We start from the raw sequence: 143,206 nt of genomic DNA on the forward strand, positions 1-143,206 counted from the left end.
TGTACCGCAGCCCCTGAGGCACACACCCCTGGGGTACCCTGTGGCAGCTTCACCTCTGGAAGGAAAATCCTGTATATCTGTGCTTGGGTGACAGTAACCCACATGTGACAGCTCCGGCTTTGTTGCCTTCCCACTGCCTCACTTCTCGCTCCAGGAGAGAGGAAGCAGGAGAATGCTGTGCCGTGCCAGGGGGATTTCACTGGGGAAGCCCTTGGCAGGCCCTTCACCAGCCTGATCCCCTCCACAGAAGCTGCCAAGAGCCCAATTAACACACCTACCCCATAGAAGCCGGAGTGCTGCTGGGCTCAGGGACACAATTGAGCATGCACTGAAGGGCTTTGCTGAATGGACTTAATCCAGTACTTATGCCTTAAAGCTGAGCACATGCTTTAGTGAATGGGGATGGGTGAGCTGGAGCAGTTTGGGGGCCTGCTGACCTGTCACCCAACATCAGCATCTTCAAAAGAAAGAGGTCTTGGCACAAACAATGCTTTCTTTCAGGAAAAAGACAACAAAAGAAAGAAAGAAAGAAAGCAAGCAAAGGAGAGGCTGGAGCTTTTCCACTCCGGAAGGTTGCTGGTGGCTCTGGAGGGAGGAGGTGGCAGCCTCACCCTTCTCTCTCCCCTCCATAGGGTAGGGGAGACCTGCCTGGGGATGAATAGGGGAGGGAAACCGGGGCAGCTGGTGGACCAGCTCTTTCTGGTGTGGAAAAACAGCCCCTGTGAACTTCCTGTGCCTGAGCGAGAAGGGCATTGCTCCAGCATCTTGTAGCCCAGCAACCAAGTGAGTGTCTGTGACTGTCCCCTCAGAAGGGACTGCAAATGTCAGTGCTGCAACCTGAGCCGAGTGGATTTGTCCCTAGCAAAGTGCACGCAAACTGCCCATCATTTATGCAGGGCCTGTATTGGCATTCCCTGTGTTTAAAGATGGCCAAATAAAGCCAAAGATGCCGCCAGGGATTTTAAGACATGCCACCTTGGCATATGCCAGCAGGTTTTTGCCTGTGCAAGCCCTTTTATAGTTGTGGGTGAAAGCACATCAATTGCACCAGCACCATGCAAAGGCTCATCAGGAGCTGATGCTGGAGGCACCACGTAGGGCAACATCCCTGGGGCAGAGGGCTGCAGTAACTGGGCAGGTGCCATAGATGGATGGACAGACAGATGTAGGATGGCCTGGGGCTCAGGCAGCTGTATGGGCTGTGTGGACACAGGCACTGTGCAGCAGCTCCACAGCAAGAAGGCTACAGTCTTCCCTCCTCCAGTCTTCTTCGTTGCAAATGTAAGGGCTTGGTCCAAAACTTCCAGGTTTAAATTTTCAGGGGCTTTCCATGAGGTCTTCAACACTTCAGGTGTTCAAATGAGAAAGAGGTGAGTGCCTGACTTACCATTACCCACCCCCTCAGCCCCAAATCCCTCTTCTCTCCCTCACCAAAATCAGAGAGAAATGCTCAAGGCCAAAATCACTCAGTGCTAAGGATGGGATAATTAAACACTGCAGATCATTACCAGTCACAAGAAGCAAACCTGCAACACAGAGGGTATGTATTTGCCACGTGGTGAAACCAGCTGTGGAAGGTTTTCCTAGGAGTTCTGAAACAATTCCAGCTCTTTCTCTTTTTTCTTTTTCCCAGGGTAGTAACGTTTTCCTGTCACAAGCAAGTTAGTTGTTAAAATATGCATAAAGACATGTCACTCCAAGCGGTGCATTTGTGTTTCATGTTCACTCCCCCCTCGAAAGAGTTTTGTTATGACTAAAGAACAAAAAGGAAGCAGCTAGAAATCTGTAATGGTTCCATTTATTAATACGTATATCACAAATACTCACAATATCAATGCATTCTCGTTGGCATGCTAGACAGAGGCATTATTAAAAAAGTCTTATTTTTTTAAAAAGGTTTTAAACTTTTGCTTTCCCCCAAAAATATTTCATATGCCTGTTGGGTTTTTTTTGTGATTTTTTTGTTTTTGCATGTGTGTGTTTTTATTTCGATTGGATTCAGTGATGTATTTGGTGGCTGCAACCTCAATGCAAAAAGAAAGAAAAAGAAAGAAGAGGAAGAAAGTCTGAAGGCCGCAGTACAGCACAGTTCAATTAGTTCATAACTACCTAATAAAAATAAAGGGAGCAAAATTCCTGCCTTCACAGTAAGCAACAACACAGCTTAATAACAGTATTACACAGGATCAGGTTCAGAGGCAAAATGCACTAGACAAAGCCTACTGGGATACGCACTAGGCATACAACACTGAGTAAGAATCAAAGATGTAGAAGAACATCAGGAATAACGGTTCCCTTCAAGCACAACATTTTAACATCATTTTCAAGTATCTTTATGTTATGTTACTGATTCCTTTGTTTTTGGGGGCGGGGGGGGGGCAGGCGCAGGGAAGAGGGTAAGGATGAAAACCTTAGTAAAGCAATAAACAAAACAAGAAATTAAGATAAAACCAAAAGAATATATATTTCATATATCGGTTTATATGAACGTGTGCAACACTTATTAACCATGGTGAAAGGCTCATTACGCCCTCCAGTCACTACATGCACAGCCCGATCACTGCTGTTAATGAATTACCTTTGTTAACTTACGATGCAACTACTGTGTGACCAAGAACAGACATACGGTGCCGTCCTACGCCGGGCCGCGGGGATGGGGTCTGGGTCTGGAGGCCGAGGGGACCCGGCTGCTCTCGGTGGCACCGCGGTACTTCACAGAATGGTTACACTACGCATGGGACAGAGTTCGGGAGGTGGGGTGCGAGTGTGCGCGCGCACGTGCTTGCTCGTGGGGTGTGGGTGTGCGTGCGTGCGAGAGACAGTGTGTGCTATAACATTCATTTCAGTCTTTCTCCAATGCTGCAGCTCCTGGTCTTCAGACAGGCTCTGGACTTCTTACTTCTGAAAGACTAGAGAGCAGGGTGGGGAGTAAAGATAAAGAAGGAGGTTGCTTTGGCTGCTAACGGTGTTCATGGCAGGTATTGCGCCCTCTCTCTTCAAGAAGGAAACTAAAATGATCAGGCATTCAACAGTACATTTCCCCCACACACATTTTTTTTCCCCCACCAGACAGACTATTGGGGTGAAAATCCCAAAGCAAAGAAACCCATGGGAGGACTTAATTCTCAATGGACATGCTCAGCATCTAGAACCTGCCCACTATCTTCAATAGAAGCAGCACAACCATGCTAACACACCAGGGTGTATATAGCATACGTACTGCATGGAAAGTGGGCAAAGCTCACCTTGTTACACCATCTCGTACTGGTTAGCAGTAATAAACCGGGACAGACAGCATGCCAGCAGCATCCCGATCAACTGTGCCGGACAAGAACAGAAGTAGAAGTGAATATAAGTTAAATTAAATGAATGCAGAGCAAAGAGAGGTCATGGTAAGCAAAGATTTCATGTTCTGGAGCTATTACTGGAGCTATTACTGGAGCCTGGCTGGCTGTTCCTCCAACACATTTATGCCCTGTCTCAAGGACTGCTCTAATCAGAAAACCAGTATTAAAATCTCCCGTCTTTTGTCAGATGTGCCATTTGACTTTGATCAGAGGATATTTATTTGATAGGCAGCGTGCCTTTTTGCTACTTTTCCATCCCATTGTCACTGCCTGTGGATGGATAAGCTGTCAGGGTATCAGCATGCTACTGGCTGCGTTTCCCTTTCAGGCTTCACCTGGGTCGCCCGCCACCACCGAGAGCTGGCAGCCCCTTTAGCTTTATTAACAGTGTGCTGGGAAAAAGCTTCCTACTGCCCCAGAGTGGTTATGCTTTCTTTACAAATGGTGCAGCACCAGAGAAATGAGTGCTATCAATCTGGAAATAAATCAAGAAAAAGTCTTTCACTATTCCCTTGGCTGTCACTCAGATTATTGAAAACAGATCCCTGGCTTCCAGTCGTCAATAAGCACTCAGGCGTTTCAGCATTATGCCTATCGCAGTTTGTTAGCTTTTCCTGCCTATGCCAACAGCGTTAATATACTATAAATAATTCAACCTTGCTTTTCTCATTTGGATTGGTCAATTAATTAACTCATGAGCATATCCAGGTTGTTACAGCTCATCCCTAGCAATTGGGGTGCGGTGAGAGGGCTGTCTCTGTAGACCAATCAGCCTTCCACAGCCGGGGCTCCAAGAAAGGGTTATCAGAGCGGCTTCAGCTGCCTTGCCCATGCCCAGAAGGCACCACCTCTGCCCGTCCTGTTCTGCTGCTGGCAAAGTGCATTGCAAGGGAGCAGTGCTTGAGAAGGGGGATCACAACTGTTTGGCAGCAATGGAGCTCCTGCAGACCCTGCAGAACATGCATAGATAGTGCCTGGCTGGCTGCTCCTACAAACTGGCTCCTTCTAGTTCACGCTTGGGATTGTGTGTCCTTTCCCCGAGACCATCAGTGCTCCCTGTTAACATGATTATCATCAAAATATACATCTTCTCTACCAACCAATTGCTTGATTTGGGTTGGCATCAGCCCCGAGCAAGACCAAGCAAGGGTACCTCAAATACAGATGAACTGTTTTCCGTCTCTGAGATGCCATATTCCTGGTCAGGCCACACTTCATTTGCCAGAAATTTGCTCCCTCTCCTGTTTCAGCAGCCACCAGAACTGTTCTGTGCATCTCAAAAGGGCACAAAGTCACCTTTAAAAGCAGGCTGAATGCCCTGATTTAGAAACTACCCAGTCTTAAACTAGATTACAGGTCACATATTGGATCTTAATATGGATTCTGCTTCCTAACCCTGGTGCAAGGGGCAACAAAGGTGTAATCTTGTGCTAGGGCCAAGTCTCAGGAGTTGCAGCAGACACGGTGGGTGATGTCTGCACCAGAACTGCTTCCACTGTCAGGCAGAGCTACTCACATTAATGCTGACAGTAAAGAGGGCAGGTGGATGTTGCACTGTAAAGAGGGACTATAGCCACATGAGAACATATCTTTGAATGATGGGAACCCTGCATGCTCCACAACCTGTTTTGAGCATGTGGAGAGCACCTTGCTTTGTGTCCTTCTAGAAGAGGTAATAATTTGGCCTGAGACTCCCCTACTCAGGGTCTTTACCGCAACCACAATCTGTAAACACTTTCAGACTCTGTCTCTTGTATCCCTTAAGCCAATGCCTGCACTACAGTTTTATCTCAGCAAAACTCTTCATCATCTATGCTGCTTGCATAATTGTATTCTCTGTTGGGCACAAGGCAGGGATCATTTTGCTACTCTGAAGAGCACCTGCTAAACTCAGATTATTCCAGCTGGAAGTCAGCATTAGCATCTGAGTCCAAAACCAACCAAATCGCATTTTATTGTTACTATTTCAAACCCGAGGAGCAGCGCAGACAATGTCAGCAACACAGCAGGCTTTTAAAGCTGACTCTGACTGGGAGGTGTGTGCCAGGCCTGTAAGATGTGCAATGCCAGTACATCAGCTTTCCCTATTTCTGGGAATCAGCACATTCCCCATGCTAGTCAACACCTAACAAATCACATGAATGAAAGGCCCTTGAGCTTGCTTTACTGTAGAAGAGCAGCATGATCTAATTTGTCTTTTATTTAGATTAAATCTATTCTCAGTAGGAACAGCAAAACCTTGCCTGCAGCTGGAGCGCTGCCTGGCATGACTGCCAGCTACCTTTAACCTGAAATCAACCTGTAAACGCCACCCCTAATTGCGTCCAGCAAAACAGATTAGGCAGTAAATTATAACTGGCCACCTCCTATTCTTCGCAGCCCAGGAGAGCTGCGCTTTTCTCCCCTGCATCTCCTCTCGTCTCCCTTTTACACATTTGCAAACACCCCAAGCAGCTGGGTGTCCACTTGGAGTGCCAGAGCCCCGTGCTTAGGCAGGGGAGCGGCATCCCCAGCTGACAGCAGGGTGCAGGCGGCCATCAGGCAGCACGAGCTGCCAACACCACTTCAGAACATGCCTCAGCTTGCACTTGGAGCCACAGCAGCACAACGCCTTCCCCCGCATGCTGCCTCCAGCCCGTCATGCTGATCTCTCCTTGTGCAAAGGGCTCCCATTGCACGGGCCCGTACTGCTTACCCACCTTCCTGCATGGAGCTCACAACCAGCCAATGACCTAGAGTAAACATCCAGACACATGCCAAAGTACTAATAGTTTCAGCTGCACTCTTCCTACAGTCTCCCTCCCAGCTGCAAACAACGTTCAGGCAAATAAGTTGATGCTCTGCCTAGCGTATGTACAATACACTGATTAAAGGCTTTGAGATAGTATTGGTCCTGACTGAGGCGTTTGCCCCAGCAGCATATAAGATATAAAATTCCGCTCATCCCATTTTTCTTTTGGATAGTTTCACATGAGGCACTTTAAAAGATGCTTTATAGCCTTCTGGCTCTCTAGAAACCGAACTGAAACAACAGCTCAGAGTCCTATAGCAGTATTCAAGTCATAACCACAGTGGAGAAGAGTATCAAGACAGCCATGACCATTCAACAAAAACTAGAAGAGCATATTAAACAAAACCCCCAAATTCCCCCTGATCTATGCACCAACAGCTCCAGACTGGTAGTTTCACCACTTCTGGATCCTGAAGTCCTGACTCCAGTGCTCTGGGTGGCTGGTGGTATGATGAACATCCACATGAAACAGGCTGACAGGCCAAATCATGGGCTTTTCACATCTAACATATAGGCTATAAGGCATCAGGTTTCCAGATACCCCCAAAGCAAGGTAGTGAGCTCATCCAAGCCCAAAGTTAAAACTTTGGGCTCCTTCAAGTTGTGCATACACCGACTGAGAAGATGTGGTGCCCATTTTCCATATGTCTTGGGGACAGTTCTTCTGATAAATCCTGGAGGCCACTGTCACTGCTGAGAAAATGAAACTCAGAGAGATGTAGCTAAAACACTGTACAGCCAAGCACAGGCTGATGCCATGGGGCAGCAGGGGCCAAAGGGCAACCACAGCCCTCCCATTACTTGACTTGCCTATGACCAGCAGCAACACTGGCAAATCGCCTGTTTCCAGCACAGCACAGTATAAACCTACCGCTTGCTAACTGAATTCATGAGGTTTAAGAAGTCAAACACTTTTTCCTAGCACCTCATCTTTCCAAACCACTGGATAAACATAAGTCATTCCAGAGACACATTACTATTTTCAGTGTTGCCTCAGGACCTAAATTTTTAATATTGTGTGAATGAAACAAATGAAAGTTGCGTGATAGTTTTTGACTATAATATTTGTAATTGTACAATGTACTCTCTGCAGAGAGCAGGCAGATTGCCTCTCAGGTAGAAGTGATTTAGGCATCATAGATGTTGCCATGTGTTTTGCTGAACAATTTGCAAACGCTTTTGCATTAGCCCATTGGTGTGTTTCTCTCCCTCCTCTTTTTGCATGTTTCAAAGGCGAGTCTTTGCCACCACACGCAAATGACTAAAGTAAATGAGCATCTCATTGAGAGGTGTTTACACTCCCCTTCTTGACCAGAAGATTCTGACCAGACCTATGGTTTCCCCAGCTCCTGTCTAAGAAAAGGCAGTTTGAATATCAGGGAGAGGCAAACACCTTCTTAGCCTTCTCTTGTCCCTCCCATGACAAACTCCTTTTGGTCCAGGCAGGAAATTGGTTTAATAATCTAATTTGGGCAGATCTCAGCTCAGTGTTCTGTGCTAAAAGGGGAAAAAATATAAAACTACTGGTCATCAAAACCAACTGCTCCCTCTAGGCTCCAGGTCCAGGATGGGGAGGCCTGAAGGTACACACTTGTTTGAACTCTAGACTCCTTTAAGACAAAATAAGAATGCTTAGAAGGTAGAAGCCTATCCATACAATGGGTAAGCTATTTGTCTTCTTAGCTGTTTATGCTCCATTTAAGCCAATGTTTTATTGGGTTAACCTCTATTTGACCCAGTAGAGGGACAAGTTGTTTTCCTTGAGCTAGTCATTAGCTCAACCGTAACTGATATTCCCAAGGAGAAACTTCATTTAAGTTGAAAAAAAGAAAATCAATGAACAGATGACCTCAGGACTAATGAGCATGCTGAGTTCAGTCCCTTTCCATAATGCTTCCTTCCTTGAAGTCCAGGGAAAGAAAAAAAGAGAGGGGACAAAACAGGGGGAAGGGAAGCATTTATGCACCTACCTGTGAGAACGCAATCCCAAAAGCCACTCCAGCTATGATTCCCATATTCGTCTCCATAAAACTGGTCACCAAGTCATAACAGCCCTAGAAAACAAACATAATCATTCCTTGTATCGACCTTCCCTGCCACGAACGCATACATACAAATATCTCATTTTAAATGGACTTGGACTAGACAATATTTCTGCTGTAATTTCCAACAGTGTCACCTTTCTATTTAATAGCAATTCTCAGTGAATGATGGAAAGTGGTGGCAACACTGGTCCTTTTTAGAAACAAATGTATTTCAGTACTTTTAAAAGCTAATTGTGACATTCCACTCATTTTCATAGGTCTTAGTAAAGAAAGTCAGTTCACACTGTTTTAAAAAACATTAAAATAGCTTTGACCTGAAACCAAACCAGTAACAACATAGGGTAATGTTATAATACAGCAAGGGTGCCAAAAATGAATAAATGATGCAGATTTCTTAATACTCCAGATACTTAATACGAGCACGCTTCAGGCATCCAATGAGGCATTCTGCTTGCCTTCACCTGTAAAAGGACAACGGGCAAGGTATTGAGCAGTGTATGACTTTAAACCATGTAACAAAGTTATCAAGGGGGTTGTAGGAAGTTTCTTCATTCGTTTGCCCTTGGACAAAAAATTCCTTGTCCTGCTCCCCAAACCCAATTTTCTCTCCCTAGCTCAGACCCTGTATCCATCAGCTAACTTGATTCCTTGTGCCTCAATTCACAGCCCACTCTGGGGCCAGCAGATTCATACACGTTTCTGCCCTTCTCTTGGATAGGCTTTTTGAGATGTTCCCCTCAGTATGATAATTTGTGCCAAATTTCTCCCTTCACCTACTCTGCCCCTCCAAAAAAGCATTTGAAATTAGCTCTCCTGAGCTAATTTATCCTTTATTGCATCTTACAACAGTGTACAGTATGTCAGATTCAAGCCTGCTTATTTAACACACCAAGCACCTATACTTGTGTGTGTTAGGAAATGAGATTAGGTCTCTCAAGCAGTACTTTCAGTCTGTCTGACACAGCTTAATGTTTCCCCAGCAATTCTGAGATCTGTTCAACAGCCTTCAAGAGATGCAGCGTCTAATGGTAATTGGAGGGAGACAGAATATCTCGTTAAAAAAACATGCAAGTGAGAGTTTTGATCACTCTCCTCATTTGAAGACTGTTTTCCCAAATCACAATAGTCTCTTTCCTGAATTACACTGCATAAATATGGCTTAATTGCTCAATTCTTTCTGTGCACAGAGTGAGAGTGCAAGAAGCACCCAAGAGCTGCATGTACAGTACAGAAGTATGTGAAGTACCATGTGCACACATCTGGGTGCTGATCCAGAGCACATAAGTGACAATTTAGCAAGTATCCAATAATTCTTGACTCCACGCATCTGTTCCTTTGTTAAGATTTTAGAGAGAAGTAATTCTTGAGGTTTGTTGGTAATGGGCTCTGAAGATTAAAAGCACTATGCGAACGTTAATTAGCTAATCCTAATGACAGCCCTTCGAGTTAGGTATTAGTCTCATCTGAGATGAAGAAACAGACTAAATGATTTACTCAAGGTCACTAAGCAAGTCTGTGGCAGAATTGGCAAAGAAAAACCAAGAATGTTGTCTTTTAGTCCTGGCATTAGATCATCAGCTTAATCCTCTTTGGATAATTCATCATTGGTCTTCATAAAGAGCTAGTAATTTGATTAGCTCATAGAGAATTTGTCTTACTGACAGCTTTGCAAGATTTACCAAAAGAGATGTATATTCCAAATATACCCATTCACAGGAATGGTAACAAGTGTCTTCCACAACACAGACAATATATCTTTTCCTTATTCTCCAACACACAGAGAGCAAAGTTCCTGTTTCGAAGATGAGCAGTGGGCTTGTGTCAGAGGCAATGATATTTGCTTCCTACTTGAAGTCAAAGCAAAGGGTCACACAACATTTCCTCCTGCTTCCTTTTTATTCTCATGCCCCTTTCAGGAACATCCCACCTTGTTTAAATGTTTGGGTCAACTCTGAGATCTCACAACAGCTAAATAGAAGTCTTTACAACCTTTGATTACAAATGGCTATCTATCTCAGAAAATGGGACACAATATCACAGGACATCCAAACTTCCCCTAAGTAGTAATTAATCAAGTAATTAAGTCAACTGTTTCCTGAGGAATCATCAGTCCTTTTCTGTCAAGTGACTTGTGCATTTGACAGGAAAGCAAGGAGCAAGCATGGCTGAAAGTGAGCTATCAGCCATGGACTAGCACAAGCTCATTCAACACTCAGATGCTTCTCACAATTCAGCAGGCATCTTTTGCCCAGAGGAACCCACAAGTGGACAGGGATTTCTGTGTGTGTGTGGGGACACAAATGGCACCTGCTCAGTTATGCAGCCAGGAAAGGTTCAGAGTGCATGGACATCCCAAACTGAAAAGGTGAGACCTGCTGGTAAAGTACCAGTCACACTAGAAAGTGTTCCTACTGGGAAGATGGGCAGAAGCAGGGGATGAGGATGGGCAGCCAAGGAGGCACTCTGCCTGTGGATGCTGGTTGTACCGTACATCCCCGAGATCCACACTGTCCTGCTTCTCACCTTCTTCCCACTTCTATAAAACCAGAAAGTTACCACAAGTTCACAAGGCACAACTGAATGGAGTGGCTCATCCTCCATGCTCATGCAATCCAGCAAGATTACTTTGTTGGTGGTGACTGAGTTTCTTAACAGATGGACGCCACTAATGTTCCACACGCCTGGAACAAGTGGCTCTGATTAAACTATTGCAAAAAAGAAAAAATTAGTGGAAAATAATCCTCTGGCATCTTATTTAAACACATGCTCGAAAATGTTGTCCATTTGACTGGTTTTCAAAGGAACATGTTTTGGGCTGTGCTCAGCTACAGGTGACTGCGGTGAAAAAGACAGAAACAGAAGGCAGAAAGGCATTTCCATACTTTGCCTGTTACCTACTTAGGACTTTGATTTATTTTTTTTAAATTCAAGCCTGAAAACAAAAACAGAAAACAAAATAATCCTAAATCTTATTAAGCTATGCTGCAATTTAGCACACTGATTTGGCCACAGTATCATTCCTTTACCAACAAACTGTTGCCTCTTGCAAATCTCAGGTGAGAAAGAAATTATTGATGATGCACTAACACTTAAAGCAATAACTTGAGTTGTATTTCTGCAGCGCAGTGTCTACTATACATGCTGCATTGTTTTCTCTTTATTCCTCCCTTTCTTTGTGTTTTCTGTATTTTAATCCTCCAATTACTCTTTTTTTTCCCTGTTTTCTCAAACGCTCTTTCCCAACCCTATTCTGTCCTTTTCTCAAATGCTCCTTCCGGTGACTGCATGAAGGGAGTCACTTTGGCTGTGCGATGCTTGCAGCAGCACATGTTCAAAGATTTCAAGTCACTGTAAATGTACCACCCAACCACCACGTCTGTTGTCAGTCGTCCATGTTTTTTCTTTAGCAGTGAAATTACTGTTTGAACACAAACAAGAGTAAACCTCATCCTTCCCTTCACCCAGCTACATCTTTGTCCTCAGCAAAACCCCACAGCATTCAGCAAGAGTGAGAGAGGAGCAGAGAAATGCTGACCAACCTAACCCTCAAGGGCAGTCGAGCACACAAAGCACTCCTAGTCCTGTGCCTGGCCAGCGCTGCCCCTGTGTGCAGCATTGTGGTGAGGAAACAAATCCCTTCTCATCAGAAATGTTGCTCACCCGGTCATTTGAGTAAGGCCAGCTTAAAGATTTTGAAAGCTCTTTACCATAATTCCAGCCCAAAACACAAGTTATCAATCCACTATTTGAAAACAAACGCAACTGTAAGCAGCCATATGCTCCACTCGTGTACTGGATGGTTTCAAAGCAACTGCTTCTAGCACAATGTTACTGGTACCTTCTGGTTTACTTTAGTGGCGGCCACGGTCATGTTGCGCAGATCCTGAGTATTACAGTCACTGGAGTTCATGCAACAGCTCGTAGGGATGCCGTATTTGAAGAAGTAAGGGCTGGTGCTCCAGTTGGTGTAGCTCTGAATGCCACAGCAGCTCAGCTAAGAGGAATAAGATGCAGATTCAAACAAACAAGCAAACCAGGATTAAAACTAGGATGGAATTGTCACCGTCCACTTAATAAGCTTATAATCAAGATAAAGATGTGTTGCCTCCAGTTTTGGAAAGAAGATACAACCCTCTACCCCATTTATAACAAAAGCATCATGAATGTCATTTACAGAAGATTGGATCAGAAAACCTCCCAGGAAAAAAGGTATTTTATGAGCAGAACTGTTCTTTGAAGGTCTGTTGGGTTTTGGTTTTGTTTCCTTTGCTTGTTTATTTGATTAAAGATGATCCTGGAAATTCAAGTCAAAGCCTCACAATGCAGTCAAGAAAGGTGGCCTTAAAAAATCCAAAGCATTACGCAGAATTACATGTAACACATGCAGGGACAAACTAGTACAAATCGCTAAGGTGAAGCAAGCCTCTCTAACTCACCAAAGTAATTTCTAGGAAAACTCACAGAGCCACGAATAGGAGACCATATGTTCACAGAGTGATTTCATAATCAGCTGAAAACAACTAAGTTGGGAAGGATATTCTGCTCTAGATACTGAGCTAAAAGGGAAGACAGTCACTCAAAGATATGCACTATGCGTTGAATTTTCTGCATGAAAAGGGCTTATAAATGCAGTTCCTGTAAAAATAAATGAAATTAACATTTTGCTATGACAGAAACACGGAACTGTTATTTAGAACTGTGTAGTTTAGCCAACTCCAAGGAATCAGAATTTCAAAATACATGTTAACGTTACGCAAACAAACAATTTGACAGCAGAATATACTCAGTTTAGAGCGGTGCAGTAATCGGCTAAGAGAAGACAGGTTAGAGGCAGTTTCAAACACACGGAGGGGTCCAACATTATAGATGTAATTTCTAAAGAAGATCTAGAAGTCATCAATACAGTTACACTGCAGTTTCAGCCATTCAGTAAGTTATAATCACATGAAAATCAAATTGGCTTATAGAATGTATTGTGAGCTTCTTGCTATGGTACAGTTTCCAGTAGGAATTTAAATAGGAATTTGTTCTGTGTTGTAGTTGGTGGGCTTGGTTCCTTGTGGTTGGCATCTTCAACCTCAGCAACACATTTTTCCACCCCCTCTTCCTCTGGAGAAAATACACTCTCTTTCTCCCCTTAGCTTACTAGGTCTCCTTTGCTAGCCTCTTACTGTACTTGTGACCTGCTGCAGTTTATCAGTGATACAGGATGCTAAATTACAGAATCCTGTCTCATAGAATCATAGAATAGTTAGGGTTGGAAAGAACCTCAAGATCATCAAGTTCCAACCCCCCTGCCATGGGCAGGGACACCTCACACTAAACCATGTCACCCAAGGCTTCGTCCAACCTGGCCTTGAACGCTGCCAGCGATGGAGCATTCACAACCTCCCCGGGCAACCTACTCCAGTGCCTCACCAAGTGTCTCATCCAGCACAAATCTACATTTCTTAATCCTATTGACAGATTCCATTAAGAACAAGGTGTGTTCTTACGGGATAAAACTGGCCTCTAAACGTAATTCAAGATAAGGGACCAACAACAAACAAATGGGACAGGCCCTGTCTTCGTTAGATAGCTTGTTCATTAAAACTTAGGCAAGCATACCAGTTGAACTACTCTTTTATTTAGATCAGTTTTGCCAGCCTCTAATTCTGCTTGCAGTATACAGCTTGCAGATTGAGCCATCCACGCTTCATGTTCTGTGATCAAATCTGAATGTATGATTTGCTCTATTAATTTTTAATATCCAGTTTTAGACTTACACTTTCCTGTACGTTATCCACTGCATGGCTCCGCTCATCATTCTTGTTGTAATTCTGGATTGCTTCGGTATATGTCCTAAGGAAAGTATCCTTGATCTATGAGGATGAGGAAAAAACAGTCCACGTGAGCAACGAAAAGCTGAAACCTGAAGTAGTTTTCACAAGAAGCAAATGCATTTCCAAACCTAACAAGGCACCCAAACTAGCCCTTCCCACTTGTTTTTAAGTGTGTTTTCAGAGCTGGCAGAGCTCCCTCTTAACTCTTAGGAGTCATTCATGCTATTTTTCAAGTGGGGTCTATCGGACATAGTTCTTACAGGTTAAATTTCTTATAGATTAAGTAATTTGCTGTGGGTTTTTTTTATGTAGCTGTTTGCTGGGGTACTTTTATTTTAAACTAAAAAATAAAAATAAATAAATCCAGAAAATTACTTAACCTATAAGAAAGATATCATTTGATGTTTTTTTCCCCAAACACTTTGTTCCAGCACTAAGTCTGAAGGAGACTGTGTGCTGCTTTCTGCTCATGGATGCCTAGTAGGAGCCGAAGCCTGTGCAAATGCCTTGGTTACAAAAGCCAGTGGCACCAAAAGAAGACACAACTCCCCTAAGTAGATGGCAGCCCTTGTCCCCAGCATCAAAGGCATTTGGGTAAGGAATGAGAGGTCTCTCAGCTGGAGAAGGTCAGGCACATCACTGGGAAAGGCATTTTGACTGGGTGATAAGGAGCTGGGTATCAGATGATTTGGGCAACCCACACGGCTATGACCTTTACAAGAGACTGCCTCTTCCAAAGGGGAGCAGCTGCCTGACACTGAGGTTGCTACAGGTTACGCCAGATGAAATTGCAATCCTTAGCAGAGGAACTGGTATTTCAGGACCGAATTAAAATCCATCCACCACTTGCAAGGGTAGACATCAGAAAAGCCTATAGCAATAGAAATCTCATGTGAAAAGAAGAGACCAGAAAAACAGATAATACAAAGACAAGAGACAAAGAGGGTCTCTGGGGTTGTTCTTGTTCAGCACTAATGGCATATAGGCCCATGGACTTAAAGCCAGAGATAGACCTGATTACAGTGGATAAAGCACAAGTGGTACTACAAATCTAGACCATCATGCTTTTTTAAAGCTTCTTCCTGTCCCTGTTTCCTACCTCACTCTATTTCTAATCTCTCCTTATTCTCAGGATAGAAACAAAATCCCATCCCACTCTCTCCCCACCCTCAACAAAAGAAGAAGATTTACAAAACATTGAGTCTGATCTGATGCAGAAGTGCTCTCTGCCTTATGTAAACAAGTACTTGCCTGGCTGAAGAAGCTGTTTAAGAAAAGTATTTAATCTATTTTGCAGCCCTCAGCATATGTAAAGGAGTAAAGATCTTACATGATGGACACACAGAAAACGATAGCTCCAGAGTAAATTATCAGGCAGCTGAGGCCAAGAGCTTTGGCTAAATCCCTTCATTTGGAATTGCATCAGTTTTTAAGAGCTGTACATGTTATTGTTGCACAACAGCTGCATCCCTGGAGATGAGTATGGAGCTGCCGAGCTCAGCGACCTACACATTCTCCACGCTTCAGAGAACTTCTCAGCAGCTCCTGCCCAGGGAGACACTGCCATGTGTCAACTCAGCACATTTCCACCTACCTCGTGGCGAAACACAAACCCTGAAATGCCAGCCACTAGCTCAGCCAGGAACACCAGGGACAAGAACATGGCATACTGAAAAGGAAGGAGGCAGAAGTCAGAACACAGCAGGCTTTGGTCTCAGCACAGTTGTACTGCTCAGTTATCACATAAAATTTACATTTCTGCTGTAGACACCCATGAAAGATGTTAAGAAACCAAAGGTCTCTCAGAGGCCATACATAGGTTATTGCCTGAATGTGTGTTTGTACAACTCACAAATGATAAGTAGTGTTTAATTGCTGGCTTTTCTGACATTTCTGCTCCCACATTTCCTAGCGTTCTCAGGTAAATTAAAACACACTCACATGCCAGAGATGGATCCAACTCACTCAGGTTTTGGTGGTGCAGGAAGGAATACAAACAGACCCTTCATGTTTGCATGCCACTCTGCTAAAGTAAATAGGCTTCTCCAGGCATTTTGCTTCATGTTTATCTGCCTCATCGCTAGACCGGGATTTGCTGCCCAATTCCTGAAGTTTCTCCAATAAATGAACTGCACCACTGACTTCTCCAGAAACATTCTCACAATAATACTAGACAGATGCCTCAAATACTTTGCTGAGCCAAGGCCCATGTTTGGCTTCAGGAGCAGCATTTGGATCCAGAGCTAAATAAACCTTGAAAACAAGCGCTTTCAGTATAGACACTCACAAACTATTAAAAATACGTCTAAGCAGAAATAAAGGTAAAGAAAACAATGCAAGGTAGAATGGTAAAATTTGAAGTTGGGGCTTAATCTTCTGGAAGAAAAATTACCTTTTTTCCCCATGTGCTAAACACCAATCTAAAACGAAACATCTTGAATGAAATTCAGTCCTAGCAGGATTTAGTGGAAAAAGGGATATTTTTTAATGGAAGGTCATTGGGGAGAGGAGAATAACAGTGAAGGCAGAACTAGAAAAGTAATTTCCTCAAATTAATGCAGTGTCAAATTACTGCCTGCATTCTGTTCAGGAGAGAAAGAAAGATTTTAAATATTTAAGTATCTCTTATGTATACGATGGAAATAAAACCATGTGCTTGAAACAGCACATGCCACTGTTAGTGCCCTACCTTGAAAAAAGTTACATCACTTAGAGAGCAACTAGCAGAGCCTGATTTCCTATGGATTTATATAATCATTCACCTTTATCCCTTTCCCATCTGGACTGCAGTAACTCTGACAAGCCTCTACACGTGCCCTGACAGCAAGAGACAGCAGCGATGTACCTACGACATGCTGACTGGCCACCAGCGTATATCTGCAGCTGTACCTCTCCCCTGCTGTGCCATCAGTTGAAGAAATGAACTCTATTTAAGATGTCCTTTTCTAAAAATCCAGTTCAAATCGGAGAATTGTTCCATCTCCTTAGAAAATCAGCCCCAAAATACCGTACCAGGAGCTGCATTGTACTGTCCAGCCCTTTTCCACTATCTCAGTGTTTCACAAGTACTATTTCCACCCTTCAAATCATTACATGCGTAGGCTTTTGCTCCTGAATATTCTCAGAAACACAGTTTACCATATAGGCTTGTCTAACCTCTAGCTATTTTCCATTTTAATGTAGGCTGGAAAACTCAGAACAGAGAAACTTAGAGAGAAGTTAAACTGGTCTGAGAGACAGCTGCTGTACCTGTGCTTAGTGTACCTAGCATTCATGCTGCTTTTGAGATGAAGACAAACGTATCATACAGAGCTTTGTTTTATGAGGTTAGCTTTTATTCTACTGAATATTAGGACAAAAAGAAAGGCTGGTGTGCTTTCAGAAGGTACCAACTATTTTTCCATAGATTTTACATTAGAGTATTAAAATGAACCCTTTAAAATATACTTTAAATGAACTTCACATTTATGATGCTTTGGATGTTTTTAAGATTGCAAATATACCTATCTCACTCACAGAAAACCAGACCGATTGTAGAATTACCCACAGAGTAATTCATCAGCAGCATTTTGCCCTGCTCCCAGAAACACATGGGCCTGCACACCCTGTGGTAGTGAAATTCATTCATAGTCAACGACTGGTTTTGGCAAAGATTTTTTTTCCCTTCTTTGTCCAAAAGACACACATGTTGAACATTAAGATCAATAAAATCTAGCTTATGTGCCTAAAAACCCATGTTAACATCTGCTGAAGCTTGGCAGGGGGTGGGGGGAATCCCACTACATCAACAAAACCTCTTCCCCTCTTGCTTAAGGCACTTTGGCATACTTACCAGTTTCAGCATCCATGGGCTGCCACGACAAGTGGCAAAGCAGCCAAAAAGCCCAAAGACAATGATGGTGGTACCCGTTCCAATGAGCACATAGGGGGCATTGGTGGAGTTCTCAGCAATGAGAGAGATGTACGTGCCAAGGGTGAGCTTGCCCCAGACGCCAACTGCGAGCAAGATAACACCTGTGATCTGCAAGGAAGAGGAGAAAGCCGTCAGGAGCTAACAGGGAAGGCGTTCATATTCAGTACACAGTGATCCTGAAGAGATTTATCAGTGCCGTTGTGTTGGCAGAAGGAAGCCTCAGGATTTTTACTAACTCCAGAGGGAGGGACAGAGAAAATTAATTTCCAGCAACTGAAGATGCATTAAGACTGCCACTGGAGGACACATCTAGGACTAATCACTGCAGAGCTGACGACTGCCAGAGGATGATGCAGTGTACCATCTGCAGGAACAGGATCTCTGCTCCTACAGCACACTGAGAAAAGGGACCAACTCCATCACTCTTACCAAAAGCCAACAATAACTGCTGCCACCTCACACCTCCTGGGTTTTGCTGCAAAAACTGCCTGAACCACAAAATCCTGCTGCTTGACATCCCATCCTTCTTAATGCCAAAGTTTCAGGAATACCAGCATCCTTTGCAGTGCATTGCTCTGGCAAATGAGCTTTCCCCAGGCTATACAAGTGACCTCCCTGACTGCACAGGGTGGGAGGACACCAGTGGGCCCTCAGAGCACCATGATGCACAAGCAGAGGCTGCCATGCCACAAGGCAGGTAGAACACACAAGCTCCCACAGCAGCAGGGACATGGGCAAAGCCATGGTGTACTGTACACTGACACCGAGCAGTGGCCACAATAGGAGTGATGCCTGCACCATCTGCTGATCATCACCCGATGCTGACATGCCTGCTTCAAGACTGTACACGCATAACTCATTACCATGGCGTGACCAAAGGTGAGACACGAAGGGCCAGCCCTGAGTGCCAGCTCTGCAAATGCTTCCTGAATTCCCCCAAAACTTCCTACTGCATTCAGCAGAGCTGCTGAGTAATCAGAAACACCTAAGAAAAATACCAGGAGGAGGGAGGGTACAAACTAGATGCTCTGAAGAAAGATACAGTGAGAGAGATGCAGGGAAAAGAAGAAACCAACAAAAGAAAGAATAAGGAGAGAAACAGAAGGGGAGGGGACGAGGTAGACAAAAGCACTTCCCTTCCTTCTTCCCTTCCTTCTCACCCTTCCTTCTCCCATACCTCCCAGAGCTGTGGGGAAGACATGCCCCCACCTGGCTCCCACTCCAAGCACATCAGAGTATAGCATTACCTGGGAAACCCATCATATCCCTCTGTCTCCATCCCTAAGCCTTCCCTTCTTCCCCTGACCACCCATGGCAGGCGTCGTCATTTCTGTCACACCTCTGGGACAGGATTCGTAGAGATTTCTGCTCTCCTGCCCACGGTGGCAATAGGAATAAATCCAGCTCCTGTCCACCTCACAATGCAACTGAGTGAAAAGCGCTGATTCCTTGCTCTTGAACATCAAAAATGCCAGCAGCAGCTTACCTACCCGCAGGCATGAAACGCCTCCGCTGAGTCTGGTCCCATCCCCACACAACACTATCTTCACCTCTGTCCCTCTTCTCCCTGACAAAAGCTCTTTCAGAGGGCGCACATTAACCAGCGAAGTCTGAAAGTGAGCTGTGGGGGACTCGGAAACCCGCAGAACAACTTCTGGTTTCTCGCCTCCACTTCCACAAAGGGCTGGTTTCTGTGCCTGAGCTGCTGAAAGTTTTACCACTGTCCCCAGGGAGGCGTAAAAGCAGCCTTCGCTGCCAAAGAGAACAAGCAGCTTCACATCTGAAAGAGAACTCAAGCATGGCAATAAAAAGCTTTTTTAGTCGGCTGTTTGAAACAATTACTAACCCTTTACTATGTGTTTTAAGAGTTTAGTTTCCTCCCATCTCAGGGGGGCCTATCCAATTTATGGTGCACACAGACTTTGAAAAAGAGGAACAAAGCCTCTTGGCAGTTTATTCCCCTTCTGCTTCTTAATAGAGCTCTGATTTACATGGATTTATGGAAATCCCTCAGTTCAGTGGGGAGGTCTAAACCCTCAGCAAGCCTGGCACTGTGCAGAGGGGATGGAACGTTCCCACAAAGACACGCGGCAGATGCACCTCAGGTTGCAGCAGCACCAGCTGGGATTCTGCTTGTGAAGAGGGAAACATAGAAGACTCCTCTGCAGACCTTTCCATGACCTTTATTTAGCAGAGCGCACGCTGTGGTATGACTAATGCCCACCTCCACCCAAGGGCAAACCTCCGTTCTTCATTTTCGAGACACGCTTTTTCTGCCTCTCTCTCTGTTCCCTCACGCAATCAAGGGAACAGTCTTGTTTGGTCTCTGGTTTGGTTTGCGGTTTAGGTTTGTTTTCTTTAAAAGCAGGAGGGATAAGGGCAGACAGCAGACCGAGATAGTGCTGGCCTGAAAACAAGGCAGCAGGAACATGTACTGCTCCTGCCACTCACCATCACTACACGCATCTTCTACTCTATCTCTTGCCCCAACAGGCTGTGAAAATGAGCTCTGTATAGATCTATGTGATTAACCAAGCAATTCCTAAAACCATCACTCCAGCCTAATTCTGTGTGCAGCATCACCTGTGGTTCAGGCCCAATAGGTGCAAGAGCTGGGTGATGTGGGTCCATCTGCATCTGAAAGGTCTAAGGAAATCCAGAGCACCTCCTGCAATCTACAGTCTCTCCCCAGTCATCCCTGCTGCCTTTCCATTGTAATGTTTCCATTCAGAGCATGAGGATTTCCCTATTTTTCATAAGGAAACCATCAAGATAAACACTGGCAGATAGATGGATATGATCAACACATCTCCTCCTGGACACGTACAAAATAATCCTGGCAGTCAGAGGAGAGTAACCTCAAGCCTTTTGACTTTTAAAGCCCCCCTGAGACAAGATTCACCTTCCAGAGCAGCTTTATTTATCTGCAACAGCCAGCACCCATGGAGCAAGAGAGCAGCAGTCCCACTCCATTGGCAGACTTCTACAGCAAAGCCTGCCCTTCCTGTGGCCCCTCCAGAAATGAAGATTTCTCTTGGAAACAGTACGACAACTACAGCCTGTGCTGAAAGGGAGGCACAGCCCCACTCAAGATCCTCAGCAGACACAGGAGGAAAGAACTGGCAACTGCAGAGCCTATGATGCCCCATATGAGACATCTGGAGTGGTACAGAAAAACAAGCATTAGCAAAGGAAAAAAAGAAAAGACAAGGTTTGCTTCTGAAAAGCGACTGCAGGAAAGATCATGCCCAAACGTAAGGAACTGTGGGGGAACCATCAGTAGCTGCTCTTTGGAGGGCTGGGACCCTCTTCTCCCCACAGCTCCTGAGGGGCTGAAGCATCAGGGCCACCTCTCTGAGCCTCGGCTCCATTTTACGCAACACCAGCTGAGTCAACCACAATGAGCTGAAGCCAGCCCTGGCTTTTGCGCCCTCCCTCAAGCACCTCTGACTTTGTTGGTTGCTGTGTTCCTTATGGTTTCAGCCTCAGGGTCTGATATGCGGAAAGGCAGCTGATCGAAGGAAGGATGCACAGGGAAGGGCTGCCCAGACAGTTCAGCCTTCTCCAGTATTTACCAGCTGTCATGTACCACACCATCACCTTGCCCAGAGGTTAATGAAGGGTCTGTTTCTGCTTCTTTCACTCGCTATCATTGCTGGAACCCCTGACGTGGAGATGTTGCCCTCTTAAAGCAGGCAAGACCTCTGACCACCCCCTTGATCACAGCCTTGGATCCCACAGATGATGAGGGAGCCCAAGACAGAGCCACTTACAGTGCACGCAGTTAGAGCCAGGCAGGTGAAACACACTCTCAGTGCTCATGGATGTAAAACTCACAGAATGGAGGGGAAAACAGAAGCTGTGATTATCACTTGATGAGGTTATCCAGCTTTTTGTGCTGTCCTGTCCTCTAGTGTGGTTAAGGGAAAGCTAAAGAGTAAAAAAACCCCAAACTATCAGGTTTTCAGGCCTGTCACAAACACACCTAATGCTTTGATTCAGAAAAGGGTTCTCAAGTTTTCCTTGTACTTTATACAAACCTTGGTTTAAGTAGCAACAGCCCACACCTGTATAAAACAGCCAAAGCATGCATCCATTCCAAAACAGGTAACACCATTAGAGAGAGATGCATGACGGCAGCCAGGGCAGTCCTGGTTTATCCATGCATGGGCCAGTTCCTACTGCCATACAAGCCCCAGAAACTCAGATGGGGTTTGTGTCCATGAACAGCCTCACAAGTGATTTGTTGTGGCTGTTACCAGATGGTTTCAATGCTTGCAGACTGTCCTGCCTCTCACACTGTTGTGATGAATGCTCCCTTTCTGTACATGTTTCCAGGCCAAAACACTTCATTTCACCTCCTGATGTATGGCGCGCTCCTTTCAGCCTTGCGTGTGGCTGCCAACGGGACAGCCCTGGGCCTTGGAGTCCATCCAGCAAGGAAGCATCCTGGTCATGAAAGTCTCATGCCCTGCCTGAAACACTCCTCATCCCCACTCCCCAGCCACCACCAAAGCAGTTCTTGCTTTGCTTTGGTGACTGCCAGCATTGCTGAAATGCTGCTCCAGCACCAGGGCAACCCTTCTCGACATGGGGGACACAGGCTGAGCCCCCCAGGCTGCTCCTGTCTCCTGACAGCACAGCATGCACCAGACTGGGCAGCACAAGCATCTTCTGCTTGCCCCTGGGTGTGAGAAGTCGCTGTCAGTCTCAGCAGAGCAAAGGTTTGTAAGCTACTGGTGCCTGCTCCAGGCCCATGGGCTGAGACATGCCAAAGTGTGGGAAGATGAGCAAAGTAAGACACCCTTTGGCACACTGTCACTGCACTGACCTTTCGAGACCATCAATCTTGAATCACTGTCTCTATCTGGGACCAGAAAAGTGAAAAAAAAAACCCAAACCAGCCCACCTGCAATTTCTGTTTCTTTTTTCTGCACTCTTTCTCCAGCTTTCAACATTATTAGAAAGCTATTTCATCCTGGATTTCATCAAAGGTAGATGATGTCTTCCTTACAAACATTCACTGAGCTGGAAGCCCCTCGTATCATGTTTCCTCAATCAGGAAACCCAAGATACAGCATTCAATAAAACATTATTAGGTCTGCCCTTCATTCGGGTCAAACTTTTTAAAGGTTAAAAAACCAAAACGACATAGCAGATATCCAAGCAGGGCAAGGACTGTAAAGACTCCACAGTGCTAGCTGGTCTCACATTTCACTGCGTCTGAACTCAGGCTCGGCAAACACCCCCCAGAAACCCTGGACTGATGAGATGGCAGGAAATAAAGTCATGAAAATAAAAATAAATAAAATATATAAAATAAAAGGAAATAAAATGCCATCTGGTGAGTCTGTAAGAAAAACTCCATCAACACATTCCCATGCAGTGCTTTAATCTGGATGAATTGGCATGTTCGGACATCAAAAAATATATATATGGGACCCCTTCACCCTTGCAACCAGCTCTACCCCTTGCCCTGGCCATGTGCATCGTGCCCAAACCTCACTGGCCTCCCAAGCACTGTTATGGTCCCCTGCTTCTTCCCAGCTAACATCTGTGTATATCTCACATTTACTCTGTGTATCACTGTGTATCAAACTCTGATTCGATGGATAATACATTTCAAAAAGTCTAGCCTGTTTTATCCTTGATTGCTGAGTGATCTCTTCCTGACGTTACCTCGACCCATGAGCCTTTTGTTCTATTTTCTCTCTCCTGTCCAGTTAAGGAAGGCAGTGATAGAGCAGCTTTTGGTGAGTACATGGTGGCTAGCGAGGGTCAACTCACCCCAATCACCCATTTACTCTCACAACTGAAGGAATTGGGGCTTGTCAGCAGGACAGCAAGGCTGTGCATGGCCCACCAAAGCATCTCTCCATGCCTTGTTCCTACCTCTCCTCAAGCGTAGTATCACATCTACTAATCACCGATTTGGGTCAAAGGAGACTTTCTACCTCTTTCACCTTCCTTCCGCAGCAGTACAGATGTTTCTGATCTTATCTATCTGCAGTATTGCCCCCAGTTCTGGAGCTGATCGGAGGTGGTGAAGAAGTTAACATGCTGCAGGCAGGCAGAAATATGACTGAACTGAATGCTAGGTCTAACTTCACTTGTCCAATAAACCATATGCTTTTAAGAGACACACAGACAAAGATATGGCCAACAGTGTTAATACAAGGGTATGTGTTGCAGCTTTATAGGAGGCAGGGAGAGTGATATTCTGACAATACTGCGCATTGCTGAAATCAGAACTCATGCTAAACACGGGAAGTTTTGAAAGAAAGAGCTACAGAAAAATGTCTAAGAATTACTTCTTTTAATAGCGCCATGACAAAGATTAAATGATGAACAGCCCCTCCTTCTGGGTAACAGCAGCAAAATACGTAAATAAGAGAAGAGGATTCAGAGAATAACTTTGAAAGCGCACTCTCTCTAATACTGTTGGAATTAGTCAGGAAATCACTATGTACTCCTTTAAACTGAATGCATACTACCTCCTAATTGAGTCTGTTTTCTCCACACCCCACATCTCACAGGGCACTGACAGCACGGTATAAAGGCTGCTGCTGCCCTAAACTGAGATAGGAAATATGAAAACTCCTACATCTCACATCCACAGAGATTCAAGAGGCCCATATGCAGAGGAGCTCATATATACACAGGGCTTCCATCCATATGGAACACTTAAAGTTTATCAGTTACAGAGGTGAAGATGAATGTGCAGCAGTAATTGCTAGCTTATATGTCTACATAATTCATGTCCTCCTCTTCATTACAGATGTCCACTGTTTTGATTCCTAAGCTCTGACAAAAGAAAACTTGGAACCCAGTCCTGATTGATACGGAGCACATAGCAATCCCTACTGCTTCCAAAAGCAGTGGGAAGAGCTCAGCGTTTCCCTGGACTGGTTCTTTATCCACAGTACTGAGATGCAGGAGGGCAGATTCATTAATCAGGATCTCATTTTAGCAGTCACTTTTCTATTCCATTTCGTATTTGCAACCTTGCTAAATGAATGTAAAATGTGTGCAACTTAAAAATTGAAGTGGCAGCAAAGAGTCAGATGCAAAGCAAATGCCCACGTTGCTGGTACTTTCAACTTTTTGGTTTCAATACTTCCTTTTTCAAACGCCAGCCTCTCTGCATTTTGGTGGAAGCACGCTGTCTCTGCACAGCTCTACTGCAATCTTCTCTTCAAACAGCTAGAGAAAGAGTCTGTACATAAAATGGATGAAGCCAGTGCAGGGCAGACAAGAACTAAAGCAATCCATCTTGGCTGAAGCTGACAGGTATAGCGCTAGGTTTAACAGGCTGCGAGGAAATGAGAGAGGACCAAGGCACACAGCTAAGTAGATCCACCAGACATTTCCCCAACGGAGGTAAACTTTCTCACTAAGAAAATGGTCGACCTTGACAGCATTCAGAATGACTCCTACATTAAAAGCATGTCCACAGTGGCTTAAAAATAACTGGCCTACCTCTGAAAATTTTATAACTTTCCCAAAATAGGAAAGGGATCACATTCAAAATGTTCTTGCTTTACAGCCTGCCAAGCAAAGGGAGTGGCTGGCTTTGAATCTTCTCCTGCCTCAGCTGCTGGGCTCTCATCAGGCAGGCAGGCGACTGAATCAAACACAAATCCTCCTTTGAGCTTCCATGTCAGTTTTTCACAGGCAGCAGAAAAGCAATAAGAAAAGACATGATGCAACGAGGAGATGCATGTAATCCAGCAACATAGCTGAATTCTTTGTGCTCACATCTGGCGATCCTGACTACACCTTCAAAACCGGCTTGGGTTACCTTCTGCACGGGATCGACCTCTGCTGGAGCTAATGAGAAATGAAGATGCCATGAGCTGTACCTTCGGAAGACAGCAACGCTTTCGTGTCTTTATCTCCCCTTTGAAAAAAATTAATCCCATTGACAGGAAAAAGTTGAACATAAAACCATCACCAAAGGTGCAGTCACCAACAGTGCTGCCAGCATTTCCATTAAAAATGAAGATGCTTAAAAAAAAGAAATTCTGATGTTTCCGATAAAACTTCCCTGTCTATTTTTGAAGTCCACTATAATTATACCCTAGTCGGTGAAGGTCCTACTCAAGAAAAAATTGCAAGCCAACTAACAGCCATTTCTGCACCATTTGCCAATGGAAAGACAGTCTGTAAAGGTCACTGTGTTAGGAGAAGACACCTTCAATGGCCACTCTGGTACATAACTGCTCTAGCACTTTGCAGTCCCTGACTTCACCATTTCTTAATACATCCCCTAGTACCTGACATGACAATTGTCTCCTTGCTATGCTAATTCAGGCCGCCCCCTTCCTCTTCCTCTCTTTTCTGTCCAGAGCTTCCCATCTAAATAATTTCTTCCTAAGAAAATCCAGCTAGAAGAATTTAAAGAAAAAATTCTGTATGATTAATTTGTTAGATTACATTCCTCTCTATGATCATTGCCTGTCTCACCTGGGTAGGCTGCAACTCTTTGGGCTCAGGGTTGTCTCTTCCTGTTGCATGTGCAGGATGTCCACTGGCCTTGCTGCATCCCATCACCCCAGTAGTCTATTTGAGTTACCATCCCTGCTGCTCAGCATCCATCTAGTACTAGCTGCTGTCACAATATTGATTATCCACCCTAGCTCTTGCTGTTTCCATCCAAAGCTGCAATTCCTATGTATTAAAACTACTGGCCTATGCTCTCCCTTCAGGAACTGTCATCAGGGATACCAGCCCATGCAAACTATGGCAATGGGAAAGCTGCCTCTGCTCTCATGTCACCACTGGGTCAGAGCTGAGTATTTACGGCACCCGTGTTAGGGGACAGCAGCTAGATTTGCCCTGGAGCACAGTGGAGGAGATTTTGATTAGACACGCTGATGTCAAGCTTAACAACTTGTTCTTACACAGCTACTTCTAAGTGGACTATTATCCTATTTTCTTTTCAAAGCTATTTTGAAGGTTCATTTCTTTTCCTTTCAGGGACACTATTACAAGTACATGAACAGTTGTCCTGAGTGATCTGCCACCAGATCAATGTCTTCAGAGGTCAAGCTGCAGCGCTGGTAAAAGAAAATTATGGAAAGAAAGTAAAATACTGACAGATAGATGCTGAGGTGAATATGAAGCTATCATGGAGCTAATTTGGCTACCTATCACCAGCTCTGAAGAAAATAGTGTTACATTTAGCCTTAACAGTGCCTATATCAACTACAAGAAAGTACAATTAAATGACCTCTGATAGGAACTAAACATTTTATATACAACACAGGTTTTCCCCAGCACCCCCATCCATCCATGCACTAACGATACAGCAAGGTTTAGTAACTCTTTCCATGCAGGCTAGGGCAGAAATGACAAGCAGGGCTGTGTAAGTGATTCTGTAGGGAAACCAGGTTAAAAATCAGATAGGTGACTGCAACCTTCTCCTTGAAACCAGAAGAGGTCAGTGATCGTTTAATGAACAGCAGCGAAGAAAACATTAGAGTCATTTTGTTTGCTGCAGGATGAAGAATTGGATATGGCCCAAGAAGTCCTAAAAGCACTAACAAAGACTGCAGTGTGTGTGGGGACACAACACAAGGGCTTGAAAATACCCTTGCAGTATGGCTCAAAACTAATAATTTCTTGCTAATACAGTAGCAAATACCTATTCGTATAGATTTTTCCTATAAGGGAATAATTAACTACAGCCCTCTTGTAGGAAGATTCAGGAAGAATAATGACGTTCAGGGCCTGATGGCCACATGAAGACCATACACATAATGAACGGTAATAGTAAAAGGTTATATTCGCATGGTGAAAACTCAGCTTTATTACACCTTGCACTTATAGAAAAATACCTGGAAATCTTAGTACAGTTCAATTCTTCCTCATGAGGCTTATGCTTATTTTTATGTAAGACACATCATTAAATGAGAGAAAATATTCTGGTTTTACAGTTTAGTCACCAGTGGCTCTATTAATTGATGTATCTTTCAAGTCAGCTGCAGACAAAATGTGGTCATTTTTGGATAAAACCAGAATGCAAAAATGCATCTCTGCTGGGAATTTTCAGACCTAATTTCTTGAAACATAGCTTTAAATATGCATGACTGAACATCTAAGGATAAAGAACTTACAGTTTGGAGACATCAAAAGCGGCATCCCACTCTGCAAGCTAAGGTGCGTAATTAGAGAAAAGAGGTGCCTTCAGCATCCATTGTTACCTTGTGGAGCATGCCTTAGAGCCCTGCGGCCATTCACACTTCCCCAGTACGGATTATCTGCGTGTGCCATAGCTCCTATGTATGTCAGTTGAGGTCACTTGTGAAGAAATTGCACAGTGCTCCCTGGCCACCAGAACAAAAACTAGTGTTGGGGGCAAGCCTGCTTTGGACTGAGCTTGCAGAGGCATGGGCTGTTTACAGAGAACGGATGGACAGCTTCAGCTTTGACCTGCTAAGAAGCCAGAGCCTCTGCAGAGCTGCAGCATGGACCAGGAACCTCAGGTTGGTGGTGCTGCAGGTCCAAGCCATGATGGAAGTGGGACTGTGCCTCACCTTCCCTCACCCACACCTCCTCTGTTGACCTGTGATTAGACATGGCAGGCACCATAGCCTCCCTTGTCATGAACTGGGCTCACAGAGCTCAGTTTTCAAGGACCAGCAACTGCTCAAGGTCTAAGACACAAAGCCAGGATTGAGAATACTGCTCAAGCTTGACATTGCACCAATGGGTGTTTCACATTCCCTGTCTCCATCCCCTTCCAAGAGGCACGTGATGACAGCAGAGGCTAACCACACAGACCTGATGCAGCAGTGAGGCAGCATCTTTGCAGCGGGCTTCTGGTCAACACACCTCCAAGGTGCTCTGCAAATGCTTCACCTGCACTGCTGAAACTTCAGCTGCTCTTTCCTCAGTTTTTATTCAGAATATCTTTCTTCCTCTATCATGTATTTGCCCTGAAGAAGGCCTAGTCTGCTGAACCCAGGACACTGATATTTGGCTGAAGGTGTACCTTTGTTACCCAAAGTCTGGATATGGCTTATCAGTGAATGTCTAGTTCAAGATCTCCCTGCTCATGGCAGGAGGGTTGTTCTAGATGACATCTGAAGATCCCTCTAACTCAAACTATTCTATGATTCTATGACAACCAAACTCACAGTGTTCAGGGAGTGTTCACTACACTGCAACTGAATTTCAGCAAAAGGCTAATGAATGGGAAAGCGGAGATGGTGTTCCTGTACATGACAAAAGCTCTGACTAGGAGCTGATGGGGCCTTGCCCTGCCCTGCCTGTGAGCACACGGAATAGCACTGGTGGTGCAGAACCACAAGTCAACAGCTTGTCAAGGTGGATACAGACCAATCTCTACCCCTTCAGATAATTAAAACCTTCACTTTTGCTTGGTTAAACAAACTAGCAGGTCCTTGTCAAAGTCATGAGTCTCTTTTCACATCTGTAATCTGTGGCCACCATGTGGCCTTTTTTCTGTTTACTTGCTTGTTCAACAAATACTTAATGCAGGCTAAGCTTACTTTATTCCAGATGTCTGTCTCTTTTAGAGATGTCTTTCCTTCCCCACTGAACTTCCATACTTTTAAAAATGTCAAAATCTATTTTGGAGTGACTAACATAGTACCAAAAATTGCCAAGTCTTCAACAAGAATAACTTTAAACCTGTGTACATTCAGTTCAACATCAATGAGAAAGCACACTCCTAACCAGAGAAATAGCGGTTGTTTTGAAAGTCTACTATATATAGCTACTATATATAGTACTATATTTAGCAGAACAGAAGGAACTGTCTACTATATATAGTTATATATATATAACTATATATAGCAGAATAGAAGGAACTAACTGATCATCAGCAAACTGATATAGCCAGAGAATATTTACCTGTGGGACACGAAAGTTTTTGGATGCTTAAATGCAGCACCTGTCCCTCATTCTCACACTTGCAAATCTGTGAAGTAGCTATACACAAAGATGACAGAAATGTTGTTTACACGCTATGATATAGTTTGGCTCCAAATTTTAAAACAGTTCTCCAGTTTTACTGAGATATAAGACTTCAAAAGATCAAAAATGCAAGATAATCAAGACTAGATGCTTTGAAACAGGAGTACCCGCTATTTAAATCCTTTATTGTCTCTTACATGCTCTTGCTGATTGCTTTCCTCCTAATAAATCCATGCAAACCCTAAACTTCTATAATCTCTGTGTGAAGAAAGTAAAGAAAGAAAATGAAACACCCTGAAAAACATCCTCTAGTGCTATCCACGGCCATCAGACTAACACTACCTTCAAAGCACATACTGGCACAAGAATAATCCAGAGTTCAGTGCATTTGTACCTTAGAATTGACCAGTGTAGAAAACACTTTTGAGTGAGTCTTTGACGAAGGTTGTTTGATAGTGTCAGCAGCTCAGTCAGTGCAGGAATTCCTGCCTGCATGTGTAACAGTCTTCAGACATGTAGCAACACACTACAGCATTGTACTACACCACCTTAAGCCCAAGCATATCTTCAGAACTTCACCTCTTAACAGGAATAAAACATAAAACAGAACATGCAGTGAGCACACAGTGACCATGTGGTGCAGTTCATCCATCTCTGGAGAGGAAGAAAATACAGTGTATGCATCCTGAGCCACATGTACAGAAAAAAACATACTTTTTTGCAGTAGCACAAGTGTTGGATGACAGCAGACACCATAAAAGTTGTCAGAACAACTCTAAAGGGCAGCGGCCACAATGCAGTTTAGGAGAGGAAGCTCCTCCAGTGAATTTTCACATCCAACAGACACACATAGTCAGCACATGCAAAAAGGATCTTCCACTGCGCCATCACCAGCAGTGTGCTCAGAGGGCAAAGGTAGCAACCAGGCCTGTTAGGCACACACAAACTTGGGCAGATGCAGAGCTGTATGAGTGCAACCCCACCCTTAACTAGGCATCATTGTACCCCTGTACACATGGCTATTTATTTCTGTAATTACGACTTTGCTGATCTTACATAGCTTCCTTCTGAACATAATGAGATGCAGTAATGCAATCCACAGCAGCACAAGACCCGGAGCAATTTCTCATTTTGCTGCCTGTGGGAACTGGAGGAAAAGCAGAGCTATCAGTTTGGTTATCTGCTGGTCTTACAAAGTTAAAATTTAGTAGTAAGAAAACTCGAAAAGAATGAAAAAATTATTTAGAAACTCATTAGTCACTGCACAAAACACCAGTGGTGTAAAACACTCTCGGAACCACTTTGTATTCAAGCGTCTATGCTCCAAATAACCTTCAGAAATAGCAGAATACAGCTTTGAAATGTGCAATAATAGATATGCAATGAAATTCAATAGTACCAAATACAAGGTCATGCTGCTGGGACTAATGCCAGAAGTTTCAAGCTCCTAAAGTTGCAAATAATAGTGGAGGAAAAGCATTTCTGAATCCTAGCTGACCGCAGTGTCTATGAGGAATCACTCATGGCACATACATAGAGAAAAAGGCACGTGCAACCCAGTGGTGTATCTTGAAAGGCAAGTTACTTTCAGAAGAAGCTACACATGGGCTGCCACTGCACAAGGCACCTGTGAGATCCATCTGCAATGCTGTAATGCAATCTGCCATGGGTTATCCCCATTCAGGGAAGGTGAGGTGATACTGCAACAGGTTCAAAGACAGATTCCCAGGATAACAAAGCAATGAAGAGTCTCTCTAGCAGGAGGTGAGACACGTGGCTTTCAAAGACTCGCATGAAGTGGATAAAGGTGGGTAAGGGGATATGAACCTGCCTGTTAAGGGGATTACACAGCAAGGACAAGAGAGAGCTGCTTAAGCCACAGGACAATTGCACTGGGAACCAAGTGTGCACATGCTGGCTGCAAATATGTTTGGGGTGGAAATGAGAGTAAAGAGGTTGGGAGTAGCCTCCTCCTCTAGGAAGATGGAGACTGGAGGGAAGCAGGTGAAGCTGGCAACACAACCACTGCCTGCAATAGGTGACAGCTGGGCAGCTTTCATCCCTTCATCTGCAGGAGGGGCTCCATGCTAAAATCTCTACCTGGCTGGAGCCTGTGAAGGGGAAGCGGGAGGCTGGGGAGGCTGTAGCCTCCACCACTGCAGTGCCAGACCACTACTGACAAGAAGGCCGTCAGCTGCAGCATTCATTTCAGTCCAAACCATGTAAAAATCAGCTTGGGAGCATGGGCGATGATCTGATAAGGGCTTTGTTTAAAGTTTAAAAAGGATTTTATCACAGCAACCAAACCCCTAATGTACTGAGCCCATTTTACAGAGAATCACTGGTTATTTACATTCTCCTAATGATACTCGGAATGAGCTGAGAGCTGCTATTTCTACTGTGGGACTGCTGCTTCTTTCATAATTGAGATTTTTGGTTCTTTCCTTTCCTCCTTTTGCATGATGCACATATTTCTTTCCAGATCTTCCAGGCACTGTGTTGCAGTGAACTTCTCCTGTGGATACAGGCCTGCCTTTGGCAACCAGTGCACCTATGGTGGATCCTCACTATGCTGCTGTACAGCTCACATGGGCCATCATGAGGAAGCAAGTGTTCTTGTTTCAGCATATCCAAGTCAGTCCTTCAAAACCAATGATGTTCTCTATAACCATCTGTATTTCCTCTCACCCACACCTTGGCTACTGCCCCTCCTCACAAACACAGGTAGCAACACAGCCAAGGAAGCGAAAAAGGTAAGGCTAAGGAGAGCAAAAGTATGGTTTGTTCCAGCCTGAAATAACACAGTCTTGTGCCATTCAAGGTCCAGCACTCCGGCTCTGTGTCTGCACCACAGTTTTTCATACTGGTCTGTTTCTCATTCGTGTATGGTTCTGTTTTTTCATGTGCTTCTCCTACTAAAGAAACCAAAGTCAAAGCCAGAAGTCACTTTGAATACTCACATGCTTTTTTAGAGATAGAAAGGAAATTTCTGCCCCAAATCCCAACAGGAAGGCACACCCATGGACCATGGTGTGCAGATGCTCTGTTCACTCTCCTACATTGATGGGAGATGGATTTAATAACCAAGGCTGTTCTCTCAAGTCTTGCCTTCCTAACAGCTAAAAGGAGGAGGAAGGAGGCAGATGAAATTCAGATTTGTCAGTTCCTCCAGGGCCCACACAGCAGACAGGCACCATGTGCAGCCAGCTCATAACTTCTACAAGGTTTTGGAAACGTGTTAAGTGTGCTTTTTTAGAATGGACTAACCTTAGAATCAGCACCTGCCTACAGATAAACCAGTCCCATGCACCCCTGAAACAACCATGTGGATGTCAGGGGCCCTCTGTGTGAGACCAACTGCCAGCTACAGTGACCACTGACTCCCTTCTTTGCAGCTTTAGCAGGGATACAACATCTTTATCCACAAGCAAGTTGGATGTTCAAGGAGGTGATGCCCCACTGTGCGTGTGATCAGAGTATCCTTACCCTCAGCGGAAAAAAAGATGACTGCTCCACAAGCCAGACTGATAGAAAGGAGCAAGTGACAACATGGCAGCTTTGACGGTCTGCAGAAGAGAGGCTACAATTCCCTACCATCCTCCCACCATTTAGCACAAGGCATCAGTGAGCTGGCTTTGTAGTACACTGTCCTAAAAAGATAGATATATTTTCAAGAATCAAAACTCAATATGATCACCACTCACATCCGACACACCAGAGCTTATAAATATTATTTCAGAATAGTTTATGACCTGTAACCCTTCATCAAAAGTCCCTGGTTACATTAGAAGAAACAACTGAATTGCGGTCTGTATTTCTACACATGCATGCATACTGTTGTTTCAATGGTCGAGATACAGGAGTGCCTGTTTGTGGGTATTGCACTTGCATACGTGTCTGAAAATAGAAGCATATCCCCTCACATACAAGTTGGTTTTTGCTACACTTTAAAGTTGCTTGATAAAAACACTGACACTTTTGGAGTGTGTGTATGACTATATGTGTTTTCATGTAAAAAGAGAGGTTTTTGTGGAGGATTGGCTTGTCGAAAAAGGTCAAAAGGTCACGTTCCCATCAACGAGCTGAAACAAGACATCTGTGTAGAACATGGTGCAAACCTCTCACACCAGATAATGAGGAAATGAAGGACACCGGCAAACAGCAACAAACTATGACCAATCACAGCCAAGGCCACTAAGTGATAAGTGCATGAGGAGGATGGTGGGGGGGTGCACGGTGTAGCTGCAAAAATGTAGAAGCTATAAACCAATGATCTTGTAACATGTAAAAGCTATAAGCCAATGATCTTGTAACATGTAAAAGCTATGAGCTAATGATCTCTGTATGCAAAGTATATAAGTGTCCATCTGCTTAGCAATAAACGAGACTTGTCGGTCATCATCTGATGAGCTCGTCTCCCGGCGATTCCCACAGGTTTTATCTAGCCTTGCACTCAAACTGCTAAATCCCAGCTGAAACAAAACCAAAAGAAGACAGCAAGGGCAGGAACAAAACTTTAAAAATTTCAACCCAGATGTTTGAGGTTGTGAAGTTCTGTGGTGTTATTTCTTTTTTTTTATTATTATTATTTTTCAAAAGACTGTAGAAAATACCAGATAATCGTAATACCGAGTGACACCAACAGATTGCTGATAACACATGTGACTATGTTGCTGGTACTTTAACGGTCCTTTGAGACACAAACCAAGCTGCAACTCTATTCCCCATCAGGACAATCAGGCCACCAGGAAAGCTTTTCAACCATAGGTCTCCCACCACTTAAACTCATCTTACATTCTGGTGTGGATCCAGAAGCCACAGGGCACGTGCAGGATTCCCTCATTCCACCCTGAAGCTTCACCACAGCTCCTGTGGTAGCTCAGGGACTTGTGACTCGTGGCTGAGCTGCAGTGAGGCCCTTCAGAAGAACCTCAGGAGGCAACGGCTGCAGAGTCCGCCTGCAGACCACGCACCCACTGACGTACCTCCCTCTGGCCTGCAAAACGCCCTTTGTCAAGAACAGTAAAATACCTAAAAGCTTCTGATATAAATATCCAAAATAGCTCCTACTATTTGAGCTGCAGTGTGAGATTTGCAGAAGGTATGGATTCTTATTATTTATTTAATCAGACAGATTTCTACACATAATACATGTGGCTCACTTGCTCCTTCCTCCTTCAAGCTTTCTTTTCTTGGAACAACTACAGAGATGTCATATAGGACAGATGGGCCAGACTGTACGGGACTTTGCATATCTTATTGCTATGAAAGATGATTAATTTTTAAATACTTTAACACTTCTTTGTTCTTATTCATCACATCAGCTCTAATCAGGTTTTGATATACCATTAACATACTTACTAACTGAATCTGCAATCAAAGCAGATAAATGGAGTAGATGGGTTGTTTAAATGAGAGAGGAGGACTTTATCACGATCTCTAGCTCTGGCACACACAGTTTCAGGCTCTGACTTGCCAAGCCTTGCTGTGCTGCTCAGAGCAGCCACTGGAAAGGCAGAGGTGAGCAGGCATCCCACTGGCTCTTGGTGCTGCTCCTCAGTTCCCCAAACATGAGATAAATTCACCACAGTAAGAGAAGAGATGAGCTTTGTTCTGTGTGGCAGCTCCTCTCAGTTTCCTTTAAAGCATCTGTAACTAAGACAACTGGCAAAAGCCTCTCCATGCATTGAGGGCTAGTGCACTTCAGCTTCACTGGAAATAAGGCTAATAAAAAAAGCCCATGTTTACATACAGCAGAGAAGAAATATGTTGAGAAAGCAATTCAATTTTCAAGCTTGAATGGAAGTACTGCAATTAATGGAAAGTAAAAAGATAAATATAAAAAAGTTGGCATAAAAAACCCTGTTATATATTTTAGAACAGCAATTAAAGGAAATGGTTCAGTGTAGAGTGCATGTGAAAAGATTAAAGAAAACCATCGCCTCTTCCTCAAAAAGAATTACAGTTTGAAGGGAGGTTCCATGCTAGCATAATAATAGTTTATTTACAGATACTCAATATTTATCTTACTAGCATTCATAATAGCAGTAAGGCAAGCTAATGCTACCATCATTATACACATAATTCTGTTTTATTTCATTTGACTGGTTGTTGTGAAATTCATGTTCGCATTGTTGCCAAGTCGGTCTTGTTCAAGCCTCATCTATGATCTTTAAAGGTTCCAATTTGGGAAGCCACCTACTAACGAGAGAAAATAGAAGGCATTAAAAGGCTGAGCATGAGCCATACAAATGCCTTGTTGATTACTCTCTTACATGTATTTACCAAGCTCTCCTGTTTTACATCACCAGCTCTTACTACACACTGCCAGCAGCTGTCACTAGGACCGTACTGTGACTGGCTGCAGGCAGGCATGTAGCTCCCAAATTTGCCATCCTATGTGGCTGTAGCTACTGCTCATTCTTTATCTAGGATGACACACTGGCAACATGGTGGCTTACCGAATGTGCAACACTAAGCTTAAGGTATCAGAGCCTGGCAGCCCAGGAATGAAATAGTAGCAGCATCAACAAGTGTTCTGGAAGGCTACAGCAAATAAAGTTGCTATAATCACCCATATATAATGAAAAAGCAAAACAAACCCCCTTGACACAATACTATGGGAAAAGACCAGACATACTTTTTCTATTTCAAGTTGCCAGCCACTCTGTTAATACACATTACAGCGCTTTCACTTCCAGACTCCAGGCATATACAAACGGAAAACATTCTCCTACTTAATCAACATACAAATATAAAGACCTGAATTTTAATATGAATTACATTAACCGATGGACCTTGTGGCATCCAAGCACGCTGGGCTGTTGGGAACTATCCTGCTTGAACATTGCTGAGGACAAACTGGGAAATTGTGTACCTTCCTAGGATTCACAGGGAGAAAAGGTACAACAGAGGCTGCTTCCAGCTATGACAGCCCTGACGAACAGCTCCAGTACATTCTGTTCGGTCAGAAATGGGAAATTTACTTCCATCTAAGTGTTACCAACAGGGAGCACTCCAAGACAAACCTCTGGAGAAGAAGACACAGCCCAACAAGTGACACAAACTTCTCTACATCATTGTTGACTTCCTCAGCCTGTAAGTCTCTCTTGGACTTCAAGACTCTGCCTACAGGTGTAGATTAATGTACCAAGTGTAAGACTTGGAAGTGCATGGTGATTTCATTTCATGAAATGGAGTCTGGCCAGGATCACCTGCACGTACACACCACACGGGTCAGGAGGTGCTGGCTGCCCAGTCCTCACAACGTCTCCTGGCTTCTTCTAATGGGACACAGAAAACTGAATGGGTCTCATCTTCCATACCAATTTAGAAGTGAATATTGTTCAGAAACTTCTGTCTCACTATTTTGTTTAACTCCTCTTAGAAGTCTTAACCAAAATTTCACGAATTCCACAGTTCTTTTGTTTTCTTTATCAGGGCATCTTATGGCTCCAGTCTTGTTCTTGTCATATCCCGTTTAAGGTCAGGTTTTTCTTTCTCTTCTTGCCATTTGGTTCCTTGATTGAACCCACGCAAAGGGTGCTCCACAGGAAAATATGCTGTTCCTTTTACCCCTGTTCCGTTGTTCCTTTAGGAAGTTTCACACATACTTCATACTTCACCTACATTGGTCTTGATACTTCAGTGACAAGTTTTTACAGTGCCAAGACTTGATGTATTTTGCAGAGCATTTTGCTGAACTGCAGCTGCAGAGATGCCTTCATTATCTGTAGAAAGCATCCCAAACCATGCCACAGCAAGAAACATGAAAATCCAGAATTAACAAGCATGATTTTTTTTTTGTTTGTGCCAAGAGGGAAAGAATTGCATAAAAATACTCCAGATACACTTTCAGTTAAGCACAGAAGGGCTGAAACTCACTGACCTGCAGGTTACCCAAACACCATGTGTGACATGGATGAAATAGCAAATGCATGCCTTGCAAATGAAAAAAAAGTAGTAGCATTCTGTAATATAGCAAGAAAGAAAAACACTCTGACTTAGAGTTCTTTGCACAAAGCAAATCACTCACAACTAAACTCTTCCACCATTATACCATCCCAACAGACCAGGCAACTAGATTTGCCTCTCAGGCTGCTTAGGTTCCTGGACTCCAGGATCCAGGTTCCCAATTTATGCCTTACTAGAGAAATTACACGAGAAACAAACATTTTCATGCCCAAGACATTATTGTTTTCACTGTCCAAGTGCCTACAGATATGGAAACCCAAACCTCATCTGCTGAAAAGAACAAATTCTTGAAGCATCTATGATCAGACACACCAATGGGTGTGAGAGCCATTGCCTCCTCCTTTGGAAATGGCTGGCACCTGGTAGCAAGCCATCAGCAAGGTGTTGTCTTGCCTACTAACGCCCCATTAAAATACAACAACATTACAAAAATGTTCCTTTAAAAACTTAAACCCAGCATTAATTTTCAAATCGAGATCAGCAGCGCACATCTTCAGCAGCACTCCCTGCTCTACTGCTGCTAAACGAGGAAAAGAAATGGTTTATTAATTTAAACGGATGTCCTTTCCCAGCATTTTTTTCTCCTATCTTGCCTCAATTGCTTTATCAAATGAAGGCACAGAGGTAAGTGGGAAGTGGGATAAAGCCACGCAGTATGTCTCACTGAAGTTACTGATGTTACAGTAACTTTAGTTATTGTAAATTAACCCGAATAACGCCTTCTGAAAAGCTGACTCACTCTTTATACAACAACAATACTGCTGGAACCACCTAAGTTCCCTTCAGCAAACCTGCTGACAGAGCATCGGCGCAGAAAACACAAAAATCTGTACAGAAACAGTCTGGAGATGGCAACACAGGGGAAGCTGCCATAACCTTTGCCAATAGGAGTTATTAGAGGAATTCTGGAAGCATTGGAGCTGACTTAAGTGTCACAAAAAATTAGGGATATCTTAAGGAAAGTTTATTGGTGATGAAACTGGCCAACACTGTCACACAGAGGACACTGGAGGAAATGAAGGCGTTTCACACAAAAACAGAAGGAACATGATTTCATTTGCAATATCCTCAGCATATGAACAGGGCTCTCTGCCATATGCTGGTCTGAGTCATCAGGAATTACAGACGACAGACCTGTTCCAACTGCTCAGAAGCTACCAATGCAATGCAGGTGTGAAAAATGGTTGTGCAAATGAGGCACTTCCAGTAGGCACATGGAAATACAGTGCTACAGAACAAAGTATTGATGAAATCTCCTCCGGAGTGGAGTGTGTTTCTGGCTTTGCCTGTTCAAGTATGACATAATGATAACATGGAAGATCTAGAGAACAAATGCTCAGTTCTTCTACCTCTGATAAGCCTACTGCATGACAAAAGAACAGAAGAATGTGATTTGCTCTGCTGAACGTAGCAATACCTGAGAAGAAGTCCAACTGTCTTTGGGCTCAGCTTGCTTCCCTTTTTCTCCCAGGGAACTGCATGGGTACGAAAGCACATCCGTACTGTCTAAGGATAAAATGAGGTGTTTAACCCTTCCTAAAATGAGTTTCTGAATAAACTTTCAAAAGGACTTTTGAAGACAGCAGCCAGTTAGCTCTGATAGAGAGTTTAGTTTGGTTAATACACGAAGGCATCAGACAATGTAGTGTCTACTGGTAGCAAGGAGTCAGGTTCTTTCTTCCAGGAGGTGCTTTCCATCCCACATTTCTACAGCAACAAAAATACCTACATACCACAGAATCCACATTCATGTTAGATCTTTTTCAGTGTTAAAACATACCAACAAACAGTCTTTTAACCTGGCTGGCTGCCCCCAGATCCCATCTGTCTGCAAGAGATTTCTGCTCTGGCTGACCTGCACTCAGCACAAAGAAGAACCTCAGCCAAGAAGTGGACTACAGTTTGAAGTGGTCCTTGCTGCCTAGGAGGCCCTGGTAATCCTGTTTTCAAGACGGACAGCAGCAAATGCCCACAACACTCCCTGGACAGTAAGTCTAACTCTTGCATTTCCTGGCAGCAAAACCCAGAAAGGGAACAAAGGTGGTGTGAAAAAGCAAGGTCTTCGTATTTTTTCCTTAACATCTTCATCAGGATACTGAAGCTTCTTTAAACTCCAGTACGTGACTCCACACCAGCATCACGGGTGCCTGCAGGGAGCCTCCACGAGCATCATGACTGCTGCAGAAAACCGCAGTTTCCCCAGCTGTCCCATGGGTTCCTCCAGCAGCAGCATGAGTCACACTCACAACAGTGCAAGTACAGGAGAGTTTCCAGTCATGCTCTTAACAATTTTTTGCAAGCACGCATGACCCATGTGACTACGTGGATCATGCATAAAACTGGCCAAATAGCCAGTTTATATTAGAGCTGGCTGGAATGAAAAGTATAGGTGTTTTTGTGGGAAAGATCTCATTCTGGTTTACACGTTTTATCTTCCAACTTAACAGTGCTTGCTAAAATTTCAGCCCCCTCCTCTGAAATATCAAGCATCTGGGTTCCTTCTAAATCCATCCAGCATTACTTCCATCCCTGGAAGTGTTCAATGCCAGGTTGGATGGGGCAACTTGGTCTAGTGGGAGGTATCCCTCCCTGTGGCAGGGAGGTTGGAACGCTATGATTTTTAAGGTCCCTTCTAAACCAGAGCATTCTATGATTCTATGATACTTTAACAGAGTTTTCAGATCTCACTTTTCCTTTTTTACATCTAAGCAAGTGTTTTGCTGCTCCAGGTACAAGTACACCCACACCTACAAAATAATGCCTGGCTGACGCTGCAGAAACACCAAAATAAAGGCTCAGAAGTCTCCATCCACGGAGGCACTTGGTAGACTACAGGCCGCTTACTTTAACAGATTTTAAGTAACTATGCACTAAACCAGAGCTATCATAGAACATGAGCTCCCACATCCTCTATTGCCTTCATCAATCTCTCAGCTCAAAGCCCCAGTGTTCACACTTGGCTGTCAACACTGCTAAACCATGAAGACTGAGCCTAAGAATGGGCATCATCACAGGACAGAGGATAAAATACAGAGACATCAGCTTTCACAACTGCTATAAACCTCAGAGCAATCCCAGGCACAGCTACAGGCTGGGCAGAGAAGTGATTTAGAGAGGCCCTGAGGAGAAGGACTTGGGGGTGCTGGTCAATGAGAAAATGAACATGAGCCGGCTTCAGTGTGTGCTCGCAGCCCAGAAAGCCAACCGTATCCTGGGCTGCATCAAAAGCAGCGTGACCAGCAGGTCGAAGGAGGTGATCCTGCCCCTCTGCTCTGATCTTGTGAGACCTCACCTGGAGTGTTGTGTGCAGTTCTGGTGTCCTCAACATCAAAAGGACATGGAACTGCTGGAACAAGTCCAGAGGAGGGCCACGAGGATGATCAGGGGACTGAAGCACCTCCCGTATGAAGACAGGCTGAGGAAGTTGGGGCTGTTCAGCCTGGAGAAGAGAAGGCTGCGTGGAGACCTCACAGCAGCCTTCCAGTATCTGAAGGGGGCCTATAGGGATGCTGGGGAGGGACTCTTCATCAGGGACTGTAGTGACAGGACAAGGGGTAACTGGTTAAAACTTAAACAGGGGAAGTTTAGATTGGATACATGGAGGAAGTTCTTTCCTGTTAGGGAGGTGAGGCACTGGAATGGCTTGCCCAGGGAAGCTGTGAATGCTCCATCCCTGGCAGTGTTCAAGACCAGGTTGGATGAAGCCTTGGGTGACATGGTTTAGTGTGAGGTGTTCCTGCCCATGGCAGGGGGGTTGGAACTGGATGATTTTAAGGTCCTTTCCAACCCTAACTATTCTATGATTCTATGAAACCAGATTACCAGAGGTTGTAAGAAGCCCAGCATGTAAATAGGGACACTTTCATACACAGCAAGATATTCACAAGGGATAATGCAGTAGAAAATAGGCACCCGATTTCCAGATTGCACAGAAGTCCAGCAATCAGACCATCTGAAAATCCCAGAACTCATCTACACCTTTATGTACCTAAACACCGTTAGAAACCTGTCTTTATGCAAACATCACATATTCTGAACACTCTCTTGCCTGCATTAATTTGTCTCTTTTCCTAAATCCCTTGACATATGTTCCTTTTCTTCATTATTCCATCTTAGAATAGCATGCGAAAATGTTTGGTATCTCAGTTCCCTACCTTCAGCCTTTTCATATAGACACAATATATTTAGAGTGGATTTTTAATATAGATGTGTAACTAGAAACACCAGCAGAGACAGTTCCTGTAAGGAAAAGATCACATTAAGTACACTCTGCAAAGAACATAAAATCAGTGACATTTTGACCACCAAGCCTTGAGGAATGAGCTGTACTTCCTGCTCACAGTGCACTGGCTGGTGCTGGGCTGATGCTGAGCAGATGGCTGCAGAACAGTTTTTGCTGGTGTGGAGCCACTGTATTGTTTGTTCTTGCTCCTGAAGGTTGGGTTATTTGTTTATTTATTATGTGGCATTCTACACTTGTGATCAGGGCATGATGGAAATGCAAACACATGAACAACACAATGATGTCGCAGTTGTGAGGGGCTATTCATGACTAACCTTTGGTTTTCTGCTTCCAATTTACCATTTACCACCTCTTGCCTAATAAAGCCTTCCCTATTGTCTCTCCAGCTTACAACTGTTAATGAAATGCTTGAGTGTTTCTGTGGGAGCTGATATTAATGTGTTTTCCCTGGTAGTTTTCTTTCTTTACAAATAGTACTGAGGATGTCAGCAATGCTCCTGCAAACCATTTTTAAGAACAGAGATTAGGATTGCAAATTAATTGGCATGAAGACAAAAGAGTCTGGAATTAAAAATCTGTAATAGTGAAAAGGACTAAATACAGATGCAGCATTATTAGATGCTAATTTTCATACAATTGCTCAGATGTATTTTTAGTAACTAGTAAGTCATCCATTTTTCCCTTCTAAATCAGTTCCTCTAAAAATGGTAACTTTTTAATCTTAAACTCTTTCCTATCACCAAGCTTCTCACAGATGCTCTCTTTTGACATTATTTTTCAGAAAAGCAGACCAAGAACCAAAACCACATGAACTAAAGTAGAAATATAACCCATGTGACTCTGAACGGAGATCCACACAAATTATGCTGCACAGAATCAATAACCATTCTGCTTTTTGCATACATATTTTAACAGATCTAATCCCATACATAAAGGCGGCAGGTTTAGCAATTACAAGATAATCGTCAGACAGACTTTAGATCAGCCAGATGTCCAGAAATACACTGTTAATCTCAACTCTAGTTTTACCTCCAAAATTATGATGTATTCAATCTTCTGCCCCCCATGCCTCATTTTTAAATCCTTCCATTATTCACTCCATAGCTTTTTATTATCCTCCCTTTAACTCAGTGTGATCAGTTAAGTTCCAGTAGATGAACACATTCTCCATATGAATAGGAAATCCAACATAGCCACATTGCTGCCTCGTATTTACATGTAAAGTGGTAAATCTTATGAGAAGAATATTAAAATGACATCAATTTATACCTTGCATTAAGTGGATCAGACATCTCCCCTTTCCCTTCTCCTGTTCCCTCCTACTCTCTACCCCACCTCAAGCTTAAATAACGACAGCAGCACTTAATCTTTTTTGCTAAAGGATGTTAACATCACTGGGCTACGTGTTCTGCTCCTCTAAGTTTCTCGGTTATTAAATACTTTTTCTGCTTGGTTGCTTTCAGGCTGAGAGTCAAGTTAAAAATAAATTAGCACAATGCAATTATTAATACCCAGTTCTGAATCAACTTTAAGAGTCTGAGAGGTCCCAAGAGAGAGCAGTAAATGCTGAGTGGAGGTTCTGATGAAATTTATTTTCTTTATTTTGATTTAGAGGTGAAAGACAACAAAAATCAAACATTTCTAATGACTGATTGGTGTCACGTAGCAGGGCAATGAACACTCAGGAATACTCCTCGTAATTGAGTACCTGCTTCTAAAAATACTTTGATTAAAACTAAACACAAAGGCGTTCCCATACTAAACCTCGTACATTTTGCTGAAATGCTTTGTATTCTATGAAACCCCAGATGAGTCTATTCAAGTGGCTTAAGCTCCTGCCTTGGTTCTGGACCTTGGTCTGTAAACTAAGGTAGGTTTCCCACCCTCTGTTCCCAGGCCAGCTTCTAAGGGAATTGTGTTTTTTCCTCACGAGCACCTCTGGGTGGCACAAGGGAAGCAGGAGAAAATGTTCACACCCAGAACTGCCCATCGTGCTGGCAGCACCACAGATAGCCCGTCAGTTTGCTTTCTCCACTCTCTGCCTCTTCCCTTTCCTCTCCCTCCTGCCCTCCTGGGAAGAAGAAAGCAAGACAAAACCGGCACATTTTCTAACCACACAAGCCTTGTTTCTTGACAGTCCATGTCTTGTTTGACAACGAGGAGGCAGGCAGAAATAGGGCAGCAGGAGAGAGGTTGCAGCTATGCCAGGCAACACCTACAAGAGTGTGTACCTACTGCTCCAGCACATCCCGTCATCTCCAACACTGATGGCCACCAGGAACAAAGCTAAGCACAGAGAAACGAGACCCAGGTGAGGGCCAAAATGACGAGGGCCACTATGCCGGACACTGTGGAGCTGCAGTTTGGGCTGCTTCTCCTGCAAGGAGTTGCCTTCTTCAGGTCATATATGTCCCCAGGCTGAACAGATCTGACCAAGGCCTTGCATCCTGGAAACCAGGGACTTAACTCAGGCCTTGGTGCATTGAGCGAGCACAGATAAACTCCATAGGTATGGAACTACACTGGATGGCTGAAGATAGGAAGCTGGGGTTGCAGCCTTGCTTGGGTCACAGAGGGCTCTGTGTTCCATGGCAAGGATTCAGTGCCACCACTGCTTGGCTGAGCATTGCTCCCACATCATGAACTGCATGGGCAGATATGTAAAAGAAGCCAAGGAAAAGCAGCATGTTAAAGAGAAAGCCAGGGGAAAGGTAACCCACTGTCCACAGAGGATTAGAGGATTAGGGAAGAAGAAAGGCCCTACATCAGTTTTTACCAGCGAGGACACAATGTATAGGAAGAGGAGTGTTAAGGCTGTTCTTCCATCAGCCAGAGAACAAGAAACAACGGCCTCTATTCTCTCACTTTTGGGAGAAAGAGGGAGGCAGGATTATGCAACGAATGATGAGGGCACAGCATGCATGTGGTGTGGATCACAGGCATGTCTGCAATACAATGCAATCCTTAGCCTCACACCAACAACTAGTACCTGCTGGCTCCCTGGAAGAGAAAGCAATATGATTTGTACTCTGCTGAATAAATGAATAAATTCTTCATTTCCTTTTCCAGCTATCTCAAGTGACAATCATTCTTCATATTGCAGCAAAGCACATTAGCAGAATGAACATGACCCAAGGTAATTGTGCTCATTTTTTATGGAGGAGGAGCTCACGCCACAGTAACTAGCAGGAGGGATACTGTCAAGAAGGTATAATATAGCTCCAGGGGTGGCCAAGAGGAACCTAAGGGAGTGCCCTCAGGAAAGCTTTGGGTTATTCTGTGCAACGTAGCCCATGGCAGGAGGAAAGCAAAGGGCAAAAAGCTTCAAATTAAGGAGGCAGGTCGATATATGTTTAAGTGACACATACATAGGCAGTTGTGCTGCTAATCAGTCACTATCTTTCACCCTCTTACATATGATGCTTTTTATCAAATGCCATCTATAAGCCTTTTACATTATGACAAAGCACACAGAGAAAGATGGAAATGACAGTAATCTGTACCTCATACCACACTGACATCTCTCCAAGGTGAGATTTGGGCCGAGTCTGTCAGCTCCAAGCACTGATTTTCAGTAAACATAGTGGTCTCACACCACAGTTCCCATGGCTGTAAGTCACCAATAAACCCTCCATTTACCAGGAATACTTAATACAGCATAGACTTGACAAAATAAAGATGGGTGAGGTGCAGTTCTGATAGGATCAAAATACATCTTTTCAGAAAATTTGTAGTAAGCATGTTCAGGAGCAAACTGGCATTCGCACCAGAAACATGCCAGTGCAATATGGTGCTCCTGGATGGATTATTATAGCGCTGATCATGTGTTGCTTTTCTTCTTCTTAGGAGTAATTCAAACCTTTCCCACAGCTTCTTTCTCATGCCTGAACTGAATTTTATCAAAGCTACACCTCTGCAACAGCTTTTCAGCTTAGGTAACTTAAGAAAGATGTCCTTTTCATAGTCCTCCTCCTCCTTGCATGGGAAAGCCTCCAGCAGGTCACCACAGGCTGACCACAGCCACCACTGTCCATGCAGCATTGTCATCCTTTCCTGACACATGATTAGTAACTCAAATGTTTTTCTGGAGGCCCTTCCCTCTCTGTGTTCTCTTATACTCTGCTTCCTCCCACTGGCATCCAAGTGTCCTGAATATATCTCTGGAAAAGGATCCACTGCCATGATGACAGCGCACTAAATTCTGTCTTCTGGCTTACCTTGTCCTTATCCCTTATCCCTTACCTTATCCCTTATCCCTTACCTTATCCCTTATCCCTTACCTTATCCCTTATCCCTTACCTTATCCCTTATGCATTTGGTGGACTGCATTTTCTGCAGCTCCCATATAGCTAAGCTCACCAAGACTATGGGCCACTGGCTTTGAACAATCTGGTCTAGTAGAAGGTGTCCATGTCCATGTCCAATCCAAGGGGTCTAGAACTAGATGATCTTTAAGGCCCCTTACGACCCAAACCATTCTATGATTCTATACTGCATATACATCACCATGCTGGCAGCCAGTTCCACTTGGAAACAACTTTGCCAACAAGGAATAGAGGAAATAAGAAACTGAGAAGACAAAAAAAGAGGAGCAGTAAAGTAAGGCAGCAAATTAAGAGACGGAAGGAAATGAAACAGCAACACCACCACAATGTTTCTATTGGTATTTTACAGCCCATCTGTGAAACCCTATATGGTTTACTAGTGCATCTATTTGGGAAGAAGAGAGATAAAGAAAATCAATCACTGTACATAAATGCTTATTTCTGTAACTACAACTGGTTAATATCCTTGCTTTACCTTTAACTGGCCCCTGTTCTACTGTGAACCAACACTACCTTCTAAAACAATACAGTCAGCTATTTAACAAAGAAAATTCAAGGTTTGGGTTTTAAGATCATCCAGTTCCAGCCCCCTTGGGTGACATGGACATGAACACCTTCCACTAGACCATGCTGCTCAAAGCCAGTGGCCCATAGTCTTGGTGAGCTTGGCTACATGTCAAGTACATGAGACAGCCCTTTGTCAAAAAAATACAGAAACCCTGCTGCCCTCTAAAGACAGCACCAGTCATCTGGTTTATGGCCTTAAATGCCTAGAGGATTACAGATAAAGTTAATAATCCACCTTTAAGATGGCTAAGTGACCATTCTGTCCTCAGACATTTGTGTATGATGTAGGATATTATCCTGTGATGGTCTGACATCTTCTAAGCAAAGGCCAAATCCCCTCTTGTGTTCCAAACACGAAGAGATAATACAACATTTGGCTCTTAAATTAATATCCAAATTTCTAGCAGTCAGAGCTAGATGCACAGCAACCTGCAAGCCAGTCTTGTTGAAGAAGACTTTCCCATGTCAGCCTCATCACCAGAGCAGGCGGCTCCTCCATCAGTCTGCTCCAGCCACAGGGCACAGAAAACAGTCCAAAACTACCATGAGCCCTGGTAAGCCTGTGTCCAACTCACTGATCGCTACCTCCTGTGGCAGGGATGGTGCTTACCTCCCTTTGGGGTGGCTGGGATGGTGCTTACCTCCCTTTGGGGTGGCTGGGAGGTGAGGAAGGCAGACCTCAGGAGACACCACACCGGGTGGCCTTGGCTGCTTGTCAGGTAGAGGGGCCTCTCTCTGCCCATCCATTGGGATCCCAGGCCCTGCTATCACAGGAGGCTGCACAGAGCCTCCAGGCAATGAAAGTAACAGCATTTTGTTGGGGCATGTTCAGAACACCGTGCAAATAGAGGGATTAATTAATCCCCACAACCGCAGTGCAAGGTAAGCACTGCTCTCCAGGTGGAGAAAAGTGTGACAGAGGCAGTGTGGAAAAGCCAAGAATAAAATGCAGGTCTGTGTGCCTTGTCAGACTTGATTTCAGTCCCTCAGGCCACGTAGGAAAATATTTGCCTTTAAAGGGGAAGTGGTTCATGATCATCTGGATCTCAATCTTGACCTGTTTTAACAATTATAACTCAACAGGAGAAAATCTTTCCCAAATGTTAAATGAAGGTTTTAAATCAGAATTCTCTCTTCCAATGAAGAGGAATTTTCTCTGCAAAAGGAAGCAACTGCAAACCCCTCCTGGCTCAGTGGTGACAGGCTCCTGAGCTCATTTTCCCCAGAGAGATGCTAAAAGCAAGCTGTGATGTTTTTACAAATAGGCCGTGCTACTGGCTCCCAACTCATAAGCCATGTACGACAGCAGAGAACTGTCCCATCACTACTTAGACCCAATTGCTAAACTGCAGCAAATGTAGCTAAAGTACAAGAAACCAGCATTTTCATATAGAAGTGAGTGGTGTAAACACTGCAGGGGTGCTACACAACACTGAAGTTCCCTGAAACAACCTCTCTGCTCAGGTGTGGGCTTCACTGCAGAAGAATTCTGAGCCACTGCACCACATGAAACCCAACATTTCAGCACACCAAGTTTATTTCACATTCACACAAATTCCAGCTGACAGGAGGGGAGCAGAAACTACTCTTTGCTACGCAGAGGAGATGGCAGCTGATACGAAGGGGACACCACTCTTCAAGGCAGGAGGTAGGCCAAGATTCACTTGGGGTCACTGAAACCCCAAGAGCTATGCACTTGGTCCTTCCCCACAAAGACTTTCATATGATCACTTATTCACTGGTGAGCAGGAAATTACTGCTATGTAGGTTAAGTCACCTTGCATGCAAGAGATTGCAGACTGCAGTTTATTGCCGGGGAGATTTAGCGGCAGTTCACAGGCTCATATTGTCCTTTCTGCTGTCTCTGCTGCCAACCAGGAGCTTCTTCTCAATTCCTCATTCAAAACATCTGAGCGTTTAAACATCTAATCAGGTCTAGCTGTCTTTCACAATGGGAAAACACATATGGTAGGTAATTTATCAAATAAGCTATAATGGACTTGGGTATAATGCAGACTACTAAGCATCCTTGTAAAATGCAGGTTTTAATTTTTAGGGGCTTTTTTTCCTACAACATGAGACGGCATACTGACACTATGAACAAGGATGAAATATCTCTGTAACAATCTAGCTAGAAAAAGGCTCTATGGATGTTATCACCAAAGCTCCTGTGTGAAATACTTTTAAAATAATGGATTAAATTCATGGTCTTACCATTAACAGGACAAAGCAGAAAGAGAAGTACTAATTTGGGCACCTTCCTATGGTGTAATTCCTGTTAAAAAACTTTTCAAAGCTAACCACAAAGGATGGGGACGATAAGCTCAAGGTATCCTGATATTACCTGCTTTTTATACCCTAACATCTTTCTCTGGAGCTCTCAGTCCTTTTGGTCACAGCCTGGCTCCATCAGTCAGAGCACAAGAGGCAACATGCAGGTGCCATTCAAGATGAGATGCTTAGTCTCGAGGCACCATCCCCACTGAGAGGTCACACTATTCTCACCCGGCAAGAAGGAAGAAACAAGCATTAAAAGGGGAACCTGTTAACAGAAAACAAAGCGTTACTAAGCAAGCTGACCTTCTTATTAACAACTTTTTATCCACCTATTCCAGCAGCTATTCTTCACACTGAAACCACATTATTTGTTAGTGACACAGCATGCAAGTATCAGGGAGAGGTTCACTGACACCCTCTTGGCAGCCAAACACAAACCTCAAGTCCCTGTGCTGGAACTGCAGTGAGATTGTATACTGCAGAACTTGCCACACACGTATGTGCATCTACTGCACATTTTGCTGGTTTTATCCTCATTTCTGTCTCTACTCAGCGCTTAAGAAGGGGAGGAAAGGAAAAGAGAAAAGGAAAAAGAAAGACAAAGGGGGGAAAGGGGCAAGGGGCAAAAGGTGAAAGAAGGAAGGGGTAGAGGAGAGTAGAGGGAAAGGGAAAGAAGAGGAGGACTCAGTCATTTCTAGCAAAAGCAAAAATATGTTACTTTCTAGCTAAGAATGACAGCATAATCTTGTCTCTAGACCCGGCTACTTTCTTGGAGCTAACCAGCAAACTCAGACTCATTTGGGGAATTGATTGTTTGAACAAGAAAATACCAAAGAGCCAGCCAGTGGCTTTCACCTCTTTTGCAGTACTGCCATCATCAACCTTATGCTCTCTAAGTATCAAAACAGTTCTTAGTGGAATTTTACTGGCAACATTTTAAATCAAAATGCACCATGTTAACGGAAGCTTACCATTTAATTTAAAATGAGATATATACGTATGGAGCACTTCTCCTACGAAGACAGGCTGAGAAAGTTGGGGTTAGCTCAGCCTGGAAAAGAGAAGGCTCAGGGGAGATGTTGTAGCAGCTGCCAGTACTGAAAGGGGCCTACAAAAGAGATGGAGAGGGACATTTTACAAAGGCAGGTAGTGACAGGACAAGGGGGAATGGCTTTAAGCTGAAAGAGAGCAGATTTAGCTTAGACATTAGGAATAAATTCTTCATTATGAGGGTGGTGAGACACTGGCACAGGTTGCCCAGAGAAGTTGTGGTTGCCCCATCCCTGGCAGTGGTCAAGGACAGGTTCGACAGCGCTTTGAGCAACCTGTTCCAGTGGAAGGCATCCCTGCCTGTGGCAGAGGTTGGAACAGGGTGACCCTTAAGATCCCTTCCAACCCAAACTATTCTATAATTGACATATTAACACAATTTATTGGGACTGCTCAAATCCCATCCTTCAGAAGACTGCTTCTACTGGACAGGTCCTCATAAAGCCCATCCCTGGACCTAAGCAATTCCTACCCAGGTTAAAAGCACACCAAAATACATCACCAAGAGGCAAGTTAGTTTCTTTTCCAGCAAAGTTACCGAAGCTTCAAAATCTAGCTACCCTCTGAGCTACCCTCTTGGCAGGATTTTAAGCAAATTAACTGCATTACCTGGTGCTGCCACCAGATGTCAGAGACCAATAGAGAAAAACTGGTTGCAACTGTCCTAAATGAAAAAGCTGGCACTACAAAGAGGAGGTAACAAAGTCAGCTCGACCATGCCATCTCTGTGACAGTGATGTCCACATGATTCTGCCCCTATTTACTGCAGCATGTCTTATCACACCATCATATCTTATATGCACTGAGTCTTCTTTCAAATAAACACCCCCAGGTTTTGAAAGCGCTGTCTGGGAGGAAAGGAAGGAAAAAAAAAAAAGCAATCTTGGGTTTTCTGAAGCTGGAAATTCAAAAGAAAAACCCTAAGGTAATGTAACAGCTTTATGTAGGTCTTAAAGGCACATGGTTTAGAAATACCCAACTTCCAACATTAAGATCAGCCCTGCTTTGTGCACATGTAACAATATTGTTACATATACTGTTACCTCCTCTCTTTTAATTATCATGCTGTTGGCAGCAAATTTTACACCCTTTATTCAGATCCCCACCCCCTCCAATCCCCTGTCAGTGATGAATATAATACAGAAGGATGCATTAGAGACTCTTATAGCAGTCACATTCTTCCTGCCAAATTTGAAGATTGCCTTTAAGTCACTCTGTAGCAGAGTCGGAGGATATGAATTGCAATATGTGATGGGGAAGGAGGGCATACAAGGTAATTGCAGTATGAGTCTGAAACCATGGATTGTAGACAGGTGGTAAAGCCGCAATTGGGTTTGATTGGCAAGGCAGAAATGCTAAAAATAAGCTACCTTACACTCCACTGCCCTGCATACTCCATATGTCACCTTGCTAGAAACACATCAGATGGCTTTCCAAGTCCTATTATGACTTTTTTTTTTTATCCTTTCAATATGATGGTTACAAGGCTTGGGGGATGCTGAAGTCTCTTACAGGATGTAAAATACTTGCACTTTCTTGTAAAGAGAGAGTAAGAATGTTAAAAATGTCTATCTTGTGTCCTTTCCAAGTTAAGCTGGAAGTGCTACATGTCCCAGGGGAAAGGAAAATTCCCTCTTCCCTTGCACTGCAAACCTTGTTCAGGAGCAGCCTAAGAATGTGATTAAAGCTGTGGCTGTTTAAAGGGCACCTTTGACTGGCTTCAAGCAGAGAAATTTGGAAGTCCAAAAGAGAAAAAATATCTATGGCAGGTTGAATGACCGAAAAACATGTCTAACACTTGAAGACATTCAAGGACTGAAACAAGGCTGGGAGTGCACATCAGCTGGGGAGACAGAAGCCTGGAAAAGCAAAATACTTACTTTTCTAGAAATTCCACGTGTCATTTTATACATTGCATGAGATGAATCTACTATGAAAACACATCTGCATCCAAGTGCAAAAATCTAAGAAGCTGCATTTTGGAAGGGTCATTTGCCAGCCATTAGGATGGGGATACTGGGCAACTCCTTATGAAGCCCATCCCTGGACCTGAACCATACGTGAGAAGACCAGCAGCTGGGTACACAGCTAATGCCCTAGAAACCTGTGAGCAGATGGAAACTGGAACACTGGATGTCAGCAGGGGAACAGTGTGGATAACACTTTGTTCCGGATGCTTCGTGCTGAACATACGAGATTATTGGTTATGTGAGCAGCAGATATATGGGCAACAGTTCCAGCTACAGTGGATGCTCTGCTTCCCCTCCTAATCCCCCTCCCAGGTGATGAGAGCAGCAATGCTTTCCTTTGCTATCTGAGCACAGCGTGGTATGGAGTACATGATAAACAGAGCATCAACAAATTGGTTTGTGCCAGCCTCAGCATAAAACACTCCTTACACGAGGCACATGGTACAGACTAATGAAAATTGCTTCAGAGAGTTTGAGTACCAAATGTCTCAGTCAGAAGACGGCTCCATCCTTCTGTTGAGCCATAACACTAGGGAATTCCCACGACACTAAATAGCAGTTCTGCTTGTTGTGGTGTATCTGGCTGTTGCATACTATAAATACAGCCACTAAGGTTGTACATTTAGTTCCACAATATGCCAGGCAGCAGACACTTCTCGTATCATACATTGCAAGCAGTACTCCCTCCTAAAAATTCCTTTGAGTTACAGCAACCTGGGTGTGATGCAGGTGCTTAGGATTACAGCGTTGTTACCTGATGACAAATGCTTTTTGGAGCTATTTTTTGTACTGAACAAATGTATTCTCAAAACAGCACTTGCAAAATCTCCCAAAATGTACTTGTGCCCTTATTTATTTATGAACCGGGAATAATTCATGAAAGAGGGCAGACAAAGGGAAGAGATGGGAACAAACAGGGTGTTCAGGATTATAACATATGTAAGGATTTGAAGAAAAAACATTTGACTTAGAAAGACAAGACTGGTAAGCTATCTGACAGCATCGGCTTTGAAGCCTCATGATGCCATTTCAGGCTTCCAAACACACATCGGCAACCACAGGAGAGATTGATGGTTCAGAGTCCCACCACAGAGATCCAGGCACCGGCCTGCTGAGCCCTCTCTGTGCTTTTTCATATAAATGGCCTTACCCTTGTGTAAGAAATTTGGAGGCCGTACGAAACATGCAGCCATTAGATGAAACTCCATGCAGACCAATAACTGGAAGTAAAGGCAAAGCCTGGACAGCTGTGCACTAAGGGCTGGGGACAGCTGCAAAGGAGGGCTATCAGGGCACAATCCAAATTTGGTGAGAAGCAAACCTGAGCACTTCAACAGACTGAAAAACCTTACCCTGAAATAAAAGCCCCCAAAGTTCATTAGTACCCAGTACGCTTCCAGATGCTTTGTCCAGCTCTATAACCAAACGCAGGGCAAGCCGATCACACCCTGCAACTGCAGACTTCAAAAGGAGTTCATGTTTCAAGCTCTTGCTGTCAGCATTTGAGTTTGATAGAATCGGGTCAAAATCAGACTTGCTCCATCTGATACGATGCAGACTTCTGGATCCTACCCTGCTCACCAAGAAGATGTGAGACCTCATTCTCTTTCCCAGAGTCATGTTGTTTAAAACTGCCAGAGAAGTGCTAGAGCTGTAGGATGACATGGATGACATGCCAGCAACAAAAAACCCACAACCGTGAAGTGCGATGAACATTTCCAGAGAGAGGAAGCAGATTTCCTACCACCACAGGACAAAATAATGGAACTGGATAACATGTCAGATGAGGCAGTGTCCTAGTTTCAGCTGGGATAGAGTTAAGTTTTTTCCTAGTAACTGGTTACAGATTTAGTCTGAGAATAATGTTGATAATACACCAGTGTTTTAGGTGTGGCTAAGTAGTTCTTACTCTAAATCAAGGACTTCTTAGTGTCCCATGCTCTGCCAGTGAGGAGGGACACAAGAAGCTGGGAGGATGCACAGCCAGGACAGCTGACCCAAACTAGCCAAAGGGATACTCCATACCATAGAACGTCACATGCAGTATAGAAATTGGGGGGATGGGCTGGGCATCAGTCAGTGGGTGATGAGCAACTGTATTGTGTGTCACTTGTGTTTACTGGGCTTTATTGTTCTCTTTTTCCTTTTATCATTATCGTTATAATTTAATTAAACCGTTCTTATGTCAACCCCTGAATTTTACTTTTTTCTGATTCTCCTCCAGGAAAGAGTGAGAGACTGGCTGTGTGGTACACAGCTGCTGGCTGGGGTTAAACCATGATGGGCACGTACCAAACCATTCAAGTTAACTGCACCCACAAAGACCCATGTCTTTGGGGTACAAATTCTGATGTACTGGCCTGCCATAGAATCATAGAATCATAGAATAGTTAGGGTTGGAAAGGACCTCAAGATCATCTAGTTCCAACCCCCCTGCCATGGGCAGGGACACCTCACTCTAAACCATCCCACACAAGGCTTCATCCAACCTGGCCTTGAACACCACCAGGGACGGAGCACTCACAACCTCCCTGGGCAACCCATTCCAGTGTCTCACCACCCTAACAGGAAAGAATTTCCTCCTTATATCCAATTTAAACTTCCCCTGTTTAAGTTTTAACCCGTTACCCCTTGTCCTGTCACTACAGTCCCTGACGAAGAGTCCCTCCCCAGCATCCCTATAAAGAGTGAACAGGATGCAGTATACTCCTCCCCTAGCTTTAGCTCCTGCAAAAACATTTGGTGGCGTACACTGTCATGATCTCTTCTCCAGAAAACAGTCCCCGGTAAATGGTGCAAGTCAAAGAGTTGGGGGGGTACACAGTTTTGCCCATCCACCAGTGCTGAAAGAAATCTTAGCTCAAAACGACTCAGGATCTTATTACATAAAGAAAATACCTTCAGTGAAAAAGAAGCTTCCAGCCTTTTACGGGTTCCTATACTAGGAAAAAATTCTTCACTATGAGGGTGCTGAGGCCCTGGCACAGGTTGCCCAGAGAAGCTGTGGTTGCCCCACCCCTGGAAGTTTTCAAGGCCGGGTTGGACAGGGCTTTGAGCAACCTGCTCTAGTGGAAGGTGTCCCTGTCCATGGCAGGGCAGCTGGAACTAGGTGAGCTTGAAGGTCCCTTCCAACCCAAACCATTCTATGATTCCCAAGTGGTTCAAGCAGAGCAGACTAACATGGTAAGGCACGGGTTAAAGGAATGCACTGAGACCATCTTCAGAAAGGGATCTGCATATATTCCAATCAGTGAAGTCTTTTAATTAGCTGAAAGATTACCATAAATTGAAGGGGCTGCACAGAAACATCAATAAGGCCTTTTAATGCTTCAACACATCTCCTGCAATTTACGCAGGGAAAGCAAAGACCAATCTACTGCTGAATTACAAAAATAAAGCCACAAACTAGTCTCAAATCCAGGTAAATAAAGCCAGCTGGTTTTGGCACTGGGAAAATACTTACAGTCATTAAAGGAAAATCCCCACAGCTCTGCCTATTTACTGCTTCAGATGGTCTGAACCCCTGTGACAGAAGCAAGCTGCGGCTGATTGCCACCAGCTAATTATAGTGCCGGTCTCACGCCAGGGCCGCCGCTGCTGCCGGGGCAGTGTGAAGGTACACAGCTCCCTGACACATTCACCAGCAGCTCTCCAAAAATGACCCGCTCCTGCCTGCCTCCATTTCACAGCCACCGTTTAATTGCTGACTGGCATGCAAGGAGAGGTCTGCCCTCCCCAAGCAGTGGCCCATTTCTGCTCCTCCAGCCTCCTGTCCCAGCGGTCATGCTTGGCTGACAGCAGGTAGCACAGTGATACCTGGTCCTTCTTGACAAAGAAAACTCATGGCAAGATCTTACAGCAGGGGAAAGGGATGTTTGTGTCAACTCGCTGCGTATGTGGGGGATCACTCACAGAAAGCGGAGCCAGCGCTGTCAGAGATGGCAGGGCACCTCCTGCCTGCAGCGTTCCCTGCCTGCAGTTTCCATTGGAAGGCAACAAGCACAGCTATCAGGTTGTGCCCACTTGCCAGGGGCACTGGCCATGAAACGGTAACTGCTGCCCATTTTATTCTTCAACCCCCAATGTGTCACAAGAATGAAAAGCAAAATAAATCAAGGGGAGTTCGCTCCGAAAATGTTTTCCTTGACCTGGAGGAAGCAACTTCTATAGACCTCCTGCTGGTGTACCCTTGGTCAAAGCAACCAAAAGGGCTGCTGTATGTCTTTCCATCTCAGAGTTGTTTACATAGTTTTGTCCTTCCCTCAGGCACTTTCCTTCCCATGATTAGCAGCGATGTGTGAAGATACTTTGGTATCAGTACCCTTTCCCTGGAAGTGTTCCAGTCCACCATCTCCAAATGACTGCTGTGAAGGGCAGCGATAGCCCCAGCCACTGCATTTCTCATCCTGTACAGGACCCCCATGTTTCTTTCAAAGCAGTCAGGAACAGGCAATCAGGCACACACAGTTTGCAACAAAAAGCAGGTGGTTTTTCAGTTCAGCTCCGCCAGAACAACACTGTGAGACTCATACATGACAACCAAACTGCTTTCCCTATACTTCTGATAATCCTGCAACCAAAATGATGCCACACAACCTTAAACTTTAAAGACTGCAGAACAAGTAAATTCTAAGGAGATACTTCACATAAAATCAGTGCTAAGTAGATGGGGAAACAGAGATGGAGAAGGAATGAGAAATAAAGACAGGAAGATTATGCACCCAGCTGTACCACATCTTAGTTACTTATCAGTCCACGCAAGCTGCCTCTCTCAGAATCAGTTCCAGTTGCACCTAAACTAAATCTGATCAAAGTTCCTGTAATTACTTGTATCCTTAAAGTATCAACTCATCAGTATGAATGAAATAGAGTGAGCTCATCAAATGCTTCTCATTATTACAGTCTTTCACAGCAGGAGCCTGCATCTTCCATCCCTGCAGACATCTGCTATTATCATCAGAAACCCAAAGACAAAGTGGCACAAGGACTCTCTTTTTCAGGATTATTTCAGTTTGAGCATTTGTCAGTGCCACACACGCTATCTCCATTCTCACCAGCTGTCGCATCTAAGACATGCATAAAGAAGTGCAAAACTACCACAAAAAGTACTTACTGTAAACCCCACGCACTGGCAAGAGATTTGGGGATATATAGTACTTGGACCTACATTTACCTTCAGTCTATGAAATGTATCAGCTTTCAAGTCTATGGGGATATTTAACACAGGCACTTGCAATGCCAATGTTCATTGAACCATACAATTGCAGAATGGTTATGGTTGGAAGGGACCTTAAAGATCATCTAGTTCCAGCTCCCTGCCATGGGGAGCCCCCACCTTCCACTAGACCAGGGTGCTCAAAGCCCCATCCAACCTGGCAGAAAAATGTTCCCAAATGTCAGCACCTAGTTGCATGTTCGTGAACATTCAGAGCCAGGATTGTAGCCATGCCAGTATTTGCTATTTAGCAGCTTCCAAAATGCTTACATTTATGATTAATTTATGTTTCACTGCACGATTTTTATGAGAAATTAAGATTTTGAAGTGAGGAGCCCATACTTACATCAACATCATTTTGCACAGTCATTCACTGCTACAACTGGACTGTAGTCAAACTGAAGAGAAAGCTAGTACCTCAGCATCCCATGAGTTTTCACTTCCACAGGGAAGCTCCAAATCCCTCTGTATAAAAATATTGTTGCATTTTTTTCTACCCCTAATGCCACACCTCTTTGGACGCTGCGTCCACAGACGTTCTTGTAAGCAATCAAGTCTTGATGCAACAAATGGAGGACTCATACAAGTGTCATTAATGGGCCACTGTAAAGTCAAAAAGACATGTCAAGTTACCCCCTTTTCTCTTGCCCTTGGTTCTAGTCCACACTGACATTACTGGAGAGGAGTAAGTAAAGGACATGCTTATTAAAATTTGCAGCACACAAGTCTGAAGGGAAAGCAATTATATCTGAAGACAAGATTATATGAGATTATTTCATCATTTGAAGACATGCTTTGAAATTCAACATAGCTAAGAGTACCATTATTTCACATACCCAGAAACAACCAACTGTACAAATAGAGGTTGGGGAAAAGTGTTCTGACAACAGCTCTTCAGAGGAAGATTTGGAACAGAGTAGACTGTAAGGTGAGCGTGACTCAGTGAAGTCATACTGTTACAAAACCTGAACACACTGGGATGTATAAACAGGAGCATACATCACCTACAATGTAGGTCATCCTTCTGCCCTGCTCCGCTTCATAATGCCCCAGTACTATCTCCTGCATCAAGTGATTTAAAAGAAAACATATGGGGACCAGAGGAAGAGAGGTCAAAGAACAAGAAAGATATCTAGAAAACATGACTTGTCAGGAGAGGTTAAAGAAAACTGTGTTGTTTTCATCTAGAGAAGAGAATGCTATGGACAGGGTGATAATGGATTTCTATGTACATAGAAACATGTTACTAAAGTAAATAGAATAATCTGTTCTCCATAACCACAGCAGATAAGGAATAATGGGCTGAAATTGGAGCAAGAATGACTCAGTTCAAACATTATAAAAACTAAATATAAAGACAATAAAGCACAGTAATAGCTTTTGTGCAGAGTTCTTCAAACACGGGGTAGATTAATGCCAGTGATGAATGACTGAAGTATCGCTGCTCATAGCCAGGAGCAGGGATAAGAACTTGATAACCTCCTGGCATTCCCCCTCCAACCCATTTTTCCCTAGTTTGCCATGAATCTTAGCTTTACAACTGTAAGCACTAGGAGCTACAATAACATTACAACTGTAAGAGCTACAACAAACCCCAGTGAAGTTTACATGCATCAAATACCTCATGAATACCAAAAATTAAGGAAAAAACCTCAAACAGTCTGTGCTATCTAGTCAGCATCATGAAAGGGAAATGCCTTTTACTAAGGACAGGATTCAACCGGCAGATATTTAGGAGAACAAGAGAAATTTCAGCCACATAGCACTCTCATCCCCCAGTAGAGTCAATGGAAAGAAATGCTTGTGGTCAGAGCCTACTTTGGGATGAGGCAGACTGTGACAGGCATGTGCTCTGTGCTGGCTGGGCACAAGGCTAGCTCAGGGCCTGGCTGGAATCACCAGGTTTATCGTACAAAGGATGCAGTAAGAACTGTATGTATGCACCACAATATCTATTTGTGTACACTGCACCTCACTCAGAAACCCATGCTTATACTTCTAGTTATTACTTGATAAATTCAGCCAGCCACAAAGAGAAGATGCTTTACAGCATGGGTACATGAGGTCTTAGATGGATTTTAGCCTTCTCAAAAGACTCTGGCTACACCCTTTACTACATAAGGGAGGCACAGCATCCCAACATGCTTCGCAGTTATTACTGCTGTTAGTTCGTATGGGATGTCAGCGTACTTTTAGAGTTACGCTTTTAGCCCTAGCTCTAGAGCCTTGCCCCCAGGCCCCAAAACACAACTTAGGGTACGAGCGAAGGAGTTACAGTTCATGTTATATCCTCACTGAAACATCAGGCCTAGCTTCTTGCAAGGAAGAAAAACATAATGTTTCAGATTACGTTTCAGGTTTGGGGTCTGCCCATTTTCACTGCATTTTCCCCTGGTGCGGCATGGCCTCTCTGGAAAGCTTTACAAAGCCAGGGCAGTGCAGTCCCACAGCTCATGGGTCTTTCACATGGTACAAGAGATCAGCAGTTGCTTTCTTATACCACAGCATTCATTCCAGCCCCCTTAGGGCCAGGAGGGTGAGGAAGGCATACACAATCCCCCTACTGTGGAGCACAGAGATAATTCCTTCTACTTAGAGAAGCCCAAATATTTGGAAGTCAGCAGATGTTATTATTCTGGAAACTTCATATGGCAGTAGAGGATGAGTTGACTCTGGCAGAATTTCTTCATAACAGAAGAACATTATCACAAAAACACGAAGACACTTTCCTGGGTTCCAGTGTGATAATGCCAACAGATATATTACAGCAGGATTTCTGCAGCCAGGCAGACAGCTCAGCTCTAGAGGGGAAGAAAGGCAAACTTTTAAATGTAAACATCCCAAACAAAGTGAATTCAGATAGCCTCTCTCCTGCCATAGATGAGGCTGTGGAAAACATTTCTGTCAAAAATGACACAGAATGTCAACCAAAAAATAACTGAATTAATATCAGCTGTGCATTTCAGATCCTAATACAATTTATGTGACTTCTCTTCCCTGAAATGGCTTCAGGAGAGAGGAATAGAGAAAGGAAAAAAAAGAGAAGAAAAAAAGGGGAAAAAAAATGTACTGGAATTGACTTTGGGAACAAATGCTAAATCAGCTGGAAGAAACCCATAGTAGGGTTGAAACAGCACTTTGCTATATTCAACTGTACAGATTTATCTGACTGGAGATGGCTGCACTCAAGGACATTGCCACAGTAATTGGGAACATGCTGACATCTGCATCAGAGGCTCGGTCTAGTCAGAAGTCAAAGTACTAGAAAGAAGCGGTGAGATCACCCCTCAGGGTCTTGAAAACTTGCAGTTCAGGAGAGCATTCTGGGGAAAGTTGCCTGGTTAGTTCCAACATGTCTTCCAAGCCTGCTGAAAATGTTACGGAACAGAGCTGATCCTTTACTCAAACATTTGTCTCAGAGCAACCCGAAGCTGCGCTTCACTTGACTGAAATGTAGTTAATTCACAGACTTTGCTCAGCCACTACCACAGACCACATATGTTGGCCTATTACTGGGACTCATAAAGCGGGGTGATTGCTTTACCTGTTTATCAGTTTTGCACATGCTTAGTTGTGGTTGAAAGATTAGCTTTGAAATAGCAAAATTCCTAGGACGGAAAACCAGAAGGCCTAACAAATAACAATTTGAGTCATGCTCTCATCCTTAATTTGCATGTTGGGAGAAGCAGAAAAGGAAGACGCATAACAGAGACGATGCACAGATTTGCGAGAAATTGCCCATCAACCCAAATCCCAATAAGCCGAGGGGCCAAGAAGAATTTCATTTCAAACGAAAATTTATAATGAAAAGCATCAAGCCACCAGCACATAAAATTACTTTACAAAGAGCGACATTTCCAGTTGCAGACTGTGTTCTGCTTAGGCACATAAAATCCGTGAGTATTCCTCATCCCCTTGGTATGCAGTGCACACAAAAATGGGAATTGCTGCTGAAGAAATTCATTTTCTCTCAGGGTTGAAGGTGATGATCTTCCTCCTAACTATGTAAGAAAATTCCACTGACACAGTGACTGTCAGTACAAGAATAAATCTATAATGCATGGAAACAACAGTGTTTTGGGACCTCAACAGATCACCCTACTCTGTTTTGAGGATGCTGTGACATCTCTTTCTGATACTCAGTTCCAAATGAATCAGGGACCAAAGACACTCACTATTTTTACCTTGCCCACCTGCATTGATGTGTCTTCCTTTATGTTTCCTCCCCTGCATCCATCACTGATGAAGGAAAAGAGCAACGGGATTTCACTTATTGTCATGATGCAAAGAGGTAATGAAAGTTATAGGGTAGGAGTTGGTGAGAATATTGCATCATTATTTGAGATTTGCATGTAGGATCTGCATCCCTGCTAGGATACAATAAATGAATAGTTTTCTAAGTGTAACAGCATTTTTTTCCCCCCTTATAGCCACCTTTGTTTTGAAATTAGGAACCACTTATGTTCATTCACAGCCTGGGAAGATATGGGCCACCACACGGGTCTGTTCAGTGTGGGATACATTTATTTGCTGCATTTGTTTCAACTTTATTTTGGTTACAGAGTTTTCATCCAAAATGCACTTCAAGAAGAAATTTCTCTCTTCCTAATACCGGCAGCAACATAATCAGTACCCTGAAGCACCCAGTATATCAAAAGCTGGTGAAACTCAGGAAGAATGCTCCCAGTTACAAATCGAAAGGACCAGGGAAGTGGGACTGTTAAAACAGGGTTTTTAGGAATACACTTCCAGAACAGGCAGGCAGACAATGAGAGCTTCAAAGAAATTAATAGTACAGTACAAGAGATAGGCATCTTCATTCTTGTCATAGCACTCCCTGGGATACCAAGGTAGGAGCAACTCTGTACTGTTCCTAACGTGGCTCACACAAACACTCAGGTACTGCCCTGGCCAATGTCCAGCAACCTGCTCCTAATCTTAATTCTCCTCACTTGAAAGAGTTTGTCACCAGATGAGTTTAAGTGCAGAGAGTGTTTGCAGGTAGCCATGCAGATGACCCAGAAGCAATCAAAACCAGGCATGGACCTTGCCTCAGCAAACTGCATTTACTTTTGCAATGTTACATTTTCTTTGCTGTCTCCACTGGGGACTGATTTGACCTGACGTATGACCTGCAACCCTCACCAAAATTGCCTTTCCTCTGCTCTGCATTTTCCTTCCAGGGTGTCTGTTTGATCTGGCTTTTACACAGGAGTCTTCAAGGGCAGGGGGCACAAAGGGAGCTGCAGGAAGGACAGAGGAGAGAAAAATCACACCAGTGTGTGGACAGCAGCACAGGCTGGAGCTAAGCTGAAACAGTCAGACCTTTCTCTCACTGGTGGGGATGACTTGCATTGCAGAAAGTTGGTGTCATTGAACTTTACACTAATCACAGGCTGCTGGGAGATCAGCAGCAGTTGCCTGGCCCCTGCCAGTGTGGTTGCCTGGACCCTGCTCCACAAAGGTATTACCTAAGGGTGGCTAGTCTCTCCCACAATGGCTGTACACTGCATCAGCAGCCCCAAAAACGGGACCATCACATCACAGACTTGGAAACTGCTGCAGTTAAAGCTAGGATGACAGCATGCAAAACCAGCACCCTTCACTTTCCAGGAAACCACAGAACAAAGCCAGAAGACTTTTCACAAGTAGGTACTCAAGAATTCGGGAGCAAAATTACAATGTATTGTTAAAATGTCTTTCCTTCACCCTGTGGGCTGCCACTATCGTAAGCAGCAGAGCAGACGAGGACTCCACACTTGGTCTACACGTTTACTCATCACCACTGAGGATGCATCACTGCATCATTTTAGGAGAAACATAGTGTACTAGCAAGACAAGTCTCAAATATGCAGCCACTTGGATTCAGAGCAAAACTTTTAACTTAAAAGAGCAGCAGTTTGGGACCTTTTCGTTCATGAGTTTCCAAAAGCATGTGCTATTCCCTGAAAAGCTGAAGCTGCTCAGAAGCAGCTCTGCACAGGCCACTCACCCGCATTATACTTCTCATTTCTCTGCATACATGAATCCCCCTGCACAGCCAGTAAGAGGGCAGGCACCAGATGCTCTTAGTGCAGCTTTCTGTTTCCTAATGCTGTGTTTCACAGCAAAAAATAAAACAGCTGAAAACAACTGACCGGTTTATAGGTACTGTGCATCCTATTTCATCATCTAAAGCCAAGCTCTGTGCTGCAGAAACAGCTACACCTTGAAAAAGAATGGCTCATGAGGTTAAGTAGTGCAAGGGAAGATTAAAGAGGGCAGAGACTCCTGTAAGGAAATCATTCTGGCACGTCTCTTCCTCAGTGGCTTGGCCCCCTGAGCAGCATACAAATGAAAAGCATCAGGGACAAGCCAGTATAACATCTCAGTTCCCTTTACAAGTCGTCCATTCGACTCACAGCACAGAGACAGTGCAGGCATTGTCAGAAATACACTGGTTGCAAACAGAATAAGAGGGAGGCGCACAGACAAACATCACCCTATTAAGACTGAACACAGCCTTAAAAATATACTAACCGATACAGCTATTAGCATGCCTGCACAAAATGGAATATGGGCAGAGCACTCAAAAGTGCTTGTTCATTCCTTATCCTCCATTTCAAGCGATAATGTCACCCTGTAATTAGCTGAAATAACCTCTATTCTGTTCAGCTTCTTTACTGATGAGAAGCTCACAAGAAGCATGAATCGTCAGGAAAGGTTTAAAAATACACCAACATTTTACAGCAACAGCAAGAGAAATAAAGCACTTTCTATCTGTACTTTTTTTGATCTTGCAAGTGCTGATTAGCAAGGGTATCACAAGTTTGGCTATGCAAGCTACTTCATAAAATCTAAGTGGGAGTAGACTTTTCCTAAGTGAGAGCAGACTTTTCAAAGCTTCGGTTCTAAAACAAAAGGGCCTTGCCATTGCTGGGAAAGATTCGGGCATTTCACTCGTACACAAAGGTACATTGTAGAGTCCAGAAATGCCTGGACTCTACAAAAACAGACTGAGGACCAGAAGTTTACCATCAAGGCAAGAGAATCAACATAGCAGAATTCCCATGAGAAATAAAAAGTTGAGGATGTCCTATGTTTTATTGGCTGATCATTCTTACAGAAAGACGTGAGTGGGAACTAACTGTGAGCAAAAAAGAGAGCCCACATTTCAAACAGCATTACTATTCATAAAGCTTTTTCCCCCACCTCTGTTACTCTGTGAACATCTGATTCACTGGGCCCTTTGTGTTTTTTCTTTAATTAAACATTTCAAGCCATTCACCACATCTGACTAATGAACCCTGCATATTTCATTCTCGTTTTGTGTGCAGATGGGGTGTACACACAACTGTGAATGAACACTGTGGCCTATGAAGCATAAAAAATAAATTTAGATTTAAAAAGTAAGGAAAAGCCTCTACTCTAATGCAGTTTTAGAAGCGTTGCAGAAAAATATAGTTCAAGTACTGGGGAAGCTCAGGCTGTCAGAATGCCAGGAAAATCTCTAAGAGTCAATGTGTTAAGTTCCAAAAGATAAATATATTGAGAGAAAAAAATAAGTATACGTGAGAATTATTTTTCTAAAGCAAATGATGGGCTGTACAGGAACAGTGAACTGCACTCATGCCCAATTCATGTTCTTTAGGCACCACATTTACAGAGGCTGCAATGAGAAAGGTATGCTTAATTATGCTTTTTATTTAAAGAAAGCACTGATAAAACATGAAAAGGAAACCCCCACATCTCCGGTATTCATTCCCCCTTCTCTTAGCTTCGCTTGCTCAAAAATCAAACACAGAGAAGATTAATGTATTGGTTGGAACACAAAACCAATTAAATAAATAAACAGCCTGTCACTCTGGCTTCAGAATGAATCTAATGGAAAATTTTTTTCCTAGGAAACCTATTTTGGGAAAGTAATAAACCACTGGGAAGGGCAAAAGCTAGCGAAAAGCCTAGAGGCATTAAAAAAAACCACCTGGAGACACTGCGCTATTCCTGACGTTACTGAGGATTTTTGTTTGGTTGCTTCATCATTGCAGGTGTCAAGCAGTAACACTGATTCTCAGAGACAGCACTTTTCACACATAGCAGCCAACGCTGGATCATCTGCTGCAGAGCAACTGCAATGAAAGGGGGTGAAAGGAATTACCTAACGAGTGTGCCAGTGCAGAGTGGGGAACACCACCCCACACATCCTATAGCCCAGTGCAATGGCTTGACTCGCTGCAGGCTGCTCATGTCTAGCAGCAAATAGCCAGTGCTTGTTCACCATAGTGCTGCTGGGAAGGGAGGAGGGAGCCTCACATCCTTCTGTAAGCAGCCTGAGTGTCTGGGGAAACAGAGGAAGGTCTCCTCCTCCTCCTGCTGCTGCATGCTGGAAGGGGATGGCAAGGGTGGGTAAGTCACAAGTGCAGGTAAAGTATGCATCAGGGGTGTCTGAGTGCTGCCCCCATCATCCAGGGGGTGGCGGGAGCCAAGGAGCCTTGGGGAGGGAGCCTGCAGGAGTTGTATGCTACAGCCCCCAGCTACAAGAGGAGACCACAGCCCCTGGGTGCCAGGTCATCTCACCTCACCCACAGCCACGCAACCACCCTGTTGTTCCCATCCAGCTACCCACTGTCTATGGTGGTTTTCTTCCAAAATAACTTCTTCCTATATTATTTTGCTCCTGATCTATATGGCACCAGCAAACTGGTGGATTCCTCAGCAAAGATATGGACCAACTGAGTTGTGCTTAGGTTTGAAGGAAGCAAACCGCTTGTGAAGGGTCCTCTGTGCCTCACTTCAGTTAAGCTGCACCATTACAAATAACCTCCGTGAAAAGGTGAGAAGCAGCTCTCTTCTGCTGCCAGCCAAGACACCAAAGTGGAGAAAATGACTATACACAGCATAGAAAATGTTTCCTTTGGCAGCAGTTGAGAAAATGCTGTTCATCCTGTATACAGCCTGCGTGCTCCTGCATAATAAGAAGAGTGATTGAACAGTCTCTTAAGAAGTTTACTGGGTCACATTTCTCCTGGCCTAAGGCCAGTGCTCACGTTATTCCCCAGTGCTGGGTGCACATTGCGAATCCCTTACTGTTCTCAATCCTTATTTCTTACTGACACTGACAGTGCCTGAAAACAGAAATACAAACTCCGACATTATTTATAATGTAAAACATACTTACAGAGGTTGTTTAGGGCAAACTAATAAACCCACTATCTTTGCTTCTTAGGTGGCCAAATGGCCACGAGAAGTGGTGCCTGTGCATTTCAGTGTCAACCAGCACGGGTCTGTCCTCAACCAAAACAGCACAAACTGTTCCTTGGAGGCTTGGATGAGAACAAGAAGCAAAGTAAAATACAGTGAGGGGCAGGGAAATGTGACAGCTTGATTATGCAAGCCATTACAGTTAATGGCACTAGTCATATGAGGACAAATTATGCTAGGGAGTATGGTTTTGCAGAAAAGAGCACTGAGGGTGAATTGTACTTTCCAGCTAGACATTCACGCAGCTTTCGAAGGCAGTCAGTCCCCTATCACCACAACCAAGGAACCACATTTTCCAAAAGGCATGTGATGCAAAGCGCTGTAGGCAGGAGCCTGTACAGTGGCACTGCCGTCATCTCAGCAGATGAGCTCAATGCCTTGAGAAAATCATCCACTGCAATTAGTGGTTCTCCGGAGAACCAGCAAAACACAGAGACATCAGCAGTTGCACAATCAGTGGCCGAGGCTCTTTAGGTTAACTGGCATTGCTAACGAGGAACACATCCTTTGCAAAATGAAGCAATTTGTTATAGAAGAAGGTGAGAAACAGATACAGAACACGTCCCCAAGCAAACACCGCTCTCAGTTGTGCATCCAGAGGAGGGCAGGAGCCAAAAAAAAGACCATAAAACCCAACATCTGATATAGCCATAGAAAATGAGCCTTGCCCTGCACAGTGTCACAGCCAGCTCATTCTGGCCATTGTGGGCTGAAAGAAGATATAAGGCAGCTCATTCAAGATCTCTGCACAGCCGACAAGCTTGAAGAGTCCTTAGTATAGCAACAGGTGAACTGGCTTTCCCAGCCAGTCTCAGTATGAGACCTCAGCTCAGCCAGGATGGTGAGCTGTCCCTCACAAGCACAAGGCACGTGTGGAAGGTGAAGATTCCACAAGACACAAAATAGATAGACACAGGAGAACGTTGGCAAAGCCCAGCCAAGAGTTTCACTCTTCATTCCCACTAGACAAATGAGCAGAAATGCAAGGAGATATTCTTTATGCTGCCCAGGTTTAGGCAGTTTCAGATAATTCTGCCCAGAATGTCCATCTGGGGCAATTTTAAATCATTTCAGATCTAAAAGCAAGAAAGGGAGAGTGAGGGAGGAAAAATGCAGAAAAAGGGGAATGGAGCCTTTGAATCTCTCCTATTAATAGTGTTAAAGAGCCCAAGTAGCCTAATTTCAGGCCCAAGACCTAATTTACTATGTAGTAATAGCACTGTCACTGTACTTAGCCAGAAAGAGCCATTTTGTGCTGTACTGGTGAAATGTGCCCTTTAAGGCATTGCTGAAAAGCCAGCCGGAAAGCCTCACTTTCTTGTTTTGAAGAACCTTGCAACAGTTAACTCTTTTATTGAGGCAGCTATGAAAAGCTTAGCAAAATTATGCGCAGTCTTTTGCAGATGCTCTTGTAAGGGCTGTAAATCAGCAGTGCACATACTTGCCTAGCACCGCACCTACTATCAGAAAGGCAAATGAGCAGGGCTTCGCTTCTGCAAGAGTCCAAAAGCTGGCAAGAGCAGTGGACAAGGTCCTGCCTGCAGCAGTGCTGACACCTCTGGATGGCACTAAGCCTCCCAGTTCCCACCAGGATGGGCAGCAGAAGGGAAAGGTCTTCTCAGCATCCTTATGCAAAAGCCTTTCGGCTTGTGCAGCTTCAGAAGCAAAAGGCCTCCCTCTTCATCCCCTGCACAAGCAAGGAGCAATGGCAGCACTGAGCACGAGCTCCCTCCCGCAAGTACCCTGGAGCTGGGAGAGCTCAGATCCAAAGTGGCAGCCTCCCAGAGAGATAGATTTAAGAGCAGACATTTGTCCGGGCAGGAGGCAGCACAACAGGTGCTTCATGGTTTTTCTCATTGCTCTGAAGTACATTCCTGCGTCTCCCTTAAGCCTGCCCTGCTGGGACCTCCACCAAACACTTGGCTGTGAAGAGGCTGCAGCTGCACTGAACCGCACTGATGTCTGACAAAACCCCCAGCTCCAGGACAAGGACACAATAACCCAGCAGCAAATGTAGACACTGCACTATAGGCACTTGCAGTGTGCTATCTCTCCACTTTGCACAGCAGTGGTTCAGTTCCTTAGTGCTCCTACAGACATGCCAAACCACAGTGTTCAGCCTAGAGAAGAGAAGGCTGCATATAGACCTCATAGCAGCCTTCCAGTACCTGAAGGGAGCCTACAAGGATGCTGGGGAGGGACTCTTCATTAGCGACTGTAGTGATAGAACAAGGGGTAACGGGTTCAAACTTAAACAGGGGAAGTTTAAGATAGATATGGTCTAGTGTCTAGGGACACTAGTGGTGTCCCTGCCCATGGCAGGGGGGTTGGAACTAGATGATCTCAAGGTCCTTTTCAACCCTAACTGTTCTGTGATTCTATGATACTCTCCTTATCTGCCTGTCCACTGATACAACCCAACAGCATTTATGCAGTACCATCAGCAGTAATGTTTGTTCCCAGAAGAAAATCCGAGCAAGCTCAACAATTCTGACATGCTTCCCACAAAAGAGGTAATTTTAACCACGCTGGGTATGCTACAGGCAACATTTACATTTGCATAGGTTTAAATGAGCAGAGTTCAGTTTCCAGTACATGTAGATCAAGCTGTGGTAAAAATTTAAGCTTGTGACACTTGTAGGAAGGAGGGCTGGGCTGACAAGTGGTGACTCAGACAAGTTGGCACTGAGAAGCAAGCTGACAGAACATTTAATTAACAAATTAACTTTCTACTCTCTTAAATAAGCATTACAGTCTTACAAGAGTCCAAGAATACTGCATTCATTTTCTACCTAGAAGGCTACGCCTGACATTTTTCCAAGCCTCACTTACCAGTTTCCATTAAAAACAAGTTTACCTACTGCACCATCGGATGTTCTGCTGACAACAACATTTTGCTCTGTACGCTTCTTTGTGGCTGCAGGATGCATTAGCCAATTCCTCTGAGTCACTTCTAGCAGTGGCTCACTCTATCAGTAGCACCAATTTGTGTGAGTGTCTGTTGGCTCTCCACCAACCAAACTGGCTTTTCTGTACATCTCCTGGTCCCTTTTTGAGCAAATAAGAGTCGAGAGGCTTGCAGAAAGTCTTCCTCCCATTGTGGGGGGGGGACTGAGTAACAGAATCTTGGAGACCTTCTTCAGAACTAACTTGGAAGAAGGAAAGAAAAATGGACAGGAATAAAAACCACAAGAGTCTTAACACCTTTGTCCCTTTATCAAAATCTAAATCTTCTAAATCCAGGGCTGTGTGTGGAGTCAACCAGTGTCAATACTGACTGTTGAGGGACATTTCCAGAAAACACACAACTTTGAGAAGAAGCAGCTAAGGCTACAAAAAGGCTTCTTCATGTGCTAACCTGATCCATTAAGGCACTGGATCAAACATCTCTCCAGATGCTTTGAACTCATGTTCTGCTTTTTGGTCATTGCCTTTCCCCCCTCTCCTGCACACAGCCCTTGCCTCCTATGTTGGAAAAAAAGACTTACTAATAGCAAATTTCAAAAGCTTTTACAACAAATTTCACTCATGTTTTCCGAGGTAAGCCATTTGCAAGATCAGATGGACCCAAGCACCCATCTATTTTGTTTGAGCATCTGCTCTTACACCTGCTGGTCTCAGACACAATGGCCCCAATTTCTCCAGTAGCCACTAGTCAGGTAAAATAATGAGTGTTAACTGCAGATGGGAGCAACAGCTCCAAACACTGGTCAGACATATCCCTTGGGCCAAGACCCTTCTGTAGCCATTGCAAAAGCAAGCCACTTATTACACGCTTACAGCAGGAACTGGAAACAGACATTTAATTGCAATTACCAGTTTGCTGAAGGAAAGGCAGCGGTAGCAAGGCCAGAACACAAAGGAAGGAGGCACTTTCTCTCCTGGGACATGGAATAAAAAGCAGAGAACTCCAGTGATTTGAAAAAGCAAGCAGCGGCCAGCTGAAGTGCCTTGGGGAGTCCTAGTATAATAGGGAAAAGGTTTCTTGGCCAGGAAAAGCAACCTGAGAAGGAGGAACCTCTCATCAGGCAATGCTAACCCCAAATGCCCTGACGGACACTCAGCAGGGAAAGTAGGAAACAGTCCTGTCTCTCCTCTGTTTTCCCTAGGGCACTCTTGCCATCCTCCACATCTCAACACCATCTCAGCACCCTGTGAACACTTCCTCCCTGGAGCTATGGGTTTGCTTACTGCATTACCATCAGCAGGAAAATCTGGGCTGTTTATTGTCCCTCTCAGGGAGGGCGATCCCGTATTAGGAAGATTAAGGTCAGCCTGTAAGCGCGTGACATGATAATCTCCTGCAGGCGCCAAAGGGGCTGTGATGGAGAGGCAGCACACATCCTGCTCCGGCTCTGTACCCGCAGATAGCTGCTCTGCCAGCCCGCCTCTGTGCAGCTCCCGCATGCTGGGGTCGCTCTTCGGGTGCTGCCTGCCAGGGTGCTCCCTGCAAGTCGCCTGCCATTAACAACGCACCAATGCTGAAGCTTGCACCCTCCACCCAGCATCCTGCAGCTCAGCCGCTCAACTGTGCAGCACAAGCCCGCAGGGTCTGCATGACCTACACAGGCTGATGGACTTGTCTGCTGCCAACCCCACCACCTTCCCCCCCAAGACACAGTATTATGGTCAGAGTTGCTTTGGTATCCCCTCCATCTCCCCAGCACCACGCAGCATTCTCTCCTGTACCTTCTGAACAGCTTGTAAGCGAAGCTCCTTTTTCAAATGTTAAGCAAATTACACTGGGAAAGTCACGAATGATTACAGTGAAGGTGGTGGTGAGGGGGAAATCTTTGTTTTCTGAGAGCAGCAGCTGTTATTTCCCTCCTGAGGGAATAAACCCCCCCTGCACATTTTGGGAGAGCAGGCTCAGGACTTTTTAAAATTATTATTTACTTCACAAAACTAAAGGTTAATTTAATTTCACCCTCAATAAAATAACTAAATATGAACCGTGGTTTAAAGCACAGCAGCAGCAACAGAAAAAAAAAACCACCAAAACCCAAAACTTATTTCTTGCCCAGAATATCACTTTACTGCTGACTTAGGAGAGAAATATTAAACCATCCTTAACAAGTCTGGTCAGAACCGTTTTCTTCAACAGCAAAGCAGAATTCATGTTTCTGGGTGCTCAACCACTGCAGCTCACAGCTGTCCCAATGGGAGTCCTTACAGGGCAAGAACTGCCCCACATACAAACCAGGCACACCATGGGCAGACAACAGTGTCCAGTTACCCACTGCCTGAATCCCCTTGATGCTTGTGGTTGTTTTATTTATTTACCAACTGCTGGTCCCTACTCTACTTAGATCAATCTCTTCATCGTCCCTCCCTGTGCTGCCTCCATTTGCAAGGGAGACTCCAGCCCATAGCTCTTGCGCACCCAGGGGACTGCAGCACTGATTTTTAGCAAGCATTATCACTCTTGCTCTCGTTTCATGGCTGAGCAACAGCTTTGAATGCTTGTCTTCCCTTCAAACACTTAATTGCTTGATGCATTGGGAAACTACCTTTTAAAATTATTATGTAGCTCTCTATCACTAGATCTACATCTCCCAGCATCAAAACCCGTCATGCACAATCAAGCCAATGAAATCTTTTATCATGGCATCGCATGGAAAGGAGTAGAATCCCTATGAATTGAGAAAACTGCTCTTATGCAGCGCGTGCAGAATGGTTGGTACTTCTTGTCTCAGCCTTTCTTCTTTAGAGCCAAAAGCAATTCTTTCAGACCTGGCTGGTACTGATTTTCCCCCAGCACCCCAAGTGAGGAAATCACTATGCACATTTGCACAAACCCAGCCTTATCACAGATTTTGTACCTAACAGAGAGAAGGAAGAAAACAGCCCTCAGCGTGGTTTGGAAATCAAAGCAAATGCAGTTAGTATTTAAATAAGAAAACCTTATTAAGTAAATCTTTACTTATAGAAAAAAAAAATCCAACCTGTTCTGATTCTCCTTTTCCAATCGCTTTTCTTGTTTCCCCTCTAAGCTAGCAGAGCCAGCTAGAAAGATCAGTCCATGTGATGGACAGAGCACAACAGTTGACTTTCACTGTACAAAAGCAGCCCCTCCAGCCCAAACTGCTCCAGTTTCCCAGGGCTGTGTAAGAGGCTGGGTATTCCAGGTATCTGCTTAGCACCAGTCTCAAGGTCAAATTTTCTTTTCAGATCCACTTCCTCCAGAAAATGATGAGCTCACTCTACCAAAGGTAACTCAAAATCCAAGCATCTTAGCTACACACAAAATACAGGGGTGTCAAGTGAAAAAAGGAATGGAGCCCCCTTCGAGAGAATCACAGCGACTGCTGAAATATTAATGAAGCTCTTTATTTGAGAGAGTCTAAAAAGGACTTTGAATAATGCATTGCAAGCAACGGTACATCAGAAGTGGCTTTTTTATGCGAGAGGCAGCTGGCATTTTAAAAATAGACAACTTTCAACTTGATGGGGGTAGCTTACCAGTGGAGGAAATTATCCACAAATGCGCCATCATTTAAGGGAACAAAGCAGATAAACAAGCAGAGCACAAAGAAAGTTTATTAGTACAAATGTTCTGAAGCAGTCCTCTGCTGTCAGCACAGGCTGGCCCACCATAAGCACAGCTTCACTATTATTGGGCGTCCTCAACATATTCTGCCCCTTACTGTCACCAGAAACATCTCTTTAAGCAACTCTGCAATGGGCATGGTCTGGCAAAGATCCGATGCTTTGCTCCTGCTGTGAACAAGAGATATTGTCGTGTGCCACCCCACCCCCCCCACCCCCCAAGCAGCTCACGAATTTCCATTTTTAAAAATAGGATTATTAGTGACACTGGCTTTCTAACTCAACAGAAGAAAAGGAAGTGGGAGAAAATGGCATTATAATAGGAATGGGGTGAAAAGTAAGACCCTTGGAGCTTGCTCAGCTGAACAGCTAACTGGACGTGGGGGTCCTGTGACTTTAGGATTACAGTGAAGGTCCGACTCCTACAGCCCAACCACCTTTAGCAGAAGTATATTAAATGTGCCTCCTGCCACACTTGGGGTTTCAGTGTTTAGACTTACTGACAGCAACATGACTGACGGACAAAGATGTTGCTGTAGCTGGCGTTGTGACAAGTCCCCCAGAAGGTGACACAAATCTTTGCAGCCAGAGACGTTTTCTCAATATCCTTGATATGTGCTCCCTTTCCCTAACAGCCAAGATACAAAATGCAGCTTTAAATTACAGTCCAAAGGTGCAGGGCTTTATTCTAAGCACAGGTGCCCTTGTAGCGGGCTCTGCCTGTACGTTTACATTGTTACTGGCCAATGCTATTGGCCCCTTAGCTTTTGGTTGAAGCACCATGAATCTCAATGCCACCAAGAGCCATAACATTATGAAGCTATTCAAGAAAGGCGCTGATGGGAGTTTTGTAACAACCTGACCAGAGGTTTCCCTCCCCACCCCTCCAGAGATTGCTGCCTCCCCTCCCTCCCCATCAGCTCCCTGATTCTTCCCTGATTTTTCCTGATGAATGGAAGAAGGGAAATATAACCCCATTTTCAAGAAGGGGAAAATGGATGACCCAGGGAACTACAGACCAGTCAATCTCACCTCTGTGCCTGGCAAAATCCTGGAGCAGATTCTCCTGGAAGGCATATTAAGGCACATGAAAAACAACAAGGTGCTTGGTGACAGCCAGCATGGCTTCACTAAGGGGAAATCCTGCCTGACCAATTTGGTGGCCTTCTATGATGGGGCTACAGAACTGATGGACAGGGGTAGAGCAGTTGATGTCATCTACCTGGACTTGTGCAAAGGTTTGACGCTGTCCCACACAACATCCTTGTCTCTAAATTGGAGAGACATCAATTTGATGGATGGACCACTCGGTGGATAAAGAACTGGCTGGATGGCCGCATGCAAAGAGTTGTGGTCAATGGCTCAATGTCCAGTTGGAGACCGGTAACAAGTGGTGTCCCTCAGGGATCGGTGTTGGGACCGATTCTGTTCGACATCTTTGTTGGTGACATGGACAGTGGGATTGAGTGCGCCCTCAGCAAGTTTGCCGATGACACCAAGCTGTGTGGTCCGGTTGATACGCTGGAGGGAAGGGATGCCATCCAGAGGGACCTTGACACACTCGTGAGGTGGGCTGATGCCAACCTTATGAAGTTCAACCACGACAAGTGCAAGGTCCTACACCTGGGTCGGAGCAATCCCAGGCACAGCTACAGACTGGGCAGAGAAGGGATTCAGAGCAGCCCTGCGGAGGACATGGGGATGTTGGTCGATGAGAAAATGAACATGAGCTGGCTTCAGTGTGCACTGGCAGCCCAGAAAGCCAACCGTATCCTGGGCTGCATCAAAAGGAGCGTGACCAGCAGGTCGACGGAGGTGATCCTGCCCCTCTCCTCTGCTCTCGTGAGAACTCACTTGGAGTATTGTGTGCAGTTCCGGTGTCCTCAACATAAAAAGGACATGGAACTGTTGGAACAAGTCCAGAGGAGGGCCATGAGGATGATCGGGGGACTGGAGCACCTCTCGTATGAAGATAGGCTGAGAAAGTTGGGGCTGTTCAGCCTCGAGAAGAGAAGGCTGCGTGGAGACCTCATAGCAGCCTTCCAGTATCTGAAAGGTGCCTATAAGGATGCTGGAAAGGGACTCTTCATCAGGGACTGTAGTGACAGGACAAGGGGTAACGGGTTAAAACTTAAACAGGGGAAGTTTAGATTGGATACATGGAGGAAGTTCTTTCCTGTTAGGGTGGTGAGGCACTGCAGTGGGTTGCCCAGGGAAGTTGTGAATACTCCACCCCTGGCGGTGTTCAAGGCCAGGTTGGATGAAGCCTTGGGTGGCACGGTTTAGTGTGAGGTGTCCCTGCCCATGGCAGGGGGCGGGGGGGGTTGGAACTAGATGATCTTGAGGTCCTTTCCAACCCTAACTATTCTATGATTCTATGATTCTGCTGCACAGACTGACCTGCAGACAAAGGGGTTTTATACCATGATGGCATGAGACAAGGCAGCACAGGGATGTCTTCCTCTACTTATTCCCAGGGCTGCTTCTATCCCAACAAATCCCTCTGAGACCCACTGATCCCACAGACCAGCCTGCCCCCAATCCCGTTTCTCCACTACCCTCCCCCCCGAAAAAAATTAGTGTGGGCAGCTGGGCAGAATCTCCTTATCCCAAGGGATGGGGAACTGAAGGGGGAGCAGAGAGGGGCATGAATTGGCTCCACAATGAAGGCTACAAACCAAATCCTACAGCCTTTTAGAGTTACCTGGTGCCTCAGACATGCAGAACAGCTCTACTCCCATCGTGCCAATATACCGCCCATCATTGCATGCACATAGGCACACTGCTACTGACGCAGGCAACTTTAGCAAAAGTGAAATGTACCAGAAAGCAAATGCAGAGGGCAATAAAACAGCATGCCCTGCCAGCCTCATCTCCTCTTCCATCTGCCTGATTTATTCTACCTAGCCATTCACTTATATTACCAGCCATCAATTGACTGGTTGGTTGCCTCAAGCATCAGTTTCCCTTTACTCTTCTCTTCTCCATTAACTTTTACCTTCCTCCTCCATATGTCCCCCTCCTCTCTTTCCATCAACCCACCATTTCTGCTTTTATATCTTTGCCTGCACACCAAATTCTGTCAGTTGTTGGTGTCCACATTTCACACAGCTAGAAACAGGCAGCCAGCAGCACTAACAACCACACTCATTCCTGGTGGGTGGAGGAAGCTGTGTGAAGGAAGAAAAGCCCAGAGGAAATGCCCCCAGAGGCATTACATGTTATCGCAGCCTTAAAGAGTGAGGGGCAGGGACCCCCAGTGCAGCCAGTCTCCTTGTTCCCACCCCATACCGAAGGGTAAGCAAAGGGCTGCTGCATCCTGGCAGCCACCTGACACCCCGAGACCTGCAGCATTCCTGGCTGCCGCTGGAGGACAATGCATGAGCACAACACAAAGCAGCACTGGGCTTGACTTGTTTGTTCTCAAAATGAGCTTGTTTTCAAAACGAGCTTTGTCTTGCCTGGGCATGGGGGGAGACACTTGGTCACTGCAAACACCAGGCAACCTGCCTGCAACACCACCTCTGGGGGATACCTGGGTGGTGCTGCTGACAGCCACACAGCAAGTGAGGATTCACCTATTCGTTTGGAGAGACCACACTGTCCATGAGGGCTACCTGTGAATGAGATGACAAGAAACCTCTGTAGGACTCGCAGCCCAGTTTGCACTCCTGACACCTCTGCGCATGCCGGTGCCTCATCTGATGCTATGCAGTGCGTCAGCACACACTGCACCAAAGCTTATGCTTTTGCAGTTCCCTTCACACTTTTATTTTCCACTTTTTCACCTCACCTCACTCCTCCCCTCCCTATTTTTAATGCAGTGCAGCCTTTTTTGTTCCCCCTGTATGCTGCTAAATGTAGGAAAAGAACCCAAACCAATGCATCTCAAGCGCAGAAGAGGACCTGAGCGAGAGGGCAAGCAATGCCACTCAGGGCGCAGGTGCCAAGGGCAGGGCAGGCGGCTGTACTGAGCATGCACAGTAAATAACCACAGCCTCACTGGGAAAGCATTGCAAATCCAAGATACAGCTGGCACAGGACAGATTTACTGTGGTTATACTATTCAGCACTGGCATAAACTCCCTCTTGCCCCATGGCTGCAACCACTGGCACTGTAGTGCAGTTGCCCCCTCCATGTGTTAGCAGCACCAAAGAGGCAGATCCCTCCCAAACACATAACTCTTCAAAACTGCCGAACAAGGGTAAAATCACAGGGAAAACAGCCTGCAGTGAGTGCTGGGACTTCCAGACTGTACCATAGCCCAAAAGCCCCAGCAGCATTTGGACTAGCTGGGTAGAGTTTCAGATAGAGGGAGCCCGGAGAGGGGAAGGCAGGTTCATCTAAACCAAACCAAAAACATATGTTAAACCTTTAAACGGGGGGGGGGGGGGAATAAAAAAATGACAGAGGGGAATATGATTTCACCAGGAGTTTTTAAGAGGCAACAGGGAAGCACAAAAGCACAGATGATGCATTCCCTGTGGACCAGGTCATAAAATCTCTGCAGCCTCAAGCTGGGGACAATACAGGTGCTGGTAAAATGCAGAGGGGATAAAACTGAGAAGTCTGAACGAATTGCCCCGTTTAAAAAAGATGAGGGAAAATAGGGAACTGGAACAAATATATATACTTGTACGTAAGATGGTGGAAGTCTAAAACACATGATGACTAAACTGGGGGAGGATTAAGTGTTTGGTTTTAAATGAGGATGCCAACACACTACCTGCATTGGGAACTTGGTTAAAGGGAGGTAGTAATGGGGATTCTTCAAAAACAAGCTACCTATTACCTAGGAAAGAGAAACTGGATTATATCAGTGGGGAAATAGCACTGCCTTAGCCATGTGACGACCAAAAGTAGAAATGGTCATTACAAAAGCCAAAGAAATCCACTGCCATTCTCCAAAAGAAGGATCGCAAAGCATGGGAGCCAGTATGAAAGAAAACCAAAGAGAACAAGCAGCTGCAAAGGTGATACATTTGTGGGATGTGGCAAGATTGTTTAAACATACACATCTAGAAGTACAGGGCAAATAGTAACTGCCAGAGGAGGCATCAGAAAAACCCAAAGCAAGCTGCCAGCATGAAGGAGCAGTCTGACGCATGAACTTTTGTGGCTAGCCTTACATCAAAAGACAAATGCTACACGTCCATCTCTTGTGTCCCACTGACACCAGGGCTGAGTCCTGGGCAAGCTTCATGGCAGCTGTTTGGGAAGGGACTACCTAATGGGACAGAGAGAACTTTCTAGTTAGGCATAAAGAAGTATTAAGAATGGGATATATGTTTTGCTTCTTTATTCTACTAGAACATAAGCTAAAAGCATCAGAAGCAGAGGAAAGTTTGAACTTCAGGATTACTTCCAGGATGTTTATTATTATTATTATTATTACTACTTAGGCTAGGTTTCCATACAAATACCATTTTATCATCAGGCATTTCAGGACAAACTGTTCACCATTTGTCTTTCTATTCCTGAAGCTGGAAGCCTCAAAGGCTCATCCTCACTTCCTCTGCCAATTTGAAATATGCATCAGTAATGTAAAAATCCACAGTCCCTTCTTACCGCAGGAACCAAACGCAAACCTTTACACTTCACAGTCATCCTGTGATTTTCTTGCCAGTTTCAAAGTCATAAAAAGTTCATGGTTCATTGTAAGAGCCCTCACAAGTGAGCCAGAGAAAAGGCCAGCAATGGATAGTGTTATGACACCAATATTCTCCTTCCTAAGCAGGTAATGAAATGTCTTTTCCTCTAGCAGTGCTTGCCAAGCCCGCACAAAAGGAACCTGCCAATTACCACCTAGCAGCAAGGCTGAATTATGGGGTCAAAGTATTATAATAAAGATCTTTTTTGTCTGTCAACTTGTGATCTATCTACAGATCTTTGAAAAGGAAAGAAAGGAACTACATTTAAACTCTGGTGTGAAGTTTTGGGAAGAAGGAGGTCATTAAATTTGGAATCTATGTAAGCTATACAGCCCTTACCATAATTTCTTAGGTAACTTATGTCTATCAAGATGAGATTTTATATATAGCAGCCAGTGTGTGAGCAGCCCCCAAGCTAGTATATTACACAACAGTGAAGCAACTTCCTCATCATCCAGCTCCTAATCTCCCCAACAGAACAAGGAGGGAAAGAGCAGGCTCGGAACAGGCTCCTGACTGCTATGGGAAGACCTGACCCGGAACAAATTCATTTGCTGGTGGCTTTCCACCCCCTCCTTCCTCACCAGGCCTCTAGCAAATTAATGAGCTATTTCTTAAGAGCAGAGCTTAAGGAGGGAAATGCAAGGGAGAGTTAACATTAAATACTTTGATCCCTTCAACAGCTTAGGTACAAAAACAGGGAGTACCTCCTTTGTCATTCTCCATAAAGTATGCCACAGCACTCCATCACAGAGCTAATAGAGAACAGGAGAGCCAGAAAAAACAGCTGCCAGATGGACAGCATGTCCGTTTAAGTGCATTTGACCGTTTTGCACAGCCATGTATTCTGTGGCTTCTGGAAAAAGAAGGGATAAACTCAAACTTTTCTTCCCCTGAAAGACCAACAATGCATTTCTTGTCGTGTCTCCGCAAATGAGATCACTGATGAAAAGCAGGGCATGAGACTGGAGCGATCATCTAAGTTCAATGCTCTGAAAATACTCTGCATCAATTCTAGCTCCCATAGGAGGGACAAACTCATATGAGTTCTAAACCTGGTCAATTCAAAAGGAAAATCAAAATCCCAGTAAGAACTCTGCAGCCAAACGCCAGTTGAGGGATTCTGAACAAACTGGTAAAAAAAAATGCAAACCAAACCAAAAACTCATAAAAGCTTTTAAAATCCTCTGAATTATTAGTGAAATTATAGAATAATTTGCTCCTGAGAATAAAAAATAGGCTTATCAATATATATACATATAGTGCTGGAGCACCTCACCTACGAATTCAGGCTGAGAAAGTTGGGCTTGTTCAGCCTGGAGAAGAGAAGGCTCTAGGGATGTGTTATAGCAGCCTTCCCGGGGGGAAGGGACTTTTATAAAATGGGAGGCAGTGACAGGACAAGGTAATGGCTTTAAACTGAAAGAGGGGAGATACAGAAGGACGAGAAATTTCTGAAGTATCTCAGCTGTTCCTTGGAAACTTGGCAGAAGACTGTATGGTCACTAGAGCCCTGAAAGCTATTCAGTTCTCTAAGCTGAAGTGACTGCTTCAAGGAAGATTACCTTCTACAGAAGAAAATGAGTTCACAAACAAATAACGGAACAATGATTTTACTTTGATACCAAATGAGGCAATAGATTCTATAAATGTAGGGAAGGCAGTTTCCAAAGTAAGAAGTCCCATGTTAATTTGGCAAGAGATACTTATCTCTATTTCTTGTATGACCAGAAAAGCTTCTAAGTAAGCCCATGCAGAATTTGGCTTTACCCTAGATTCAAGCATCTGTGTATGTGGAGCAAGGGGAGAGGAGGAGTTGCCACTGCGTTACTTGATTTTCTCTTCTTTCCCAGAGCAACTCAGAGGCAGTCCTCATGGACCTTTTCATAACGCATTGCCACTTTTTCTGCTTATGCTCAAAAGACAGATGTTAAGATGGCAGAAACTACCGTTACAGCACTGACGCAGCATAGGAAAGTGCAACTTTAACAAACCAAGTTGTGAGACAAATGCTTCCAGGTCAGGCTGAGAAGTGTTTTCCCCTTGCTCAGTTGCCCAAGGATAAAGTCTCAGCCCGACAAGATCACCTTAGTTAATTTTCCATGTCATTCTCTGGGCACTTGTAACGTGTTTTATCTACTACAGGTTATTATCCTACTGTTGAGCAAAGAAGTCAACATTACATTGTCCCATGGTTCACATAAGCTCTAGTCACCTTACATGAAGCAAGGACAGCTTAGTGTCTGTCCACCCAGGGCGAAGGTAAAGGATTTAAGTTCAAACTGTGCCATGGGGAGAACTGAATGAAATGTTATCTTCTGAACTGCATGCTCCAAGGACAACAACAGAAAAACAAACAAACAAATGAACAAAACATACACAAAAAAATACAAAAAACCCCCACAACAAAACAAAATAAAAAACCCCAAACCACAACAAAACCCAAACAAACCCCAAACAAATGAACAAAAAACCCCAACAAACCACAAAATGAAGATTTTCCCATGTCTGACAGGGAATTTGAAGTTTTTCACATTTTTATTAATGTGAAAAGGGACAGTTTCCTGCCTCCCAGATACATGTTTTCTTAGTGCAAAGAGGAGACAGATCATAATCTATATATTAAGAGCCCTCTGAAAGGCCTGATCTACCAAATTACAATCACACAGCTACATCTAGGATCTCTTGGCCTTTGCCTGCTGCCGCCTTGACAAACAACTAACATAATGCAGTACACAAAGCAAGCTCTAACTTCAGTGGTTGTGCCTAAGCCTTAGCCGCCTTACCAGAATCAACGATTTACCTCCACAGACTATGTTTAAGATCACAGCTTTCTTCATCCACACTTTTTCCCTCCCTCTTAGAGATGTGCCTATTGCTACAGATGAATACCAAGGCAGGGTAGAGGATGCTGCCAGCCCAGCATTAACAAGAGATGGCTCCAGAAGAGGAACTCTGCAAAGCAGCCATTTTCTGATGTATACTCTTCAGCCTTCTGCCCATCAAGGTACCTAAACATCTTAGTGCAGGAGCAAAGCTAGCAGGTAAAAACTGGTCTGAAATGTCTACAACTAATTCTGATTTTCCTTCTTCAGTTTTGCATTAGTTACTACATTTTAAAGCTATCCTGTCGTAAAGTGTAAATGGAAGCAAGATTATACCATGGAAGGGCTGCTGTCTTCTGTGTACTTTCTCACACAGTGCTTTTGATTACAGGATAAGTCAAAAAAGGGGAGAAAAACAGCAAGCACTGCAATTTTATCCAAGAAGACGTATAATTTCACTATCATTGATATATCCCAACATGAACCACATATGTTAATTTTCAAGTATGCCAAGACTTGGAATAAAGAATGCCAAAAATCAGGATTCCACAATGCCAGTGCCAGCTGTGCTCCCTCCTGGGAAATACTCACAAAGCAATCCAAAACACATACGTAGATAACACTGGCTCCTACCCCTATGATCCTTCCTATCCTAGCTAGCATGGGCAATCTGTTACTTCTTAGCAGGCCCCACTAGCTACTAGACTGATACTACTTACACTAAAAGGATGAAATGAACTGCCAGCAAAAATGGCATTAAGGAGTCTTTCCTAAGGAACTTGCAATTTACCATTTGAAAAGTGTAATTTAAACGGTGCCACATAAGGTGATAAAGGATACCGACACATGAGCTGAGCCACACAGGCCAGTCTCTGTCTCTGCGTGATACCACATATGGAGAAGGAGAAGTGGGAAACAGAAATCATGCTGTAGCTTACCTGAAAATTCTCTTTTATTGAGGTAGCAAAGCCCAGGAATGGCAGAGAAATTAATGACATTTTGCTGAGTCCCTGATGAGCCCTTTCCCCTCTTGTTCATCAGACCATACAAGAGGATAAGAACAAAACGGTGACTACTCTAAATTACTCTGCTCTGCTCGCAGCCTGATCAGCTGACTAATAGCCATTGCAAGAGATGTTAGGATAAAACTGCACAGGGACCATTAGAAGAAAACCAGTCTGCCATTCACCTAAAGCCACTCAGACTCAAGATGCTGGTGAACGGTCACTTCCTTCCCCATGAGCTGTCCCCACCTACACCCACCAAACACCAGCTTAATCTACAGCTAGTAAAAACCCTTAATTTAACTGACACAAAAACAAGGGCAGCCAGCATTAACGTCTTCCAGAAGGGCCTCACTGGGGTGTGTATAGAAAGCAAAGACCTACACTATGGGCTCTCAGCATGAACAAACCCCCTTCTTCTTGAAGAAGTCCCCAAACTAGATGCTTCCCCTATTAAGTGACTTGAAATCCTCACAACTTGTTCTAGCCTTAAATGGCAGCTTGGGAAGCCCACTCCGTTCTTTCCAGCACAACTCAATCTCACCCTGGTAGATGTTAGTGTACTTTTCCTGCGCTAAAGCAGACTTCTGAGAGCTGCCATCCCCACATAGACTGTACTTTGCAGCTGTCCAATTAAAATGTAGCAAAGAAAACTGCTAATAACTCTTTGCAGCTGTCATAGCATCCACTGCACGAAAAAATGAGAGAGAAATCCTTCTTTAGCTAAGAGGTCAGTCTAATTGCTACGATCAATTGACAACCTCACTTAGAAAATGTGGCAGAATCCACTAATCACAAAATTCTGCATATTAGTCTTTAAACAGAGCTCCATGTTAGCAAAATCTTTCTCCATACGACAAAGCACAGTAAAAGTAAGAAAAGTGGCTTGTTCTGGAAGTCAGCATTTAAACTTGATCTTGCCTGCCACGTTTGGTAGATACTATGGAGACAACAAATCACTGACACTTAGCACGAAGAGGATGAGGAGGACATTCTTAAGCAGGCAGATTGACTTTCCCTCCTTTGGGGCCAATATGCTTGCTCCCAAGCCAAATGATCTTTCAATACAGAGGTGGATATCCACCTGCAGAAATGCGCACTTCCTTGAAGAAAACCTATCTCCTCTTATACTCTGCATGAGGGGATTTGGGATTTTTTTCCCCCCACAAAAGGGCTTGCCTGATCTATGAAGTCAGGAAAGTTGCTTGGATCATTCCCAGCTGCGGAAGCCCACTCACCTGGGGGCCTGCTGCCATGCACCAGTAACTCTGATCCCTCTTGCAAGATACTGGGCAACCTGAAATGCTTTTCCCAGTGCATTGTGCATGCAGCTTCAGAATAAAGAACATGATGGTCTACTAAGTTCATGGTTCAGATAAAGCCAGCTGCTCCTTCCAACATCAGTATTCATTAGACTTCACAGAAATACTCCCATACTCTACAAGCTACCTCAACAGCAGGTAAAATGCAATTTTTATTTCAGCTTGCTGCTTCTGCAATTGAAGTAAGATGTCAATGTAAGTGCTACAATGTAGCAGTTATTACAGTCAGGGACTTAAAATAACTGATTGACAGCTGTGCCAAATTTGACCCAGCTGTTCCTCAGACATACTGCTTGACTTACATCTGTGTCTGTCTATAAAATGGGCATGACAACTATTACTTCTGAAGGACTATCACTGTTAAATAAATCCAAACATTTTGTTTTCCCACGAGTATTTACACAATGCTTCTTAAGGACAACAGCATTTGAAGAACAGAAAAAACACAATACACAACCATCAATGTTGTAAAAACCCCAGCATATTAACATACAGGAAACAGCCAGGCCCCATTTTTTCCTGAATTTAATCCAAACAACGTGCACGCTGCCATGCCTTCTGATTCTGGCCATAATACTCAGCATTCATTCATCCACCAGCTGACCCACGTGTGATCCCACAGCACACTACCTCATAAACACATCTACAGAGAGGGTCTTTTGCTCTCATGTTCTTCAGTTTAGGCTTTGTGTTCATAGAAGCTGCAAAATTTTAATGGTAATTCTACCTCGTTTGGGGCAGTGGAACCACCACCATGGAGGAGCAGCCATCTTCTTGTGAAATGACGTGCTGCGAAATCAGAGGGGCAACAAAAGCAAGCATAGAGATAGGAGGCAGAACCTAACAAGTTTTGTCTTGACAGAGGAAGGGAAAAAAGGTTTATCCTTCTGAGATATCCAGAACACGAAAGAGTGACAGACCTTCTCAATCACAACTCTATGAGAATTCTGTGGGTTCCGAAACAGAACAACCTTCTGTTTCACTGAACCTGAATATTAAGCACAGGTGAGTTTAAAAAACAATGAGCTGACTGCATAAAACAGTCTGGTCATCTATAATTCCCACTGATTTTAAGCAGAACAAACTCAGTCCACCCATATGTACTCATCAACCTCAGCTGATTTAATTAATTTTAAAATGTCTTTTTATGTCATATCGTTTTGCTTACCAGTATAGCACTAACATATGATATAGAGAAAATATGCTTTCCAAAGGCTAATGTTACTGCCACATAGACTTGGACTTGGGTGCACAACTGATCAGCTGGTGAATGGTACTAGAAGAAAAACTGGTTAAATGTTCCTCACTGATGAGGTGGCTCTCATTTTTATATCATTATACATGATTGATTGCCTAAGAGCAAAGACTTAGCATGAAATTCTTCTTGATATCCTTCAGATTTAGAGTTCTGCCATCTTATGTACTTTACATATTTGATGGTGCTGGAAAAAGTAGGAAGTCATTTTGGTCTAACAGCAACATGAAACTGCAAAGCCAAGCACCTCATGAAATTAAAAGAATAAATCAACTAAGTGGTTGGGGCTCAGTTATATCCTTCATCTTGCAGAGACTGCTCTGCTGTACGAAATAGCCCGGCTCCTTGCTTTTAATACTGGATATTCTTCAGGGTACAGGGATTAATCCTGTCTGGTCCCCTGGCACTCTAAGGCCAGCAAGTGAGGGGGAAGGGAACACTTTAAATCTGATACTTCTGTTAAAAAATAGCTATGGTGCAGCATGCTCAGGTTTCCCTACAGGGACCGGGTTTGTTTTGTGTTTCTCTGTTTCTCTGCATAAGTATCACATGTGTGTCTTGCCAGCTCACAGAAACTGAGGCAACTTTTCCATATTGTTCTGAACAATTTCACTAGCTGAAAATTCTCTCTCCCACAGAGCTACCTATTTTAAGTACAACCATCTTTCACATCAGAAAGCAACTAGCTGTTACTTACAAAACACAACCCTCCTGGAAGTGGGAGGTTTTATTTTTGTTTCTGGTTTCAGTTGAAAATAATGCAACTGCTGTATGAAACACTTGGTTTATTTACCACATTGCTTGGTCCAGCACATCTCCTGCAGCTTGTAATTTCATGGCCTGGTGAGCTCCATGGGACAGCCCACCCCACGGCTGCCCCAGGGCTGATCCCTGGCTATGGCAGGGTCCACCTTGGATGGAGCAAGGACCAGTGGTCCTGTTTGGCATGCCTTTCCAGTGAGTGTGCTGGTAAACATGGCCAAGAGTAGGTGAGCTCAGGACCATGAGTGGACAGAAGGCACTGGGTGGCCTTTTCATAGAACCATACAATGGGTTGGGTTGTAAGGAAGCTTAAAGATCATCTAGTTCAAACCCCCCTGCATGGGCAGGAACACTCTCCATTAGACCAGGTAGCCCAAAGCCCCATCCAATTTCTCCATGCTGGAATGATGCTCAGCAAAAACACTGCTTTGAAGCAGGGAGACCAAAGGGGAAGAATCTAAAAAAAGAGTAATCTTCCATAAATTAAGAAAGAAAGTAGTTGCCTACAAGGCCATGGGCAAAGACAAAAGTTGCCCCATCCTGACAGTGAGAGTTCTGCACAAGCACTCTGAAAGCTGCACAAAGATCCTGCACATAGTAAATACAGCAAGGTCTTGCTGCCTCCTAGAAAGGCTGTATACTTCCCCAATCCTACCTGCCATGACAAAAATAAAACCATAACGCCATCCTCGTGAACTAGTTTATCTTTGATGTCTGAAAGGTCTGACCTCCCATTAGTAAGTCCTGACTCCATCCCTTCGCACCATCCCCTGTTTTATGAGAACAGACGGCAAGGAATACACTAGGGCATGACTTGTGTGTTCCAGGAAGGAACACGGAAATACTCCTGACAGCCAGCTCCCTGACATCTTGAGGTCCTGGCCCTTTCTTCAGGACGTTTTAAAGTGTGCTTGAATACAAAAAGACCCCTAAAGTCCACAGGTGATGCATAGATAGCCTGCAAGTTGCTCTGGGACAAGAGAAATTAATTTAAGCCTCTAGGCCATTTGACCGGCATAATTTAACTCAGCAGTCTACTGGAAAGAGAAACTCAGTCCCAGATAATGCATACACTGATCTCAGTATCAACTAGCAACTGCAATCTGGGCCTGCTTCGACTGACACAAAGATGCCGATGTACAAAAAATAATTTCTAACATAGTATCAATGACCTGGAAACCAAGAGGAAGTTAAAAAAGAAAAAAGTCTCTAAACATGCAATAATATCAGCTGCTGGTTTCCTATAAAACATTAATTTGCAGGCAATTTGAATCATGCTCTGTCTGCAATCAGTGCGCACATCCTACATCCAGCAGAGGGGAGCTGCAGCAGTAAAAATGATCCCAACGATGAGATGCAGCCATCAATATTGAAGCACTGCGGGTAACCAACCTATCTGTATTTTTGTTTCCTCTTTGTTTTCATGGGGAAACAGAAGTGACATGCACTTAACTATGTTATCATTACAAGCCTTATTAAAGCCAGTCAGATGTTAAGCACTATTGAAGTGTACCGTATAGCGGAGGATTGAGTTTCCATCCTTTCTTCTCTTAATACATACCTGGAAAGTATCTTCTCCTTTATCTTAACCTACTCTTACAAGAATAAAAGCCACAGCTTTCCTGATAGGTTTCTGGTGTTTTGATTGTCCTTTGACACAGTGGTGGCAACTGCAAGTTGTAATGAAAATTCTTTGGCCAGCAGACTATTAGGAAGCACAATAGAAATAATGTTATCTTCCCCCCTTCCCTTCACCAGAGGAGATTTGCAGCAATCCTCCACCTCAGATAGCTTTTGGAATTAATCCGCATGCACTTCTATAAACTGTATATAATGTCCTTCACGTTTTCTTTGGTGAGATCAGAGCAGAGCATTTGGAGAGCCTCAGGCAGTCACTCACCTTTGCATTATCTTATAACATGGATAAAAAGCCCAGTCTAGGCATACATCCTTGCAGACCGCATGGGCCCCAGACCCAAGGTTCCCCACCTCTGTTACAGGCTTTCAACTCTGGTTGGGCCACAAGCCCCAGATATGACTTTGAAGCCAACACACTTCACAGATCTCCAGAAGGGCAAGCCTTGGTTCTGCCTAATTGGACTGATTCAACATAAGCCACGACACAACCCATGATGCCATAAACTGACCTAAGTTTCAAGTCTACCTACAAAAAAAAGAGCGTTGACGTTACCTGGCATATTCAGGAAATTCTTGTTTCTTTGAAAACTCCATTTTTTTAGGATTTCCCAAATCGCTGACAGTTTCCATCCCTAGGAAAACTACCAAAACTTCAGATTTTGATATAGCTCCTATTTATTTTTAGAAACATATAAAATGAGCACTTTTTCACATTCTGTTGCCAAAAATGCTAAGTAATTTATTCTAAACACTTCAAAGTTGTTGCCAGATGGAGGCCAACCCACTGGAAACTCCATTCTAAAGATAAATGCTTTTAAAACTTACCAAAGGATGAAATCAGGCTGGTCTAGCTGGAACTTCAGTTGCACAGAATGTATTTAGGTCCTTGCAATACGAATAATTCCTTGTGGGCTAGAAATTTCTTGTGGGTGAGTTGTAAATGTACTTTGCTGGTGGTGGTCAGTGTAATTTTTTGTTCCCACATGCTGTATTCTCTGAAGCAGTACCTGTAACCTGGTCAGGAACAAAACTCTGAAGATCTTGTTGGTTTCATTGATAATTTCAGTCCTGTGGTATCTGCAGACCTGAGCCACTCATCTCAATCTGAAGGCATTAAGGCACTCAGTGGTTGTAAGGGCCATACAGCAGGGCTTCTATCACTTCCCAGTTTTAGGGAAATGTAAGTACTCTTGTTCCTATGATATTTATAGGATGTAATCCTTTCCTCTTCTCTCCTTCTTCTCTGCTGCATCATATAAGTACGCCAACCTTTTCCTTAGGTCTAGCCTCAAGACCCACAGACTTGCAGATTAAGTCCACTACCTCATTATTAACACCATCACATTATCCTAGCAAATAAACTCTTTGAAAAGCTGCTAAAAAACTTAAAAAGAATATTGCAACATGATCCATCCAAATCCTCATACAGCCCAAACCAAACCGAACCCTTTCTCAAAGTTCACTGCAAATAACTCTGAGAAATAAATGTCCACAAGACACAATTTCAGCCTTCTACCCAGCCCAGGAAGCTCTGCAGGGTCCTGCTGCCTCCTGGTGCATCCAGCCTGGTCTCCAGAAGGGGGTCTCCTTGGGCACTGCACAGTAACCAGCCACCACCTGAACTTGGCAGAGCAATTCCCAGAGATGGGAAAAGTGAGAAATGGAGAGGGAAGGAGGGCTGCCTCCTTCTCTGAAGGATTTTAGCACTGTCCCCAGAATCTTACAGATGAAAAAAGAACATCTGGAAAACATCTTGCAAAGCACCACATGGAAATTACAGCAAAATTAACAGCATCGCTCCCATTCTTTTATTACACTTCTAAAAATCCCGTGGCCTACTCCCAGAGCTCAAAGAACCAGCTCAGCTATGAAATAACATTAATCCTGTAAGACATGAGCATGCCATGCTTCTAGTCCCTCTAGTACAAGAGAAATTTAAATGCTTCCCTTTCATAACCCAGAACTGTTATAAAGACAGCACATGTAAGCCATCTGCCTACCACGGTGAAAGAGATCTAAGATGGAAAGAGGCCTGCTCTACTGACGTGAATGATCTATTCTCCAATAGATGATTAAATGCTAATTAACAGCGATGAGCTGAAAGAAATAATATCACACAAATAAAACCGGCATTAGAGTAACTGTCATCTCCTCCCTGTAGTCACCTTTGGAGTCTTGTATTTTATCCTAAAGATTCAGCCACCTAGGTTTGGAAGACATTGAGTTCAAAAGGATTTTCATCCACAAATTTGCTGGATGTAGAACAGACTCGGTATTACAGTTTAAAGCTAGCATCTCTGTAACAAGTATCACTGCACCTTAAAAGGATGAGAAAGATTGCAGATGTTTCTGCAAGCTCACATGCACAAAGAACCTTTCTGGATATTCATCTATAAACTCACTGGCACATAAATTTGTAGGACAGTTGCAACATCCAAAGAAATGATGAGAAAAATCCAGAGATGGAGATAGCTATTGGTACCAGGCAGTCTAATCTACCACCCTGACGGCACAGGGAATTGATAACAAGTCACATAATCAGAGATAAAATCAGATTCTTGGAGCCTCTTTAAATTCCCTTGGTTTGCCTACAATAATTGCCTCCATTTCCTTGACAAGCAAGGCTGGCACGAACCATCAGCCAAGAAAAAGGGCTTTACTGCCTTTCCCACAGAAAAGTACTAACCCTTCCCTAGAATTTGTAGCTACACTGTTTAGGCCACGCAACTGGCTGCTTAGAGCAGGAGTGAATGCTGAACCACCAGTGTTTCCTGCACATACCTCAGTACTCTTCCACAGCCCTATCCCATCACTCATGAAAAAGCAAGGACTTCTGCCACTGCTTGTTTATAAATGCATCCTACGTCTTCCCAAACATAACTTCAAGTCATCTACTATCCCTCTTCACCAGTCCAAAGTGATCTGTTAAAGTGAAAAAACTACCATCCCCAAACTAGAGAACTTTCTAGATACAAATTCCAAGGTCAAGGTGTAGCAAGTACCTTGTCAAGATGTAGGCATAGTTACGCAAACAGCAAGAAAAGAAGGCTCAACAGCAACGTAAATTATTGCTTTATATCACAGAATCACAGGATGGTTTGGTTTGGAAGGGACCTTCAGGCTCACCTAGTTCCAAACCCTGCCATGGGCAGGGAAACCTTCCACTAGAGCAAGTTGCTCAAAGCCCCGTCCAACCTGGCCTTGAACACTGCCAGGGGTGGGGCAGCCACAGCTTCTCTGGGCAGCCTGTGCCAGGGCCTCAGCACCCTCATAGTGAAGATTTTTCACAGTATAGGAAAATCACAGCTTCACCTTCTCGCTTTACTTGCACTTAGCAGAGCTGGCACGGTGGCATGGCTCTCCGCTATCAGGACTGTCATTAAGCGGGTTTATATCACAGCTGAGACAAAAAAACCCACAGAAGTAAGCCAAGTTGGGTAAGTACCCCAACAGGGAAAGCTTAATCAGGAGCTGTGTTTTTAAACACCATCTAGCCTTTTTTTTTTTTTTTCCTTTTAATCCAGTTATTTATTACCCAACAGAATTCACCTGGGGCTACGCTCACAAGAAAACACAGTTATCTTTAATCTTCCTTGTATGTCATTACGAAAAACAGAACAGAAAACAACTGACTTAAGGAGGCAACTGCATGAAGTTTGCGCCTAAACAACGGAGCACTCCAAATCCAGCATAATGAGGATATTGTGCATTTTTGAGAGTGTAATATTTCTGGATTCCAGGTAACTATGTGCAAATGGTAAAACTTATTTCTAAAAATATAGCAATGATGACTTTGCAGTCAATGGAACTACCAAAATATTAAGCAATCTAAGCCACATGGGAGAGCTAAACCATTTCCAAAATACTTCCTTTAAAACCATCTGCTATCAGATATTTAAGAAAAATAACAGAAAAAACATAAGCATGGCAAAAGGTATTAAAAAGACCAGATATATGCTGAAACCAGTGCAGAAGCCCTGGAAAGAAGTTCTGGGGAGAAAATCGGTAATTTCAGCAACCCAGCTGGACATCCATAATGAAGATGACTAATGCCACCAGTAACTCAAAGGGACACGCAAATTGAATCCCATATTAAAATGCACGGCTCAAACGGCTGCATGTGAAGATGGGTCAGCAGTTCAGCCATAAATTTCTGTTACAGAGCGGGCCACTGCGACTGCTCTTTGTCTCAGGCATTTCCCAGAAAATGGCTTTGTGAGCTCCTGAAATGGTGGGCGAATGCCACCTCTGCCGTACGGCTGCAGCTTGAGCAACGCAGCTGCCTGTCCCCCACCACTGACGTCCTGCTTGAGGAAGCCTGAGAGAAGAGGGAGGTGCGGGAGACGCTCCTCCGAATTGGACGCCAGCTCTGCCCATGCCTACTGACCAGAGGGGGGCCTGAGCCCGTCGTTCTTCATGGGACCATCGTCTGACCACCTGGCGCTCCATGCAGCCACATTCATGCAGCCACCAGAGAAAATAGCTGAAAGAAGAACAGTGCTGTGGAAACATGCAGTTTTGAGCTGTTTTAAAACTGCTGGCTGAGGCCTCACAACCAAGTGGCGCTACCATCACACTCTAGTCCATGGCTCTCCTGCCACCTGCTCACCTCCATGGGGTCATACCGGGATGCACAGGTCCATTTTCCAAGCGATAAAACCTTGGAAAACTAAACTATTATTCTTGCAAATAGCTATCTTAGTTCTGTTTATATCACATACCAAAAACCAAGCCAAGTTCTAAGAACCTAATTCAGTATCCAAAAGATTGATCTTGGTCAGAAGATATTCTTCAGATCAGTAACTCACCTTTGAAATATATCTGAATGGAAACTCTACTCATATGCTTTTATTACATTAATTAACAGCAAAAAAACCCCATACCAGCAGCACAGCACACACAAAGAATTTATTTGAGAGCCAAGTGTCTCACAGTGCCTAAAATCACAAGCTACTCACTTTGCTACAGTGCCTATTTGGGGCAAAGCTTCGCATGGAAGTTGAAACACACTTTCTGCAGCCCTATAACTTTAAGGATCAGTGCATGCATCCTTAAAAACACATTGAGATAGGCTGTTAATGTGATAACAAAATGTATTTTAAAGCCTACAGTGGAATGTTAAGTATACATACATTTTAAGACATAGGTTGACTTAAGAAGTAGGTAAATGTAAGATACTGAGGGGTGCTTAAAGGTTTTAGTCCTCTACAAAAAATTCACTTTGAATTCTAATCCAAAATTCATCTTCCCTTAAAAGCAAGACAGATTATATCTCGAGTTTCTATGCAAGCAATTTATGATGCCCAAAAGGAAAAAAATAAAAATACCTAACAGCCAAGCAGTGCTTTTTATTGCCTTTTTTAATCTACTAGTTACAAACCAGATGCATTCAGTACAGAATTCTGATTAGGAAAAAAATGGCTGTTGAATTTTTATTACTATGTCCCTTAAGGACCAAAAGTGGTAACCCTAGGCATTTAATGTGTACTATGAATAACAATACATATGAGCACATAAAAGGCTTGTTATCTCAGTTTATGGAATTTTTTTACCATGTTGATACATTTACGTAAAGAAGCCAGGAAGCATGGTGAAGGGGAGGAGAGGAAGCTATCAAAATAACAAGTACCGTTAAATAAAACCCATTTGGAAAGAACAAGCTACGCAGTATGAAATTTGAATGAACCATGTCTTTTCATTACCACCCTGCAGCTCTCATGTAGTCAGTGGAGCCTCATTTAATGCTTCTACTAAAAGCCTTCATCTACATACATCTCACTCATTGATACAAATGCAATTCATATTTAACCCTGACAAATAATCAGTCATGACAGAAACAGTCTGTATTGTCTTCTTTTATCTTTTCAATAAACAGTGTAAACACAGAGAAGTCCTTCTGGATGTTTCAAAACAGCCCACTGGATTCAAAGAAGCATCTTCTTCCCGACCCTTCACATCACAGTCCATAAGCACCTGGCCAGATATATCTGAAGGGTTTCTGCCACATACCTCCCTGTCACAGGATGGCTTTCCTCCCTGTGTTATACCGCAACTCCTTCCCCACAGCTAGAAAAAAACCCGTACAAACTGCAGCTGAGCAATGCAGGGTTTTCTCCTTCAGAAATCAGCTTACAACGTCCCCAAAACACATAGGGAAGCCATCAGAATAAAATTCTACAAACCAGCCAGTTGTGGCACTGGCATGGTTTCCTCCTGGTATTCAGATGGGTGCATGTAATAGATTTTTTAAATAGTTCCTCCTATTGAATCCTTCCTATATTTTCAGCTTTGAGGATTCATGGGGACCCAATCTGAATTACAGTGACTCCGGAGCCAGCAGCTTGTGAGGGTACAAACAGTACCTCAGAAATTAATGGGAGGAAGGGGGGAAAGGAAGTAAGAGACAACTCTGTGCATCCCTCAGCTCTCAAACTTGCCTGTATAAAGAAAATGAGGATACGGCCAGGGCACACCATGTTTCTACTCTACTCAGGGCAGCTTGCTCCAATTTATACGAAATGGGTTGATTCAAAGCTCAGAAAGGGACTGAAAATGGAAAATAGATTCTGTTCTTCTGTGCTGAAAGGAAGACCCCCTGATGAAGATGTAGGGTCTGCTGTCCACTACTCTGGACCTTTACCAAGCTCTCTGTTGTGTTCTCCTAATGAGATCTTCCTAAGCTTCCCTAGGTTGGCACCTTGGGAAACTAGATGCAACAGCAAGAATGATTTAAAAGAAATTTGTTCTCTTTTGCTCATGGTTGCAGGATTCTGTCTCCAAACATTCATTTCTTCCTCCTTTTCCAGGCTCAATGAAGAGGACAGACAAACACCCTAACTGCTGTCGGGTGTTAAGTAACTGGAAGAGCCACATTAAGTGGGCCATGCCCTTGGAGAAGACTGGGAAGCAGGGGAGCCTGACAGACAGTTCAGAGGAAAAGAATTTGCAGTAGAGCATCCCGGCAGCGCAGATGTATCACTGTCGCCCAGACTGGAGCTCAGCTGTGTTATTTACCCTATGAGGTCCCAGCTGTCAACCTGGCCTGGCATCATGACAACCTACAGCGCAGATGCCCTTAGCCAGCTGCTTGGCTCCACATACAATTCTCTCTTTTTTAATGAGATTAGTGTTCGTGCAATGTGCTAGCTCGACGGGCATGCTGATTTAAGTCCTCTGTTTAGTCAGGCTGCAGAGGATACAGCGGTCACTTTCTAAAAAGACGCCATTTGAAAAGATTGTGTGAATTCACCAGAGCTCCTGCAGTTGTTCATCAATCACAGGAAGAAGAGGGGTTTCTTATAGATCCTTTAAGAACAGAGGGCTGGAAAGGGTAAATATTGGAATCGTGGTAAGTGTATAAACCTAGCAACCTACCTCGAGACTAGCGTAAAGGATCTACTTGACAGCAAAAAATCCCAACAGATGATTTCAGCTTCGTATTCATTTCAGTCATCAGACACATTTGCTGCAGTTACCACCAAAATTGTTAAAAAAGAAGGGGGGATATGTTCAATGTTGGGAGGGTAGATAACGCAGAGGTACTGCCGTAAGTCTGAATTAGCAAAATGACTTTTGGTTATGCTGGTTTAAAACGAAAAAGCTTAGGAAGTTACAGTTGAAACAGTTAAAGTCCTGTGTTCGCTGTTAAGATGTAAAACATTATTGCCATGAATAAGCAATTCTGTGTTCAGAATGCATTTTTAAGCAGAGTGATGAAAACGTGAGTTAACTCCCTTTCACTGACACTTTCCACGGCGAGCTATTAAAACGGTAACGCACAATCAGCGCCGCTTGCTAGGAAGTGCCAAATCCGCTCCAGCGCATTTTATCGATGATGTGCAGATGACGGTCTCTATCAGTACACGGTGGGGCCATTATCGGCTGCTGTCACCATGCACCGCGAAAAGCTCTCCAGGCTGCAGACCGCCGCCACCAGACGCTGCTCGTACCCGGGATCTGCGGCGGAACCGGGTCGTCGCGGAATCCCCCAGCCTCGGGGGTCTCCTAAAATCCCCCGGCTCCCCCTCCATCAAGTGCTGCAACTCAATTAATGCATCTGGGTCATCAACATGGGTTACGGGAGCCTGAGCCGGGTTACGAAACGCCGCGCGGCGGGCACAGCGGGCGGCAGCCAGCACCCAGGTGAGACCGGGCCGAGCCTCGGGGGACCGGGAGGGAGGCCCCGCGGCGGGACGGGGATGCGGGGGACCAGCGCTCCCGGTGCGGCCGGCCTGGGAGGCGGCAGGGAGGAGGGCGACCACGGCGGCAGCCGGGGAGACCCCCGCAACTTTCCCCCCGCGGGGAGTATTCGCTCGCCCCCAGAAGAGGCAGAAAAATTGATTTCTATCCGTATGTGTGTATGTGCATATATATGTGTGCGTGTATACACATACATATTCCGGCCTCATCAGAGCCACGTCCCCGTACAGTACACCGGTGCCACCGCGGCGGAGCCCCCCGCAGCGCGCCCCGGGGGTGCCAGGCCCTGCCGGTGGGTCGGTGGGTCGGGGGGTGGATGTGTGTCCGCGCCGCGCCGCGCCGCACTCACCCAGAAGACGAAGGAGTAGATGATGAGGAGGGTTTTCAGACACGTTATCACGGGTTTGGTCTCCATTCTCCTCGATGCCATAATACTGAGATCCCGGCTGCGGGCTGGGCGCGGGAGGAGGAGGAGGAGGGAGGGAACAGGGAGGAGGGGCGGGGGGAGGCGGGCGGAGGGCGGTGAGCTCAGCGCGGGGCTCGGCCCGCTGCGCCTCCCGCCGCCAGGGGGCGCTGCCCGCGGCGCGCCGCTGAGGGGATTTGGCGGGGCGCTGTGAGGGGAGCGGAGCGCTGGGCGGCCGGGGGTGGCCGGGGTGGTTCGGGGAGTGCGGAAGGGCTTGAGGTTCTGAGCGATGCAGTGAAACACACCCCCACCAGCAGCCCCGATTTCTTGTGGAGATGCTCGCAGGCGTTCCTTGGGCTGCCCAGCGAGTGGGAGCTGGATGGGGAGTTGCCAGTATGGGAGGAAACGCCGTTCAGTGTCATGGTGAAAATCCGTGTTTGTGTTGAAGCTGCAAGGCTGTGGAGACAGCGGCAAGCGCGAGAAACGCAGGTTTAATAGCGCTTTGATTGCAGCCAGATCGTACGGGTGAGCCAGGCTGTGTCTGAGAGACAGAGCTCTACACCAAATCCATTTGGGAGGCCCAGGGTCCCCGTTCACATCTCTGCCATACTTCCCTTCGGCAGCCCTACTGGTTGCATTGAGGCAGTAGGATTTATGGATGTCACCTTACAGGAGCAGGTCACAAAGCTGGGATGCTGCTGGAGCCTGATTCCTAACCTGGGCTTCGCCTCAGCCTCAAATCTGAGCTCTATCCTAAAACTAACCTGGGCACTGAACCCCAGCCTAAAGTTGTCAGAAACCTTGTACTTCTGTATGACTTTGAGACCTCTGAGCTTCATCTGGAACAGACCTGGCTTGTTTCTGCAAGGCCCGGGTTGGCCTTGATGGCAGCACACTTTGGCGAGAGCACAGAGCTCCAGAGACAGCCTGCTCCTTGTTATTGCCACTGCATCTACCAGCCCACCGCATAATCCATTGAAGGATGGACAGCAGGGAAATAACTGTATTAGTCTTGGAATAGAAAGGGAGCTGATCCTGGGAGCCCTGGCAGCAGAGAGGTGGGTCTCACCAGCCTCCTCACAGTGGAGATAAGAGGCTTGTGGGGTGGCTGCCTTCAGGGAAAGCATGGCCAGGGTGAGTGTGCACATGTACCTTGGCAGCCTGAACTGCTGTGCCAAGACCAGGGGCAGGCATGGAGGGAGTGCCGTCAGGGTTTCCTTTCTGTAGCTCATGTTTTGGAGGAAGCTATGTGTGCACAGGAGCAAACACTGGAGCACAGTGTGTTCCTCCCTGCACCACCCCCCTATATAATATAGTGCTCCCAACTCTACCTTTTACTGCCTTAAAATTGAAACAAGGTCAATTATCTCCTCAAGCTACAGAAACAATGTAGTTTGTGCAGCTGAGACATATCAAAGTGATAAACCAGGCTTTGCCATTCAAGGGACAGCATTTAATAACACAAAGAGAAAAAATGGTCCCTGAGCAAGTGCTTTTGTAATATGCAAAAGTTTTGTCATGAAGATTGCCGCAAGGTTCTGCTGCGTTTGGCTTACAACTGTAAGAACTGGTTATTTGAATGGATAGCCCGCTGTTTCCCAAAACGATAAAGGCATTTAAAGGATGCTTGGAGGAAGAGTATTCTGTAGGAGATACTGGGTTTTTTAAGCATTCACCACTTTTGTGGAAAATTCAGATGGCAGGTATATAAATCTTTATTGACTTGGCCATTAAAATGTAAATAAGTGCAGTAACTGCAAAAAAATGATGTTGGCACTAACAGCAGTTATAAATATCTACTGTACAAAAGTTACAGTAGGAATTTGACAGAAAATAGCTAGGCAAGAGCAGGAGAGCCTTCCATTCCTGCCCCTCACATATGAGCTGTAGAAAAGAGAAATGCTGCTGTCACAGGCCAGTAACAGGACAGTAACCATTTATTTCAGTAGCAATGGTTTTACTTCCCCTCCCCTTCAGGTGTTTTAATAAAGTATGAAAAGAAATGTAGTATCAACCAGAATTTAAATATCCAACCAACAGGAAGCACGTGTGGCTATTCTGGTAGATACTAATGTTGACAAAGACATTTTTAGCCATTAGCATGTGATTTGAGGTAACTCCATCTTGTAATGCCCAATTTGAGATACAGCCCCTGAGTCGTCTCACAAGGCTGTGCTGGGGATTTAAACTGTATATATGCCTACAAAGCCTCCCTTTACAATGTTGTTAAATCTCAGAGGGTTTTGCATCAGGGGCCTTGCACCAGGGAACCAAAGAGAAAAGAGAGGTGCAAGAAAAGTTCACATTAGGAAACACAGTTCCTCTGGCAATGTCAGTGCCTAGAACTGATTATGTCTTGAGAATTGGAAAACGGAGACTCCATGTTATCTCCACTCAAACCTACAGTCTCCTGCTGAGGAACACTGAGTTGCTTTTTGACATACAGTCAAGCGTATACACTCCATTGGACATAGGTGCAAATTTTGGATTAAAAATGGGAATATCTGAAGGGAGCTGGATGTAAATCTTGCCTGGTTACAGCAAATGCCATTAAAATATGACAAGAGCACCAAGCCATCAAACATTTTAGGCTTAAAATGCTGAACAATTGCTAGACTTCATGTGTGCATTGGAAACACGTTTACCTTTTAAAATCATCGTATTTTTGCAGGTTTAGGAGTGCAGATTTTCGAGTATTTCTTGAACAGAATCAAAGCAAGTCTTTCTAAAGCAAAATACATTTTCAGTTCTGTAATCCATGTTTGCAAAGTTGGGAACATAATTGCTCTTCACATCTCCCTGCAGAGAGAACATTCTTGTAGTTACTCAAAACAGGACATTTCTGCCTAGCTGTGTTATTTGAAAAATATTTCCTTAAAACACCAGCAGTTTGCAGGGGATTCTTCTCACAGTCAGTGCCAGCAAGCTCCTTTTTCTTCATAATGCACAGGAAATATCCTCTTTCTTATTAAGTCTGTTTGGAGAGCATTAGTCTAGAAGGAGCTCCTTTATCTCACAGCAGGAGATCATCATATTACAAAAAATGAAAATGATGACTTCCATCCTTACCTGAAGCTAACATTGGTTATTTGGTGGTTAAATGGAAACTTTGTGGGGAAAGGGGTGTAAAGATGTAAAGAGCCACTGTATCAAGTGTGATAAGGCCTCACATCCTTCTATATAGCAGGTGTAATGAAATGTGGTGCTTCCTTCTCTTCATGCTCACTCTGTCCTTCCACAGATTCCCTGTGGTCCTATTGAAGGAAAAGGCTGAAACCTCTGCTGACCTTTATTGGGCGTTCAGGCTTATTAATCTACACCTGCTTCTGTCTCCCAACGTATGTCTTCTAAGGAAGCCTCAGGCTTTATATAGGAGAGCCACAGGGAGTACACAGCCAATGTCAGATAATGATTTGTCAGAAGAAACCCTGTAAGGAGACAGATGTAGTGCTGATAAAGTCAACTGAGATATGCCCATTTACAACAACCGATGAAGAAGACTCAGTCTCCTGCAGCACAGACGTAAGGGAGCAAATATAGGCACCAGTTTGACTAGTTCAGCAACAAGTATGAGTTAGGATGAAACACATATTCAGCAGCAGTTCAGGAAAAAGGGCTTGTGGGATAACTCTGTAGTATTGAGAATAGTGCCACCTCAAACTGATAAGCAAGCACTATGTGTTTACAGAGGAAGAAGTAGTAATACTAGGAAAATATCTTAGACCTTTTAAGAAAGACTTAGGATGCTTTATAGGAAAGCACAGCATGCTTTATGAATTATGCTCAGTATATGTGTGCTCTTATGTTAGGCCAAAAAGAGATGTCAAGGGAATAAGAATCAGAAGAAGAAGGTTTAGGAGAAAAAAGTGGTAAAAGTAGTGAGCTTTACACTTCTAACAACACAAACTAACCAGATACAAGATCAAAACTGGTACAGATTAGAAAAACTGAGGTAATGTTTACGCTCAGTCCTCCTGGAAGCTGGATGGCAACTAGGTATGTCCACTTGCCATATTTGTTTTAGTGCTACTTTATAATAATCATTAGATTATAATGAAAGGGCTCTGCCATATTGTGATCTTCTTTTGCCCCTGGATTGTTCCTTGCCATGGGGACAAGGAAGTTCTTGATTCATTTTGTCCTAAAAGCCAATCAACCAAGTGGAAGCAGGAGGGAGTGTGTGGTATTCTTCATCCTGTTTTCTTTCAGAGCAGGCATTTAATATCTGTCTTTTATCAGTAATATCGATACAAACATACTTTTTGTAACTTTTTCTATTTCTCAGGAAATACCTTGATTTAAAGGGGAAGTTCCTAGCTGTTTTGTAGGCAGGCATTTCTGATGGCTTGTGATGACTTTCCTGATTACTCCAAAGCTATGCAATGTGTACTCTCTGAAGGGACTGGAACAGAAATGCATTTCTGACTAAGAATAACTACCAGAACAGGAAAAAATAAGATCACCAGCAATTACAGAGAAAGGGGTGAGGAACCGGAAAAGAAACGAGGTCAGAAAGCAGAAAAATACACAAAGAACATATCTATATTATTTCAGGAGAAGCATTGCTGGATCTCTTTTCTTTTCTTTCTTTGTAGCTCTGAATAGCAGTGCCAGATTCTGTTCTGATGTCCCTGGAATACCTGGATGTTTTCTTAAGGTCAGTAGGTAATTTACAATTACTTTGGGAGGAATTTGATAATTTCGTCTTCTGGAAAGATCAATGTGAGGGGTTAAGACGCATCTGTGAGGTCAGCCTTGTCCATGGTTTTCTGTTATTTAGCTTCTGCCAAGAAGCATGGTGAAGCTGCACCTTGAAATTTGGCCACCACAGCGTTCAATACTGTTTGCCTTTTCCTCCATTTTCTTTCTTGATTGTGCCATATTTTATTTCCATTACATTTCTCCTAAGTCTGCCCTGAAGCAAATGCAGCCAGAGGTATGGATCTTGGCCTATTCCTTAGCACTGGCAGAAGACACCTGTTGTCATCAGAGGTTTGTTAAATGTTCATATAAAAAGTAGGGGCAAGCAAGAAAATTCCATTTTTTTTTCTGTTAAGCAGGTACAGCTATCCACTTATGTGACAGATGCAGTTTCCTGACTGACATGAAACTGCCTGCCTAATATGCATTATTTTCTGCCCATCAAAACACCAGGGTAAGAGACCAGTCACCCTGGCCACCTGCAAGGATCTGCGCGGGCCCATACCTTGTACTAATAGGTACCTGCGGGAGGACCCTAACAGACCTCTAGCCTGGGGTGCTCCTAGTCTGTTGCCCCAGCTGCAGACACTGGATTATTTGTGTCAGCTATAAGAGCCCTTGAGCAACAGTGTTTACATCCTTTGTTTGGAGCAGATACCACTCCAAACAGTTATAACTGCTTGGATTTACAGTGGTTTTCCCCCCAGTTTTGGAAAACCCTCATTTTCCCAGAGGCTTGCTTTTCCTTACATTCATTTCAGGCCTAGTTCCAGAAGAAGAAAGACCATACCCTATGCCTTGTGCAGCTATCTAAGCGGAAAGGGAATCCTGAATATCCTCATCTTCTGGACAGAGGTGTGGAAGAGCTCAGATGTGAGACAGTTGGTGGACTATGACCAACATGAGTGCTGCTGAGGAAAGTCAACATGTGGAGCTTTCACTGCAATGGAAAGCGATACTGCATTGCTGTAACACAACAGCATAGGAGAAGGTGAAGCACTGTAGGAAGAGGGTCACATCAGGGAGCTGCTAATTCTAACTGCAGGGTGCAGCTGGCAGGACCCGATTCCCAGTGGGAGAATGAAAGAACTGACCCTTAGAACAACCCTTACTTTATACAGTGCAGAGGAGCACAAGAGACGATATGAAGAGCCCAGAGAGGCCATGGTCAGCCCAAGAGGTCTTTGATCAGCAGCATTGCTCAAGGAGCAAAGTGAAACCATGTATACAGTGAAAGGAACTTTGAGGTACACTGCATGAATTTTGAGCCAGTGTTTTGACTGTGGCGCCTATGTTTCCTTCTCCTCCTTTAAACAATGATTCCTCTTCATGCTTTCAAAATACAAGAGGACTTATTTTTAAAGCAGCCATATATTTTACAACAGCATGCTAGTGATAGAAATTTAATGCATATTTTAACGACAATTTTACAATTATACAACAGTTTAACAACTTATTTAACAACAATTTTACCATTTTAACAACAATTTAATAGCGTATTTTGGCAAATAGAGTTAAGCTGTATAAAGCAATAACATTTAAAAATAATCGATTACAGGTAAAGTATAATGACAACAAATCTGAAAACAATGAAAGAAATGTGCCTGATACTTAAAGCACATCTTGTGCCTACCTCACTGCCAGTCTGGGCAGAAGTCTTGATTTTTAAGGACACCTTCTTGCAATTTCCTAAGCCACTGTGTGAGGAGGTCTGTTCCTCTATATGGAGGAGCAGCAAACAGTCAGGGACTCAGTCCATGTCAGTCTTCCCAGCCATAACAAGCACTGCCTGCCAGGCCCCTAGCGAGCTCTTCTACCTTTCCTAGGGCCTTGGCTGCTTAGGCCCAGGGTCACCTTAGGTAACGGATGCAGGCATCACGTCTTGCGTCAAAGAGGTGTTTGAGAAGCCTTGATGGGAATGGCTGCCCTCCTATCAGAAGGTGCTTTTAAGCTGGGCTCTCTACCCATGATTTCTGACTAAGCTACACCACAGCTACGTTGCAGCCATGCCCATGCCTGTGCTCCAAATGATCCAACCTAGATGGACTCAGGTCAAGAAATGCAAGAAGAATACGCAGCTTGTTCACGAAGTCTCCCTGGCACTGGAAAGAAAGCACCATATGTTCAAGCAGCAGGAGCAAAAGGGCAAGCTCCAGGAAAAGGCAGTTGAGAGCAGAATAGCAAGGAGATGTACAGGGAAGGCACCAGGATGTCTTGCTTTGTGCTCTCCCCTTCCTCCTTATGGGGCACTGCTGGATAACGCACAGCTACTTCCTTTCCTGTCAGCTCCAAGAGAGCTCCTCTTCCATTTCACATTCTGATATGCTGCCCCCAAGGTGGCTACTGCTTATAGGCAACTTCCCCTCTCTCTTACCATTTTTGGACATCATCACCCGCACTCATCTTTGCCTTATGGTCTCTCCTGTGCCCTTGCTGTGTTGGCTGCCTGCTCAGCCCACTGTGCAGGTGGAACCAATAACAGTACCAGTAAGAAGCATCTAGGCAAGAAAAGCAGGAACTGCATGTGTGCCATTGTCCCCAGCACAGAACATGGCAGGCAAACCCTGGTGCCACTGTCACTGACGCATAGGGCACAGAGGTTACCTGCATCACTGGCCCATCACACTGGGCCTGCTGCAACCAGACCTTTCAATTAACACAGGATGTGCTAGGGCTTTCCTTTTAAAATATCTGTAGTTGAGGCTGATAATGTTTTGTAGCAGTTAATCATAAGCTTGCCAAGCTGGTGAAGAGGGCTTTAAACTATAGTTGCTGGCTGAGGGAAACCTCAATCCATCCCCCTTCTACCAGTTTGATGCCAGCACCTGGAGCCTGGAGAGGGATTGCAGGTCAGCAGGAGAGCACCTGAAGAGCAGCACAAAGAAATTTCAGCTACTCCAGCCACCAACTCAGCTTCACTGGGGGCCCAACTTAAATGCCTCTATGCAAACACACGTTGCATGAGGGATAAAAATGATGACTTAGAGGGCTATGAACTTATTGGCATCACATAGATGTGGTGGGATGGTATTGTCAATTAGATCCAGTCAGCAGCTAAGTACCCAACAGCCAGGAAAGCAGGGCTCCATCATACATAAGGGCTACTTGGGAAGACAAACACCATCGTTCTGAGCATCCCCCATTTTATTCTTCTCCCCCCAGCTTTATATGCTGAACATGGCCCTATATGGTATAGGATATTCCTTGTGTCAGTTGGGTCAGCTCTTCTGGCTGTGTCACCTCCCAACTTCTTGTGCACCCCCAGCCTGCTCACTGGTGGAATGGTGTGAGAAACAGAAAAGGCCTTGGCTCTGTGTAAGTGCTACTCAGCAATAATGAAAGCATCTTTTTATTATCGGTACTGTTCTCAGCATAAATCGAAAACACAGCCCCATACCAACTACTATGAAGAAAATTTACTCTATCCCAGCCAAAACCAACACAGATGGCTGTTGTGACTGGAGTGTTGGAATGGAAGAATATAGGTGTTTTGGGAAGGATAGGCAGGGGAGACAAGGAAGGGGTGACGCCCTTTATGTCAATGACCATCTGGAGTACATGGAGCTCTGCCTGGGGATGTATGAGCAGCTGATGGTGGGTCAAGAAGGCTTGAGTGGATGAACAAGGAGCTCCTGGACAAACTCAAACACAGAAAGGAAATCTACAAAGGGTGGAAGCAAGGACAGGTAGCCTGTGAGGAACACAGAGAAATTGGGCAGCCGAGGGATCAAGTTAGGAAAGCTAAAGCTCTGATAGAATTAAATCTGTCCAGGGATGTTAAGTGCAACAGAAAAAGAAGACTGGTGATAAAAGGAAGACAAGGGAAAATGTGGGCCATCTCTAGGAGACCTGGTTACTCAGGACATGGAGAGGGCTGAGGTTCCAAAAAAACATTTTTGCCTCTGTCTTCACTGGCAAGAGCTCCAACCACACCACCCAGGTAGCAGAAAGCAAAGGCAGGGACTGGGAGAATGAAGAACTGCTCACTGAAAAAGAAAGGTTTGAGACCATCTAAGGATCATGAAGGTGTACAAGTCCATGGGACCTGCAGTCCTGAGGGAACTGGCAGATGAAGTGGCTAAGCCACTATATTATACTTGAGAAGTTGTGAAATCTGATGAAGTTACCACTGACTGGAAAAGGGGGGGAAAAAAAACCATTTCTAAAAAGGGGAAAAAGGAAGATCTGGGTAACTACAGACCTGTCAGTCTCACCACAGTGCCCAGTGAGATCATGGAGCAGATCCTCCTGGAAACTGTACTTAGGCACATGGATAACACCTCGACAACACTACTGACATTCAGAGCACTGCTGTAGTCAGTAAAATAGTATCAAATAAAATCGAGAGTTCTACATTTATTTTCTCTTGAAGATTTTTCTGTCAAATTTGGTCAACTTCTAAGTAAAGAAAGAGAGCATTTTCATCTGTCAGCACTGCGAACCTAGCCTCAGATTTGAAAATTACATTTGTGCTTAGAAATGTTGTGGACTCTGAATTTGGCAAGCAATATTGCTGATGCATAAGATATAATGGTATATAATCTAAAACCTGATCCTTTCTGCTTTGCTTAGCTTGCCATTATTTTAGGAAATGTTTGCCTTGGTGGGTTTTGGAGGTGATATGAGCAAATAAAAGCTCTATAAAGATATTTTTGCCAGCATTGAAAATAAAAAATAAACCAACATCCCCCCAGTTTTTTAGGCAGTAGTGTTTGTCCTCTTTATAAAAATATTCTCTACTATGGATATGAAGGCAGATCATAAAACTGCGCTGGCCAGATCTTCAGGGGAATCAAACAGATGGCAGAGCCCAATGCAGTTTGGATGAAGTTTTCATAGCTAGATATGCAAGAGAATAGTAAAGTGGTTTCAAGATCAGGAATGAGGTGAAAAATGTGGCCGGATTTTCTTCATTTAGGAGCATGAGCAGCCTTTCTCACACATTTAAAGGAAATACACCAAACCCAGAAATTCCTTCACTACCCAGGAGCAAATGCCCTTGGTGCAAGACTATATTGCAACAGGGGAAGAATTCACTTGTTTGATTGGCATTTTTAAATGCATATTCTACACTAATTTTTTTTCAAGTAGTTGTTCCAAACTATGTATGTGTGTCTATGTGAGTATGTATTTTTTAAATTCGGTTAGATCTGCAGGTGGTGGTCATAAACCAGATTGTAAATAATAGTAGTTGTGAATCTTGACAACAAAAGTGATTCTCAAATTATTGTTATTTAGTTAGGTCTGGGACCAATGTGCATCTAGAGCTTTTGTCAGCTGATTTTTTTCCTTTGTGTTTGTGTCTTTTATGCCCTCACAAATCTCTGAATCGAGTACTTACAGCTTTAAATGGAAAATGTTCTCCCTGATTTGTTATGTTCTTTTAAAAATAAACCCTCTGAGCAGTCTAGCTTGTGATATCCATCAGGCTCAGCTACACAGATCTGGAGGCTGTGTTTTTCTCTTGTTTATGTCATTAGGCTGGTTTTAGTTAATTTTCACTTCCAGATGTCTCTTGTGCACGGTTGTTTTTCCTGGTTAACAGGATATAAATTACCTTCATAGGCCAGAGCTGTTTGCTCTGTTTTACTTGTTTAATTTCTGGGTACGTTCTACAAAGCCTGATGTCTCATTATCACAAAATAGCTTTTACTGGCTTACAATAAAGATTTTACTACAGTTATTTAGTGGCATGAAATATGTACAACGGACTGAGGAATCAGGCTTGTAGTCTGAAAGCTTGTCTCTTCTTCATGAAAAGGGCACAAAGACCTGACCTGGTGAGGGTTGGATTCAACTCTAAGACCATGAGAAATATGGAGACTCTGGTTAGCATGGCTGAAAGAATGAAGGTGTGTGTTCCTGTTATGAAGGATGATTCTTACTTGCTATGTTAGGATGTTATCTTCAGAAAAGAATGCTAAACTGGCTGAAGATTTTTGTTTAGTATCTCCTGTTTAAACTGAAAATCATGTTTAGTATCTCCTTTCCATGAGAGTAAAGGTTTTGGCTTTACTCATTATCAATGAAAGAGGTGTTGTAGAGCAGCGTTAGTGGACCTGCAGTGGGGTCGCTGCCAAGGAAATAAATCCTGCACTGCATCATCTTCTGCTGAATCACTTCTGGTCCCAAGGTTTCCCTCTGAGGGAATGAGGGATGAGGCCAGGGTGCAGGTTGCTCCTCCAGGTTTGTTTTTTTTCCTGCAGGGCGTTCTAAAGCAGGGTGGTTGGGATGCTGTGGTGTCAATTGTGTCTTAGTGGAGTTGAGCAGATCCCCACAACACTTCTGCAGTTGTGGGTGGGCTAGATGCCTTTGCATATGGATATTCAGTTACTGGATTATAGGAAGCACTGCAGCAATCAAATACTTCCTCCCTCTTTTCCAAGAAACTGCTGCAGGGACACTCATGCATTGCATACAAAGATCCCAGGGCACCTTGCACTTCTCTCTAGAGGCTTTAAGAACTTAGAGAAGTGACACACAGCAATCTTAGAAAAAGCTAGATAGCTGGTTCTCAAGTATTGAATTTGAGTGTCAGGCTCAGCTCCTGTCCTGTGCTGCCATTTCCCTGTTGGTAGCCTGGGGCTAACTAACATTCAACTATAGACAGTCAAAAATAATAGAAATGCTTCTAAAATTTTCCAAAGCTCACAAAAATATGCAGAGTCCTTACTACTTCACTCTAACCAAAAAAGCCCTGATTCAGGTGCTCCTTATTCAGGAGTTACCATCTCCAGACAGTTCTTGGTGAGATGAGTCGACTTACAGCAATATTTGCTTCATTGAAGGACCAGCTGCAGGTCCCTCTTGTGCACCTTATTCCTACTGAACAGTTCACCTGAACAGAGACTGAGAAAAGTAGTCACAGCTGATGCACACGAGAACTGTTCTCACTGAGGCTGCATTTTAATTGTTATTCAGTCTTGCTTTGTCAAACACACTATTTTTGGTTTTATGCTAGTCAGCCGAGGTCTTGAGCTCATGCTGATCAAGGATCACAAAGGAGACTATGCAGCAAGTCAGTGAGATTTGTATGCTGAAAGTCACTCGTGCTTTGAGTGCCTGCCAAAAATAATGTTTCAGAGGGCATGTATAACACTGCCAAAATCAAACTGATGAATGTCTGTATCATTGAATTTGGATGCAGAATGAGGGTCAAGTTCAGAACAGTCTAGCAGTAGGCTATTCACACAATCTAAGCAGGATGGGACCAGGGCATTTTGTAACCAACACTTATTAAAAACAAGTTATTTATACCTGCTTTATTTTAAAGTGCAGTAAAGGAGGGCCAGAAAGAAATTAAATCTTGAGGGTAAATGAGAACAAGAGTTTAGGGCCATGCAGTGCCAGGCTTGTCTGGGCGTTTAGGAGTTTCCTCTAGTTAGGCGCAGTAAAACAAGGAATTGAAACACTCATGGTCTCTTCTGGAACCTGAACGCATCCAGGAGTTGGCTCTGCAACACTAGTATTCACTCTTTTCTTCCAAAAGTAAAGTTGATCATAGTTAATATTAATTCAAAACACGGGAATAAGAAGTCTGTAGATGAAATACTGCATGCTATTTTTCTTGAAGATGAGAGTTTGAATTTAAATAATGAGGCTTAGTTCTGAAAGCATAAAGCCTTGCATTTCATTTTCGTATTGAATAATTTCATCTCCCTGGGTAACAGGCAGGTGCATCATTTTTTCCTATCTGGAGAAAGGTGGAGAAGAAAGAAAATCACAGAGCAGGTATAGAAAGTGTCGTGTCTTGGCTGAATACCCTCCTGTCTTAGCTTTTGCATTTCAATTCCATTTACATTCTCTTCTTCAACCACTGGGTGCTTTCCCATTGCTTTTCACTGAAATATATTTCTTATGGCAAGTTACTTTGTGCTGAAACCAGTTTTAATCAGTTTTATAGTCAAGGACCATGTGACCAAGAGAGATATCACAGTAATTCAAGTCTTGAGAAGAAAACTAAGCTTACCTGAGAGATAATCCTGCTGAAAGTAACTGACAACTGTGACACTGTTATTTGCTATTCACTTATGAAAAGTCCAATATAATTTCTAACACACACAGAGGACATTGCATGGAGGGATGCTGGGAATGCCATGGACAATTTCATTAAAATAACTGAATGGTAACTGTGGCTACATGCTGCTATTATTTTTGTAACCTCAGTAGTATTCTTTCTTATGCATCAATCATAAGCTCTCAGATTGATGACAGCCAGTCCAAATCCACAGAATGTCCAGTCCTTGGTGTGGCACTATGTCCTGATAGCAACATAACAGACAGATGACTCAGAAAAGCACTTAATGTAAATTAGTTGTAACCAGAAAGCTCATGTGAGAGCTCACAATACACATGGCTCAATGGAAAAAAAATACAATAAGAGAACAGCAAACTTGTAATTAAATGGAGTTTAGAGCTGAGGCTGTCTATCCAAAATAATCTGTATAGTGTTGCCATGATATCTAGCGTTGGACAAATCAACCCCATTGGACCTGGACATACTGCTTTAATAGACATTTGTTGGTACTACATCTGTGTTTAGATTACTAAATGGCTTGTACAAGGTAAATTAAATCTCATGGCAGAAGACTACGTTAGAAACATTAGCTAAGCTTTACAGACCCAAATGATTGCAGAGCTATTCCAAATCATGAGTGATGATATATACCAATCTTATTATTAATTTGTTGCCTCCTCCTAAATTGGAGAACTGCTCTTCAGATAAAATGTCTCAGTTAAAAGAAGAACTGAACTGCAGAAAACAGAGGACCTTGATTCAACAGAGCAAAGAGGGTAATAAAGATTGAAGAGTTTGTGAATTATGTATTTGCAGTTTGAATTCAGCTCCAGCAGAAATCTTGTCAAGATGCCCAATTCTCTTTCCATGCTTATCTCTGGACAGCAAAGCTGGTAGCTGTCCATTTCATTCACTGAACAGTCAGATTTTGAACCACATGCTACACAGTTATCAGTGTCTTCCTCTTCCACACAAACAAGTCCATTTCAGTTCTCTTTCAGGCCAGAGCTGGAAGTGGGTATGTGCATATAAGGATTTGTCTTTAGCTGCATATGTCCGTACACTCACATAAGGAGTCTTTAGCTTCACCCTTCTGCCCAGCTGCTGCTCAGACACCTAATTCAGTTCTCCTGGGATGGACCACAAACACCTCATCTGTGATCAAGGACTTCAGCACATCTCAAGGATTCCTCCTCTTCCACACTGCCACCAGTCATGTGGGTCTGAGCTAAAAGTGTTGGCTGCTTTGTTCCTTGCTCTCCCTGTGGTTCCGCATGTTCTCCCAAATACCCCTGCCTGCACAGTAAGGGTTGTAAGTAACTGGCAGGTACTAGTTCCTGCAGTGTGTGTTTTGCCTGTGTACGAATACTGATGAACTACAGCCTTCCTCCAAATAACCCCTTAAACAGTGTCAATTCAAATGTTTGCTGAAAAACAAACAAAAGGGCTGCAAGCCTGGCTGAGCAGGATCTCTGTCTGCTGAGACAAAATATTGAGGGGACCTTTCTTCACCATTTTCTCAGCTAATTTCCGGCTATTTACTTAACTGCTGACCTAATTGACCACTCACTGTCAGTGACTATGATCAAAAAATACCAATGGGCTCCAGAGAAAAGTATGCTACATACTCTTGGGGAAAACCAAGGGTGACAATGCTGCAAAGTCAGGTGAGTGAAGGTCAGTCTTCATAGAAGGGAGAAAGAAAAGGTGGCTGTACTTTCGTTATACAAAGAGGTCACATTTTTAAAGGTCAAATCTTTCATCATTCATTTCCTAGGTACAACCTGACCAGTGCTTTGAAATGCATTGCTGTTCTAGCTGTAAATAAAGAAACTTAAATTTAGGCCAGTTTATGAAGCAGCACTGAACTCTATAGCTTACATAGCAGCTCCTCTTTTGAGACTCGTAAAGAGCAAATTTATACAAAGAAATGTTATCTTAGAACTGGTATCAGATTCTTTTAGAATTAGAATTTGGAAATTATCATCTTGTCAATGGTGAAAACTGCTTTGCGTTTGGAGAGCAGGAAGTTAAATGGCTAGCCTACATCAATTTAAGCACTTCTTTAGCTGTGCAGCAATGCTAAAACCAGACAATAACACCAACAGCTTGCCTGCTTGTATGAATTCAGGTTGTCCTAGTTTATATGGCTGTATGTGCATTTATGTGAGAATGGAAAGCAGAGCTCCATCTAGAAAAACCACAGGGTATTTTGGGGCTGTTACAGGCTTAGAGGGACACTGGCCAAGGTTGGTTAATGCAGCTGCAAGCAATGTGGATCATAAATCCAAAAAAAGGACTGTGATGCATTTGGAGGTCATTAAGAACAGCCAACATGGTTTTAGGACATTAGGACAAGGGGCAATGGGTGTAAACTGGAACATAGGAAGTTCCACGTTAACATCAGGAAGAACTTCTTTACTGTAAGAGTGACAGAGCACTGGAACAGGTTGCCCAGGGGGGTTGTGGAGTCTCCTACACTGGAGATATTCAAGGCCCGGCTGGACAAGTTCCTGTGTGATATACTGTAGGTTACCCTGCTCTTGCGGGGGGGTTGGACTAGATGATCTTTTTAGGTCCCTTCCAACCCTTGGGATTCTGTGATTCTGTGAGGTCTAACCTGACTAGCTCAGTGGCCTTTTTAATAGCTTTTATCAAAAGGAATAATAGAGCAAAAATGAATTGGAGCAATCATACTACTTAGTTTATTTACAAAACTAATAAAAATGCAAAAAACCACAATAATTAAATTATGTCTCAAGTAAGAATGAATCAATAGATTAATAAGCTTCTAAGTGCTTCCATACCAAATTAACACAATAAGCAATCAAATCAAATTATGAGGTTGTCAGTGGCACTCTCAGTCCTCATCACTAATGAAGTTGTGCTGAGTGAATAAGAGTTGTTTGCTTTCAGACCAAAAGCATGTGGCATCCTACCCAAAACACTCCTTTCACTTGGCTGGGGAGCAGCACAGGTCCCACTATGTGTTTGATTTGGACTTAAGACCCTTACCAAGCAAGAATGACAGAGCTGAGTGATATTCTCCTTTCAACATTAGTTGTGTGCAGCTACCCAGATTTAAACAGCATGTCTTGCCATAGTATTTCTTAAAGTCTTGTGGCAGTTTCAGGGTGATGGGTGTCATTACCAATTCCCCTGCTCATGCACACAGTTTGTAGGATAGCAGATCTTAACACAGGCAGGATTAATAAATACTGTACGATGGCAGCTTTTCAACAGCTTTCAACCTCATCAGAACTTTCTAACTCAGAGGCAGGCTGACATTCATTTTTATGAAGCTGCAAAAGGTGTTTCTTCCTGAGCTGTACACGAATGCTCATTTGTAACTGGGGGAGGAGGGTGGTGGGAGGCAGGAAGAGAGAAAATGTTTGGACTGAGTCAACCTGCCAGAAGAGCAATTCTGTGAGGAGCCAGAAGCTGTGCCTGGGAGCTGGGCAGGTGCCTGCTGGCCTGGGCTGGATCATGCGCAGGAGCATGTTCTGGTCTAGACTGTGCTGGGTCTCTAGGGCAGAGCTGCTCAGGCATCACCTGATTGTTGCCAGTGACACGCAAATTAATGGGAGGCAATATGGGGAAAAATAGGGAGAGATGAAGAATGTACTGCTCAGTAAACCCCAGGAAAATATGCACTAGGAGATGCTGTGCTGTCTGATGGCTGTAATATTCCTTTCTGAAACAAAGCTGAACCCCAGTGAGTGATGGGGATAAGAAGGGATTTATCCTGTATAGAGATATGCTGAGAAAAAGTTTCTGGATATTTCTCTCACTAAAATATCTCACTAGGAGAGTTAAAAGGCAGATAGTAGTAGGCTTTATCAAAAGAAAGAGCTTTCAACCCATCAGAGAGTAACAGTGTGCTGCCCAAGGAATATGAAGATAAGCTATTATAATTTCATGCTGTGTTATTTTCTTCCATAAGACAAACTATTATTTGCTTTCACAAATTTATGTTGGCGACCATAGAAATTATGGTTTGATGTCACATGCGGTCTCATGGTTTGGCTAGTAGAGGAGAGAAAAAGATAATTGCAAAATGTACAATGACAATAAAACAGCAAATCTAGGTGGTTATGTTAGCAATTATTCCTGATGTGTGAATGTTTCCACTATATGATTTTCAAGGGGAAAATCTCCTTTCAAGAAAAATCCTTCCCAGAATTCTGATAAGGGCTGGAGGAAATGGATGGTGAATCTCATGGTAAGTTGGGTGAGCAGCATCAGTGAAAGAGAGCAGGGAAGATAGATGAGATGTCACTTGGTGCTTCCGGACAGCATCAGGGAGAGGATATCATTGGCTCTGAAGAGAGAAGGCATTATCCTGGTTGTCACTGCTAGGGAAGTAGCTGAAGTGTTGCAGTCTCTGGATATGCAGTAAACAGCAGGGCAAGAAAGCAGTTCAACATCACAACTCTGAGCAGATCACCATAAGTAACAACCAGAAGGCTCTAGCAGGCGGTGAGAGGAAAGCCCCCACAGTAAGTCTGTATAGGTGGCTGCAGGAGCGTGGTGGCTGGCTTCTTTCCTGATGCTGTTCTAAAAAGTTGTGAGGACACTTGAAGGCAACCTCTCTAGGACAATGGCATTGACTCCAGGAACTTTTTTGAAGTGGGGATGAGACAACAGAAAATGGGTCATGGGACAAAATAAGATGCTCTAAGGCATTCTGACTGTTGCAGTAGATGCTTGTTTAACATGGCTGGGAATACTGTTGTTAAAATAAATATTTGTTGCTAAGATACCCTGTTAGTATAATACCCTTGAAATCTAGTTTGTGTCATTAGACTGGAGATGCAGATATTTTACAGATATGTGATTCCAGCCATTGCAGGCAGACATAGGAGGCAGGGAGAGAACTCCTCAAACACTAATAAGAAGTAAAGCAGTTACTAGCAGCAGTTCTGACCTGGAGGGCATAGGTGTTCTTGGAAGTCAAGCAGCTTGCTGTATAGGAGCAAGAGAGAAGAGCGAGCAGGAAAACAGTGATAAAAGAAGAGAGAGAGAAAAGCTGAAGGACGAGCTACAAGGGAATCATGCTGCCTGGTAAATGCCACCACAGCTGCAGCACTGCTGGCTTAGGCTGTGTTCACATCAGCCATTGAGGAGAAACAGCAGAGGCAGACCTTGGAAGCTGAAGGATGGTCTTCTGACACCAAACATCTGCCATTCTAACTACACAAATTTCAGGGTTTTTACTTGAATTTGGCTCTGGACTTGTCGTACGAGCTGAGGTCCAGTCAGTGGCTGGAGCACCATAGATGTTCTCCTATGGAGTGACTCCTGAGTTAGTGCTGTCCAAGCATAAACAAGCACCCAGAAGTATCTAATTTAGGTCAGCACAAGCCTACTTTTTACGTATCTAAGCCATGGTGTAGAAGCATTTGTTCCCAGCATCCTAAATCAAATTCTGTGTATCATTAGGAGAGGGGAAAGAGGTATCCCTAGAAACTTCCAGATATAAATTCAGTCTTTGAGCATATCTCTCTCTCTCCGTTGGCAGCTGAAGAAATTAGTAGGAAATGCTGGATGACTCATTCCACCAGGAGGCACTGCTTTTCTGAGGACGATCAGCAGCTTTTTAAAGAAAAGGCAGTGGCAGGAGCACATCTTTTTCATCTGCCTCTCCCTGTCATCTCCCTATGTAGTAAGACTAAGGCATGGGAAATGTGCCTTGAGAGTGGTCTTGTCCCCCTGCTTTCCTCAGCCTAAGGTCTAGTTTTGTCTGTTATGACAGTATGCCAACCTCAGCATGGAGGGAGTCTCTCCTGTTGATAGTGTACCCCACTTAGAATCTCAGAAAGGAAGATAGCAAAAGGGAGTCTGAGTCTCATCTGGGAAGTGGCAGGAAGCTCTCCTCCTTGCAATGTGCCAGTAATAACACAAGTGGTCACCAAATAGGATCCGTTTCTTTTTCGTGACAAGACACTGACTGCCCCTTCTTGAAGGCCAGCTGGAGCCATTTTCCTCTAGCCTTTTCTGCTTCTGGCTCCAGCACTCTCATCTTCCAGCTAGAGACAGGTGAGGATAAGCAGGGAGGTTCTTTGTGTGTTGAAGTGTCCAGCAGAACAGGTCCCAGGGCTCTACTATACCCTGCCCACACGCCTGCACCAGAAAGATGCCAGTCTGCAGACTTCCCTACCAGCAAGCACATAAAAGCTTGAAAAACATCACCCTTCTCTGCTACAGACTCAGTGAAAAGGGAAAGCACTAGGGTTGGATGTGGTTTCAGACACTGAAATCCTGGGGCTATGCTGGCACACAAATGAAATTTCCCACATATCGCCCCTATTTCTTGGGGGGCTTTAGCAGCTGATATATTATTAACATTTGCATTTCTCAATTCAGTTTACACATCACAAAGGCCTTTGCCAGATGGTAAACCTTGCTGTAGTGGTTTAAGATGATATTCCCTCCAGCTGCCCACTTTGTCCCTCTGTTCAAAGTTACAACCCAACTGCATCTGCTCCCATTCGCAATCCCACGCATTAAAGCCTTCAACTAATCCGGTGGACCACAATTTGGAGTGACCAAGGAACAGCTGACATTTCCTTCTCCTCACAATGCTGGGGGGTTGGGGGGGGTTGGGGGAGGTGGTGATAAACTTTGCATCTGGGAGTGAATGACAGTTGGAGCTGGTCACATATTAAAGCAATAGCTCAGGTTTCTCAAAGCTCATATGTGGCAATTGTAAACTGTGCTGGTCCTACAAGGACTTAACTTCTATAGAAATACAGGTACCCTGATTAGAACAAAACAGCTCACACTTGGGTGTGTAGCTGTATTTCTGCTCTTTGCGCTCTTAAAGAAAGCAAAGCTGTGTTTTACGAGCAAGCTAAAATATCCCAGCAAACATGAACTCTTGCCAGGATAGCTGGATCTGCACCAGAGGCTTCTGCTGACACAGCTAAGTCAGTCAAGGATTATTCTTTCTCTCCCTCCTATCAACACACCAGGCTGGAAAATATCTGTTGTTGAGACTGGAATAAAAGCAATCACAATAGTTTGTCTTTTCTGCAATGCTCCAATTTAAACAGGGTCATACAGGCAGCATCCATGGGTGCAGTTTTACTGCTGAGATCAATTTCAGTGTCCTGTGGATTTTCACTAGGGGTAATGTAGTGCTGCTGTAAAATTAGAAAGCCTGATTACAGCCAGGCTCTGCCTGCACAGCTTTCAGCTTCAGTGTTTGGAGCCACCAGCATGTTCACATGAAAGCAGAAATCTGCCAGAGATGCCCCACAGCCAGCCTCTGAAGACAAAATGTTGAGAGTGCACATGAAGAAGGGGAGCTCACAGTTACATCTGGCTGCTGTGCTATCTTGCCTGTGTCACCATTTTTCACTTACTGAGAAGTGATTCTGGCAGAGTATAAATATTGCCATAACAGTTCTGAGAATGGTGTTGAAGGAGAAAGGTGGATTAGCAGGGATGGCTTGTGAAGCACTCCTGTCACCTCTTTGCAGGATGGTGGAAACATTCCGTTATTCCTAACCTATCCTAGGAAACGTAACTCCTCCATCCTTTTCCTTGTCCCTGTTGTTTAATAATGAGTGGGGAACTATATGGTGTCCTCTACACTCTTCAGACCAAGAACCCGTGCACCAATTACTGAATTCATTAAAGCCTACTAACTCCAGTGTGCCATGGATTTCTCTTTACATGCACAAACTTGCCCATGTGTATAAAGTCCTTTCATACTGTGTTCTGCTGTTAATGGTTAAATTATTTCCCAGTTTTAATGTTTAATACAGATTTCTTCCCAGTTTTAATGTAGAGTTAATTGATTCCAGTTCTGCCCTGAATTTCTCGTAGCTGAACCATACTACTTTTGCAGAAGGGTGATGTATGGGGATGTTATTATCTGAACCTAGGAGCAGGAGACAATGAGCCTGATGTATCATTGCTTACCACTGCTGCAGCCATTTAAAGTAGCCAGAAGTATGCGCAGTGCTCCCTTCTTCTTTAACAGTGATAGTCTGTGCCCACCTTTCAGTTCTGTGAAGAACTCATTTTACTGACTACTGGAGGATGAGTCCACAGACACCCACTTTCTGATCTTGCCTCTCCTAATAACTTCCCAGTAGCCTTCAGCATTTCACTTATTGTCTCTCCCCTTTTTCTCATATTTATAAACCAGGAATAATATTTATACATCCTTTTGGCTGTTATGATAACTATTAATTGCTGTTCGTGCACTGCTCTGAAAGTTAATGTATTGTGCAAGCGCTAAGTATAATTGAATTATTGAATATTCAGAATTATTAGACTCTACAGGCTATTTTTGTCTCTTAGTTCTTATTCAGTATAGAAAACATAACTGTTTCTTTCAGTCTGCAGAATAGTGTGCTAATTGCAAAGATGCATGTGCCTCAAAGCTGACTGCCACAGAAATATGAGACTTTCTAGATAACTAGAAAGCAAAGAAATATTTGCACCGTCTTCTATACCCACTTGTGCACCTTATTTCTTTCCTGTCACCTCCCTTCCTTTCTTAGTATTGCATGGTGCAGTTTTCCCACCAGTTGCTATGTTAAAACCTACCTGGAGGTTCTGCCCATCTGGAAACATTTTGGTTCTAAGATTAAGGTGTACCAAATCTTATTTCCAAGATTCTTTTATTTTCTGATCTCATGCTAATTTGTTCACATCTCTTCAATTTTTAGACTAAGGAACATGAAGTCTGTTTTCTTAATGATTTGTGACGGAAAAGCGTTGAGGGTTTGGCTGAACTGTACGTGCGGAGCTCAGATAAAGAGTTTCTATATCATCAGAGATAAGTCAGTCATGGTTCAGCTGAATGGATGTTGCTTAGTCTCTGGCTGTCCTCACTAACTTACAACGTGAATTGTGTATTTGTGCATATGCGCCGATGGAAACAGGCAGAGAGCTTCACCCACTTTGTGCTGACCTGCCCTCAGGAACATTGAGGAAAAGCAGTGCCTATGCTATAGGGACTGTGGGAACCACCACTAAGGAAACTATTTGCTCATTGAGTAGATTATGGTCATTACTATGCCTCTTCTCTCAGATGTATGCTGGGTTGTTTCCATGGTCTAGAGAAGAGTGACTCTTCATCAATGGACAATTCAGGAGGACCTCCTTCCTGTGTCTATAGCAGTAAAGGAAAACAGGGTGCTAATATTCGTAGCCAGCTTAGAAAAACAAACAAACACACAAATCATACTCCAAAAGCCATTGTGAGGATTTCAGGAAGTGGGTGAAATCTGCATGCTCAGCCACTCATCTTCATGACCAGATAGGATAAATGTTCAGACAACAAAAGGTTATACTAAATTTCTCTCCTGGATATTTCTCTTCCACAGGCAGTTTTAGTAAATCTAGCTCTTCTAATCAAGAAATGCCGACAATTTCTCAAATTTTCAAATCTGTGCACTGCCAGTAACTGTTCAGGGAGTAAATTTAGAAGAGTAGTGGTACATCTTCTGCTACATAAATAGAAGAGCTCCTGCAAATGAACCTAGGGAAAAGAAGACCATGTTTATTCTGGAATGAATAGAGGACCATGAGACTTTTCAGGCTGTCTCCTAAGCAGACTGTTGCCCTTGAGGTCACCCTGCCTCATGACGAATGATTCAGGATGCTGTAAAGCCTTCATTGCCTCAGGCAGCATCTTTTTCCAGAGCAGCAGGAAGGAAACACAAATGTAGTAAGTTATGAGGCAATACCAAGCCATCAACCAGTTCTTCTGGCCTAGTCCCTGAAAAGGAGGCCAGAGAGGCAAACCAATATAAATAGCCATTGCTCTGACCTTGTCTTGATTCATGCATAAAGCCAGAAGTCAGTTATTTTTCTTGAAAAATGAATGGGAGCTGTACAGTGTCCCAGAAAAGCTAAAATACCTGGAAAGAGGTTTCCTCTCTCCACTGAGGGGTTGGCTCTGAGAAGGCTGGGAATGTTGAGGCTAGGGAGAGGAAAAGCCTGTAACAGAAGGGTGATACTGGTTTGAAATAACTCTGTACGCAGCTTCATTCTGGACAAGGTTAGTTGATTCACTGAGGCCATCCTGGATACAGAGACATTGAAATGGAGTCTCTGCAGAGAGATGTGAGCTTTTTCTTGTGGTAAAGGAGATTAAGACTCAATAGAGACTTGACTGAATGGGAGGTAATTTCTCATGTAGTAACAACAGTGTATGGGTGTGCATGTGCCAAGTCGTACTGGAACAGATTGGACTCAGCAGCATGAACAGCACTGAATGTACTGATGGCGGAGATGAATGCGGGCTTGTGTGTGCATGTATAGGCATAGTCATGTGCTCCCTAAAACTTCAGTGATTGTGCTGAGGATGAAGGTGTCTGAGGAAGATCATTGCATACTGAGGGTGAGGAATGGAGGTCAGCAAGTAAGGCTCCTACAAAGGGAGCAGCAAATGAAAGAGGAGTCAGCTGCAGAAAGGGGCAGCCCTACACATGAAGAAGGATGGTGTTTAGAAACTCATTGAGACAGCTGTGAAGGGGACCTCAAAAACGGGAAACCCTGCTGTATAATACTGCATGTCAGCAATATATTGCTGTGGGATGGGAGACGTGAGACCCTCATGTTGGATGAATAGGGACAGTTTAGGAGTAAAAACATGGAGAACTGATAGCAGCATGGCTCTCTGCTTGTAAGGAGAAATGAGTTTAAAGGACAGAAACTAAATAAGATACAGAAATAGTTGTATGCTGACCCAGTAGCTACAGAAAAGAAACAATACTTTGAAAAAGCAAAGCTCATGTCTTTCTGGGAGTATGAAAATTAGTAAAAGGGGTTTCCACTGGAAAAGGAAGAGATAACCTGTGCAGCAAAGGGTGACTTCAGTGACATCTTGTTTTGTTCTTGGTATGACAGTTAATATGTTGAGTCTTGGGGTATGAATTGTGCTACAATAACACTAATAATTAAATGCGTCTGAATAAGTAAGCACATCTGAGCAGAGAGGAAGGAGTACTGGAGACTGAAAAATGGTAAATTGTTATTCCGCAGAGGAAAAGGGTTGAGTAACAGTCAGAACCATAGAACTGACTCTTTGTATATCTTTGTATATTCCCAGCATGTCCATGCGTCAGCTGCAACAGTAATTTAGTAATCAGCTAGAGTCAGGGTGCATTTGAGCTGTTACAAAATACATGGTTTGATTTAGTTCCTTACCACAGCTCTTCTGCTATCACTGTTATGGCTTTCCATTAGTATATAATATTCTGCCTTACTGTATTTTAATAGCACACTATGGGCAGCTTTGTGCTCTGCCCAAAACACAATATTTAAACAAAGAACTGTGGATTTTTAACCCACTTGTATTTTATGACTGAGATTATTGAATTTCTTATAGCACTCCAATAATTTTCTTCAGGGGTCACAGTGGTCTTTGCTAATAGGCAGTATAACAAGTTGCTCCATTATAATGTGGCCTCATCTTCCAAAGTCCGAAACTTGGCAGCTGAGAAGTAAAGATGGAGACAACACCAGGGACTTTCCCAGAAACTTTCTGAGGAGCCAGACATGAATTATTTACAACAACAGGCAGGAATGTGTAGTGGCTATTTCTTCGGGATATAAACCAGAAACAGGTCCATCAGGAAAGCTGATATTATCTCAGATGAGACTACGTAAAAATCTGAGCATTTGTATATTGGCTTAGCCTGGAGAAATAATTCACAGGAGTAGTTAATGCAAGCACAGATATTGATTCTCATCCCAGTGCCTGTGTGGCCTCATTCATTATTTGGCCTCATTACTACCTTGAATTCAGCATCGTGCAGACACAGATTCACAGGTCATTCCAGCTGGGGCATTCCACCTCTCAGACACCTCTGAATTCTTTACCAGCCCTCAGTGTGTAAAGGCTACACATGAAGAAAAATGAAGCTATTTGTACCTGGTATGCTGAGGGAGCTTGGAGGATGTGCTCTCTGACTTGGTCTGCTTTGCCACCACTGCAGCAGAGCCATGTGTCTGTTCCAGATCCCACACTGCCTGCCAACACAAGTGCCCAGCAACACGGGTACGAAAAGCTATCATTAGTAGCTCTTAAACACAGTGGTTTGGAAGCAGTGTAGGAAAAACCAAACCCTTTGATTGTAGGAGGCTAGGATAAAGTCCTAGCACCCCAGAAGAAATCGAAACCCGTGTACTAACCTCCCTGTTCTGAATAAGTCACAGAGGCTTTCAGCCACTGTGGTGATGTGTGTCTGAGCATGTCATTACTAAAGAGGCCATGACATCTCCCTGAAGTCATACCTCCAGACTGAACATAAGTAGGTGAGTGTGTCACCTACAGTAAAACAGGATGCAAGCATCAGTGTATATCAGGATACTTTCCTGAACGATACAGTCATACAGACACATTGAAAATGGCCACCGGTGAGCTGCGCACATTTCGAGAGCACAACTTCATCAGCTGGGAAAACACATGACAGAACATCAGTGCTATCGACAGCCTGCCTGTGCCACGACTGAGAAGGCCTGTCCATAGAAAACACTGGTACACTTCTGATTCAGAATGGGACCAGATTTGCATGAAGTCAGGTGATGCCCCATTTAAATTAATTTTTAAATGATTTTTTAGTTCTTGGTAAACCTGAACTTCTGTTTTATGTAAATGTGGTAATATTTTTGCTAGACAGCAATTGTCCCTTGGGCTTTCCATTTTGTACTGATGATCCCGAAGCAAAATCTCATCAGTGTCTTCTGAATATAGCTCACAGAGTTGTGGTTTCCGTCAGAGAGGCTGATTTTGCATTCCAGACTCCGTGAGCATCACACAAGCCAACGCAGGGGCTGGCACAGCAGTACTCACAAGTTCTAAAATGATTTGCCTGTCAGGCACCCATTAAAATGGCATAGTGTCTGTGATGAGCAACTCTATCCTCATTATCCTCTCTTAAAAGCCTATACCACTTACTGATTACTTCAAGAGGAGCTGATAAGCACCATGTCATTTTACATTGCTTAATGCTTTCCATCACAAAGGACCATTGTGATGTTTCATGAGAAACATGCATATATTCTCTTTTAGGGAGGAGATGGAGGCTGGATTTTCAGCAGCAGCAAAGTCTTTTTGGATGGAAAAGTGGAATTCTTGTTAGGTTTTTTGCTGATTTATTGTGAAAAATATATTGTCCCCCAAAAGTCACTGTTACTTTTCATCTTTAGGAAAAGCTTGCTTCCTTGCCAGCATCAGCTTTCTGAGGATGGGCTGTGGCTGTAGCAAAGCTGCTCACCTCAGTCCTCTTGGGATACCCCAGAAACTCTGCTGAAGCAATCAGTGATGAGAAGAGAAACAGCCCAGGGGCCTTCCCTCTCACTGTACAATCATACATTTTTCTGAGCCCTGTAGACAGCAGTAGAGCCCATTCTTTTCTGGAGCATCATGTTAAACACCAGGGTTTCCACTCCTTCCCTCAGTTCCTCACGCCCCATGCATGCCATAGAGTCTCCATATCAAGAAAGGAGCAGGCTAAGCTGTCCTGAATATGTCCATTCCCCAGCCTGGAGGGACCCTCAGGGCTGAATTCAGTTGTCCAAATATAACTGTCTTGTGCTATTTCAGATTTCCTCCTCTCTTCTACGAATTTTGTAGGGCCAAAAGAAAAGCTGGAGACACACAGCATTCTGGAGAGGTGTCTGCACCAGATGTCTGCAGTACGGGTGTCTGCAGGTGGAGTAGGTGTCTTGGTGGATAAAGGACATTTTCTAAAATGTCCATAGTGGAAAACAATTTCGTAAAATCATAGAATGGCTTTGTTTGGAATGGACCTTTAAAATTCACCCAGTCCAGCCTCTCTGCAGTGAATAGGGACATCTTCAACTAGTTCAGGTTGCTCAGAGCCCTGTCCAACCTGATCTTCATTGTTTCCAGGGATGGGGCATATACCACCTCCCTAGGCAACCTGTGCCAGTGTTGCACCACCCGCATCATAAAAAAATTTCTTCCTTATGTCTAGTCTGAACCTACCCTTTTTAACTTAGAATCATTCCCCCTTGTCCTGTTGCCACAGGCCCTGCTAAAAAGTCTGACCCCATCTTTCTTGGAAGCCCCCTTTGAGTACAGAAAGGCCAGAAAAAGGTGTCCCTGAAGCCTTCTCTTCTCCAGGCTGAACAACCCAAACTCTCTCAGCCTTAAGCATGATCTCGTACATAATTTTCTTCACATTACTGTGGCCTCAAGTTGTCTTCCTTAGTTCCTCCAAAGATACAGTGTGGGTCTTGACTTTTGAAAGTCCGCGCTGGCCACAGACCTGACATACCCTACAAAGCCCAGGGGATCCCTTCCCCATCAGTCACTTGATTCAAAGGCATAAATGCTGTGCCAATAGGTGGTGGGCAGTTTATCTAAAGCCTGGGTGGAGCTCTAGGCATCAACAGCATCCAACTTCCTGATGCTGGAACCTACAAGTGTGTTGCTAGTAATGTAGCTAGCAGTGATGCGTCAGGAACAGTACAAGTTCAAGGTATTTATAATTAGGGCTGTAATCTTGCCTCCTGCTCTGACTAGGTAATATTTTGTGTCAGTGCTGTCTGGTTTGTGTTTCGGAAGACAATGCTCTTTGCTGTTGAGTGTTACATGCTGAAAATCTAAATCTGTTTTAGATGTTCTGATGTTAATTAAAGGAAATCAGAATTGGCAAATGATCTTTGGAGAGTGCAGAAACAAGAAAAAGAAACAAAATATATTAATTTTTTAATAAAAACCAAAGTATCTTCAAGCTACTGATTATTTTGGGTTTGCGGTAGGCAATTAAAATAAAATTCCAGCATTGGAATATTTCTTTCAAGTATTATCTCTGTGTGTTCAGATGTCTCATATTTTCAGAGTCTGTCTCTGAACCTCAGAGCCTGGTGTCACAGTTTTAAATAGAATTGGAATTTTTCATGAGCTGAAAAAGCGAGCTTGTCTCAGCTCCTATTACTGTCACTGAAGAGCCAGTTGGTGCCATTCAGTAGAACCTGGAATGCTGTGAATGCACCACATGCGCCCGTTTTAGGGAAGCCCTGTAGACCCTATTGACTACAGTGGCAGGATAGGTGAGTGGCTCAGATGTAGACAGCTATTCTAGCAACATCTAAACTTAGGTGTCTGGGTCTGGATCTGAGTCCCATGCTCTGTGTCTGTGCCTGAGGTTCAAGTCCTTCTCACAATGGCAGCAAGTTATTATAGTTACATATAATTTGTTGTTTATAATTTTCTACTATATGGAAAAAACCCGGGGGAATTATATTAAAAAAACCAAAACAGAACATGAAATTAAATAATGTTAAGGAACAAGATTCAGATTGTGAAGTCAGGCACTTGAAAATTAAAAGTGCTGTATGTAGTTACCCCTGCAACAACTCCTTCAGTCCTCTTGTGAATATATTGCAATTTTCTAAATTTTATAGCATTATATTTTTTTCATATCCACCTCTCCATTTTGCATTCCAAATTACTTTCTTCCAATGTTTAACGATACATTATTAATATAAATATAGCAATTCAAATATACTACAAATTTCACTATACAAAAGCTGTATTTATTTAGGTTCCATAGTCAAGTACTTGAAATTTAGGAAATACCAGATGTATACACTGCAAGCACAGTGAGATATATTCTCTACCCCAGAAAACTTATGAATCAAATTAGCACAAGAGGAACCATCTGCTATGCGGACAGGATAGGAAGACAAAAATAACAGTGACCAGGACAAGTTGCATAAACTAGGTATGAGCACAAAGAGAAAATGAGTGATTGCCTTTATTTTCTTCTAAGTGGTTTCAGGAGACCTCTTGGCCCCGGTGCAGTTGATATTCTTGGCGTAGTATTCCGTACATTGCCCATATCCCTGGATCTTCTGAAATAGCGTCATCAGAAACTGTGCCTGTAGGGACTCAGACATGCCTTCCTTAAATACCTGTTTACAGATACATTCCTGGTGTGAGAAATTTACAGTATTAAGTGAGAGTTCTTCTAGCAAAATTGCCACAAGTTGAAAAAGGACATTTCATGGTGCAGCACATGACTCCATGTGTAGGGTGTAAGGGTAGCCCACTCTGAGCCTACTGATCTGAAAAGCCAGTGACTTGCAGCACAGATCCTGCAGTGAGTGGCCTCACATCACTGCGAGCTGGCACATTCTTAGATTATTCTTCTTTGCAATGACTTCATTTTGAGTGTTATTTTCAGAGGCAGATCTCTGAGCATGGGTGTATGCACATGATAATGAATATTGTATGCAGAGCTGTGATCCCAGTCTTTGGGTCTTTGTGTGCAAGTACCTCCTGCTGTCTCTGGTGACAGAGGATGACATTGACACTGCCTAGAACTATAAAAGGGATATTTTAGACACTGAGGACAGAGAAAAGAGAATATGAAATAAGATTAGGCTCTCAATTCTTTCTCCTTGCTAATTGTTCTACCAAAACCTCTAATGCAACTCCTGATCCCTTTGTGATGTCTGTATTTCTATGCTCATGCACAAACATCTTGACAATGCGAATGTAAAACCAGATAGTAACATGATTTCATCTCCCCCTGGCTCGACTGGATGACAGCCACTCTTTCGTCCCAAATGCATCTTTCTCCAGCAGGCTCTGCAGAGTGTCCCAAGTTCTTTGTGCTACTGGTTTCTGATGAAGGCACTGATGAAAAAGTAGGCTACTGTCAGAATTACTGGTTCATCTATCCATCTACTGACTTTAGTTTCAGATCTGTGTTTTTACTGTAGGACCTACAGATATTTCCCAGTTTCCAAATCTGTGTGTGCATTCTTCCTGCTTTCCAGACCTGGGTTCAGTGAAGATTTAGACATGCACTAGCCTCCTGCCCCAGCACCCCAAATTCCAAAGGTATGAATGAGCTGGCCAAGGGGGAGCAGTAACACACTTTGCTTGCTTTTCTAACTGAAAGGAGAACAGATCTGCAGGGCTCACCAAAGTGCCAGCTTTCATGGCCTATGCTACCTTAGCAGCACGCAGTCATGAGCACTTCATACTCCAGTGCAATTTTTTTCTCAGTTTCTGGTGCATCAGATGATTCATAACACAGGGGAGAAGAATAACTAGATATAACCAGCAACTCTCACCATGCACCTATTAATCATCTCAGAGTATTATTGTCCCACCACATTCCTCCCACTAGCTGATACCCCTCCAGAGTGCTCATGTCCCATATGCTAGTGCAGCAAAGGGTGGCTAAACACACACAGAGCCATGCCTCTGCTCGTTTGCAGTCCTCCCAATAACCAGTGATTCTCCCTTTGTTCCCCCTGGAATCTCAGCAATCCACTCCCCACCCACATGCCCGCCATCTGCTTCAGGCTTTTTGATGCTGTCACTTGTACCCATGTGAGAACAACTGCACACAGCTCATCCTCAGAAGCAATGTCATATGTTGATTTCTTTCCAGCCTACAGGGAGGAACTGTGGGAAGGATATGGAGATCTCTTCTGGTTTCTGAGAGTTTTCAAAGAGTATCTTTTCTGTAATGACAAAACACAGAAATTATCTGTCTTGAAAAATGCTCCTGTTCTTCCCTCCTACGCATGCTTCAAAACACCCCCCCTTGCCCTGATCTTTATTTGGAGAATGCCGTCTATTGTTAGTACTCTGCTATTGTTAGTAGGAATTATTGTAATGTTTTCTAAGTTTTCTTATTCCAGTAGGTAGAAAAAAAACACTGCTTCTCTTTTTGAACTGTTTGCTTTTCTAAGCTATCGGCATAAGTCAAATGTGAAATATGTAAAAAGGGTGGAAGACTATACATGTGTGTGGTTTATGAAAGTGGAGTCTAGTGGGTGAGAGAAAGAAATGTGTAAATAGAGATGTATGGATTTATCTTCTTTAGGCTGTTTCCTGTGTGTAAATGCATGTTCCTTGGCCTCCACGAGAGCAGGCAGGTCCATACTGTGCCATTGGCTCTAGGAGGTTCTCTGGAAACTTTCAATTATGCTTGTGATTCAACCCAAGATAACAAATGGATAGCTCGTTTTTGTACATGGGTGATTTTTCTCAATCTTAATCCACAATAGTTTTAAAATCACCCCTAATGTAAATTTTGACTGGTCTAGGCAGCACTATTTGTTTTCAACATGTCATTAGTTTAATGAGGGAATGTTCTATATTTGGTATAAAAGTGGAGAAAGACAAGCTCTCGCTGCGGGTGTCTTGGAGCTCACCTGTGGTACTTTCCATTACATCAGTCACTGGGAAACTGCGCACAGCAAAAGGCTACACAGTAGTCACTACTGAAACGAAATGTGGGTGAGGGAAAGGAAGGAATAGCCTCAGGAGGATGGGAATTATTCTGAATATTTTTCAAAAGCCATTTTAGCCAGTCAGACTATTATGCATGTTCAAACAGAAAGCTAAGTTAGAGGCTAAGAAAATTAGTCTGAAAATTCAGAATTGAAATTACAAATTGAATAGAATATCTCCTGGAGACTTCACAATTAGTGTTAATAATATATTTGCCATTGCTTTCTATCCATGTCGAAGAAAAGGGGGAAAAATAGAAGACTTTTTTTAGAAGACTAAAGACTTTTGTATGTAGCAGTGTTGTGATTTCTCTCCTAGCTGCCAATGAAAGCCACATTTTGAATTTTGGCTGATAATTCAACTGGGAGAATATCAAAGCAGCTTATAGATTAGCAGAACAACAGTAACATGAATAGTAACAGGGAATAAACAAAACAACAGAAGGAGAAAATGCAAGATCTCCTTAGGAAAACATTGTGCATCTCACTGGTGATCAGTGAAGTCACTCAGGTACAACCAGTCCTCCTCTCACCTTTGCAGCCGCTACACCCAAGAACCACAAGCTTCAGGAAAGTGAAACAAGATGTGAACTGGGCATATCATTTCTAGTGCTGCTTGGAAATAGAGCTTTTTGTGAGCTCTGAACTTTCACTACAAAGCAGCAAATTGTTTTGTTATCCTTTTGCGGTGCCTCTTCAGTATACATCTGTGATGCTTTATATATATTTTGAAACCTGCCTTCTATATTTATTAATTTATGCCTAAATTTTCGCTTACGTCATCCTCATCCTTGATCATCTCTATCTCCAGCACCCAAAATAAGTTCACTATTGGATTATATAGATCATGTCCTCATGGATCCCTTGCCAAGAATCTTCAGCTGCAGCTGTTTGTGAGAATTTTCCCTGTGGAGATGCTCTATCATGCATGGGAGGGGAAGAGGGTGGGAAGATAATGCAATATATTTCCTCTTTTGCTGCTTTTGAACCCACTGATCATCTTTAAAACAAGTGATGCTTTTTTTTTCCTTTAGATAAGTTAGTAATGTCCAGAAAAGAAGTTGTATTTATGATAAACTTTTAGATGCTAGAGACATGAGGGACTTACCAGTCCCTGAGACTATCTCTTGAGGCAGCATTCCTAAAAACAAATCGGTGATATTTCCTTTACTTTCCTTTCTAGAGGCAAAAAGGGTCAACAGGAGACCTGGGCTGTTTTCAGGTCATGCCTAATATGGGAAAAATCAGAAGACTCCAGAGGTTTCACCAGAGCAGTGTTCTCTCAGCTCTAATCAGTAAGAATGAGGAAAGAAGATATGCCTTCGCCATAGTCTGCTGGGTCCATCATTTTTCTTTGTTAGCAAACTACAGTATCTGTGTTCATAGTAAAAGAATGCAGCCAACAAATCCTAGACATGCCATATATTTCGTGGGTTTAGCAACCCGTAAAAGTTGAGAGTAGCATCTGATTTATCTTGGCAAATGGTTCCAGCTGTTCTCAGGAACATATTTTTTTAATCAAAGGAGGTGTTTCCTCAATTAGGTCTTGATTCGAATCTCTTTACTCAGGGATATATTTACAGATCTATTTGTAAAATAGCATGTATTTTGTAAAAGCATTTTGAATGCTCTGCTAATGCAGTGTGGTGTGACTTCCCTGTAATCACTGTTTCTGTCCCAAGGAAACTAATCTGATGGTGAGTAATTGCTGGATTATCAAACAGTGCACAAACTCATTTTCCGGCCTAAGCAAGTATTAGAGTTTCACATTCAGCCACATATATTATTCTACCACACTAACCTGTTACTAAAGAAACCACTGAGGAATGGACAGATGACCCACAGACAGACAGAGGAATATTTACTTTCCTGTATGATCTAGGATTTGACTTGCTTGCTGCCTACAGTGTTGCTACTTTCAGCGGTGAATACAATGAATGTCTGGTCCCTATCTCCCACAATATTTTGATAAAGGGATGGCAAGTGATGATGTTGTACAAATACTTGATATTCAGCTTGGGTTAGTTTTAATTAGTGAGGTCAATCTTTACTCATCTGCAACCATCCAGCACAGCTCTTTTACGGCACCTCTTTGCGAATTCTCCTACCAACTTTACTTTCTGTCTCTGAAGCCTTAATCCTGATATGACACAGAGGTGAAAAATCTTCAGGCTAGTCTCCATTGGAAAAAAAAAAACCTATTGGTCTTCATAGGCCTCCATAAATCACTAGATGACCTTCTTTCTTCCAGAAAAGAAATCGAAAGAGGAACATGACAGATACATATCTTTGCTTGGTTAATACCTAATTTTAACTAGTAGCTGAATGTATTGGAAAGACACAACAGACTTTTTTAGAGGGATTTTTTTCGTTCCCAGTGGTTTGACAAAACTGAGGTTTTTTACTGGTACATATGGCTTTCATTAAAATATTTGTAGAAGATGTTGTAACATTTTGTTTTTACCTTTTTGCAACAGTTTTTATGTCACACTATTTTATATAAATGCAAAATGGAGTAGAATTAAGTCCAAAGGAAACAGTTTTCCCTTAGTGTTTGAACATTTCTCTCCATGAAAAAAAATCTGTGATGGTCACTTTTATTTATGATTCAGAATGAAACCAGATTTTGAAGCCCTGCAGCTTTCCTGAGGATGGGATGTCTGGTTTCTGACTGCCCCTACTTTTGGTGGAGCCATGAGACAGACAGCAATGACTATTATGGCACAGAAATGGGACCAAAGGGATGCAGCACATGACATGGCCTGAGGTCTCTGCTCAGTATACAGTATCCAAATGCAACAAAAGCTCCATTCAGAATCTTTCACAGAAAACTCCCTTTTAACCCATTCTAGTTGCTTTTTCCTTTCCAATGTATAGTTTTGTTTTTCTTTTTATGTTCCAGGGATTTATTTTCACAATCTTGGCTTGCTTTTTGTTTCCTTTCTCTCAAATGCTCCGATGAGTGTAATGCTCTCTGTAGGCGGTCCATATGAAGGTTAGAAAACAAGGAGGAATGCTTTACCCTTGCTTAGAGGTGGGTAAACTGCCTGAAATTTCTTCACAGGAGACATATTCAAATCCCTGCAGGAAGGTGGAAACATGCATGGTACAAGACTAGCCTATTTCATGGTTTATTACTTTTATCAGTATGTAAATGAAAGACAGCAAGTTCCTCTTTTGAACATTCACAGTAAATGTGTCATTTGGTCACATTGTCAAAAACAAGCAACAAAAGATGGGAACATGGTGGAGAGTCAGAGGCAGGGATGTTGCTAGCATTGTGAACTGACTCGTCTTAACCTTTACTCACGGCTGTGTTGCAGACACAACGGCTGTGTTGCTTACTTTTTGACCCATGGGAAGTCATTCACACATGTTTTCAAAGCAGCAGTTAATTTCAGCAGCCCAGTTTAAAACACTGTGAGAGGGACTCCGCTCACTGGAGATGTGCAGATGTGGGGTGGTCGTATATACGCTATTTACAGCTAGGAGAAAGTAACAGCAGAGTCTAAGACATGTTACCTCTGGACTGCATTGGATATCCATGTCAGGATGAAATGTGTCTCTCAGAAATGCCTGTTTCTGTCCCCAGCCTACATCTGCCCTGTGGCATCTTGTTTGATGCAGCTGCTGAATGCTTTCAAATCCCTTAACCTCAGATGACACCTGAATTTTGGAAGCATAACCATTTTCTTATGATCTAGTACATGGATCTTACAAAAACTTTGAATGGGACAGCCTGGCACTTTTTTTCTAGAGGGAAAATATTCTCTTAGGATCATGTGTTTCTGCTTCATAATTCTTAAGGATCAGGGCCAAAGGAAAAAAAACAACAAACCAAAAACAAAGTGATAAAGTTGTTATTAGGAAATAGATACTGTTAAGGGCCTGAATTATTTTGCTGTTCCTTTCAGAACATGATTGGCTAGGGAAAAATTGCCTTGGTTTTAGAACTAGAGCAGAAGTCAGGTAAGACCAGCATTTTGTGCATCTTACTAATGGAGATGTTCAGCCTGGCAGTTTCAGTGCCTCCCCAGGTGCTATTTCTTGTATTTATGCACAGCTGTAAAACTGGTACAGATCTCAAATAAAGAACCAGAATCCCTAAAAACTGTAAGGTGTCAGAACAGAGAAACAGAGAATAGAAAACCTCAGACAACACTCCCTACCCATTCTATCTTTCCTATGAATTACTTAAAGAAGGATAAAAATCTTGAAAAGATTAAACAGTAACTTCTTAGCTTTCAAATAGCAATCCAGTGTACTAATGTGCATCCCAGGCCAAATTCAGCCCCATGTAAGTGACTGGAACACTCATGAAGTCAGGAAATTCGTGGAGTCAGGTTTGTGCCTTAATTTGGCTTCATATATTATATGGGGGAGCTAATATGGTTTCCTTGGAGTGAACATACAGTTTTCAACCAGGATGTGATACATCTCTTAAAAATAATATATGAGTTCCCTGTGATAGAATCTCAGCTACACCAAATGGAGCTTTACGCAGTACTCAAAAGCAAAAGAATAAAGAACTGCTACAGACCTAACACAAGCTGAGATGAACATGATACATATATGACTTCTGGTTTGAATTCAGCAGGCTTCTCTATTCTAAAAGAACAAATGGATCTTGCTTCCCCAAGCATATGGCAGCAACACATGCAATTTACATCCCATATGGGGTTTCTTTCAGGCAACTGTCAGACTATAAAATGTCACAAGAAATTGCTTTAGATCCCCATTATATAGTGCAGACACTTAGCGTTCCCCTTTGTAGCACTGTCCATAGCTCCAAGAGAGGTGCTTTTAATATAACTGTTGTTTGTGCTGCGTTAGGACCTGAAAGTTAGGGAGCACTGCAATGCCTCTGCCATCATACTGTGAAAAATGCAGGACTACTTCAGATGTCCATGGTCTAATTTAGCAGCAGATGAAACCAGTTGGCGTGACACATAATGAGGAAGAATGGGACAGGAAAAACAACACTGTATGGTTATTACATATCACATTTTATCACTTGGTCTCAAATCACTTGGTAAACACAGTAAGCAAAATCATTCTTTTTTCAAAGATGAGGAAACAGAGGCACAAGCAGGTGACTTTTCAAATCATGCCAAAGCTGTGACATCAAAACTTAAATCACAGACCAGCTATTTATATACTTACAGTGCCTCCTCATCAATTACTTTGATCCTGTTTAAGCAAATCACACAATATCTATGAATAGTTCAGTCACACACATGTAAATGTGTGGGCAAAAAAAAAATACACAGAATAGGCCTTTTTATTTCTTTGGCTGCCTGCATAATCGTGCTTACTGGCACTGTTGTGTAGGCAGCACGATAAAAATGCCTAGCAAAATGATCAGACGCAGATCTTAAAGACTAGTATCAGAAAGGCCTTCCTTCCAAAATGAAGCAATCATGCGTTTACTCATTGGGAAACTAAATATCCAGGCAAATGAGGTTAGAATTTCTGGCATGGAGGAGGATGCAAATCAACAAGGAATGAACAGATAGAAACCTGGAAAGGAAACAGAGAATATTTGTGCCTGATGTAATTATACAGAAGACAGCAGCAGTAAAGGATAAAACAGGGAAGGAAATCACTTTATCAGTGCACATGCATTAGGTTGAAGTGGCCTAGAGGAAGGAAGGCCAAGAGGAGGAAGGATTCATAAAATACCATCACAGTTGATGTATCAACATCATGTTGGGCACAAGTAACTCAAGCTGTAAGAATTCACCTTAGAGTGAACCTGAAAGACAAGAAGAGTGGTCAATGGAGACCACTGAGGTCAAGGAGAATGGTGACAACTAAGGGAAGGGGAGTAAGATGCAAAAGATATTGAAATTTTAGCTCAAGAATGTGACTTTCAAGTTAATGAGTCACTCTTATAGGCACATAAGAGCATGTAGTTGGGATGCAAAGATGACCAATGTACTATGGCTTGCTCTTTTCAAAGGAAGAAAGAACAGAAGAAGTGATGACAATAAACATTAAAAGAATAAGCAGAGAAAGAGGTCTTGATAAGGGCAGAACTGCCAAAGCCAAAGAAAGAAAAGATTTCAGTAATGATGTAATACTGATTACATCATAACCAGTTAGGAGGCTTAGGACTTAAGAAAGATATGGACTGGCAGTTGGGAAGGAGGAGTTAGCATGTAGAATATATGACACCCACCAAGAAATGTGTGAGCACTGGGCCACTGTTTGTCCCATTTCACTTACTGTTTCACAGGAGCATATGGGAGAATTTTAGTTGTGTAGTAAAACCCTTGTCTTGAAGGATATTACTTCTTTTCACAAGCCAAGCTCATATCTCATCTTTCCACCATCCCAACAGTGCCACCATTGTTAATACAGCTGACTTGACACCATAGTGCCAAAACACCCAAGTAATTGTAATGTGGAAACCCAAGTATTTCACTGCACACCACATAGCTGGTCTCCAGTCAGTTATTTGCCTGCAATACTGACCCCTTTGCAAGAATGTGCAAAATCTGGAGAACTCAGTCAGGATAAGAGCATGTTCAGTGCAACCCCCTGAAGCTCCTTCAGTCATTAATCTGATGGGTTTTTTTACCTCTTCTAGTTATCTTGGCCCTTTCTATGAAGACTGTATGCTAAGTCAACCTAGGCTTCACCTTTAAGTTTGCATGCAGCAAATTTTTGACGTAGGTTTTGAATAAATCTTCTTTAGTTCACTCAGGCAATGATTTCCCTGGTGCCAAACACCCTGCTCTCCATAGGAAGCTTTCCATTTACTCGAGTGAGCCAGGTCAAGCCACAGTCAAAGCCTCATTCCTAAGAGGCTCACACTGGGCTATAAACCTGATAATGACATGAGGAAAGCAAGCCTAGTGCTCAGACACAGTAATTGCTCAACAGTCCATGAGAGAAATATTCATAGTGTATAGTAAGCAGCAAGTACAGGGAGGCTGGAAAGTCCAGAAAGACAAACATTGTTCTTCGATGGAGACCTCTAAATGACTTATCTCTGCCTTTGTCTAGACTGGAATTAACCTTAAGAATTCAAGTAATTATTCTCTGTCCTGACTCTCGTCTGAGTGGCTTCAGAGAGCCTTCTTCCCACTGTCTCCGGCAAGAGCGGTCCACAAGGACATTTCAGATCTTAATTGAAAGGGAAATGTTTGCCAAAGGTCAGTTCAAGTGGAAGAAAAGCCTCTTTCTTTGTGGCTGGGGGGAGAGCAGAGCAAATTAAATATCTCAAGGGAGGAATGGAAAGCCTTTGTGATTTATTTGTTAGGAGACAGGTGGGAACCAATGAATTTCCCCCTTTATTTATTTTCGCCCAGCCTTTACAAACTCAACACATTTCTAGCAAGTATATACATTGTCTCAGCGCAATTCTCCAGATTGTCCTTTATTTCCTACACTTACATGCACACATCCTAGATCACACTGTTTATAACTTTGTGTGTATTAGTGCACAGGAATATTTAGATAAATGGTTAGAGTGGCTCATGTCCCCTGCTGATGACCACCAACCACTCTGAATGCAAAATGGCATTCAAAGACCAGAAGAGCATCCCTCTTGGGTTTCACCTGACATCACAGTGCCAAGACTGATGCAGAGGCTGAAGTTTAAGAAAAACAAAAATGGATGGGAAATACAAAAGACATGCTGAAGGCCGCCCAAAGTTTCGAGGCAAATGCAGGAAATAGATCATGAATGATTTTAGCAAGGTCTTCTGCCAAACTGGACATCTTCCTCTTTGCTGTGCAGACATTTCTCTGTAGACCCAGACATCTCTGGCAGTTCTCATTCTGCTCCAAAATTTTCCATCTCAGATAAATGTAGGATCACTTCTTTCTTATTTTGTGGTTACAGACAACATATGACATAAATGGAGCAACACATTGTATTCATTATTTAAGAGTGCTTAGTTATGGGTTTTTTTTTCCCTTGAAAAATCATTTCAAGCCTTTGTTCTGCACTGTATTACACTCCTGTCTCCTGGGAAGCTGAAAGATACATTGGGATTCTGACACTGAGAGATGGGAATCAGCAGAGCAGGAACAGTCAGTCCATTTCACAGACGATTTTGATAATTCTGGCCAAGCTGAGAGTCTCTGAACAAAAAACCAAACCCAGAACCAGAAAGAAGATCCTGGCCACAGGACAGTCCTCTGACAAGCACCTCAGTGCCCACACAGGAGGTGGCTCCAGGATGGTCAGACCTGGAGCCCAGGGTGTCACACAGTCACAGACTTGGATGCGTGGGAAGAAGGATCACCAAAGTTTGTAGGCTCTCAGCTCTCTGTCCCCTCAGTAAATGAATACCTGGATTAAAAGACACATGTTCTCTTTAGCAGACTCCTGAAAAACTTGGGAGAAGCAAAACATTTCTTAAAGAAAGACTGAGCTCTATCACAGGAGACTGACTTGGTAAAATGTTTAGATTGTGTCAGAACTGCAGCTGAAAAAAACAGTTTTTGCAGCAGTTTCATGGTTAAAACTGTTCTCCCACTTAAGCATGTGCTCAAACATGTCCCATGTCTGCTCCTTCAAGCAGTCACTGTATTACAAGTTCATCATGGCATTAAGCAATCAGGCATCTTTGTGAGCAATGGGTCTCCATCAACTGTTGGGAAAAGAGGACTGTTTCAAGGAAAGCCACTCTGACTGGGAGATAGTCCAGACATTTAGGATGTAAAGGCTAATCCAGTTAAACCATGCAAAACCAGTACTCAGCATTATTACCTTTTTTAGCTGCCTAGACTTTGACGTAACAACCTACAAGGTCCTTCTTTGTTTCTTGTAATAGCCTTTGACATCTGTTTTACACAGGCAGCAGTAATCTGGAGATAGATAGCATGTGCTAGCTTTCAGAGATACTGAGTGCTCAAGGTCCATGCAATTTATGTGAATTAATTTCTCCTGAAGGTCAGGTCCCATGTCTTTAAATTAGCCTGGCAACTCAGCAGGGCCCCACTTATTGTCGTTTGCAACATACAGTGCTCAGAATAAACATGCTTATTTTCCTTCTGTCCACCTCAGCACTGGAGAAGAGTAAGAAAACCCATCGTGGACCTGAGCATCAGCAGCAGGCACTGGGAAACAGCTTTATCTGTGGCAGAATGGGACAAGATGATCTTGAGGTCCTTTCCAACCCTAACTATTCTATGATTCTAAGTCCTAAAAGTTACACACGAAGCAGCTGCCCTGGCTAACTAGGGACAATCTCAAGGACTGTCTTCGTGGGAGGAGAGCTCCCATAGTGTTCTACATTGAAATAGGGGTGTTATGTCTAGCTGCAGAGACAGGAACAAGGAACGGGTGACCTTCAGATGTAGTCAGAGCTAAAACCTTCAACCTGGCGATAACAGACTGCCCCCGCAACTCAGAATCTATTCTGTCTTTACAAACCTCTGAGACAGATTGGTCTCACTGCCCTCTCAGAACGTCAGAAAAGATGTTCCTTGTCAGAACCAGTTATTATCCTGCTATATGGATATCTAAAAGCAACATGTGTGCAGAGGCTACAATACAGTCTTTCAGAGGAATTTATTTAACATGTTTTCCTGAGTCCTTAATTGCAGTGTTGTGAATCCTAGTTACTACCCTGAACAAATCAACAGTATTGCTGGAAGAATAACTATAATCTCCTGGTTTCCTTTTCCCAGGAAGGCAACTAGTAAAATAAATAGTTCTGGTGTACTGCAACTTCCTATAGCTGTTTTTGATTGCATTTTCCTCCCTAGTGCTACAATAAGAATTAAACTCTTGTCTCTGGTGCAGTTTTCAGATGCTCTCCTGCTGTGAAGAGATGCTCTGAAATGCCCGGTGATTCACAGCTCTGATATTTCATGTCTAACAGAATTATTTCTGGGTGGAATTGTTACCTTTTCTGAGAAAGAGACACTCATAAAGCTGGTAGGAGACAAATTATATGTGTCTACCCTTGTCCCTTCCGCAGCACTTCCCAAAATCAAATTACTTGGCTACACTTTTAGAAATTCCTCCTGTTGCAAGAATGTGTAAACAATTTAAAGTCAAACATGGGGTATCGTAATTTCAGAAAATACAGGATATTCAGGGTTACAAATGGATTTAAGAAAGACCCAGTTGTGTCACAGCATAAAAGAGTAAGAGAGGGGGATCTGAAAGCTCTTACTTCTTCCTTTTGCAGATCATACTACCTGTGACTCTGCATTATAGGATTATATGCCTGTAAGGCATATGTATAGACCACCACATAAGGTGTGTTTTGTAATTGCTGGATTGGAATTAAGACATTTTATTGCTTGAAGTCAGTCTGAATATAAACTGCTGTGAGTGCCCCCCATAATTCCTGCCCCTGCTGCCTTTGGAGGCAGTGTGACCCAGAGGAACCCACAGGGCTGCCCAGCACAGAGGAAAGCCCCAGAGAAGTGCATGTGTCATTCAGCCTCTAGTACCTGGTCCTCAGAAATCCCCCAGAACTGCTCTGGGATGTAAGTCAGAAATCCGAGCTGCAGAGTGGGTCTTAAAGCTTGTGGTGACTCAGGCAGTGATTTTGTGGCACTGGAGACATTTCTCTTCAATTAGCTGAACTCCCAAAGTAAGCAAATATCCGTCAAATGGTATCAGTTACGAAACATTCTAGTCTGCCCAGGGAAGGTGCAACACACCATCTGTGGGGTGCCACCCCTGGGTGCCCCGCACTGGTAAGTTTGCAGGATGGGTGCAAACCTCTCCCCTGCTGAGACTGCAGATCTCAGCCTCACAGTGCTGGGCAGGGGGGGCCAGGGCAGCCCTGCCCAATGCCACAGCAGCAGGGTGCAGGTTATGGATCAGCCCATCAGTGGGACAGGGCCAGCTGCTCTTGATGCTCTTGAGCAGAGCAGTTTGCAGAAAGAAGCAAGGGCTTTGCTGGAGCTGAAGCTCATCTGTTGGGGGAGCATGCCCCAGGCATGCAGGAGAGCCTCCCAGGGATCAGGGGTGTGCAGATCCCCTTCTTACACCACTGGAAAGCATGGCAGTCTGCTCTGGCAGGGGGTGGCATGTGAGGGGAGCACTCTTCCGCCTGTATTTCTAACCTGGGTCTTCTACAGCCCTGTGGGGACAGCTAAGTGAAGGCTTTTGTGAAGCTGCCTGTACTTGCACATTTTTTGTGTGCACAATAAAGTGTCTCTTGTTCCAGGGTCTCACAGGTTTTCTTTCTTTATTACCTGAATAAAAGCAACAGCTAGCCATGGGCGCTGTCTCTGTCAGAGAACCCAGGGAGCAGTGCCTGGCAGTTTGTCAAACACAAAGCTTCATCACAATAAACACCCAGGCCACATTCAGCTGGGGCACAGCATAGGTAGCAGAATGAGAAAGGCTATGGCCTCCATTTCACACTGCAAACAGAAGCTGGTTTTTGCCTGACGACTTTCTGTACGGCGCAGGCCACCCCAAAGCAGGTGTTTTAAAATCACCGATCTGATGTTACCATGATCACCCTGGTCTTTACCTTCAGAAATGGGTGCCCCATGCTGGGGCATGCAGCATGGTTGTGGTTCCCGTGTGCTGTACCTCAGGACACGGCAGGGTTCCCACCTCCCAGGGCTGAGAGAGCAAACTGACTGCGCATCCTACCCCATCGCCCTGCTTCCCACCGGCGGGGCACTGGGGCACGTGAGCAGCTAGGGAGCTGTGGCGTGCTCCTCTGTGTCCGCTAGTCCAAATTGGCCATGAGTGGGACCATGGCGTGTCCCAGTGAGAACACCCACCTCACATTCAGACAGTGGGTGAACATTTCAGATGAGGATGTCAGAAAGGACTGAAGTCCTTCACGTTTGATGTGTTGGACTTACTGGCTATGAGCTGGAGAGGGACCTGTGAATCCCTTAACTCATATGAGTAGTTAAGCATTCTCCCCGCAGCAAACACTATTTTGCACTTAAATCACTAAGTGTGACCTGCATCTGCCCTGACCACTCTTTAGTACTTTTCTCCAGCTATCACTGTTGTTCCTCCCAGTGGGAATCAAGTTTTGGCTAAACCAAGTGACTTTAATCAGCTAAGTTTGCAATTGTGATTCTCGTCCTTCTTTCTAGATATATTATGCTTGTGTTGGAGCCTAGTTTGCATGGGTGCCAATCCCCTTAAAACAGGCCCATTAGAGAGCAGCAGAATTCAATAGTCCTCCAATGAATAACGCAGACCACAAAGAGCTTTCCAAGGGATTTGGCAGGTCCAGGCAATGCTTTTGACTGTGGTTGTGAAAGATCTGCTCTCTGAATGGAGTCACCTCAGATTGCTTGCCCGTGGAGAAATATCCTCTACACACATACGCATGGAAGGGATCATCAGCATTTACAGAGGCCACAAAGGTTTGGATTTCTTCAAAGAGCTGGTAATAAGATTGCATAAGAATCAAATAGCCTTGCAAATAGCTGCAGCCCATTAGTCATGACAGCAAATGCTGGGCTGAATCAAATGTTTATTGTGGCTTATGAAGTGTCTCTGTACACATAACCTTGGGCAAGACCCAGAAATTCTGGGCTCTGCATTTGAAAGGCAGCTGGATGAATAGCTGTAGCAAAATAACCGAAAAGCACTGTTTATTTGCTCAATACAGTAACAAAGTGATTGAGTAATGGGAGACCCAGAAGAAAGAAGAAACCTTTCCCTTTGTGTGAAGTCTGTTTTTCAGACTTTCCACCAGTATTACACATTCCTGGAAAACAAAACTAAGCTCAATGTACTTCAAATCAGCCATGAAAGCTCCCCCCAGACTGACCGAGCAGCTCGGTGCATTGCTCAGACCTTCACACAGCTCCTCCTTCCCCTCACAATGTGAAAGGCAGCAAAATAATGATGGCTGACTTACTGGCCTGTCTTCTGAGGGATAAACGTTGGTTCAGGAGTTCTGGAGGACTTCACGCAGCCAAACCTTCCTTGCTGTTCTAATCTCATTTTTCCTGTATTTCCATTTTAGCGGCTCAGCTTCTCACAGGAGGCTGCTTCTGCTACCAGACAATGAGTAAATCTGCTGCAGATTTTTTTCCGATGTCATTCCTGGTGTAAGCTGGTGGAAATAACTTATTTAGTTCTGTTTGAGAATTCTTACTCTCCTTTGTTCCCTCCTGATTCCCCATGCTCCCCCCTCAGTCCTTCCCAAGATACCGTTCCTTATATTCTTAGAGATACTATTTGTAAATTCTTTCTGCACGCCTCTCACCTGCTGTAGTTACTGTGCTGTCTCTTAGCTTTGTAGTACAGAGGGAAAAAATGTTGTTCTTACTGCCTGAGAAATGTATAGAGAAACATTTAGCCCCTCTTCCTCTACTGAATATCTGATTGAAGTTGGATCACTTTCAAGAGATTATATAAGGATAACCAAAGAATCCCACCACTGCTGGTAACGAACTGCAGAACAAGTGTTTACAGAGTATGTAAATTGCTAACAAGCAATATGCATTTTTAACTCTAGGTGTAGGAAAGGAGTAATTCTCTAACAGGGCATGAAGATACTGCAGGTAGGGGGACAAAGCACAGACCTAGGGTCAACTGAGGTGCTGTATGATGCCCTTGCTAGCCACCAGTTTCTGCTTCTAAGTGCACCATCAGTCCTGCATCACATCTGCCAGGTCCGAGCTCTGAGACCCTCAGCTGTCTAAAACGATTAATGTTAGAGTACCACTGGACCACTGATCCTCCCCTGCAGCTGCAGCTGTGATTGGTCTTACCCTGGTCATAACGAAGCCAGATTTAGTGCTGGCCCTGGAGCTGCTGCTGGGCTTTGGACGCTGCAGTTATCGTACATATACCCCCCTGGGGCACAGCACAACCACCATGCCTGTCCATGTGTGAGGTCTGGATGTGGTGGCGCATGCAATGGCAGCACACAACCAGCCCCACAGTGAGGAAGAAGAGGGCAGGGGGGTCAGTCCTCCTTTTGTACCTCTGAGCAGGTGATAAACTGGGCTGGCAGTTGCCCCTGCTGATGCCTGGTCCTGGAGAGGGACCAGATCACAGCAATGCAAATGCATTCAGACCAGATATTGGAGCAGGTGGTTATTGAATCAGTCAGATATGGGTAAGACTTGATAGACCCACAGGCCCAGGACTGTACTCTAGGTCAAACAGAGGAGTAGGGCTTTTGTGGAAGGAAATCCTGGGCAGGATCCTAGGAATCCAGGCAGGAGCCTTTATGAAAAGACGGAGACAGCAACACCCTATCCTTCAAGTGCACTCAGCAATGAAAACAGCACTTGTACTGATTAAAGCATAATAAATGTAATGAAAAACTCTGTAAGCTATTAGTGACTGCTACCTGTTATGCATTTCTTTTAAGAAAGACCCTTGAATGCTTATAACTATTTTTTCCCCCTAGAAAATCTTTCCACATTATTGCTGTTTCCTTTACTCACCACATTTGCAGTCATCACTTGTGAATTCAAGTAATGAATTCGTGAGGAGCCTGGATGGCATAATAATACAATCTTGCACACTATCACAGCTGCCACCCGGCAGTCCCAGGATGCTTAACCTGCGCAAGTGGATTAAGCCTCACAGTGCTCTTCTGCTGTGTGGGGAGGCAGTGAATGTCCCTTCAGGCAGAAGAGAAACCCTTCAGGGCACCATACTTCTGGGTCCCTGGGTCAGAAATGTACATTGCCTGTTTGGTACCAGCCTAACGCCTCCAGGAAGTGTCAGATCTGCTGTGCATGAACTACGCAGACAGCCTGCACGTGTTCAGTAACTCTGCCCTGCTGGGGTGTGCCTGGCTGCCAGCACACAGCACACACACAGGGTATTTCGTGCAGAAATGTGTAGTATGTTCACTGCTTCCACACAGTGATCAGTCGCTCAGGGCATGTGCATTAAGTCCACCCAGTACATCTAAAAGGCATTAGAACAGCTTATGTTGTGAACAGTTTGTGCAAGATAGAGCAAGGACTGTTATCCTTTGCTGTATATGTTCACAGAGGAACAGAACCATATGAAATTACGCCCAGAAATGTTTGACTCCATTTCTCACATGTTATGCAGCAGATCTGTGCATGCGTTTCAAAAATGTCCATGGGATTCAGATGTCTGGCATCTTGCTCAGATTTCAAAGTATGAAAAGAGTCTGCAATAACCTAGGTGCATGTTAGCTGTAATGAGAGCACAGAGAAGCAAAAGCATAGCAGAAAATTGTTAATCTGTTCCCCATGAAACACTTCATAATACAGCTTTGTTATTATAAATCTGCACAACTTCACTGATAGTGTATGAATCAACACAATAAAACTACTGCTTTTTTTATGGAAGGACTAGCCAAATGCTTTGTCTTACTCTCAGGTAGCACTAAACCCAGGTTAGTAAGGATATCTACTATTCTAAGCACTTCAACAGCTCACTACCTCCAAGACAACCAGCCATACTTTTAAATATTTTGCTGCACTGGAGCATAGTTCACAAAGCAGAACCTGTTACAACCAGAAATATACTGCACTTCCTCCACATTCTGAATTGGGAAGTAACACACTGATTTCTACTGTACCCCATTCCTTCATCATTGACACACCTAGAACTCTGCTGATCACTGAACTGTTGAAAAAGTTAATTGTTGAAAAGTGTTAATTTTAACAGGAGGCACACAAATGCCTGCAAAACCAACAGATCAGTCATAAGTGGGTAGGTAAAGAAATGTATTTTTATTTTTGTTTCAGTGATCTGTGTGGCCCAGCAGGGGACTCCAGTTTTGACAGGAATTAAATCGTGTTTTGCACCTGGCCAGGAAATGGAAACCCATTTGCAGAAGTTTTTAAAAGTCACATTGTTGCAGCATTACAGCGGGGGGAAAAATATCAACAGGTTCTTGAAACTAATTAGAATTAGTTAGTTAGAAAGAAGGTGGGTTTTAATAGTAGTCAAAGCTTTACCTGAAATATTAAACATGCACATCATGCACATCCAGCCATCA

General features: G+C 43.7%; 1 protein-coding gene across 1 annotated transcript; it reads right to left on the bottom strand.

Annotated features, from left to right (window-relative positions):
• Nucleotides 1-1,782: 1,782 nt before the first annotated feature.
• TSPAN7 (tetraspanin 7) lies at nt 1,783-96,411 on the bottom strand. The gene is made up of 8 exons (XM_065677184.1): nt 96,278-96,411; nt 17,838-18,026; nt 15,600-15,674; nt 13,949-14,044; nt 12,022-12,177; nt 8,109-8,192; nt 3,246-3,318; nt 1,783-2,909 (listed from the first exon to the last, which is right to left on the bottom strand). The coding sequence occupies exons 1-7, from the start codon at nt 96,356-96,358 to the stop codon at nt 3,250-3,252; spliced, it is 750 nt and encodes a 249-aa protein (XP_065533256.1). The 5' UTR covers nt 96,359-96,411; the 3' UTR covers nt 1,783-2,909; nt 3,246-3,249.
• Nucleotides 96,412-143,206: the final 46,795 nt, after the last annotated feature.

Source organism: Lathamus discolor, chromosome 4 (assembly GCF_037157495.1).
Source record: "Lathamus discolor isolate bLatDis1 chromosome 4, bLatDis1.hap1, whole genome shotgun sequence".
In the NCBI taxonomy this organism is placed as follows: Eukaryota; Metazoa; Chordata; class Aves; order Psittaciformes; family Psittacidae; genus Lathamus; species Lathamus discolor.

Bases quoted from the DNA above. Each gene is read 5' to 3' on its own strand.
- TSPAN7 (XM_065677184.1), bottom strand. From the start codon at position 96,358: ATGGCATCGAGGAGAATGGAGACCAAACCCGTGATAACGTGTCTGAAA. The intron at 18,027-96,277 runs GTGAGTGCGGCG...TCTTCCTTGCAG, and splicing joins TCTACTCCTTCGTCTTCTGG to ATCACAGGTGTTATCTTGCT. The intron at 8,193-12,021 runs GTACCAGTAACA...TTTGTTTTCTAG, and splicing joins CCACTAAAGTAAACCAGAAG to GGCTGTTATGACTTGGTGAC.